General features: G+C 44.6%; 1 protein-coding gene across 1 annotated transcript; it reads left to right on the forward strand.

Moving 5' to 3' along the window:
• Positions 1–13,591: 13,591 nt before the first annotated feature.
• On the forward strand, positions 13,592–42,379 carry prdx6 (peroxiredoxin 6). Its single transcript, XM_059984830.1, has 5 exons — positions 13,592–13,762; positions 32,573–32,729; positions 36,322–36,468; positions 41,354–41,500; positions 42,092–42,379. The coding sequence occupies exons 1-5, from the start codon at positions 13,674–13,676 to the stop codon at positions 42,218–42,220; spliced, it is 669 nt and encodes a 222-aa protein (XP_059840813.1). The 5' UTR covers positions 13,592–13,673; the 3' UTR covers positions 42,221–42,379.
• Positions 42,380–144,179: the final 101,800 nt, after the last annotated feature.

Below are 144,179 nucleotides of genomic sequence, written 5' to 3' on the forward strand. Positions count from 1 at the left end.
TATAGAAATAAACAGAGTAGAAAAGAAGGTGACTCATTGGAGGAGCAAGAGTTAAGTGGAGAGAGAGAGGATGTGAGAATTTGTGGGGAAGAGGTAGGAGGCAGAAGCCTAGAAGAGAAGGAGGCAGTAGGGGAGTGACTTGTGGAAGTAGAGAGAGAGCCAGATAAGTTACTGAGAGGGGATTGCCAGAGGAGATGCGAAAAATACTCCAGCGGCCAACCAAGTATTGAATCAGGACAGAAAGGAAGGACTCCACAGGGAGACCGAGGGAAGAAGAGAACCCCGGAGACATTTGTGCGGGAGGCAGTAAAGACATACCCTGAGACAGTTGGGGAGTCAGGTGAGGTGGAGAGCCAGGGCAGTTGGGAAGGAGGGAGGAAGAATGATGCCGTTGTTAGTTAAAGGATCAGGACAAGTGCAGTACATCCCTTGGGGATCCCAGGACCTAGAAGGGCTGAAAAACACTCTGCCCAATCTACATGAAGGAGCAGGGAAATGGATTAGAGCCTTTGAAGAATAAACAGTGGGACGATTATTGGCTATGGGAGATTTGAAGGCACTGTTGATAAGGTTGATGGGAACCTCCAAATTTAACGAACTAATGGAAATGGCTGGCATAGTAAACTCAAACGACCCGAGAACTGATGGAGATGGGTTTGACAGAGTGAGGCAGAGGGTATGGCAGGCCCTCAGAAAGCTTTATCCACCCAAAGTGGACCCCAAAGTCTTAAAAGGGGATCCACTGGGAGACACTGAAAACCCAGCAGCCTACGTAGAAAACCAGTTGAAAAGGTGGAGACTGGAGACTGAGCAAGAGGTGGAGAACAGCTTATCTATGACCTCACTGTTCCGACATAGCATTTTGGATGCAATGCCTCCACAAGTAAAATCCAAACTGGAGGAAGTGGTTGGGCTAACCTCAATGACCCCACAAGAATTTAGAGACCACGTAGTCCATGCGGTTGAGAAATACCGGAAAGACAAACGAAGGTTGGCTGAGCAGCAGGAAGAGGTGCAAAGAAAGTTAATACAAATGCAGCTCGAAGAACTAAGAGAAAAACAAAAAGATGCTGCCAGCAACCACCGGTCCGAGTACAGCCATCGAACTGGACAAAGCACTGCTATATGGGGGAAACGATCATACTGTAAGACAAGGGCTGGAAAACCCTATGCCAATAATCGTCTTTGGAGGAGCATTCCCTCAAATGCCCTATCAGGAACAGACAAAATTCAAGCAGCCCAGACAGGACTGGAAGTCCCAAGGAGGGGGACAGACGAGCTACGGGCAGAGGGGACCAGTGAGGAAACAGGGGGAAAGAGAGGTAGAGACATTGTGCTGGGGATGTAATCAGCCAGGTCACATGAGAAGAGATTGTCTGTTTACACCATGGCCTGTCACACACCAGCAGGAACCGATAAGAAGGGAACTAAAGTTTAGCCAAGGACCAGCCCCCACAGGCCCAAGCAGACCTGTGAACCCCTATGTGAGGCATTAGGGGTGCCCCGAGAACTTGAGTGGGAAGGGACATTACCCAATGATAACGAGGGAGGCAGACGAAGAACCCATTGTTCAGGTTATGTTAGAAGGACAACTGACACCAACAATGATAGATACTGGAGCCATGTACACTTGTGTATAGCCACAGTATGCCCTTCACCTTCCCATGTCAGGAAAGTTTATTAAGACAGTAGGGTTTTCGGGTAAAACACAGTTGACACAGTGCACGGCTCCAGTGCAGTTGAGAATGGGAAATAAAGGAATTGTTTTGCCGGTGCTAGTATTTAAAGCAACTCCGATTAATTTGTTAGGCAGAGATTCCTTATTGAAACTGGAATTAAAATTAGAATGCACCAGAAATGGGCTGAGTGTGGAAAGAGCAGGGGCTCAATTGATAATGCGAGAAGACAAGAAGGCTAATGTCTTTTGGATAGGAGACATCGCAGATCAGATTCATGAAACGTGGGAAAAATGGAAAAAGGGCTTGCAGGCTATATTACCCAGGGCTGTAATGCCCAAATCTGAGCTACATTGTATAGTGATTTTTGACGAGACTCAGAACAGGGAGTTAGAGGAGAGATGGCACCTGGAGGCATGTACCCAACAGCACCTGGAAGGGGAGGCTGTGATAATTGGAAAGCAAGGGGCAGCTTTACAAGTTAAGTGGAACACCTTTTTACAAAAATGGTACAGGATATCAGAGGCTGCGCCCCACGTAACGTTGTTGGTAAACAAGAGATATCAGTCTAAAGACTTAGGACCCTTAGTTAAGAGGGCTGAAACCGTAACAGTGTGGAGGAAAATCACGCCAGAGGTGTGGGTATCAGAAGACAACAATTGCATTAAAATAATGGTAAGTGTAGATATGGTAGGGACAGTGAGAGAGGTCGAAATAACTCCCCAACCACACCTGCCCTTGCTGGGAAAGGAAAGAGGCCAGCAGAAAGATAAAAGGTTAGATGAGTTGCCGTCTATTCTGTGGTCACAGCATGACACGGACGTAGGGAAGATAAAAACAGCTAGTCCAGTGGAAATAAGGCTGAAAAGGGGAGCAATTCCACCCAGGAGACCACAATACCCTCTAAGACCAGAAGCAGAAGAGGGAATAGCATTGACAGTGCAGGGGTTGCTTGAAATAGGAGTGCTTAAAAGAACAAACAGACAATGCAATAACCCGTTGCTGCCGGTCTTAAAAGCAGATAAATCTAAGTGGAGATTGGTGTATGATTTGCGAGCGGTAAATGATGTGGTAGAGGACTGGCCAGCGGTAGTCCCCAACCCAGACACGCTTTTGACTAATGTTCCACCAGAAGCAAGTTACTTTTCAGTGATTGATTTGTGTTCGGCTTTCTTCAGCATTCCTCTAGCCGACCAGTGTCAGTATTTGTTTGCATTTACTTACAGAGGTGCTCAGTATACCTATACCAGAATGCCGCAAGGATTTAAACATTCACCACACGTTTTTAATCAGGTGTTGAAGGCAGACCTAGAGGGCATGCCATTGGAAAGTACATTGTTACAGTATGTGGATGACCTGTTGATTTGCTCCCACAGTAAGGAACAGTGTGAGCAGGACACTATAACTCTGTTAGAGAAACTGGCGCACGGAGGACATAAAGTATCCAAAAAGAAACAGCAATTTTGCACGCAGCAAGTGGAATACTTGGGCAGGGTAATATCCAAGGGAGTGAAGGCGATAGCACCAGATCAGACTGAGGCAATAACTAAGGCCCCCAAACCCCAGACTGTAGGTGATGACGTTTTTGGGAATGGCAGGCTACAGCTCAGATTGGATAGGAGAATATGCTGAGATTGTGGCACCTTTGAGAAAGATAATGAAAGAAGCAGGACATACAAATTTGAAGAACGGCTTACAGTGGAATGGAGAGGCGGAGATAGCTTTCAATACTATTAAGCAGGAATTGCAGTCAGCACCAGCATTAGCTGAAGGTTTTTCATTTGTATGTATCCAACCGACAGGAGGGTTATGTCACAGCGGTTCTAACACAATAGACAGGCTCAGGAAAAGCAAAGCAGCCAATAGTATACTACAGTACGAGACTAGATGAGGTGGCTCAGGGGTATCCACCCTGTTATCAGGGATTGGCGGCGCTGTACTATGCATATGAAAAGGCGTCATCTGTAACCCTGGGCTACCCTGTGACTCTGTACACACACCACAAAGTAGCAGAATTGCTGGAAAGAGGGAAATTTGTGCTGACGCCAGCCAGGATAACAGCGTATCAGAGGCTAGTGACATTTCCTGACATAACTATACAGAGATGCACTACCAGTAATATAGCTGATTTTGTCCCTTTGGGCTATGAAGGAGAACCCCGTGATTGTGCTGGGAAGACGATAACATTTGCCAAATTGAGAGCAGATTTACGGTCAGAACCACTAGAGGATGCAGATAAAAAGGTTCTGTTTATAGATGGCTCTTGTTACAGGGATTATGATGGAAATCATGCAGGGTTCTCAGTAGTGCAGCAGGATCAGTTGAGCTATAAGATTATTAGGATGGAGTCCTGTCCCCAACCGTGTTCCGCCCAACTAGTGGAAATCAAAGCCCTGACAGCTGCGTGTGAAATGATGGAAGGTGAGAAAGTAGACATCTATACTGATTCGGCATATGCTCATGGAGTATGCTATTTGTTTGGGGCAGTGTGGAAGCAGAGAGGTTTTAAAAAAAGTAATGGAGATCCCATACAACATTGTCAGCAAATTCTAGACTTAGTAAAAGCCATAATGAAACCTAAAGCATTGGCTATAGTAAAATGCCAGGCACATAAAAGGGGAAATGATGTAAAAACAAAGGGAAATCAAGCTGTGGACGAGGCAGCCAGAAAAGCGTCTGGATGTACATCAGCTGTCATTGCCCCCCAGGTAAGCCTAGCTCCAGAACCTGTGGTAGAGGACCTAATTGAAGTACAAGGTAAGGCAACTTTGGCAGAACAGACAATGTGGAAAAAAGGGGGGCCAAGCCGAACCCGGAAGGCTTGTGGAGCATGGAAGATGGTTTGTTGGTAGCACCCACCCCTCTACTGACATTTCTGATTTCAGAAGCGCATGGGATGGACCATTGTGCAAGGGAGGAAGTGATAAAGAAAATAAATAAGGATGGTTTTTGGTCACCTTATTTACAGGCTTCAGTGGACTTTGTCTTGTCACAGTGTGAAGTATGCGGACAGAATAATGTTCAAAAGGGAATTACAACCCCAATAGGCCACATTCCTGTACCTGAAGGACCATTTAAACATCTAGTGATCGATTACGTAGACATGATAAAGACAGTGAGAGGGAAAAGATACATGCTGGTAGTAATTGATTGATTTAGCAGATGGGTGGAGGGGGTACCTTCAAGAGATCAAGGGGCAAAGACAGTGTTAGAATTTCTGACAAATGAAGTGATCCCAAGGTTTGGAATACCTACAGAAGTTAGCTCAGACAATGGTTCAGCTTTTATCCAGAAAGTGATCAAACCGGTACTACAGGCGCTGAGGATAAAGCAAAGATTTGGATGTGCATACCACCCTCAGTCGCAGGGCATGGTAGAGAGAATTAATGGAACCCTGAAAGCCAAACTGAACAAAATTTGTGCAGACACTAAACTTAATTGGGTTGATGCTTTACCGTTAGCATTGATGAGTTACAGCATGCAAACTAATCGAATCACATGCCTGACACCGCATGAGATGCTCACTGGGAGGCCCATGCCAGTGCCCCAGTGGAGAGGGCCATATAAGGGACCTAGTTTGGAACAATTGGAAATAGAATTGAAACAATACATGCAGCAGTTAACTAAGATACATAGGTCTATTTATGCATAGGAAAAACAGAAAGAGCCGGAGACCGTACAAGGGGAAGGACCGATCAAACCAGGAGACCAGGTTTATGTGGGAGTTTTTCGGAGGAAGTGGAACGAGCCAAGAAAGGAAGGACCCTTTACGGTAACCAAGGCATCACCCACCGCAGTTCAGGTAGAAGGACGCTCCACCTGGTACCATCTGAACCACTGCACGAGGGCAGTCCCGCAAGGACAATCAGGTGAGGTGTCCGAGGTAAGTGATGCGGAAGAGCAGTTAGCAGGAGACAGGGGAAACAAGAAGCTGACACTGCACCGCAGGAGTTTGATCAATTAGTAAGGAAAACTTTTGATTCTGAGGACGGGCCTGAAGACCCTCAGGATGTGGTGGTGGATAGTCGGGCTTCTTCAGATAATGGGGATGAGCTGGGAACGACCAGTCGTGCCCCTGGTGACAAAGCACCCACATACTCCAGTGCAGACTTGGGAACCATTAGTGTGGCAGATATGGAATGGGACTAATAACCTACAGAAAAGAAGTAAGAGGAGCACAACACTTACCTCCTCGCCATGGTTACAGACACGGACTAATCAGTGGTATCAATGGGCAGCTTACACGGCAGGAATGATGAAGAGACAGAATTGTTACCTGTGCTCAAGGGAAAGCCCCACTCAGCATGTAGTTCCCATGCCTTATAACTCCTCCACTTGCACACAGTGGCGAAGAGAGCACAGGGAACAATGCGAACGACGGTTTCCAGGTCCGATTAGGGCTTGTTTCATGAGGATTTGCGTTAAATCAGATCCCTGCTATCAAAACTGTATGAGAAACGCACCAATGTGCCCCTATTGGTGTATGCTATATCAGGCTTCCTCGCAGTTTGATCAAAGCAAGCTTGCCTCTGAATGCAATTACAGCAGACCATGGGCTATAAATAAAAGAAGCCAGACACCTACACTGCAACAGCTTATAATGCAGGACCATCTGAATTATGAATGTTTCATGCGAGTGGGCACTCACCCGGTTGGCCACTTCCGAGGCAACTGCACTCAGACGTGGGATGTAACCCCAGGTAAAAGACCCTTGACGGGTTCCCCTCCTCCTGAGGGTGCAATGGACTCTCAAACTATCCCATTAGCAGACACTTGGTGGCTGTGTGGACAGGAGAGAGGTCTGAGATCTACACACCCCCTCAGGTGGGAAGGAACATGTACGCGTGTCATGCTTCAGGAAGTTATAATGTCCCCTGAAGTACAGTCCAACGCTAACTTCCCTGAGCAGCGGACTCTGCTACGGCAGAAGAGAAAATATGACTGGGACCCGACAATCCGGATTGACAGTATAGGACAGCCAAGAGGTATACCTAACGAATTCAGGGCACGAAATGAGATTGCTGCAGGCTGGGAAGCTATCATACCTATGATAGGGGTAAGCAAAAATGTTGAATGGATAAACTATATATACTACAATCAACAGAGATTCATCAACTACACCGATGATGCACTGGAGGCCTTAGGGCAACAGCTGGATGCAACTAGCAGGATGGCGTGGCAAAACAGACAGGTACTGGATTGGCCTTTGGCAGAAAAAGGGTGTGTGTGTGTAATGTTTGGAGAACAATGCTGCACTTTCATACTGAACAATACTAGCCCAGAAGGGTCTTTCACCAGAGCAATGAATAAATTAAAGAATCTGCAGACAGAGGTCAAACAGAATGCAGGATTTGAACATCAGTTCTTTGATTGGTTGGAAAGTAGACTCGGAGGATGGGGAGCATGGCTGACTAAAATGGCAATAACTGTCGGTATTGTATTGTTGAGCTGTGCATTTGTGCTGTGCTGTTTTCTTCCTTGTCTCAAATCTCTTGTAGTGCATGCTCCAACTAAACAATTTCCAATGCTCGTGGCAATTACTGAAGCAAGCTTAGTGGAGAAAGAAACACTGAAAATGTATCATTACAGCCTACAACACCTGCAGGATGAACAAGAGCAAAACGACAGTGTGGGAGTAGATTGTAAGGGCTTCTGCGTCTTTTTCCCTGTCTCAGGTACAGAGGGACAGGTTTTTGGCTCAGCGGCCCGGGGTAACAGGGAAAGAATACTTTGAAGTCTTGGCGCAGAAAATTATAGTTTAACCCAAGATTTGGGAATAAGTGCTTGAGTTTATTGGGGCTTTTGTGCACAGACCCTTAGTCTTCTTTCTCTGTGTAAGACCCTTTGAGTCTCAAAGGGGGGATATATTGGAGTATAAAGTATAAAAGTTGCAACTTGCTATTTGCTAGAGAATGAAATCCTTAGAATGTAGAAGACAATGGTGGGTTAATGAGAGGCTAGCTAAGAGATGTAGATTAGAACATGATTAAGTCAATGGGTAGAAACAATAGTGACAGATGTACGTGTGGTACGCAATTATAGACCGATTGCATATGCTAATGCAACTAAACCAGGAGATTGCTATAAAACATGCTATGTCCAAGGATGGGGGGGGGGGGGGCAATCAGCGACTAGCTTACTGACTGTCTCAGCTTTGATTTGCAAATTAAAGTTTAACCCTTCTTGAAGAATCTTCTGCGTCTCCTGGTCATTTGTGGGGCATGAGAAACCACGGCAACAGCATCAGGCTTTCCTCCAGAATTTCCCTGTATTTAGCTACATTCATTTCATTCTCTACCTTCACAAGCCTTCCAGGGCCTGCTGCAGTGAAGCATCCCCACAGTATGATGCAGCCACCACCATACTTCATGGTAGGGATGGTGTGTTTTTGATGGTATATCGTGCTTAGCTTACACCAAACATAGTGTTTAGTCTGATGACCAAAAAGCTCAATTTTGGTTTCATCAGAGCATAGGACCATCTTCCAACTGACTTCAGAGTCTCCCATGTGCCTTCTGGCAAACTCTTGCCGAGATATGTCAGTTGTGGCTTTCTCTGCCACTCTCCAATAAAGCTGTGACTGATGAAGCACCCGGGCAACTGTTGTTGTATGCACATATTCTCTCCCATCTCAGCCACTGAAGCTTGTAACTCTAGATGTCACAGGTCTCTAGGTGGCCACTCTCACTTGTCCCGTCTTGCAATCACTCAGTTTTTGAGGATGGCCTGCTCTAGGCAGATTTACAGCTGTGCCATAATCTTTCCATTTTGTGATGATTAACTGTACTCCAAGGGATATTCAGTGACTTGGAAATTTTCTCCTATCCATCTCCTGACTTATGATTTTCAAAAACTTTTTTGCAGAGTTGCTTTGAGTATTCTTTAGTCTTCATGGTGTAGTTTTTGCCAGGATACTGACTCACCAGCAGTTGGACCTTCCAGATACAGGTGTATTTTTACTACAATCAAATGAAATACTTGACTGCACATAAGTCTCCAAAAACAGATCTCTATTTAACTAAATATGTGTCTTCAAAAACCAATTGGCTGCACCAGTGATGATTTAGTGTGCCATATTAAAGGGGGACACTAAATATTACTACATATTACATGAAATCTTATGTAATCTATTATTTTGTGTTTTATATTTGTAATTAATTTAGAACACTTTGTAGAGATCTGTTTTCAGTTTGACACGAAGGAGTTTTTTTTTTGTTTATCAGTATCACAAAAGCTAAATTAAATCCACCGCGATTCAATGTTGTAAAACAATAAAACATGAAAACAGGGCTGTGAATACTTTTTATAGCACTGTAGCTCACAGACAGCACTAGTGAATATTCATCAGTCACTACAATAAGAGCAAACAGTTTTTGAAAGCAAAATTCAGCTGCTGCAGGAAGTCTGAAACAGGAAAATAAAATGTGTATATTACTCAAGCACCATCAGTGCTGAGAGAAACACACTGAATGACTCAATGATTTACATTAATGTTTTTCATAATATAATTGTTCTAATGAAAGACCCTCGACCTGAAACATTGAACTATATTCTCTCTGCAAGTGTTGCCTGATCCCCTACACGTTTATAGAATGTTGTGCTTTAACTAGCACTAGGGCACTAGTGCTGGATAAATGGTTAAAAGAGAAATTTATTTCTTTTTCTTTTTCCTGTCACATTCAATGCGGAACTTTCCAAATGGTCAAACAAATTGTATGCACATGTTGAGGCATGCAATAAAATGCCAGCCACAAAAGCTGTACCTCTCCCAGATTAACAGCCACTGTCTGTGAGAAGGGTTCTGCAGAGGATCAACCCCCATAAGGTGGCTGGGCCAAACAGCATTCCAGGCTGAGTACGCAGTGAGTGAGCGCATCACCTCTTTGATGTCCTCAAGGACATCTTCAACACTTCACTCATTCAGGCTGCTGTCCCTATATGCTTCAAATTAGTCACCAGCATCCCTGTACCAAAGAACTCTACACCTTCAGAACAAACAGCTATCGGCCAGTGGTGCAGCCGGTGATCACCTTGAGGTGTTTTGAATGGCTGATAATGGCACATATCAAAAATTCCACTCCTGCCATTTTGAACACTCACTGGTACGCAGCTCAATGACAGATGCCGTAGCATCTATCATTCACCCGGCCCTCACCAGGTGAATTCCAAACAACTGCCCTCTCTCTTCCAGGCCTGATGAAAGTTTCGGCCTGAAAAGTCAACTGCTTACTCTTTTGCAGATATGCTGCCTGACCTACTGAGTTCCTCCAGCATTTTGGATTTCCAGTATGTGCAGACTTTATAGTCTTTATTACAAGATATATGAACTAGTGGAGTGCTGTTGCAGCAACAACCTTTCACTCAACGTCAGTAAGACGAAAGAGATGATTGTGGACTTCAGGAAGGAAAAGATGAAGGAACACATAACAATCCTCATACATGGATCAGAAGAGGAGAGATTGAGCAGTTTCAAGTTCTTGGGTGTGAAGATCTCCGAGGACCTAACCTGGTCCCAACATATGGATGTAGTTATAAAGAAGGCAAGACAACAGTTAGACTTCATTAGGAGTTTGAAAAGATTTGGTATGGCACTAAAAACACTCAAAAACTTCTACAGGTGTACCGTGGAGAGCATTCTGACTGGTCTGGGGGTGGGGGATACTGCACAGCACCAAAAGAAGCTCGTAAATTTAGTTGACACCATCTTGGGTACTAGCCTACAAAGTACCCAGAACATCTTCAATGAGCGGTGTCTCAGGAAGGGTAGGGTTCATTATTAAGGACCTCCAGCACCCACCTAAGTTGGACTTCACCTAAACACTAAAAAGACAGAGTACTCGGTGTTCAACTGCGATGAAGGTAGTCTCAAGACCGTAAAGAATGATACCATTAAGAAAGTCTTAGACTTCAAGTACCTTGGGTCAAGAATGATGAGTTCGGAAAAGGACATAAACCATATAACCATATAACAATTACAGCATGGAAACAGGCCATCTTGGCCCTTCTAGTCCATGCCAAACGCTTACTCTCATCTAGTCCCACCTACCTGCACTCAGCCCATAACCCTCCATTCCTTTCCTGTCCATATACCTATCTAATTTCTTTTCGAAATGACAAAATCGAATCTGCCTCTACCACTTCTACTGGAAGCTTGTTCCACACAGCTACCACCCTCTGAGTAAAGAAGTTTCCCCTTGTGTTACCCCTAAACTTTTGCCCCTTAACTCTCAACTCATGTCATCTTGTTTGAATCTCCCCTACTCAATGGAAAAAGCCTATCCATGTCAACTCTATCTATCCCTCTCATAATTTTAAATACCTCTATCAAGTCCCCCCTCAACCTTGTACACTCCAGAGAATAAAGACCTAACTTGTTCAACCTTTCTCTGTAACTTAGGTGCTGAAACCCAGGTAACATTCTAGTAAATCTCCTCTGTACTCTCTCTATTTTGTTGACATCTTTCCTATAATTCGGTGACCAGAACTGTACACAATACTCCAAATTTGGCCTTACCAATGCTTCGTACAATTTCAACATTACATCCCAACTCCTATACTCAATGCTCTGATTTATAAAGGCCAGCATACCAAAAGCTTTCTTCACCACCCTATCCACATGAGATTCCACCTTCAGGGAACTATGCACCATTATTCCTAGATCACTCTGTTCTACTGCATTCCTCAATGCCCTACCATTTACCATGTATGCCCTATTTTGATTATTCCTACCAAAATGTAGCACCTCACACTTATCAGCATTAAACTCCATCTACCATCTTTCAGCCCACTCTTCTAACTGGCCTAAATCTCTCTGCAAGCTTTGAAAACCTACTTCATTATCCACAATGCCACCTATCTTAGTATCATCTGCATACTTACTAATCCAATTTACCACCCCATTATCCAGATCATTAATATATATGACAAACAACATTGGACCCACTACAGATCCTTGAGGCACACCACTAGTCTAGTCACCGGCCTCCAACCTGACAAACAGTTATCTGCCACTACTCTCTGGCATCTTCCATCCAGCCACTGTTGAATCCATTTTACTACTTCAATATTAATATCTAATGATTGAACCTTCCTAACTAACCTTCCGTGTGGAACCTTGTCAAAGGCCTTACTGAAGTCCATATAGACAACATCCACTGCTTTACCCTCATCAACTTTCCTAGTAACCTCTTCAAAAAACTCAATAAGATTTGTCAAACATGACCTTCCACGCACAAATCCATGTTGACTGTTCCTAATCAGATCCTGTCTATCCAGATAATTATATATACCATCTCTAAGAATACTTTCCATTAATTTACCCACCACTGACATCAAACTTACAGGCCGATAATTGTTAGGTTTACTCTTAGAACCCTTTTTAAACAATGGAACCACATGAGCAATACGCCAATTCTCCGGCACCATCCCCGTTTCTAATGACATTTGAAATATTTCTGTCGGAGCCCCTGCTATTTCTACACTAACTTCCCTCAAGGTCCTAGTGAATATCCTGTCAAGACCCAGAGATTTATGCACTTCTTTATTCTTTAAAAGCACCAGTACTTCCTCTTCTTTAATCATCATAGTTTCCATAACTACCCTACTTGTTTCCCTTTACCTTAAACAATTCAATATGCTTCTCCTCAGTGAATACTGAAGAAAAGAAACTGTTCAAAATCTCCCCCATCTCTTTTGGCTCCGCACATAGCTGTCCATTCTGATTCTCTAAGGGACCAATTTTATCCCTCACTATCCTTTTGCTATTAATATAACTGTAGAAACACTTTGGATTTATTTCCACCATATTTACCTAAGCAACCTCATATCTTCTTTTTCTAATTTCTTTCTTCAGTTTCTTTTTACATTCTTTATATTCCTCAAGCACCTCATTTACTCCATGCTGCCTATATTTATTGTAGATCTCCCTCTTTTTCTGAACCAAGTTTCCAATATCCCTTGAAAACCATGACTCTCAAACTTTTAACCTTTCCTTTCAACCTAACAGGAACATAAAGATTCTGTACCCTCAAAATTTCACCTTTAAATGATCTCCTTTTCTGTATTACATCCTTCCCATAAAACAAATTGTCCAAATCCACTCCTTCTAAATCCTTTCACATCTCCTCAAAGTTAGCCTTTCTCCAATCAAAAACCTCAACCCTGGGTGCAGTCCTATCCTTCAACATAAAGATACGGAAGGTGCTGGCATGGAGGGCTATAAAGGACATGAAGGAAATCTGAAGGTCGAACCTGACCAGCGAGGATCTTCATAGCAGTCATAATCATCACATGGGAGGATGAACGCTGCGCGCCCTCCCAAGACTATGATCAACAAGCTCCTAGAAGATAGCAGCGCGGCTAATGTAGATGAACTGAACACACTGATGAGGGAGAGGGAAGAGTGGAGAGTCCATTATCGTGCCCAACGCTGGCCCGCTAGGCCTGAGTCGATGTAGTAGCACCCAGGACATGCTCTTTCCTCACTGTTACCATCAGGTAGGATGAAGGCATACACTCAGTGATTCAGGAACAGCTTCTTCCCTTCTGCCTTCCGATTGCTATATGGACATTGAGCCCGTGAACACTCCTTCACTTTTCAAAATATATATTATTTCTGTTTTTGCATGATTTTAATCTATTCAATGTACATATACTGTAATTTATTTATTTTATTCTATATTATGAATAGCATTGAGCTGCTGCTACTGCTAAGTTAACTAATTTCACGACACATGAATAAACCTGATTCCAGTTCTGACACTCTCCCAGTCATCTGGTGTTTGATAACCTGACGAAACGCCATTCGTGCCTGACTGCATGAGAGTGTAGATCAGATCACAGGCTATGTCAATCAGGCAGTAAAGTACGTTCCTGTTTCCCACTTGGCCTATAGGTGCAGACTTCCTCATACCCCACCCCCCTTATTATCTGCCTCCGCCCTCTCTGTGGTTTCAATTTTTTGTTGCAGAAGGGGGAAAGACAGTCCCAGAAACAGCGATGGGAGTCAATCTGGGCGATACGTTCCCGAATTTTGAAGCGAATACTACTGAGGGCACGATAAAATTTCACGACTGGCTGGGAGACTCGTAAGTTACTAATATTATTTAATCGTGCCTGTAAGTTTCAGGCGTATAAAACGCAGCGACATGCTGCATTTGCGCAGAGCGCGCTGTAGCAATGTGCAGGTCTCATTTTGATATCAAAATCGCGCAGTCAAAATTCTGTTTGCTTTCTATTCTTGTGTTCTGATGTGAGCGGTCGCCTGCTCCCTAGGTTTCATGATGGCGTTGTCTTGATTATCAACTAAAATGCGCGTTTCGAATAAACCATAATGCTCAGTTTTATACCTTTTATTAGACGGCCAATTTAAAATAACATTACATTTTGCAAAGAGTGGTTGTCATTTTGTTGGAACGGAATGTCGGTGTTCATGCGGGAGTGGCGGATCAAAGGTTAATCATGTGTAAGTACATAGTCGCAATAGCCATTTTATTGCAGCAGTCCGTGAAGTAATGGCCTCGACTTGAGAAGCACAGGAAAAAAAAAACTGAAGTCAATACTGTAGACGCTTTGTCCCGTCGATTCTTGTCAGTTTGTAAACTGCAGTCTGTAAGCTCCCACCCCAGAGTTTCCAGCCTTGTGGCTGTGACATGCACCGTTTCTCAACCATCCTACTGCATGGTTCTCAATAGACCAGTCGTAGCTATTCCATAATTAATTAGGAAAAGTGGAAATAACTCAGCATTTGGTGTATCATTTGCCCTGGCCCGGGGGGGGGGGGGGTGAATGGGTGAATGTTGAAGTCAATTAGAACAATAGCTAGGCACTTTAAATTAAAGATAAATGGAGAAAGGTAAAATAACTGTGGGAAAGGGAAATCCACATTTAACAAATTCTTTGCAATTCTCTAAATAAATAACATGTCAACGAGGATAAAAGGGGTCTAGAGGGTGTATTGTATTTTTAAAAAATATAGAAGACGTCAGATAATGTTCTGCACTAAAGGTTATTGGGGAAAATAAAAGTGCTTGGTGTTGGAGTAACACTGAAAACGGGCTGGCTAATAGGACAGTGTCATGACTTTTGCTTCTGGAGCAGGTGCTGGGGCCTTGACATTATTCAGTTTATATAAACAACTTGGATGATGATATGGTTGTTAAATTTATTGATGCTACAAGAAAGATAGGAAAGGAAGATGAGAAGAGGAACATGGAAGGATTGAGTGAGTAGGCAAAACGCCGGTGAAGGGAGAAGAGCAAAGTGAGGCTGCAGAGGGCTGTGAACATGGTTCTCAATAATAGCTTAATGTCAGAGAAACGTATACAACATGTCCTGAAATGCTTTTTCTTCGCAACCATCCATGAAAAGAGGAGTGCCCCCAAAGAATGAACGACAGTTTAAAAATGTTAGAACTCTAAAGCCCCCAAGTTCCCCTCCTGCGCATAAGCGGCAGCAAGCGATGATCCCCCCCTCCCCTCCCCCACTGGCAAAAAAAGCATCGGCACCACCACCGGGCACTCAAGTGTGAGCAAAGCAATAGTAAAGACACAGACTCGCAGTTACTATGTTGTTCACCCGGCATTCGACGTACCACAGGCTCCTCTCTCTCCCTAATAAGGGAGAAAGAGAGAGGGGAGACATCACAAACAACTTGCCGGTTTGCGATGTTAGAAGTCCATTGTGTTGCTTTTTCCGAGCTCTGTGCCCAAAAATGTCAGGTCTCTGGGCACACAGCCGTAGATCTGCCGACTCCCCCAACAACACACCGATCTTCTGCCGTGACGCCGACCTTCGATCCACCCGTCTCCAGAGCCACGAGATCTCGGCCCTCGGAAGGCGAGCTGAGCTCTTGGACCAAGCCCTTGGCGTTCTGAATAATGGCCAGTTGTGAAACTCCAAGAGTGGGTCCCTTTCCCACAAAGAACCATAGCGTTTAACTCCAGGTCAGGGTCTTCAAAAGAAACCTGAAAGGGAAAAATAGAGATACTAAAGATGGAAATAAAGCTGTTTCTGAAAATGCAAGCAAAAGAGTTGCCATTAGGTGATATTAACTCTCCTAAGCTCCTCCTCACACAAATGATACAAAGCTATGATTATTGCTTTGGGAATTGAATGCACTAATTAAATGTTTGTTGACACCATATATCAAGTACTATGTGTATATAGCTTTTGTCTTGAAGGGAATTAAATGTGTCAGAAACAGTACAAAGAAGGTTTGATAGGGGTTGGGGATGTGGTTGGATAGGTTGGCTTTGTAGATAGAGGAGACTGGATGTAATGTTCAGGGGGCTTGACAGAATGCATGTCATGATGTTTCCACAGCTTTGAGATAAGGATCCAACATTTAAGATTAGATGAAATACTCAAAGGATGGTGAAAGCAGAGGCTACATATATTTTGAAGTAAGGAAAATCTCAAGAGATATTGTAAGTATAATAAGGCAAGAAGAAGGAGTAGGGAGAGAATAAGGCACCTCAATGATCAGCAGTTCTCAGTGACTTTCTCCTGTATTTTTTTTCTGTGGACAAAATGTGAACATTTGGGAACCTGGCAAATTTAATGGAGATATTTTGAGAGTAGTTTGTATTGTAGCAGAAGAGTATTCAGATATATCTCCAGGTTCAGACGAGGTGTATTCAAGAACACTATGGAAAGCTAGAGAAGAAATCGTGGGAGTCCTCACTGGTCTATTTGCAACATCACTATCTTCTGGTGAGGTATTGGACAATAGTAAACATTCTGTATTTATTTAAGTCGGGCTATAAGCTTAAAGCTGGTAACTATAGACCCATTAGCCTAGTACTGGTAGGTAAGCTGCTGGAAAAGCATTCTAAAGAATAGGGTCTGTTTGCATTTGGAAAGGCAGGGGTTGATTTAGGGGTGGCCAGTGTGGCTTTGTGCATGGGATATTTAGTGGAGATTTTTGATGAAGTGCCGATGGGGTGTGGTGTATATATAGTACATACGGATTACAGTAAGGCTTTTGATAATATTCTGGCATGGTAAGATTAGATAATATGGCATCCAAGAAGAGAGAGCAAACTGAAGACACAGTTGGCTGGATGATAGGAAACAGGTTCATGGTGGATTGGCAGATGTGATTAGTGGTGAACCTCGGGGAGGGGGAGTTGGTGCTGGGCTGGTTGTTATTTGTCATCAATATGAACAATTTGAGAATATATAATAGATAGATTAAAGACTTTGCAGATGTCCCTAAAGTAAGTGGTGCGATAGCCAGCAAGCAGCTACCTTCCAATTAATTTGGAAAGCTGACACAATATTATAATTATTGCAATAGGAATTGTATGTACATTATGAGGTTATGTTTCAATTGACCACATATCTCAAGTACAGGTTTCCCCCGCTATCCGAAGGTAGAGCGTTCCTATGAAACCGTTTGTAAACCGAAATGTCGTAAAGCAAAGAAGCAATTACCATTAATTTATATGGGGAAATTTTCTGAGCATTCCCAGACCCTAAAAATAACCTATCAAATCAAAGAAAATAACACATAAAATCTAAAATAACACTAACATATAATAAAAGCAGGAATGATATGATAAATATACACCCTATATAAAGTAGAATTATTGTAGGTACGGTGTAGTTTCACTTATCAATATCGGGAAGACAGCAAGCCAAAATCGATTTGGAGAAAAAAATGGGCACGTACACGCATGTGCACACAACTGCCCACACAAGGCTTCACGGTCATTGTAGTCTTCCTTGGGGTAAACACACGTATAAAGCAGCCGTCCTTTCTTCATAAAAACGAAAATCCTCTTTGGTTAGTGAAAACAGGTACTAATCTAGTTCTTTGGTAACAGCGAGTTGCCATAAAGCGAACTTTCCAAAAGCGGGGGCCACCTGTACTACGTATAGTATTAGTCAGTCAAGAAAGAAATGTAATGTGTCAGAAGCAGTTCAGAGAAGGTATGCAAGACTTGTAAGAGGAAGTGAGTAAGAATTGTAAAATAGCAAGATTTGCAGTAGAATCTCGATTAGTTGGATAGGTGGGTTAAATTGCAAATGGAATTTATTTCAGATAAGTACAATAAGTTTATCAAAGAGATAAACCCTGGCTTAGGCCCTTCCATCCCTTTGAGCCGTGCTGCCCAGAAATCCCCTGATTTAATCCCAGCCTAATCACAGGACAATTTACAACAGGGGAGAATGTACAAACTCCTTACTGAGAGTGGTGGGAGTTGTGCCTGTGGCTCCTGTATTCTAAAGTGTTAATGCTAACCACTACACTACTGTGCTGCCGTTTACCTTTTGAAAGGAAATGTCAAGGTCGGACTTATTACATTGGTTTGAACAGCCCTGGGTACTGTTGTAGAACAGAGGGACTTTGGAGTACAAGTGCACAATTTACTTTGTCACTCAATTTACTTTACTTCACTGCCTCTTTATGGCATGCTGTTCTTCATCAGCCAAGGCTTTGAATATAGAATGTTTCGATTGTACAAGTCATTAGTGAACCCACACTTGGAGAAATGGGTTCAATTTTTGGTCACCCTGTTGTAGGAAGGATGTGATTAAACTGGAAAAAATGGGGGGGGGAAAAGGTAGAATGTTTACCAGAATTTTGCTGGGACCCAAGGGATTGATTTTTAGGGAAAGGTTAGATAGGCTGGGCCTTTATTTCTTGAGAGATGATCTCATAAAAATACATAAAATGATGAAGGGGGGTGAGTGACCATTTTTCCCCATGTTTGGAAAATTGAAAGCTAATGGAGATCGTTGTAAGATGGGAGATGGTGTGCAATAACAACCTGAGATGCAGAATTTTTGTAACAGTAGGTGGAACCAGCTTCCTGAGGAAGTAGTTGAGGCAGCTACAGGAAGTACATGGACAGCTGTAAGGATGACAGAAGTTTAGAGCAGGGGCACCCAACCTGGGGTCCGTGGGCTCCTTGCGATCCATAGCGTAAAGAAGGTTGGGAAAGATGTGAGCCAAGTGCCTGGAAATCAGATTAGCTCTTGGCTGGCATGGACACGTACTGGCCAGGGAGACTTTTTATCTACTGCTCAGTTATGAGGTGGGTGGAAGATTACTGTGGAGAGACTGAAATGTGATGTTGAGGTTATGTTCAGTACAGTCGGTTTGATTAAATGGTGGAATATACTCAAAGTCATGAGGCCTACTCCACATTTGTACTTGTAATAGTCTTTTTTTTTGGGGGGGCGATTTATTTATTTAATTATTGTGACAGCACAGAATTGGCTCTCTGAGCCACGCTGCTCAGCTCTGTAGTTCATTAGTCATTGTGATTCATTGTTGACAATTTACAATGACGAATTAACCTACCAGCCAGCACGTCTTTGGAGTGTGGGAGGAAATCCACATGGACACGGGAAGAACGTACAAACTCCTTACAGGGTCGCCTGTACTGTAAGGTGTTGTATTAACCGCTACGCTGCCATGCTACTCTACAGCAGCTGCTACGTTAACTAAAACCAGGACCCTGGCTTGCAGTCCTTATGGATTTCATAGAACCAACAGAATAATCTTGTGAAGTAATGGCCTTTGGCAGCATTGAGTGAGGGGTGAGAAAAAAAAAAACTCTCAAATCTACTCTTTGAGGAATATATAATGTAAACCCATTTAAATGATTAAAATAATGCATCTTGTTCTACCTGTTACCATTTCCAACCTTTCTGTTTACTTAGTTTCCAAATATTGGACTGGATTTTGTGGGGAAATTCCAGCAGTTCCTCGCAAAGTCCTGTGGCAGAATTGGCAGTTACAGTTTCTCAATCCTTGCACTGGGGAGTCTGCTTGAAGAACCTGTACCAGACACAGTAGTTTCTCTTTAGGCTCAGTGAAGGAGAGCAGCTGCGAGGAACCAAGTAAATAGCAGATTTTTCTTCAAGTTTTCTTTCTAAAACATTCTAATTCAAACTTCAAATTTTTTTAGGTGTTTAAGATTTTTGGTTGAAGTTTTTAGAAAATTTTAGAAGCTTTTTAATATAATGTTTGAGTGTCAAAAAATTTCTTCACATCCTTCAAGCCATGGTATTGCTTAACTGGCTGCCAAGTTACTATTTTGCTAGTTTTGTGGGCAGAACTTCTTGATCTGTTGGTGTTGCCAGATTGAAGTGGTGGGGCTCTTGACTGAGAGTGAAAAATGAATTGATATTTAGTCATTGCTGGAGTGTACTTGGGGCTGAATCGAAATGGCAGGGACTGGGCCCGAAAGAAACACAAACTGGTGTTCGGCTGATTTAAGTTCCAGGCCAGAATTTTTAAAAAAAATTCAAACATGAAGGTGAAGGGCAAACTGGTGTTCAACTCATTAAAATCTGGTTGTCCTTCACCCTCGGCCTTGACCTTTTAAATCTGGCTTACTCACCTCAGCACTGAACTGGCTCCGTGGCTGTGGCCTGCAGCCATCGACACTCACCTCAGCACTGAACTGGCTCCGTGGCTGTGGCCTGCAGCCATCGACACTCACCTCAGCACTGAACTGGCTGTGTGACTGTGGCCTGCAGCCATCGACACTCACCTCAGCACTGAACTGGCTCCGTGGCTGTGGCCTGCAGCCATCGACACTCACCTCAGCACTGAACTGGCTCCGTGGCTGTGGCCTGCAGCCATCGACACTCACTCAGCACTGAACTGGCTCCGTGGCTGTGGCCTGCAGCCATCGACACTCACCTCAGCATTCAACTGGCTGTGTGACTGTGGCCTGCAGCCATCGACACTCACCTCAGCACTGAACTGGCTCTGTGGCTGTGGCCTGCAGCCATCAACACTCACCTCAGCATTCAACTGACTCCGTGGCTGGGGCCTGCAGCCATCGACACTCACCTCAGCACTGAACTGACTCCGTGGCTGGGGCCTGCAGCCATCGACACTCACCTCAGCACTGAACTGACTCCGTGGCTGTGGCCTGCAGCCATTGAGCTCCTGGACCGGCTTCACTTACCTCAGCGTTGTACTGGCTCATTGGCTGTGGACTCACTTTTGGGGACTCTGCGGTTCATATTCCTTTTTTTTAACTCTTTATTGTTGGTATTTTTTTTTGCACATTGGATGTATAGACAGTAGAATTGGATGGAAAATCTCTTGAATTCCAGGATTCTGTACCTTCTGTACGGCCTGTGACCTTTCAAGGACTTTATGCACACCTTCATCAAAGTCCCTCTGTGCCTCAACACCTGGAAGGCAAAGAATGAGGAATCTTAGTAGAGAATGAAGTACACAGTTCTAAGGGATATAGAGGAACCTTGCCATGTAGGTGAACAAATCTTTGAAAATGGCTGAGTTTATTGAGAGAATGATTAGTAAAATGCTTGGAATTCTGGGATTCTTTAAAGAACAAAAGAAAAGCAGCCAGACATGTGTTAATCCTACTTTGGCCATAACCGGAGAATTATATTCAATGTTCCTCTGTTTTATTTAGGAAGGTGTTGGGGAGGAAGGAGAAGGGGTTGTACTACAATGGTTCCAGGAATGAGGGATTTCAGCTTTAAGGATAAATTGAACTAGAGTTGCCTCCATTCAGCAAAGAAGATTACACAGAATTTGATGGTAGTGTACAAGGTCACAGTGGGTCTAAGCACGGGAGGTAGGGAGAATCTTTCGACATCAGTGGAATTTTTAGAGTCTGAGATAGAGTTTAAAACGGATTGGAGTAATGGGTGCTGTGAAGGAAACACTCAGACCTTTCTAATAGGAGACACATGGGCACAAGAGAAAATAATTTTCAAATTTTGAAAGAAAAGAAGGGAGATTGAAATAGCATAGACCTGGTGAATCAAATGATTCACATCCACTCACCATTGCAACATGTGCTTACTGGGGTTATAAAAGTCAAGCTTAATGAAACTAGTTTTTTTCCCCACAACAATTCTGATGTCTCTCAATCAGTGAGGCTAAAGAAATTCTTCAGTGAATGTATTTAAGATCTGACTTTGAGAAGTAAGGACTTTACAACTGTGTATATTTTCTTTAATGTTGTGGAATTGTGCTTCATAGGAAAACAATGGAGATTTATTTTTACCATCTATGTGAAAGCAGTGTCTGTGGCCTAGTGGCCTTCCAGGTTTATCTGTAAATGGGCAGGACAAAGTACATCATGCAGAGAGAAAATTGAAGGTTTACTTTACAGCATTTTGCCTCTTCCATATCAGCCAGCACGAGGGAAATGGATCTAAATGTTAGCTGGTTCCAAGCCCCCCTCTGCTTACAGAATAACCTTGCAGCATACACTGTGGCACCATGCTAGGGTGAGTAGTGAACGACTTCAGAAGAGGAAAGGCAGCATAAAAAAACTTTGACCTGTTCTGAAGATCACAGATTGAGCAAGAGGACAGTTCATAAATTTAAATCAGATTACAGTCACAGAGAGAAATAAAATAGAATGGGTGAGATAGTTGGTTAACAGGACAGCTCAGTTTTGACCATTGCTTCAGATTCTTAGCTGTCATCTTGAGCCGGTGAAACTATTAAGCCAACACTTCTTACAAATCTACCTCAAAAAGTCTCTGGTGCTTTTTTTTTTCTTCCCCCTGCCAATTTTCTAGGCTGACGTTAGTGACAGGGGAGGTGCCCAAATTATTTGATCATTTTTAGCCCCTCTCCTCAACTTGTAACTGCACAGTACACCATTGAATTTCCCCTTGAAGAGCAAACAGTTACAAATCTTTCTTCTCTATCCCTATCCTTGCAAGTGAATATACTGGGCATTGCAAGGCTACGCAGTCTCTCCTATGAGAACTCTGAGTCACCAGCTTAAACTTGTGGCAGATGTAATTTAAACAAAGCCTCGTTTGTCTTTTTATATTGGAGATGAGAGTTAACTGATATCTAACCATGGGTGTAGCTTGACCTGCTTAGTATTTCCTCAATAATTTGTTCTTTTCAGATTTCTAGTATCAACAACTTTATTCATTCTCTTTTCTTATCTCAATTTCAGTTGATATATTGTCCCAAGTTAGCCAAGGTCAACTTCTGTAATTGCCTTCTCTGGAAATGAGCAATTTCCTAGGTTACATCTAAGATTTTAAAAAAACCTGTTTGATAACTTGTATCTTTATTTATAATGCAGCAGTGACAAAATAACTGAAATCCTCAATTCTCTTCCAGTTTCATAACAAGTGATACAATGTATTCTAAATATATAGAACATAATGTCACTGAGAGGGGTCTAAATACATAATGGCTGACACCGCAGTCTTATTTTCATACTTGCAATATGCAACATTTTTTCATATATTGAAACACGTTTTAACCACTGCAACAATCAATCTGCTGGAGGAACTGGGCTTGGGCGGTGTCTGGGTGAGGGTGGGAGGAAAATGTGAATCATTGACCCCTGGGGAGAGAGCCAGTATAAAGAGAAGGGGTGGTGGAGTAGAGAGACGGGAGTCCAAGGTCATTTCTGGACTGAGGAAAGATGGTGGCCAGGTTGCATCAGGGAAGGGAGGTGGATCTGGGAGACGGTGGTAGGTGGGCGATGGGTTGAGACAGGCACAGGGTAGAAAAATAAGGCATGTGGAGTGAAGTGGGAAGAGAGGAGTGACAGTTGTTGGAGATTGATCAGTAGGAACATAAAGGACCACCAGTACTCGTATCAGATGAGTAAAGGACAGAAGTGTGTTGTGACTGTGAGCAGAGTCACCAGAGAGACACTGAAGCTGGTGGAAATAGAAATTTCTATTCAGCAAAACAAACAGCAGGCCTTGGGATGTTCTTAGAAGAAGAGGCAGCAGCCAGGCAGGGCCTGGAGGGGAGGGTTGAGCTTACCAGTGAGTCATAGATGGTGTGCCCTCTACAGAAAGGGGTGGGAAAGAGTAGATATGGCTGGTGGTGGGATTGCACTGCAGCTGCTGGAACGGATGATGTGCTGAATGAGGAGGCTTGTAGATTGAAAGGTGAGGACTCGGGGAATTCTCTGTCTTCTCTAGAGCAGGAGTTCCCAATTTTTTTTTAATGCCGTGGACCAATAACATAAAGCAAAGAGTCCGTGGACCCAGGTTGGCAATCCATGGTCTTGAGGTAGGCAGATTGAGAGCAGAATTATGTTAATAGTGAAGGACAATTGAGGGTGCTCTGCTGACCACAGCAGAAGAGAAGCCATGCTCCCAGAAAAAGGAGGACATCTCAGATATTGTACCTTTGGGAACTCTTCTGTGGGAGGTATGACATGTACAAAATGGACTGGTTGCACCTGAACCTGAGGGGGAACCAATATTATTGCAGGCAGGTTCAGTAGAGCTGTTGGGGAAGGTTTGAACTAATTTGGCTGGGGGTTGGGAACCAGAGCGAAGGGACTTGGGATAGGACAAATGGTAAGAAAAGCAAAGATGGCATGCACTCAGACTGTCAGGAAGAACAGGCAGATGATAGGACAAGATTGCAGCCAGCAGGGTGAGTATCAGTGCTTAAGGGATGCAGAATCAAAAAGGGTAGTAAATACAGTACCTGGTGTTATATCAATGCACGGAGTGTAAGAAATAAGGTGGATATTCTTGTTGCACTTATACAGATTGTCAGGTCACTGAATCATGGCTGAAGGATGGTTATAGCTGGGAGCTGAATGTCCAAGGTTACACATTGTATCGGGGGTATAGGAAGGTAGGCAGAGGGGTTGGCATGGCTCTGCTGATAATGGCATCAAATCAGTAGAAAGATGTGAAATGGGATCAGAAGATGTTGAATCCTAGTGGGTTGAGTTAAGAAACTGCAAGGCTAAAAGGACCCTGATGGCAATTATGTACATGTCTCCAAACAGTAGCTGGGCTGCACACTACAGATTACAATGGGAAACAGAAAAGGCATGTGAAAAGGGAAAAAATATGCTAGTCTTGGGAAATATTAACATGCAGGTAAATTCAGAAAATCAGGTTGATAAAGGATCTTAAGAGAAGGAGTTTGTTGAATGTCTATGAGATGGCTTTTTAGAGCAATTTGTTGTTGAGCCTACTAGGGAATCAGCTAGATTGGGTGTTATGTAACCCACAGGCGATTTGGAAGCTTAAGGTAGAAGAACCTTCAGAGGCAGTGATCACAAAACGATTGAGCTCAACTTGATATTTAATAGGGAGAAAGTAAAGTCTGCAGTAGCAGTATTTCAGTGGAGTTAAGGAAATTACAGTGGTATGAGAGAGGAATTGGCCAAAGTAAATTGGAAGGAGATGCTGGCAGGGATGACAGAAGAGCAGCAAAGGCTTGGTTTGGGAAGCTTTTAAAACCCTACAGAGAGCATCTAAAAGGATCATTAAGAGGGAAAAGATGAAATATGAAAATAAGCTAACAAACAATATTAATGTTGATAGAAAAAGTTGCTTCAAGTATATATTTTTAAAAAATAACAGATGAGAGTGGATATGGGACCACTAGAAAATGAGGCCGGAAAAATAATGCTAGCAGTCTGCCGGGTGTGAGAGAAGAGAAGTGAGTGCAGTTACTATTACAAGGGAGAAGGTGCTCAAAAGACTGAAAGACCTAAGGGTATATAAGTCACTCAAACCAGATGAACTGCACCCTAGGGTTCTGAAAGTGATAGCTGTAGAGTTTCTGAAGGCTTTAGTAATGCTTTGAAAAAAATCATTGGATTCTGGCATGGTGCCAGAATACTGGAAAATTGCAAATGTCACTCCGCTCTTTAAGAAAGGAAGTGGGTAGCAGAACAGAAATCATAGGTCAGTTGGCCTGAACTCAGTGGTTGCGAAAATATTGCAGTCAGTTGTTAAGGATGAGGTTTTGGAGTATTTGGTGATGCAGGACAAGATAGAACAAAGTCGGCATGGTTTCCTTAAGGGAAAATCTTACCTGACAAACCTGTTGGAATTCTTTGGGGAGATTACACAAAGAATAGATAAAGGGGATACAGTGGATGTTATATATTTGGAATTTTAGAAGGTCTTTGATGAGGTGCCACACATGAGTCTGCTAACCAAGTTGAGAGTCCATGGTATTACAGGAAAGGTACTAGCATGGTTAGAGCATTGGCTGATTGATAAGAAGCAGTGAGTGCAAATAAAAGGATCCTTTTCTGGTTGGCTACCAATGACGTGGTTTTCTGCAGGGGTCAGTGTTGGGATCGCTTCTGTTTATGCTGTATGTAAATGATTGAGGTGATGGAATAGATGGCTTTGTTGCAAAGTTTGTAGATGATATGAAGATTGGTGGAGGGGCAGGTAGTGTTGAGGAAACAGGTAGGATGCAGAAGGAAGACAGATTAGGAGAATCGGCAAGAAAGTGGCAAATGAAATACAATGTTGGGAAATGCATGTTTGTGCACTTTGGTAGAAGAAATAAATATACAGACTATTTTCTAAACAGGAAGAAAATCCAAAAATCTGAGATGCAAAGGGACTTGGGAGTCTTTGTGCAGAACACCTTAAAGGTTAACTTTAGGTAGTGTTGGTAGTGAGGAAGGCAAATGCAATGTTAGCATTCAGTTCAAGAAGTCTGGAATATAAGAACTGAATATATGATGCTGAGGTTTTATAAGGCACCAGTGAGGGCTCACCTTGAGTATTTTAAACAGTTTTGGACTCCCCATCGAAGAAAAGATGTGCTGGCATTGGAGAGCATTCAGAAGAGGTTCATAATAATGATTCTGGGAATGAAAGAGTTATCATATGAGGAACATTTGATAGCTTTGGATCTGAACTGACTGGAATTTAGAAGGATGGGTGGGGAGGGGTGATCTCATTGAAACCTTTTGAATGTTGAAAGACCTGGACAGAGTAGATGTGGAAATGATGATTCCCATGGTGGTGGAGTCTAGGACATGAGGGCACAGCCTCAGGATAGAGGGGCATCCATTTAAAACAGAGATACAGAGAAATTTCTTTAGCCAAAAGGTGGTGACTTTGTGGAATTTTTTACCATAAGCAGCTGTGGAGGCCAGGTCATTGAGTGTATTGAAGGTGGAGATTGATAGGCTCTTGATTGGGCATGGCAACAAAGATTATGGGGAGAAGGCTGTGGAGTGGGGCTGAGGAGGGGAAAAAGGATCAACCATGATTAAATGGTGGAGCAGACTCAATAGGCCAAATGGCCTCATTTTGCTCCTGTGTCCTAGGGCCTTGTGTTCTAGAACGGAAGGCATTATCTTGGGAGCAGATGCAGCAGAGACAAAGAAACTGGGAGAAAGGAGGTCACATCCTTACAAAACACAGGGTGAGAAGAGATCTCATTGAAACCTATTGAACAATGAAAGGCCTAGGTAGAGGGGGAGTCTAGGACCAGAAGGCACAGCCTCAGAATGGAGGGCAGTACATTTAGAACAAAGATGCGGAGGAATTTCTTTAGCCAGAGAGTGGTGAATCTGTGGAATTCATTGCCACGGGTGTCTCTGGAGGCCAGGTCACTGGGTGCTTTTAAGGTGGAGGTTTATGTTTCCATTTTGTTGACTAGGCTGAAGCGACTTCTCTCCACAGTGAATCTGTTTTAGTTATGCAGCTTTTATTAATCCTGTTGCTTTAAGAATTCTGCTGGAGTAACTGCAGGTGGTGGTCAGAACAAAACTCAATTCCTTCTTATCTGTTGACCACATATTCAATGCAAAACTACTTTGAGAAAGCTTCCTATCTCCTTCTGTAATTCCATTTTTTTACAGTTGCAGTTAAATGATTGGAAATAATATTTCCTTATTGAACAGCAAATTTTTTCCAGATCTTAATAAATGTTCCAATAATACTTCCAAATAATTGATCAACTCATTTCGGTGCAAGTTGCCTCTGTGTTCTTGCTTGATTAATGAAAGTAACAGAAATATGTTGTGGCAGTATATCCTATTTTGTTTTAATGTCTAAATCCCAAAACTCACCACTATTGGACTGATGGGTTTTATTAGAGTTCAGGCTGACTTTCCCCAATTGTACTTTATTCCTTAATATGCAGTAGGGTCCACACTTCCAGGATGCATTTCTTTTTATAACAGAATATGATAATTCCCTGGAACTTGCAGTATTGTATTCTTATTTAGGGATATGGTGCATGACAGGCCTTTCTGGCCCAAAGAGCTTCACCACCCAGCTACCCACATGTTTAACAGCCTAATCACAAGACAATTTTACAAAAACCGATTAACCTACTAGCTGAGGGCTAAGGCACCGGTGACCCCTGTTTCCATCCAAGGGGTCAGTGTGGACATAGTGGAGGATTACAAATACCTGGGGATATGAATGGACAATAAACTGGACTGGTCAAAGAACACTGAGGCTGTTTACAAGAAGGGTCAGAGCCGTCTCTATTTCCTGAGGAGACTGAGGTCCTTTAACATCTGCCGGACGATGCTGAGGATGTTCTACGAGTCTGTGGTGGCCAGTGCTATCATGTTTGCTGTTGTGTGCTGGGGCAGCAGGCTGAGGGTAGCAGACACCAACAGAATCAACAAACTCATTCTTAAGGCCAGTGATGGTGTGGGGGTGGAAATGGACTCTCTGACGGTGGTGTCTGAAAAGAGGATGCTGTCCAAGTTGCATCCCATCTTGGACAACGACTCCCATCCACTCCATAATGTACTGGTTAGGCACAGGAGCACATTCAGCCAGAGACTCATTCCACCGAGATGTAACACAGAGCGTCATAGGAAGTCATTCCTGCTTGTGGCCATCAAACTTTACAACTCCTCCCTCAGAGTGTCAGACACCCCGAGCCAATAGGCTGGACTTATTTCCACTTGTCATGATTAACTTATTATTATTTAATTATTTATGGTTTTATATTGCTATATTTCTACACTATTCTTGGTTGGTGCGGCTGTAACAAAACCCAGTTTCCCTCGGGATCAATCCGTCTGGTAGTGCTCTGCACTGTGGAAGGAAACTGGAGCTTCCTGAGGAAACACACGTGGTCACAGGCAGAACATACAAACTCCTTACAAGCTGTGCCGGAATTGGACGCTGAACTCCCAACACCTCCCAAGATTTTGTTCCCTAGTAGTAGTTTGGTTTGGAAAATAATAAGCAACTCTACATGATTTAGTTCTGGGCTTTCCTGTGGTTTAAAGATTAACTTATCACTATGCTCTGTCATTTAATAAACCACAGACTGCTATTATTCTTTATACCTCTTGTGGTTTCAGAAGTTCAAAGGCCATAACAAAATTCAATAAACCGTGCTGTCTCCTTTCTTCAAACACCTTATTACTTGCAGAATAGTCTGGAAGAATGCCCTGCGGAATATAAATTGTTATTTGTGCAAACATTTTTAGCAAGGATTGTTTTTACTTTTTGGAACAAATAAAATTAGAAGTATCATTACACTAAATCTTATGTATAAATGCTGCTGTGAATAGGTAGATTTACCTGTGTTACGAACCCCGTAACTGGGTGTCTTACCAGCAAAGATAGAAGTGTCCGTTGGAGTCTGGTGATACTATTTTCAACAATATTTATTAGCAAAAATATACAAACTAATATCAATGTGAATATACAGAGAATATACGTTAGCAATACTAAACCTAAAAGTGCGGGTATAATAATAATCACTACTGAAACAAGCTCTATCGTTGTCTAGGGGATAATGAATTGTCAGATGGAAATATAAAGTTCAGTTCATGCAGGCTGCGGTAGTTGTTGGTCGCGGTGTTTCAATTGTTGAAGAGAGAGAGAGAGAGAGAAAACGTGTGAAAAATAACAGCTATTATCTTGCCAACCTCCCTTTTCGATTTTGATCCGTCGATTTGTTGTTGTGGCCATTCACGTATGACCCCTCCGTCCTTTAGCTAGACCAGGGGTCAGCAACCTTTACCACTGAAAGAGCCACTTGGACCCGTTTCCCACAGAAAAGAAAACACTGGGAGCCGCAAAACCTGTTTGACATTTAAAATGAAATAACACTGCATACAACGTTTTGTTTTGCCTTTATGCTATGTATAAACAAACTATAATGTGTTGCATTTATGAAATTGATGAACTCCTGCAGAGAAAACGAAATTACATTTCTGCATGCAACAAAAACATTTTGAACTCCAAAAAAAAGACGTTGGGTTGAAGGTTACTTTGAAGTGAAATACTCAACGTCTATTTGAGTCCTTCTTGTATTTATGAAAAACGCCAAACTTAAATTTGCCGCCAGCAGCAAACCAAAAATAACGTCAGCCAGCTGTCAACCTGAAAAATAAAAGGACTATTTCACTGAACAATGAAAACATATGAATATACGTAAAATAATAGGCAATTAAAATATTTATCATACTTGGTCAGGTTGACTCACACCTGACAATGCAGTCGTATTCAGTAGGGATGGATCGATGCTTAGGGGAGTGACCGGGAAGGATAATGTGTTTTTTCCCTCTCTGAACACACAGAAGCGTTTCCCAAACGATGTTTGCATTGCGATGATTGCAGAATGTAAATACTCCGAATTTATCATGTAGTGACCTTGTTTGAACTCTCTCAAATTGGGGAAGTGAGACAATGTGCCTTTCTGTAAATCTCTGGCAAGCAACGTCAACTTGCGCTTGAATGCCAAAACATCCTCCAACATGTGCAGGGCTGTACGTCCTTACCCCTGAAGAGCTGTGTTCAGCGTGTTCAGGTGCGCTGTCATGTCTACCATGAAGTGTAGCTTTTCCAGCCACTCTGGCTGTTCCAGCTCAGGAAAGGTGAGCCCTTTGCTGCCCAGGAAAGTTTTCACTTCTTCCAGACACGCAACAAAGCGTTTCAGCACCTCCCCTCTGGACAGCCAGCGATAAAAACACGTTGTAGCGGTGTGCTACACGCAGTCAGTAAACTGCAGTCAAAGATAGCTTTATTCGAACTAAACAGCCTTGCTTTTAAGCCTCCCTCAACCTGCCCCCCCCCCATGGGCGCGGATGCTGCAAAAGACACGTACTCACAAACCCCCGTAGGCTATCTCCCTTAGCCTGAACGCTGGCTAATTGTGAGCCGGTTCGGATGTGTCAGGAAATGGGTCGCCACAACGTCTTATTTAGATTGTACAAGATCACCATAATCTTCAAATTTAGAATTACATTTCAAAAACTAACAAACTAACATAAAATACATTTTAATTAAATACTGACCAATTATTTCCAAAAGCAACAGGGAGCCGCAGCACAGACGTAAAAGAGCCACCTGTGGCTCCGGAGCCGCGGGTTGCCGACCCCCGACCTAGACCGTTCTTCCTTGGTGGACTTGTCACCCAGGCAAGGGTGGACACACACAAAAGCCCCAACCGGTCTTGCTACAAAACACTGAGTTAAAATTTACCGACCCTTCGTTTGGTCTCCAATCTCCCACCCTGTCTCGTGGGGGTTCTGACGCTCACTAGCGTTTCTCCTGGTGCTTCTGAGGGGTGTTACCCCAGACCTCACTTTTCTCCCTACTCACGGGGTCTCAGGTGTCAATCAGGTTAGGGTGATGTAACCCATCAAACCAGCCCACTCTGGTTGCCCCCTGAGGGGTTTCAATGAATAGAACAGTACCAAGTACACAATCCTTCTCCAAAAGACAATAGCAGTAATCAATGGTTCCGTTCCGCTTTTGTTAGTAGGAGCCCTTCACTCTGGGTAACTCTTAACTTTGTCTCTCTCTCATTAACTTTCATGAGCTGTTATCAATAACAACTGCCCTGTCAGATTTCCTTTGTCTCTCTCACTTTGTTGATAACAGCATCGAAATAGTAGCGATTGGCGATTCTCCAAAAGGAGGGGGCTTGGACAACTCTGCACCCTTCTGCCCATCAGAGTTGTTCATCCTTCGTAACACCTGTAAACCTTAGTTTTGCAGAAATAAGATTAAATGGCTTAACAGTGGGAATACTTGGAGTACGTTGGCCGGTTCTGGTTTACATTTCTGAATTTATTGACAATAGCCACTGTCAGTGAGCCTGGTTTGATGCAAAATCCATCCTTGCCTTCAAATACTCTTAAATCGCAGAACCTCACCAGCCTTTCCTCACACTATTGCCCCTATTTGCCCATGTCTTGTTTCTAGATATTAATATTTTTTCTTAATGTACAGTTTCAACATTTTTTCACTGACATGCAGAAATATTTTTTCCTTTTAATATTATTATTTAGATGGTTATTTTTCCAGGATATACAAACTTAATTTCTTCTAAGGTTAAACATCTTTTCTGTGATAGTGCCCTAATCATGTTAAACTAGATGGAAGCTTGTTTGTATATAAAATGCAGATGTGGTATTTCTGACTTGGATTTGAGGCTCACAGTTAAAATCTTTTAGCTTGCATTGAGAATATCTAATAAGTAAACTACTGGCTTGTTTCTGAATGGTGTCTGTGTTATCATTCAGGCTGACACTCGAGTGTGTTTCTGAGGGGCCACTATGCTTGGAGATGCTTCCCTTCCGATGAGAAGCTGAAGCTATTGTTTACTGTGAACTGGATTTAGAAAGTTTTGTGGCCTCTTTCATTCCCCATATTCGAAAGCCAACATCCCTGAAAAAGTTGGTGCAGTGAGGAGACCTGATACTTCACAGCTTAGTGGTCTAGGTTGGATCCTGACCCGTCCTGCTGAGTGTTGGAGTCCGCATGTTCTCCCTGGGTTTCCTGCCCATCCCAAGAATTGGCACTGTAAATCACATATGGTGTGAACATACATGGGAGAAGGTGGAGAAAGGGGAGGGTGAAAAGTTGAATATAATAGGTGAGATGACATTCATATAAATATGGAGACTTGATATTCAGGGCAGACTCGGTGAACTGAAGGACCCTTTCTCCATGTAGTACCTTTTTGATTCATAACCTTGTCATTGTAACAGTTTCTGAGTGTGACTTTATGACAGTGCTACATGACAACAGTTATTTTGCGATTGTGAAAAATGTCGCTGAGCTAGATTTCAATGTTGTGGTTGGTCATGTTGTTACATATACATCTAGCCAATTTTTTCAGTTTTGGGTCTGCATCCTATTTTGTTATTTTAACAAAGCTGGTGTACTGATGGACATTGTTTGTTGCACAGATGGGGCATTTTGTTCTCCCACCCAGCTGACTACACGCCAGTCTGCACCACAGAGCTGGGCCTCGTGGCAAAACTGATGCCAGAATTCGAAAAGCGCAAAGTGAAAGTAATTGCTCTATCGATTGACAGTGTTCAAGATCACCTGGGATGGATCCAGGTACAGTGCAAAATTTTCTATGGGTTGTGTACAGTGTGATTTAGAAAATCCCATGGGTTAACTTCCATAGAGATCAGTTCAATGGTCTAAACAACGAAACAGGTATCAGCCAAGTACGTATTTTTAACAATTACTAAGGGGCCTTAATTCAGATATGAAAATATTTTAATGCAATCACTTAATATAAAATTTTGCTATTTTAAAGGGAATAATTTAGTTTTGCCATATTTTCAAATACTGGGAATTCAGGAATGATGTGGGTTAGTCTCTTGAATTGAGTACTTTATGATCTTGATTCATTATGGGAAGTTAACTTAGCCCTGAGGTATGTGGCTGTCAAAGGCATGTTAGCTCTCCGTTCCTTAATTGCAGTCCCAGTGTCAGCCTTGTGCTCAACTATTATGTCAATAAAAGTCTGTATTCTTACTTTATTGTCTCTGATGTTAAAATCACAGCGAATAATGAATGTATTATTGCTATTTATTTAACTATTAGATTAGTTTAATTTTTTAAAGGAATATTCCTCATCCTTGAACTAGCAAAAATGCAGAAACAACAGTGGGATTGTGAGTGTTTTTTTAAGAAGTCTCCACAATCATTTTCTGTATTTAAGTCCTCTCCAATACTTCTATAGTCAACCTGGGATGTCACAGCAAGTGACACACAGGTACCTGATTGAGCTTGACTTCAGGGAGCAGAGAGCCATGGGTTGTCTATCAAGGGGCAAATCCATATTTAGTTCTGAACTCGTGTCTACTATCCTGTACCAGTAGATACAGAGGTGTCTCACAACAAAATGGATATCGTACTGGTGGGTACAACTCCCAGGAGTAAAGTACCATTCACTAAGTTTGTCACCATTTAACACAGTTGTATAGACAGAGTGAGTGAAGGTAGATCCAGCTGGAGAGGAACATTAGAGGTATCAGGAATGGGGCAGAGTAGAGCAGCTGAGAATTATGTTTCTGCATATGTTTAAAGACAAATCCCAAAGCAAAATGAGCAGTTTCTCTAGAGCAGCCCAGTGATGTGAATTGTAAATTAGGCCCTCTGCTAAATATTGCACTCTGCTGGTATAAACTCTCATTCTCACTAAAGATGGCTCTGCGAATGTAGGATGGTAATAATGTACCCTAAAAAGAAATTACCTTTACAATGTTGGAAAAGTGATTTTTCAAAGTTGAAAATCATATTAACCAATTTTGAACATATTTCTGGGATCGTCAATGCCAATTGTTAATCTCATTTTGACCTGAGATTTTCCTATTCCATAACGCTGTTTTTGCCATTGTTACATTTTCCAATGACATCATCAGTGATGCAACTCCCAAACTTTGACTCCAGTTAACTCCCCTTCCATGCCCTTGCCTTAAATAATGACCGTTTGTGTATCCTTTCAGAATCGGTTGTTGCAAACCCTGAAGTCTCAGATTGACTTTCTGTAAAGCACCATTTGCTATAAACCTACAATTACAGCTCACGCTAGCCAGTTCAGTCAACACTGACCCTTCACCCTTGAACACTATAATCAAGACTGCTTTCTAATGCCCATTTGTATAGATCACTTGGGGGTACAAAAGGTATCACCCAGGTAACACATATCCACTGGGACTGGCCAGCCTTGTTATCCACCTCCCTTGCCTTGGGAGTAGATCCGGTATTTGCTGACTGATGTGATAACTGAGGTTGCTGATTGCTACTGTATTAGTGGAGCTCAGTAAGCTCTCATTCAACGAGACCTGACTGTTACTTCAGGCTACAGACACAGGCAGAGCAGGTGTGGGGATATCCCTGCCCTGCACCTCTCCAAAATGCAGGTTGCCACTTGCATTTATGGCCTTGGAGAGCTCCCTGCAAGCTCTTGCCAGCAATGCCTGCTTTATAAGTACGATGAAGGGTTTTTAACCCTCAACGTTTAACAGTTCCTTTTCTCCCAGGTACTGCTCAAACTGCTGTGTTCCACCAGCAGATTTTCTTTATTGCCTGGCTGTTCTGGGGGGAGGGGAGGAAACTGACAGTCCCCTGTTAAAATAAACAATATTGTCTTCAATTGAAAATTCTGACCCTTTATTGAACTGATATCCTGTCCCCTGTTTTATGATAACCTGAAGTTCACTTGAACACAGGGCATCCCTTGCTGTCAGTCAGTCAGTAACTCTTGGAGTCCTGTCCGTACGCTCTGCCCTTGAGGCTGGCCCAGTAAGGTTTCAGGTGTCTATCTGGACGTAGTGAGAAATTTGGCCATTAATACCTGCTGTTCCCGAAAGGATATAGTATGCAAATAAACTTTACAAACTTGGAGGATTGTGAAATAGCTAGATGGAGCAACGTTATGTTGTAATAACCTCAAAAATGGAGCAGGTGAATTCCGCAATCCACTTTGGAATGAAAAATAGGCCATAAAGATGAACATGAAGTTGTCCACTGCGCCACTGTATTGTGTACCTCACATGTTTAAGAATATCAATGGGAATTGCTTTTAGTGACCCAAATCCTCACACCTGTTCCACCATTGAGTAAGATCATCACAGTGTCAAATCTAGTTTCCTGTTTGGTCCCAGAGAGTTGGCTGAAGAAGCAGAAAAGGGCAGCTTTTGGCTGTGGCTGAGGAGGAAGGACAAAAATTAGGGGACTGACAAACGCCTTTTGAAAGCTGCAAGGGGATGGCAGGGAGATGTTGCTACCACTGCTCCGTCACCAGGAGATATACCAGGGCTAAGGGGGTGAAACATCAGTGAATGGTGTTCCCCAGTGGATGACCCTGACCGGGGGCACTGTTGGAGGTGTGGCAGGCAGCAATGCCAAGCAGGAAACATCTTCCTGGAAACTTCACTGGCTCTCTTGTGGTCTGATTTTTGGATTTTTTTTCTCTTAACGTTAGTCATTTACTAATTCAGCCATGACAATTCTCTGGAGTAGATTTGTGATCCTTTGAGGAAATTCATCTTGGTCTCCATCTGACCAGCCATTTATTCTGAAAACCAGATTCTCGAATTCTAGGTTGCTTTCCCATGTGGGACATCATCTCACCATCAACCCCTCCTAAGTTAGATATGGCCTTTGTGGCTAAAGGGATCGGGGGTATGGAGAGAAAGCAGGTACAGGGTTCTGAGTTGGATGATCAGCCATGATCATACTGAATGGCGGTGCAGGCTCGAAGGGCCGAATGGCCTACTCCTGCACCTATCTTCTATGTTTCTATGTTAAGTCTTGCATATGTTCAAGTTGATCACTCCTCGTTCTTCTGAATTCCGGGGAGGATGTGCCTAACCTTCTCAACTATGTCTCATAAATTAACTCTCTCATCCCTAGGACAACTTTGTGAGAATTCTCTGATCTGCCTGCAACATGACCATGTCCCTTCTCAAATAAGAGGGGCATGTATGCAAACTGTATGCAGTCCTCCAGGTGTGGTTTCACCAGTACCCTGCCCAGCTGTAGGTTAGAGATGGACATCTATTCTTTAACTATTCTGTTAAGGACAGATCTTGACCCAACAGGAAATCATGGCATATTGTTTGGAATACCATTCACAAATCTTGCCAAGTAAGGGAGATGTGGTTGTTTGCTGATTTCTGTTTACTAAATGCAGGATATCAATGCCTACAATGGAACCAAGCCTGCTGAGAAGTTGCCATATCCCATCATTGCTGACGAAAAGAGAGAACTGGCTGTGAAACTCGGAATGCTTGATCCTGCGGAAAAGAGCAAGGATGGCCTCCCATTGACTGCTCGTGCTGTAAGTTTTGCATTGATAGTGGCCACCTCCTGGGACCTAGTTTAAACTGATTTGATAAATCAGTTAATTGTGCTAAAAGATCATTGCCTTTAAACCTGGGACACCTATAATCCCATCTAGGTGTTAAAGCAGGCTTACTTGCACACACAACACTTCTGCTTGCTTTTCCCTCTGATGGAGAGCAAACCCAGGGAACTTGAAGGTTGACAGATTTGCTTTCTTGTTCTTCACAGTGGAGACCTGAGAAAGAATTTGGCCCAAGTTGAAGTAGCTCAGCCCATAATATGCTGAGCTAATTAAACTCTTCCCTTCAACCTGCAAGATGTCCAATTCTCTTCATTTCCTGTACATTCATGCGGCTATCCAATGCCTCTATCATATTTGCCTCCATTACCACCCCTGGCAGCACACTCGGGACACCCATACTCTGCATAGACAAAAAATTTCTTGCCCTGCACCTCTTTGAAGTTGCCCTTAAATGCATGCTCTCTAGCTTTAGACATTTTGATCCTGTGGTAGGGAAAATCCCAGCTGTCTGTCTATGCTCCTCATAATCTTATAAACCTCTATCAGGTGTCCCCTCAGCCTTGCTGCTCCAGCGAGAAAATCCACGTTTATCCAACCTCCCCTTATGTAACATGCCATCTAATCAGGGTGGCATCATGATAAACCTCTTCCACACCCTTTAATGAGTGACCTGAATTGAATGTAATATTGTGGATGTAGCCTAGTCTTATCTTATAGAGCTGCTACATGATTTCCTAATTCATGAACTTGATGTTTCTGAGAGGCAAGTATGCAGTACTCTTCCACCACCCCATTGACTTGTGTAGCCACAATCGGGGAGCTATGGACTAAACTCCTTCTGTAAGTCAACTCTGTTAACCGTCCTGCTAATAACTGCATACTGCCCCTTTACATTTGATCTTCCAGAATGCAACACTTCACAAATGGCTACATTAAACTCCCATTTGCCATTTCTCCATTCGTATCTGCTACTGATCTGTACTTTGTTATATCATAAGACGTAGACACAGGAGCAGAATTAGGTTACTCAGCCAATCAAGTATGCTCTGCCATTCCATCTTGGCTGATTTATTATCCCTCAACATCATTCTCCCCCTAACCTTTGAGACCCTAACTAAACAAGAATCTATCAACCTCTGCTTTAAGTATACTCAATGACTTGGCCTTATCAGCAGTCCACTGCTATGAATTCCACAAATTCACCACCACTAGCTAAAGAAAATCCCTCTCATCTCTGTTCTGAACAGACATTCCTCTATTCTGAGGCTTTGCCTTCCAGTCCTAGACACCTCCCCTCCCCCCATTATAGGAAACTCACTCCACCTCCACCTTATCTAGGCCTTTCAATATTCAATGAGATCCCCACCTATTCTTCTAAATTCCAGTGAGTACAGGCCCACAACGAACAAAAGCTCCTCTTACAATAACTCTTTCATTTGCAGAATCATTCTCGTGAACCTCCTTTGGACTTTCTCCAATACAAGCACATCTTTTAGATAAGGGGCCCAAAAATGCTCACAGTTCTCAAAGTGAGGTCTATCCAGTACCTTATAAAGCCACAGCATCGCTTCCTTGCTCTTGCATTCTCGAGCTCTCGAAATGAATGCCAGTATTGCATTTGCCTTCCTTATCACTGATTTCATCTACAAAATATCTGTTGAGAAATCCTTCTAAGTCCTTCTGCAACTCTGACTTTTGAATTTCTTCCAGATTAGAAAATCTTTGGAAAAGATTTGGGAAAAGGAATAAAGTGCATTACCCTACATTTCTCTACGGTATATTCCATCTGCCATTTCTTTTCCCATTCTCAATGTGTCCAAGTTCTTCTGCGGTATCCCTACTTCATCAACACCACCTGCCCCTCCAAGTTCTTCTGCGTATCCCTACTTCATCAACACCACCTGCCCCTCCACCTACCCTTGTATCATCTGCAAACTTGACTACAAGCTTTCAATTCTGACATTCAAATCATTGACATGAACAGAAGCAGTTCCAACACCAACCGCTGTGGAACACCATTAGTCTCTGGCAGCCAACCAGAATAGACCCCCTTGATTCTGACTCTGCCTCCTGCCAATCAGCCAATCTTCTATCCATGCTAGTATCTTTCCTGTAATACCATGGGCTCTTATTTTGTTAAGCAGCCTCATGTGGCACCCTGTGAAAGGCCTTCTGAAAATCCAAGTAAACAACACCTACTGACTCTCCTTTGTCTATCCTGTTTGGTATTTGAAAAAATAACATTAATTTGTCAGGCAAGTTTTCCCCTTAAGGAAACCATGCTGAGTTTGGCCTACTTTACATCTGTGCAGATGTCCGTAAATATCCTCCATATGTCAGATGTGGACGTCCAAAAATGGCTGTTGCCATTTAACTCTCCCTGATTCCTGCCTAATTCAATCATAATTTGCTTTTCTCCAATTAAAGATTAACTTTATTTACCACATGTACATCGAAACATACAGTGAAAAGATGTGCTGGGGCAGCCCACAAGTGCCACCATGCTTCTGATGCCAACATACCATGCCTACAATGTACTAACCCTTTCTAACCTGTATGTCTTTGGAATGTGGGAGGAAGAATTCCCTTGCAAGACCCATACCTACTTATTGTTATTCATTGTTATCTTTAATGTTGTGGTCACTGTTCTCTTAAGTTTTCTCCAATTGAAAGGTTGGTCACCTGCCCAGGCTCACTTGCCAATCCCAGGTTCAGTATGGCTGCTCCTCTAATTGGATTGCTAGACTATCAACATACTAATTTAAGAAACCCTCTTAGATGCACCTAAAACAGATTCTAAACATCTTGCACCAAAGAGGTCTTGGTCTACAGTACTGTGCAAAGCTCATGGGTGCATGTGTACGTATTTAACTAGGGTGCTGCTTGGGTATATAACTAAGACTTTTACACAGTACTGTATTTGTCAGATGCACCCAACCCTGAGACATCAGGCAAAGTCACTTGATTCTAAACAATTGTTTTATTGATTATTGCAAGATGTCTCTCTGGTGCTTTCTGCTCCATCACAGCCATGATTCCCACTCCATATGGCATGAAATATGTTTTTGTGCGGCAGCAGTGCAGCGCATGAAGTGACTGCAGTGTTGTGCAAAGGTCTTGGGCACTCTAGCTATACACAGTATATGTGCCTAAGACTTTTGCACAGTAAAGTATACTGAGGAAGTTGAGTCCTCCTGCAAAAACAACCCTGTTTTTGTACCTTTTCCTAATTTGCCAAGTTTTGTAAGATGTGTTGAATTAACCAGCTTTATTTGATAAGAGTACTTAGTTCTTTGAGCTGCCTTGCTGACAAGCTAAAGTAATCCAATTTGATACTATGATAACCCCTGGCTTTTTTTTTTACCCTTCACATTACCCTCCGGAAAGGGGTAAGATGAGGGAACTCACACCAGTCCTCCTAATTGGATCAGAAGTGGAAAGTGTGAGCAATTTCAGGTTCCTGAGTGTAAATATCTGAAGCCCAACATGCCGATGCAGCTTTATAGAAGGCATAACAGCTATATTTCATCAGGAACTTGAGATTTGGTATGTCACCAGAACACTAATGCGTTTCTAACTGGCTGTATCACTGTCAGGTATGAGTGGCTACTGCACGGGATAGAAGTAATCTGCAGAGTGTTGTAACATCAGTCAGCTCCATCATGGGCACTAAGCCTCCGTAGTATCCAGGACATCTTTAAGGAGTGGTGCCTCAGAAAGATCCCCATCACCCAGGACATGCCCTCTTCTCATTGTTACCATCAGGAAGGAGGTACAGAAGCCTGAAGGCACACACCCAACAATTCTGGAACAGCTTCTTCCCCTCTGCCATCCAGTTTCTGAATGGACATTGAATTCCATGAACACTACCTCACTACTTATTTCTTTGCATTACTTATTTAATTTAACCAATTAATATACACTGTATATTCATACTGCAATTCAGCCTGTTCTCTATTATTGTGTTGCATTGTCCTGCTACAAAATTGACAAATTTGATGACCTATGGCACTGATACTCTGATTCTGACATTATATTCTTGTGTGCTTTGATAACATTTACTTGCTTTAGTTGTAACAGAGCACAGAAACTGACCATTTGGCCTACCACGCTGATCATTTTTAACCATCTTAACTAATCCCACTAGCTTGTGTTAGCATTGTATCCTTTTTGGCCTCCCGAAGTGTATGGCTTAAAGTCCCTTAAACAATTTTATCTGCTCGCACCACCTCCTTTGGCAGTGCGTTCCGGATAGCCACCACTGAAGCTGCTGAGTGGCCATTTGAGTTCCTCAACCCATCCAGGTACTGGGATGAAGTTCCCTGAGCATTCTGACAGCAACGTGAAGCACATTAAATTGAACTGAGTTTAAAAGTAGACCCTGAATACCATTCTGGTTGAAGGTATGCTTATTCACACATTGCCAAAATGGCAGAGGCTTCAAATGGCAACTAGAAGATGACACAGTACTCTGCACTGCCAGTCCTCTGATATCCTGTCAATTTCAATGAAAAAAAATGGAGAGGAAATTCTTTCCAATTACTGCCAATGATGTCCATTGAATCATGTGTACAGAAATCACATTGCACATTAACAACCCACCAAAACCTCTTCAACACAGCCCAGTCCCACTGAAAATAGCACTGAACCTATTTAAAAGCTCATCTCCTTGCAGCACCGTGGTGAGGATGTCCTGCATTAAAACAATTCTCCTTGGCTTCTCTCCAGTTGTTCTCTGTGACTTAATAGATAAGTGTTATCTGCTAAAGACATCTGTCTAGATCTGTGTTGTCTCGTTTAAAGTAACAGAGCTCATTGTCAGCAGCATCTCTTCACAACAGACTTCCTTTTTCTCCAGGTGTTTGTGATTGGCCCTGATAAGAAAATGAAGTTGTCCATCCTCTACCCAGCTACCACTGGGAGGAATTTTGATGAAATTCTAAGAGTAATTGACTCTCTGCAGTTGACAGCTTGTAAGAAAGTTGCCACACCTGTGAACTGGAAGGTGAGGATAAGCTGAACACTCAATTACCTTTGTTTTTACCTTCCCTTTTTAAATACTACATTGTATAAATTGCATTAATTTAAACAATCAAATAAGAGCACAAAATGTAACCGATCTATTCACAAAAGGAAATATTTTAAGTAGTATTTTTCATATTTTAAAAAGGGGTGAACTTATTGCAAACAAAAATTTGTCATATGTGGTTTGTTGAGTCAATGACCAGAAGCACAAATTTGTAAATTGATGAATTTCTGTGGGAAATGCAGAAATGATTTGGTGAGAGGTTGGGGGTGCAAATCTAATGTTTATGGCTGAAGGGAAAAGGAATTAGATGATTACAAATCCATTCCTCATTTTATGTCTCTTCCTGATATCTATAATGAGAGAAAATAGGGAAAATGTTGGTTTGGTTTTTTTTTGGTTCAATGCTGAAATTCTGAATTTTATGTCCCAAAGATAGGAGAAATGAAGAAACACTGACTGTAATGGCCAGGCTTGGACTGGAATTTGCAGAGTTTGATGTGGTTTCATCTTTAAGAAGTTTTATGAATAATTAGTTTCTTTTCTAAAATGCATTTCTTTTCTCCACAGGTGGGTGGGGAATGCATGATTCTTCCCAGCATCAGTTCGGAGGAGGCAGCCCAACTGTTCCCAAAGAAATTCCGCGTTGAGGAGCTCCCTTCTAAAAAGAATTACATGCGCTTCACACCCCAACCTTGAAACCCAGGAGCAACTGAGTTCAGTTACACTACACCTCTTGTGCCTGTCAATTTACCCAGTTATCATATGAGAATAAATTGAATTGTATGGTAAAAGATAATTGCTTTTCCTGATTAATTCTAATGAAGCCTTCTACCAATAAAAATCTAATTTTGTGAGTGTGATGTTTTGGTGGTGTATTTGTAATCCACTCTGTTAGGTAGAATCTGTAGGGAGCATAATGAACTGCTAAGATGACATTGCAAAGCTCAGACAGTGATTGTGACTCTCTTCCTAGGCAATTATTCGCCTGAGAAAAGGTCCCATTCAGAAATATTGACTGTACCTATACGTCCACAGTTGCTAAGCTGCCTGTTCTGCTGAGTTCTTCCAGCAGTGTTTTTTTTTGTTTACTCCAAATCCCGGTATCTGCAGTTTCTTGTCTCCAATTATTTGTCTTCAAGACCTAAAACCATTAAATAAAGTGGTCAAATTTAAAACAAAGAAGTGCCATAATATTCAGAAATGTAATTTAGCAAGAAATTTAGCTGTGATTGAAGTACTAAATGAATGCTAGTTATTGTCTCCTGACCCCATGTCTTTGAACATTTAGGGCTACTGAAAAGGAAATTCAGTAGCCCTATGTGAGCCCAATACAAAATGTCTAACATGGATGTCCATGTCTTCCACTCTCAGGATCACAGGGTTACCAGATGCTACAGGGATTTGCACAGATGTAATTTTATTTTCCTTTTCTAAGCATGTAGGTGCTGAGCTCATTTGGGAGTGAAACATCATAGCCATTCATGATGTTAGATTTTGCCCTGTAGGAAATAATGGTCTTCAAACCCTGTCAATGTTGACATGCACCTGACTTGCTTTCTAACTTCAGCTGGAGTAGTAGTTTTTCCACTCTTAAAATAGCCTTCTGTAGGCTGTACCTGGACATGTTTCATTCTTGATCACTGGTTTTGAATGCCACAGACCTAGCCCTCAGGGGACAATGAATCTCCTAGTTCATTCACAGCTTTTGGTGTGGGTATGTTCTAGAAAGGCACATACTCATCCACACAGGTCTTGATGAAGCTGCTGACAATTGTGGTGTATTCATTCAGATTTAAAGATGAATCCCTGAATATTGTCCAGTCCACTGATCAAAGCAATCTTGTAAGTACTCCTTGGAGTCTCTTGACAATACTTTCTTGGTCCTTCTCACTGGTGCTGTGATCTCCAGCCATCTATATCTCTGCATAGGATGACCAAATCTGGTATGATCTCATTATCTCTGTACAATGCACTTAAAAGTCAACATACCACTTGCTGTCTCTGCCTATTGTCTTTCAGTGACTCATGCATCAAGATACCATTTGAGAATCAGCATTTCTGTTAAAAGCTGTCAAGTTCCTCCAGTATCGCGATCAACTTTTGTGCTTCATACATCATTGAAACAGATTATCAGACCACTTACATGATTGGGTTTAGTGGCAGTGAAGGCAACAGGTTTGCAGAGGATCTGACTGCAGTGCCACATGCCACCTTTGCATCGTATGATGGCTGTTGCCCATGGCATAAGAAAGAGCAACAGGATGTCTAGTCAGGTACTCCACCATTCAGCGAAGTCATCTTGTCTCCCTTGTTACTTTCCTAAGCTCTAGTCTATTCCCAAAACTCTTGACACACTTGTAGTTCAAATGCAGTCAATATCAACATAGAACAGTGCAGCACAAACACAGGTTCTCTGATCCACTATATCTGTGCTGAATATATTTAATTATCCTCTCTGGCATGAGGTGGGCTATCAAAGCTTGGGGACAGCTTTTGGTTCAAGTGAACAACAGAACAGCTCAAATGTTATTTCAGAGAACCTGTCCTAGGTCCGCTATAGCAGCGCCTCTTCTTCCTTGGAGTTTGTGAAGATTCGGCATGACAGCTAAAACTTCAATAGATGTATGCTGGAGAGTGTATTGGCTGGTTGCATGACAGTCTGGTATGGACACTAATGACCTTGAATGGAAAATCCTACAAACATAAATACAGCCCAGTCCATCCTGGGTAAAGCCCTCCCAACAACTCACATCTACGTGAAGCACTGTCGCAGGAAAGCAGCTTCCATCAGTAGGGATCCTTCCCACCACCCAGGGCAAGCTGTCTTCTAATTACTGCCTTCAGGAAGAAGGTGCAGGAGCCATGGGGCTCCCACCACCAGGTTCAGGAATAGTTACTACCCCTCAAGCATCAGGCTGTTGAACCAAAGGGGATAACTTCACTCAGCAGCACTTACCCAATCATTGAAATGTTCCCACACCTAATGAATTCACTTTTATGGACACTATAATCTATTGCTTATTCATTTATTATTATTATCACTTGTATTTGCACAGTTTCTTGTCTTTTGCACTGTGGTTGAATGCCCGAGTTGTGTCATCTTTCATTGATACTGTCATAGTTATTATTCTGTAGTTTTATTCAGTATGCCCACAAGAAAATGAATCTCAGGGTTGTATATGGTGACATTTTGAACTTTAAATTGTGGGAAGTTACGAGAAAATGCACTATTGTATCAACAGCCGGAAGAAACAATCCAGCTAGGTAGCATATCCTTTGGCTGCCGCTGGACAGGTTTCTTCATGCGGTCAGATACTGCCATCTGCAGTGTGAAGCTAAGAGAGAATGCAGTCTGGAATGTGAGATTTAGAATGACAGCTTACCAGCACTGCACTGTGCAACTGTGAACTGCTTCGTTCTACATGGTGCCATCAGTTGTCGGTTATTTAGGGTATCCAGAACTAGAGGACACAGCCTCAAAATTGAGGGGTGGCCTTTTAGAACAGAGGTAAGGAGGAATCTCTTTTAGCCAGAGAGTAGTGTATCTGTGGAATGCTCTGCCATAGACTGCGGTGGAGGCCAAGTCCATGGGTATACTTAAAGCAAAAGTTGATAGTTTCTTGTTTGGTGACCAGTGCCTGCTTGCATTTACTATACCTGTACTTCTCATAATTTTGCATATCTCTATCAAATCTCCCCTCAATCTTCTACATTCCATGGAATAAAGTCCTAACTTATTCAATCTTTCCTTATAACTAATGTCGTCCAGTCCCAGCAACATCCTTGTGAATTTTCTATGTACTCTTTCAACCTTATTGACATCTTTTCCTATAGGTAGGTGACCAAAATGCACACAATACTCCAAAAAGGCCTCACCAATATTTTGTACAACTTCAATATAACATCCCTTCTCCTGTCTCAATACTTCAATTTATGAAGACCAACATGCCAGAAACATTCTTTATGACCCTGCCTATCTGTGAAGCCACATTCAATGAATTATGGACCGGTATTCCCAGATCCCTTTGTTGTACTGCACTCCCCAGAACCCTACCGCTCCCTCTAAATGACCTGTGCTGGCTGGTGCAAAACCTCACACTTGACGGCATTAAATTCCATTTGCCACTTTTTCAGCCAATTTTACCAACTGGTCCAGGTCCCACTGCAAGCTCTGATATTCTCATCAACTACACCCCCAATCTTGGTGTCACCTGTAAGCTTGCTGATCCAGTTAATCACATTATCATCCAGATCATTGATATAGGTGACAAGCAACGGATGCAGAATCAATCCCTGCAGCACTCCACCAGTCACAGGCATCTACTCAGAGAGGCAACCATCTACTACCACTCTCTGGCTTCTCCCAGAAAGCCAATGTCTAATCCAATTTACTACCTGTCAGAGATTTTTTCAGGTCATGTTCAAACATCTTTAATTACCCAAGCAGCAGATGGTTTAATAGATTTAATCTGTAAAATAAATAACTCATATTTAATGCCCCAGTCCTTGAATCATTAAAAATAAAAGTCTTGTGTGCAAGCACATGATTTTTTTTTTGCTCTTTTTTTAAAAAGTTGGATTTTATTAGAATGAATCTGTCTGAGATGTTTCAATCATCAAAAGAGCAGATTCCGTTTGAACCAATGCCTGAAGAATTGTCAGAAAATCCAACATTAATTGATATAGGAAAAGATTGCTACTGACAATTCATTTGCAGCAGAGCTTTTGACACCCCTGACTTCAAACCTAGGTTTTGTGGAAAAATAGACATATTATTCATAAAGCAGTTATTTTTAGAGATAGTTGTGTGAGAGTTGAGAAATTAGTAAATCACATTGACTATTAATTTTGTACTAATTTGAAAAAAAATCATAATGAAAATTTTTGGTTCAGATTCATGGTACAAAGTTGTAAGTATAACCATATAACAATTACAGCATGGAAACAGGCCATCTCGGCCCTTCTAGTCCGTGTCGAATGCTTACTCTCACCTAGTCCCACCTAGTCACTGAAGGTGAATGAGCAAGTGCAGCAGGCAATGAAGAAGGTTAATGGAATTTTGGCCTTTATTACAAAGGGAATTGAGTACAAGAGTAAGGAAATCCTCTTGCATTTGTACAGGGCCCTGGTGAGACCACACCTGGAGTACTGTGTACAGTTTTGGTCTCCAGGGTTAAGGAAGGACATCCTGGCTGTAGAGGAAGTGCAGCGTAGATTCACAAGGTTAATTCCTGGGATGTCTGGACTGTCTTACACAGAGAGGTTAGAGAGACTGGGCTTGTACACGCTGGAATTAAGGAGATTGAGAGGGGATCTGATTGAAACATATAAGATTATTAAAGGATTGGACAAGATAGAGGCAGGAAATATGTTCTAGATGCTGGGAGAGTCCAGTACCAGAGGGCATGGTTTGAGAATAAGGGGTAGGTCATTTAAGACAGAGTTAAGGAAAAACTTCTTCTCCCAGAGAGTTGTGGGGGTCTGGAATGCACTACCTCGGAAGGTAGTGGAGGCCAATTCTCTGGATGCTTTCAAGAAGGAGCTAGATAGGTATCTTATGGATAGGGGAATCAAGGGATATGGGGACAAGGCAGGAACCGGGTATTGATAGTAGATGATCAGCCATGATCTCAAAATGGCGGTGCAGGCTCGAAGGGCCGAATAGTCTACTTCTGCACCTATTGTCTACTGTCCTGCACTCAGCCCATAACCCTCGTTTCCTTTCCTGTCCATATACCTATCCAATTTTACTTTAAATGACAATACCGAACCTGCCTCTACCACTTCTACTGGAAGCTCATTCCACACAGCTACCACTCTCTGAGCAAAGAAATTCCCCCTCGTGTTACCCCTAAACTTTTGCCCCCTAACTCTCAACTCATGTCCTCTTGTTTGAATCTCCCCTACTCTCAATGGAGAAAGCCTATCTGTGTCAACTCTATCTATCCCCCTCATAATTTTAAATACCTCTATCAAGTCCCCCCTCAACCTTCTACGCTCCAAAGACCTAACTTCCCAAAAGACAATGATGTTAATTGTTCAATGCACATTTTAAACCTTCCTGACATAAATTAAATAGCTTAAATCTGAAAAATCACTTTTGCTTGTCAATCATGCTGCAGCAAAGTTCAACACTTATGGAGCTCTGGATTTAGACATTATTTATAGGCCTCTTGGATTATCACAGAGCTCATTACAAGGGTGCTTCACCACCATTGGAGCACGGTTCACACATATTCTAGTGTACTTAGATGGCTCAAAGTAGTCCATAGTGCTTTATAGATAATTTAGTGACATAGCAGCATCACTACCTGGTTTGGAAATTGCACCATCTCAGATCGCAAGACCCGGCAGCGGATAGTGAGGTCAGCTGAGAAGATTATCAGGTCTCTCTTCCCACTATCACGGACATTAACATTACACGCTGCATCCGCAAAGGAAACAGCATTATGAAGGACCCCATGCATCCCTCATACAATCTCTTCTCCATCCTGCCATCTGGGAAAAGGCTCCGAAGCATTCAGGCTCTCAAGGCCAGACTATGTAACAGGTTCTTCCCCCAAGCTATCAGACTCCTCAATACCCAAAGCCTGGACTGGCACCTTGCCCTGTTGTGCTGTTTATTATTTATTGTAATGCCTGCACTGTTTTTGTGCACTTTATGTAGTCCTGTGTAGTCTAGTCTAGTGTAGTGTGTTGTTTTTTTTACGTAGTTCAGTCTAGTTTTTGTACTGTGTCATGTAATCCATGGTCCTGAAAAACGCTGTCTCATTTTTACTATGTACTGTACCAGCAGTTATGGTCGAAATGACAATAAAAGTGACGACTTGATTTAATGGCTATCTCGAATGCCCCTCAGTGAAGAGAAGGCCCCTGCCTTCAAGCTTATTGAGGTGGTGTTTTTGAGATACACTCCCACCACCCAACTCTCCTGCAACAATCCTCTGCATCATCCTTTCTTTCTGGGTGACCTTCTCTTTATTCTAGGCAATTTACACCTCCGTGGAGGCTTTAGAGGAAAGTAAGCAATGCAGTCTACATTTATAGACCTGCTCTATGATGTGGAGAAGTTGTGGACTATCTTCAAAGATATGAGATATACGAGATGACAGTGCAGTGTGACGGAGCCTGAATGTATAAGGGTGTAGATGTCTACGTAGCTGTCTGTCTGCCTGTCAGCAATGATTAAAACTCTGTTACAGGGGGAAGGCTGGGAACTGGGGCTGAGGAGGAAGAGAAAAAAAGGATCAGCCAAGGTGGAGCAGACTCGCTGGGCCAGATGGCCTAACTCTGCTCCTACGTCTTAATGCTGTAAAGATGACTGACAACTAGTAACGTTAAAATACAAACCCATCAGACAAACCTAAAGCTACAAGACCTATATGAAACCACATAGTTACATATAGTTATAATTAACATATAGTTTCAACAGTGCAGACAATACCATAGTTGATAAAAGACTAACTGACAAAGACCACATAATTATAACACATAGCTTCAACAGTGCAAAGCAATACCATAATCTGATAAAGAGCAGTCCGTGGCACGATTTAAAAGAAAGTCTCAAACTCCCGACAGCCCATCACCTCACGCAGACGGTAGAAGGAAGAAAAACTCTTCCTGTCACGAACCTCCAGTGCCGCAGCTTGCCGATACAGCACTCTGGGAGCCCCGACCACAGCCAACTCCGAGTCCGTCCGAAAACTTCGAGCCTCCGACTAGCCCTCCAACACCGAGCACCGAGCACCATCTCTGCCGAGCGCTTCGACCCCAGCAGCGGCCACCGGCAACAGACAAAGCCCAGGATTCGGGGCCTTCCTCCCGGAGATTTTTCCAATCGCGTATAACCTGTAATTAATTATGTAGACAAAGAATGGTTAATCAAACAATATTTACAAATATTGCTCAAATATTACTGAAATATTGAATAAATTACATTCCTCCATCCTTAGCTATAAACTCCAGTTCAATACAGAATGCTTCTCAGCTCAAATATGTAATGTATTGCTTTCTAGTCATATACATTACACACACTTAACATACATACACATTATACTTTATAATACAACTGCTATATAGGCATTCACAACATAGTAGATTTTAAATTGTTGCATTTGGGCATAAGGATTTCTTACTCTTGAGGGGTTATGTCTTTCTGGGACGGGTGGGGGTTTACACTGCTTGGCACGTGAGACTTGGGGTAATGAAGCAATCTCAGGTTCTGAGGCCTCCTCCATGGTGGTTGTTGGGGTTGACTCTGGGCTGCACGAGTGGTTCTGACAGCTCTGAACACCTTTCATCTGTTGGCATCCCAAACAGTGCACGGCAAGCTGCTTGATCTGCTGATCTATCCCAGGCAACCATTCAAAGCTTTGAGCTAATACTTTCATTTTGGCCATACCTAGAGGACTGGCAAGCAGCACCTACAACATTTCAGCTCTTGGCTTGGATGGGGCAACAACTGCCACTCCCCACATAGGCATCCCCCGTCAAGTGCAAGTTCATCCTAGCACTGGTAAAAATGGGGAAACTGGAATTTCTGCTGCACATTCTGGCCTAATTGGTTGCCATGTAGACCTGAGACTGTGTGGGATCTTCTCTGGTTTCTCTTTGGATCATCTCTGCGTAATAGGGAAACTTTCAATTTGCATTAGGGAGAATACTTCGAAGACAGTGTTCCCTGTTGAATATTTTGCAAAGATAAATGGAATAATCCATCAGCATTTCCATGATTATTTGTCCTCTTGAATTCAATCTTGTTAATGTGGCATCAAAGAAACAGAGCCCATCTCTGTATTTGTACTGCTGCATTTATTTGGATTGAAAATGGACACTAGTGTTTGATGATCATGAGAGTAATGGGGGTAAACTTCCTGCCTTTCATTCAGATTGGCATGTTTTCTGCCCAAAACCAAACTCATGACATCCTTGTCAATCTGTGTATATTTTTTCTCAGCAGCAGTAAGGGAACATGATGCGAAGGCTATGGCTGTTCACTTCCATCACTCGTAATGTGAATGACTGCATTTATACCATAAGGTGAGGTGTGATAGGCAAGGTTTACTGGGCAGTGTGGGTCAAAATGTGAGAGTACGGTGTTTGGTGTCAACATTTCCTTGGACTTTTGGAAAGCCACCTCACCCTGCCTTGTCAATTGTCATATCTTCACGATTTGTAGTAATGAATTCAAGGGGTGAGCACAGAAGCCAGATTCAGAGGAACCTGTTATAGTACTTGACAAATCCTAAAAAGTATTGGATTGGAGCTTTTGCTTTGGGACATCCACTACTGCATGAACTTTCTCAACACATTTGTGTAATCTTGTCCGTCACTGGTGTGTGTTTTGTAAGTGATGCTTGGTTTAGAGATTTCACACTTGTCTTGATGTGATCTGAGCCCATAATCTTCTAATGTTTTTAACACTGTATTGACATTTTGGAGATGTTCCTTGGCATCTTTATCGGTAACAATGGTGTATCCGGATGATACTGAATGCATGGACCGCCTTTCAGCAACTCAGCTTTCTGCCAGAGTGCAGCTGCAGGTGCTACTCCAAAAATAAACCTATTGTGGTGATAAGACCCTTATTTTATGGTGAAAAACACTTCTTTTCATCTCCACCTGCAGGTATGCCTCAGCTGTTCACTTTGCTGAAGTGTTTCCCTTAAGAAAGGTTTGCAAAGATCCTCTGTCCTCGGCAGAGAATATTGATCTACTTTCAATACTAGGTTAATGGTGACCTTAAAATCATTACAGATCCTGACAGACCCATCCTTCTTGGTTGCTGGGACCACTGGTGTTGCCCAGGAGATCCACTCAACCTTGGAAAGTATTCCTTTCGCTTCCAACTAATCTAGCTCACTGGCTACTTTATCAAAGATGGTATAAGGAAATGGACGGGCTTTGTAAAACTTGGGTGTGGCATTTCAATTTAACACTATTGATATGTTTTCTAATGCCATCCTTGAACATTGCAGCCAGATCATCCAGTACCATCCTTTATTCACTTTCAGTTGACTCTGTTGCAGAGGATGTGGCATGTAGTTCAATGGATCTCCAATCAAGTTGTAGTTGTCTCAGCCAATCATGTCACTACAGTGCTGGCCCTCCTGTTTTTACCACATACAATCCCAATGTGGCTTTTTGATTGTTGTATTTCGTTGTTACGGATGCCATTCCCACAGGAGTTATCTTTTCTCCAGTGTAAGTTCTTAGTTGAAAGCTTCAGTTCAGTATTTTTAAAGTGCTATTCAAATTAATTTTTATGATGACTGTAACACTCAAGCCAGTGTCCAATTCTATCTAAATTAATTTGCTGTTCACTTCTGGTATAAGTCATATTGCTTGCCTCTTTATAGTTCTCACATTATAAATCTCATGGCTTCCCAGTCCTATGTCACTCTCATCATTATCAGATTTTCTATCAACTGCATACAGATCCGTGCTCTTTTTGAAACTGCAACTTAACTTTTATCCTTTTCTCCTCCCTATGCAGTCCATTTACTTTTGTCTGCCCAACATTCTCTTTGTATGTGACTAACTTTGTTGCATTTTTTGCAAGTTTTCGCTTTGAACCTGGCATTGGCTGGTGCATGTTTGGCCAGACAAGTTTCTGTCTAGATGTTATGGTTTTGTTCAAGATCACTTTCATTCCTATCTGCAGTTCAGTTGTGTCTCTGACTGCTGTTTCTATTTTCAGCAATTTCAACTGCTCTTTTAAACCATAGTTGTGCTTCAGTTGGGAGCTGCTTTTGAGTGTTTTCTTGTAAGATTGCAGAAACTAATCGATCTCTTGGTTCATCATTAAGCTCATCATTGAACTGTCAAAGCTCAATCCCTTCAATTTACCCATTTGTGCTGAAATGGTCTTTCTTTCCTTTTGATTCCTCTTATAGAACCTAAAGTTTTCTGATACTGTATTAATGTTCTAACGTTCCTGCATTAATTTCACAATATAAGCAAGGTTGATTTTCAGCTGGTTTGATTGGAGCAGCTAAATTTCAAGGCAAACTAATCCATTAAACCCAATGCAGAAAGCAAAACCGGTGCTTATTTCCCATTGGCTATTTAATTTGTTTCAAAATGCTGCTCAATTTGTTCGGTATACATCATTCAGTTACAGTATCTGTTGTACAATTAAGCTATATTTCCCACATAGCCAGCTGTTTTTTCTTTTTTAAAATTTATTATTGTCATCCTCACTGTTTATGGACTGTGGCTAAACTCATTCCTTGCTAATTTTGCCCATTTTCTGCCTTTTATTTTTAACTCAACCATCTCTCTCCCCTTCTGAAGAATTTATATGCTGCATGTGAACACGTTAGTGTTCGTTGCAGGTTTGTTTTAAAACTTTATTTGTCACCACTGTTATATCTTGTAACTCCAAAAACTAATTGAAAGAAAAATACAGGAGCCCTGGGAACAGGTGTACTTAGTGAGGTGGTGGCATAATGACACGTGCCATTCACGCAGCCCCGGAGTGAATTATGCAAACAAAGAATGCTTAATTAAACGTATTTCCAGTATTACTCAGATATTACTGGAATACTGAATACACTACATCTGGAGGGCTAAGGTCTGTGTGCAGGTCAATGAAACGAGGCAGATTACTGGCCTGGCAGAGACCAGATAGGACAAAGAGCCTGTTTCTGTGTTGCAGTGTTCTATGGCTCTATGCCTTTTGTAATCTAGGTACTAAGAAGCATATAGTTAAAACACAAAATGACTTTAAAATTACTAAACCAGTGATGCTTGGCTTCTGTAACCCACTGTGAAATTAAATTTCAATGTAGGTGAGTGTGTAAAGAAGCTAAATAAAGTTATATCTGCTGCTGAAAACAAATATAAAGAGCAAATGTTGCAGAAAAATGAGCAGGCAGCATCTGTGGAGAACAAAAATCAAAAATTTTAACACTTTTTGAGCTTCTAAATTTATAATTAACTGCAAGAATTTAACTCCATATGTGAACTAAATCAGAAGCCATATTCACTTAGGACAATAAGTCAACTAACTCAAATATTGTAAGGTCACATATTCCTTAATACACCATTTTTATTTGTAGTTACTTTTGGATGACATTTTGTGCCGTGATATCAAAAAGATATGGAAACACTATTAAAGGCGTCTTTAAAAAACACACCTGTCAAGTTATCAGTCCCTCAAAGTTCAGCAACGATGGGTATAGATGAACAAAAGATTAAAATTTATTAAGAATAGACACCCTTTGAAATGTAAATGTGGAGCTAAATTCTCAGTATGCTCATAAGAATTATTTTAAGATTAAGTTAGGATGGTTTTGGAGCTTCCACAATGTTAGAACTTACAAACGTATTTTAGTTCTTGGAACTGTGAGAACTTGCACAACACTGCCACCTAGCAAGATTAATAGCATTTCATTCAGGACTACAGAGGGGCTCTGGGACACAATATTCAGCAAGTAAGTGGGATTGTCTGAATAAATACAGCTAGATGTTGTTTATTTTATTTTGAAAGATTTGGTAGATTCTGCCAAATGACACTGTTTTTCCTCTAACTGTCAAATTGAGTTGCTTCATGGCTTATTCCTGCTTTGGCCTGAATTGTACAGTTCTTAGCCCATTTCTCATCCTCCCATGCTCTCTCCCCTTGCCTTCACGAACATGGGATGAAGCAAGACACAATGAAAAGTAAGTGAAAAGTCAAGGACAGTTCACTAAGAGATCTTGCATTCAAACTCTGAAATAAAAACTCAAAGTAATCTTAAGAGTGCTAAATGAAAGGTAGGTTACTTAGCCTGTTTTGCTTACTGACCCTAATAGAACACAGAACAGTATAGGAGAGGAACAGGGCCTTTGTCCCCTAATAGCTGTGTTGACCATAATGCCAATCTAAACTAATCGCATTGTTGACACAAGGTCCATGTTTCTCTGATCCTTTTTCAAATGCTTCTGACATGTTCTCAGTGTATCTATTTTTACCACTTGCCCTGGTAGTGCATTCCAGGAACCTACTACTCTGTGTAAACATACTTGCCATTCAAGTCTCCAGTTAACATTCTCCCTCTCACCTTAAAGCCATGTTCTCTAGTATTTCACATGGGAAAGAAGAGACTCTCATAATTTTATATTCTTCAATCAAATTGTCTCGCAGCAACTGACATTTCCAAAAAAATCAATCCAAGTCTGTCCAACCTCCTCTTATACTTAATACTCTCTAATCCAGACAACAACCTCGTAACATTCTTCTGCACCGTCTACAAAGTCTCCATATCCTTCCTGAAATCTGTTGAACAATGCTCCAACTACACCTAATCTATTTTATACAACTTCAATACAATTGTCCAAGTTTTATATTTGGTACCCTGATGAATGAAGACAAGCATGCCTTCTTTACCGCCCTATCCATTTGTGTTACTAGCAGTGACCTATGCACTTGCGCCCCAAGATCCCCCTGTATTTCACTGCTCCTATTGGTCCTATATTTACATTTTCCTCTTACCTTTCACTTCCAAAAATGCAACATCTCACACTGGACTAAAGACACCTGCCATTTCTCAGCCCATATTTCAAATGATCTATTTCATGATGCATATTTGATAACCTTTCTTCATTATCTGCAGTGCCAACAATTTCTGTGCCATCTGCAGTAATGCTGATCAGACCAATTTACTTGTGAGTATCACTTATAGATATTCCAACATTGATCCCTGTTGAACACCACTGGGAGCTCCTTTACCTCCTTCCTGAAGAGAGCATGGCCTGGATACTGGGGGCCCTTGACGTTGGATGCTGCTTTCCTGCAGCAGAGCTCCCTGTAGTTGTGGTCAGTGGTGGGGAGGGCTTTATCAATGATTGACTTGGTTGTATCCACAACCTTTTAAAGGCTTCTTGTGCAAGGGCAGCAGAGTTTCCAAACCAGTCTGTAATACAACTCTTCACCACACATCAAGAGGAGTCTGTCAAAGTTTTAGGTGTTATGCTGATCACTGACAAACTTCCATGAAAAAGAGAGGCATTTCCATGGATCCTTTTGCCACTTATGTGTTTCGACCCAGAACAGATCCTCTGAACTGATAACACTGATAACTGAATTTAAAATTGGCTATGTACTTCTCAGGATCCCATTCTGAATCTCCACATAACACGTCCGTGGGTCACTCCTCATCGGCAATGGTTAGTCTCTGATGGCTGGAGAGTTACTGTTGCCAGCTCACTCGAAGCGTCTGCTTTTATATTCATTCCTTACCAATTCAAATGCTGCATTTCAGTGTTATTGGCTACGGGTCACCTGACTGATCTTTAACACCTCCTTTTTGGCTCTGGTGCAAACCAGCATCAATTTATTTCCCTGCTTTCCGCAAATGACAACAGGGGGTTTATGGCTCCAAATTCTCTTCCGTAACCAGCTCGGATCACTCAGAGCAGGCACGGTCCCCAGTATTCACAAACCTGCATGTTATATTGTATCAAAGAACACCTGACAAATGAACATGAGCTCTAGTTCAGCAGGTTACCCGGAGCATCATCGTGCCTACTTTAAAACACTGGTCAAGCAACAAAATGGAGGACAGCGCCGCTTCACAAAATGTCAGCCTCCATTCCTTCAACCTCATGGCAAGAGCAAAGGCAACTGGCCTGTCTGCTTCCACTGTCCTTGCTTCATTCAAATTCACTGTAGACTCTAGTTCTTTCTGGCCAACAGAATGGTCTTAACGATGCTTACTGTTATTCTAGTCACTAGTTCAGGAGAGTTGTGAATGCTCACATTTATTGCTCGGGTATTATGAGAAGGTGCACCAGCCCCAGTAAAGCATGTGCTTTGGGATGTCTAGACTCTAGAGGGACACAGGACAGCTTGTTGACTTCCATGATTGGGCACGTGTGCATTTTGGAAGCGGCTCTTGCTGAACCCTATGAAAAATATTCAGGGCTGATACTTTCGGGAAGCGGCCTGGTTGAGGGAAGTGCCTGGTGTGAAAAGTGCTAGTCTTTGGCTTGAGAGTCTTCGGCAAGGAGACTATGCCAGGCACAATTGCAGAGGGTGAAGACATGACTGCTAAGCTGATTCAGTGTGCTGCGTGCATGATGTGGGAGGTCAGGGACACTGATGGTGCCTCCGGCTGCTACAGCTGTGGAAAGTGTGTCCAGATTCAGCTTCTGAAGGAGCATGCTGCAGCACTGAATAAAGAACTGGATAACCTCAGGTTTATCTGCGAAAACGAGGGTTTTCTGCACAGGACCTACAGTGAGGTCGTTACACCGAGGATACCGGAAGAGAGAAAGGGGGCGATGATGAGGAAGGAAAGGATACTTGAAGTACAGGAGGCCCCGGGGGATGTACCTCTCGTAAACAGGTTCACCCTCTTGGAAGCTGTCAGGACAGAAGAAACTGCCAGTCTGAGAGGCGGACAGGTCTGCGAGTCGAAAATTGGTGCAGAAGCAGAGCCGAGGAGTCAGACATCAGGAAGAGCCGTGGTAGTAGGGGACTCCATAGTGAGAGGTACGGAAAGGGGTTTCTGCGGCAACAGGTGAGATTTAAGGATGGTGTGTTGCCTCCCTGGTGCTAGGATCCAGGACATCACGGACCGATTGCAGGGAATCCTCAAGGGTGAAGGTGAACAGCCAGAAGTGGTAGTGCACGTCAGCACAAATGACATTGGGAAGAAGAGGAAGGACATTCTGCAGCGGGACTTCAGAGAACTCGGAAGAAAGCTGAAAAGCAGGACTTCCAGGGTGGTTATCTCTGGTTTGCTTCCAGTTCCTCGTGCTGGAGAGGACAGGAACAGGGAGATAATGGATCTGAATGTGTGGCTGAGGAACTGGTGCAGGAAGCAAGGATTTACATTCTTGGACCACTGAGATCTGTTTTGGGGTAGGGATGAATTGTACAAAAGGGACGGGTTGCACCTTAATAGGCGGGGGACCAGCATTCTGGCAGGCAGGTTTGCCACTGCAACTCGGATGTGTTTAAACTAAGTAGCAGGGGGGAGGGGATGAACTAGAAATATAAAGATGGAGTTAAAGGGAAAGTGAAAATAAGAAAAGTTAAAAAGGACAACAGAATCAATGGAGTAGAAAGCTCAAGAAGAGATCATATAGTATGGCCAAGTGAAATAGGAATTGATATGAAAGGTGGGGGGAGTAATGAATTATATGAATGCACGAAGTATAAGGAATAAAGTAGATGAGCTTGAGGCTCAGTTGGAAATTGGCAAGAACGATGTTGTGGGAATAACAGAGACATGGCTTCAAGCGGACAGGGCCTGGGAAATGAATATTCAAGGATATACATTTTATCGAAAGGACAGACTGACGGGCGGGGGGTGGGGTGGCTCTGTTGGTGAGGAATGATATTCAGTCCCTTGCGAGGGGGGACATAGAATCTGGGGATCCAGAGTCAGTTTGGATAGAACTGAGAAATTCTAAGGGTAGAAAGACCCTAATGGGAGTTATCTACAAGCCCCCAAACAGCAGTCTGGATGTAGGGTGTAAGTTGAATGAAGAGTTAAAATTGGCATGTCGCAAAGGTAATGATACAGTTGTCATGGGGGATTTCAACATGCAGGTAGACTGGGAGAATCAGAATGGTACTGGACCCCAAGAAAGGGAGTTTGTGGAGTGCCTCCGAGATGGATTAAGAGAATAGCTTGTACTGGAGCCTACCAGGGAGAAGGCAATTCTAGATTTAGTGTTGTAAAATGAACCGGATTTGATCAGGGACCTGGAGGTAAAGGGACCATTAGGAGGTAGTGACCATAATATGATATGTTTTAACCTACAATTTGAGAAGGAGAAGGGAAAATCGGATGTGTCGGTATTACAGTTGAACAAAGGGAACTATGGAGCTATGAGGGAGGAGCTGACCAAAGTTCAATGGAACAATACCCTAGCAGGGAAGACAGTGGAACAAAAATTTCTGGGAATTTTTGGGAATTTCTGGGAATAATAATAATTTCTGGGAAGAAGGTGCAGGATCGGTTCATTCCAAAGAGGAAGAAAGATCCTAAGGGGGGTAAGGGGCGGCCGTGGGTGACGAAGGAAGTAAAGGACAGTATAAAAATAAAAGAGAAGAAGTATAACATAGCAAAGATGAGCGGGAAACCGGAGGACTGGGAAGCTTTTAAAGAGCAACAGAAGATAACAAAAAAGGCAATACGCCAGAAAAAATGAGGTACGAAGGTAAACTAGCCAAGAATATAAAGGAGGATAGTAAAAGCTTCTTTAGGTATGTGAATAGCAAAAAAATAGTTAAGACCAAAATTGGGCCATTGAAGACAGAAACGGGTGAATTTATTATGGGGAACAAGGAAATGGCAGATGAGTTGAACAGGTACTTTGGATCTGTCTTCACTAGGGAAGACACAAACAATCTCTCAGATGTAATAGTGGCCAAAGGAACTAGGCTAAAGGATGAACTGAAGGAAATTTATATTAGGCAAGAAACGGTGTTGGATAGACTGTTCAGTCTGAAGGCTGATAAGTCCCCGGGACCTGATGTTCTGCATCCCAGGGTACTTAAATACATGGCTCTAGAAATCATGGATGCATTGGTAATCATTTTCCAATGATCTATAGATTCAGGAACAGTTCCTGCTGATTGGAGGGTGGCTAATGTTGTCCCACTTTTCTAGAAAGGAGGGAGAGAGAAAACAGGAAATTATAGACCTGATGTATATATATAGGCCTGATGTATAATTATACGCCTGATGTCAGTGGTGGGAAAGATGCTGGAGTCAATTATAAAAGAGGAAATTACAACACATTTGGATAGCAGTAGAAGGATCAGTCTGAGTCAGCATGGATTTATGAAGGAAAAATCATGCTTGACTAATCTTCTGGAATTTTTGAGGATGTAACTATGAAAATGGACAAGGGAGAGTCAATGGATGTAGTGTACCTGGACTTCCAGAAAGCTTTTGATAAAGTCCCACATAGGAGATTAATGGGCAAAATTAGGGCACATGGTATTGGGGGCAGAGTACTGACATGGATTGAAAATTGGCTGGCTGACAGGAAACAAAGAGTAGTGATTAACGGGTCCCTTTCGGAATGGCAGGCTGTGGCCAGTGGGGTACCCCAAGGTTTAGTGCTGGGACCACAGCTGTTTACAATACACATTAATGATTCAGATGAAGGGATTAAAAGTAACATTAGCAAATTTGCTGATGACAGAAAGCTGGGTGGCAGTGTGAAATGTCAGGAGGATGTTATGAGAATGCAGGGTGACTTGGAGAGGGTGGGTGAGTGGGCAAATGTATGGCAGATGCAGTTTAATGTGGATAAATGTGAGGTTATCCACTTTGGTGGCAAGAACAGGAAGGCAGATTACTATCTAAATGGAGTCAAGTTAGGAAAAGGGGAAGTACAACAAGATCTAGGTGTTCTTGTACATCAGTCAATGAAAGCAAGCATGCAGGTACAGCAGGCAGTGAAGAAAGCTAATGGCATGCTGGCTTTTAAAACAAGAGGAATTGAGTATAGGAGTAAAGAGGTCCTTCTGCAGCTGTACAGGGCCCTGGTGAGACCCCACCTGGAGTATTGTGTGCAGTTTTGGTCTCCAAATTTGAGGAAGGACATTCTTACTATTGAGGGACTGCAGCGTAGGTTCACAAGGTTAATTCCCGGAATGGCGGGACTGTCATATGTTGAAAGGTTGGAGCGACTGGGCTTGTATACACTGGAATTTAGAAGGATGAGAGGGGATCTGATTGAAACGTATAAGATTATTAAGGGATTGGATACACTGGAGGCAGGATGCGTGTTCCCGCTGATGGGTGAGTCCAGAACTAAAGGCCACAGATTAAGAATAAGGGGTAGGCCATTTAGAACAGAGATGCGGAAAAACTTTTTCACCCAGAGAGTGGTGGATATGTGGAATGCTCTGCCCCAGAAGGCAGTGGAGGCCAAGACTCTGGATGCATTCAGGAGAGAGTTAGATAGAGCTCTTATAGATAGCGGGGTCAAGGGATATGGGGAGAGGGCAGGAACGGGGTACTGATTGTGTATGATCAGCCATGATCACAGTGAATGGCAGTGCTGGCAGGAAGGGCTGAATGGCCTACTCCTGCACCTACTGTCTATTGTCTATTGTCTATTTCTTCATTATTCTCACCAGAAACCACAATCATATGCAATCACAGACAAATGAGCAGTGGTACTAAAATATACGACCTGCACCAGCAAGTTAACACTGAAGCCTGTTGCTTTGTTCTCCAACTGCCTATTCTATACAAAACATCTTTCTAATACAGGGGTTCGCAACCGGACCCCTTGCTTAATGGTGTTGGTCCCTGGCATAAGAAAAGGTTGGGAACCCCTGGTCTAATGGAACCTGACCTACAAAATAGGGGAACACAGTAGTACAGATAGTGGAGTTGCTGTCACACTACACTGAACTGGATTCAATCCTAACCTCTGTTGCTGGTTCTTGTGCAATTTGCCTTCTAAATCTCCTTTAAACTCCGCACCCCCCCTCCACCCCATCTTAAAGCATGCCCTCCAGTATTTGACATTTCCATCTTGAGGAAAATGTTGTTGACTATCTACTGTATTTAAGCCTCTCATAATTTTACAAACTCCAATCAGGTTGCCCCTCAGTCTCTGACACTCCGAAGAAAACAGTCTAAGTTTGCCTAAACTTTGCAGATAGCTAATACTCTCTAATCCAGGAAATACCCTGCAGAACCTCCTCTACATCCTCTCCACAACCTGCATATCCTTCCTGTAACGTGTTGACCAGAAATGGACAGAATACTCCAACGGTGACTCAACTGAGGTCTTACATAGTTGCAACATCAGAGTGGGAAGGCAGCAGGGAGAGGGGAATCATGATCGGGAAAAGTGGAAGGGAGAGGGAAGGGAGTAGAAGCACATTCTGTAATAATCAATAGTTTGGAATCAAATGACCTTGCCTGGTGTCTCGGGGCTGGGTGTGTCTGTATCCCCACCATCTCCTGCCCCTGGCACTCCTTCTCTACCATCCGTCCCACACCTCTCCTGTGATTCTCCCCCTTCACCAATCCCTACATCCTTTGCTCTCGCCAGATTTACAAACTGGCTTTCCTCTCCGTGTTGACAAATACAGTGCTGTGGAAAAGTCTTAGGCACCCTAGCTATATATTTGTGCATAAGACTTTTGCAGCGTACTGTACAAACAGAGAGCAGCAGGAAATGAACCCAGGTCATTGGTAATATAAAATGTGCTAACCACTACACTAACCTTCTGAGATCTATCAAGCACCAGAGTGGTAGACAATCACTCTAAAGTTCACAGTTATGAAATAAATTGAATGAACATGTTATTGACAAGAGCTATAGTGCCATGTCAAGCCGTCGCCCATCGTATTAGCAGAGTAATCCTCCTGCACCAATACTGCCGCCCTTCCTCTACTGTTGAATTATTTGAATTAATGCCCTGTAACTTTCATCATGAAATGAAAAGAACAGAAGATTAGAGCACTACTCACTCTACAACCAAGAGAAAATCTGCAGGTGCTGGAAATCCAAGCAACCCGCACAAAATGCTGGTGGAACTCAGCAAGCCAGGCAGCATCTATGGAAAGGAGTAAACAGCTGATGTTTTGGGCCCTTAATCAGAATTGGGGAAGAAGGATGGGAAGTCAGAGTAAGAAGGTGGGGGGAGAGGTGGAAGAAAGACAAGGTTGTAGGTGATAGGTGAAACTGGAAGTGGGGGAGAGGTGTGGTAAAAAGCTGGGAAGTTGATTGGTGAAAGAGATAAAGGGCTGGAGAAGGGGAAAACTGATAGGAGAGGACAGAAGGCCATGCAAGAAAGGGAGGGAGGAGCACCTGAGGGAGCTGATGGGCAGGTAAGGAGAAGAGGTGAGAGAGGGCTATGGGAATGGGGAATGGTAAGGTGTGCCATTACTGGAAGCTTGAGAAATTGATGTTCATGCCACTATGCTACACTTTACCTGTGAGTCCGTTGGGGTCACCTAATATATCCAGTGCTCATTCTGTGGCCCCCTGTGTACCGGTGAGACCCAAAGCAGATTGGAAGACTGCTTCACCGAGCACCTATGTTACTCAAATTTCCAGTAATGACCCTTCCCCCCCCCACCATTCCTCGTTCCCATTTCCCTCTCTCACCTTATCTCCTTACCTGCCCATCACCTCCCTCTGCTGCTCCTCCCTCTTCCCTTTCTTCCGTGGCCTTCTGTCCTCTCCTATCAGATTTCCATTTCTTCAGCCTTTTATCTCTTTCAGCACTTGACTTTCCAGCTCTTTACTTTACCCTCCCCCCCCCATGGTTTCACCTATCACCTATTATATTGCATTTCTTCCTCCCCCCCCCCACTGCATTTTTACACTGACTTTCCATCTTCTTTCCTCCAGTTCTGATGAAGAGTCTTGGCCTGAAACATCAACTGCTCACACTACTTGGTTTAAGACAGATTTTGTATAACTGGTGTTGCTCCAAGGAAGCTTTATTTCCCAAAGATGCAACAAAGTGTCAAGGAGGTGAAGAGTTCAATAGAATTTGTGAGGAGATATTTCCTTATCTAGAGGATTTTGCTCCACTTTCTTTAGGCCACACCTAGACTAGAGCAACATTATCCAGTTTAGCACTAACTTAAAACAAAATCACTTCGCACCTACACCACAACTGTAGTCAAAGTGCAATGACAAGTAACAAAGGAAAATGTCAATGCTTACATCTGACAGCTGAATATGGAGAAAAGTAATACTCTTCAGCATGAAGAGGGCTTTTAAGTAAATAATAGCTTACAAGATAATAATAAGTTAATTTAATCACTGGTTCAGATTCTTACAGACTCTAAAATTGATTTATTAACTTTACGACATACAGCATAACAAAGGTTTTGACTGGAAGTGTCGGAAGACAGAAAAAGGGCCATTTAGTATAATCCCTTAATTTGTAGTTATGTTGACACCATTGTAACGTTCTCCTTCGCGTGTAACGAAACGCCGAATTAAACGTCGAGATAAACCACAGTTAATAAGAACCAGATCGCAGTAAGATTAACCATTTACTGTTCACTCTTCACATTAACATATGGTGAAAACTGTTGATAAAACAATACAAGATTGATACAGTATTTGTTCCTTCCTTAATATCACATTTCAAGTGTAAATACTTGCAAAGGTGATTATAACTACATTACACTAAGGTGCAGTATACAGGGAGAGTTTACCTGCTCCATTGACTACTTTAATACACTTCCATGCAAACTATCTGCGACTCTTTAACTAACGAAAGCATAAACATTATCTACCGTCGTTACTTCTAACAGGATTGGCATTAACATCTTAGTTCAATATATCGATTATCTATTAACTTACAGCGGTGCTCTCACTGTGATTTCTCATGCCTGCAAAACAACTTCTGCTCAGGTGTGCCTCGCGGTAAGCCCCCACCCTCGCGCTAATTTCAAACCGGTATTTTCCCACAAGACGCGGCGAAACTGGATGTGACGTCATCGCATGCCGATATATTTACATGCAATGAATATACTTTAAACACTTCTAATTCTAACTAGAAAATACTATTGAATGAATTACTAAGCAAAAATATTATAAACTAAATAACTGTCGTAAAGACAGCACAACCATAATATGCAATACAATATACTTATTTAGAAAAAGATTTGTATTTACACAGTGCACATCATGATCTTGAGATATTCTCTAATATTTTAGAACCAACTAAATACTTCGAAGTGTAGAGAAGCTGTGCACATGTAATTCTCTGTAGGCAAGACTAGGTCAACTGGATAAGCTGCTGCTTAAATGTGTTGGCCAAGATTTAACTATTTCAGAGCATATTGGAGAGATCTCTCTGCTCCTTTTTAAAACAGAGCTGTCGGCTCTTTTGTGTCCATCTGGCAGGGGCAATAGATCTGAGGATGTAGATCTTCCTTGAACAGGTCATGGAATCATACAGAGAGACAGCATAGTGACTGTCCCTTCAGCCTCCGTCCGTGAGAACCATTGCCTTCCATTTACACTAATCCTACATTAATCCCACTTTTTATTCTGCGTATATTGTCACTGAGATTAACTTCCCCTCTGATAAACAGCAGATACTGGTGCCAGGCCAGATGTTAGCCAAATGGTTGCAAGAACTTGTATGCAGATGCAAGAGCAATCTGAATTGAATGAAAGAAAGTGGCACTAAGAAAAGCAGAATCTGAAGGCATGTGATTAATGCTCACAACTACATTGTGCAACAGTGACAAGTACTTAAAGTAGGAGAAAGTTTTTATAGATTACAGCATAAATTTAGGAATTTCATCATATTACAGCCATTTCCCAGTTGCTGTGATGTCTGTGGTAACACCCTCATTGTCCACTAAAGAGCAGAACACATCTATGTGGTTTGCTGGACTCAGGTCCAGAACAGCATGACAAATAGGAGCAGAATTAGGCCATTTGACCCATCGAGTCCATTCTGCTGCTTCATCATTGGCTGATCCAATTTTCCTCTCAGCCCCGATCTCCTGCCTTCTCCCCATATCCCTTCATGCCCTGACTAATCAAGAATCTATCAACCTCTGCCTTAAATATACATAATGACCTGGCCTCCACAGCTGCCTGTGGCAATGAATTCCACAGATTCACCACTCTCTAGCTAAAGAAAGTCCTCCTCATCTCTGTTCTAAAAGGACACTCCTCTATTCTGAGGCTGTGTCCTCTGGTCTTGAACTCTCCCACCATAGGAAACAACCTCTTCACATCCATTCTATCAAGGCCTTTCACCATTTCATAGGTTTCAATTAGGTCACCCCTCATTCTTCTGAATTCCAGTAAATACTAACCAGAGCCATCAACTGCTCTTGATGCGACAAGCCGTTTAATTTTGGAATCACTTGTATGAATCTCCTTTGAACCCTTTCCAGTTTCAGAACATCCTTTCTAAGATAAGGAGCCCAAAACAGCTCACAGTACTTTAAGTGAGGCCTCAACAATGCTATAAAAGTCTCCAAATTACGTTCTTTTTTTATATATTCTAATCCTCTTAAAAGGAATGCTAACATAGCATTTGCCTTCTTCACCACAGACTCAATCTGCAAATGAACGTTTAGTAAATCCTGCACAAGGAGTCTCAAGTCTCTTTGGGCCTCCGTTTTTTGTATTTTCTCTCCATTTAGAAAATCCTCTACCCTTTTGTTACTTCTACCAAAGTGTTTCACCATAAACTTCCCAACACTGTATTCAATCTGCCACTTCTTTGCCCATTCCCCTACCCTTCTGTAGTCTCAAAACTACCTGCCTCTCCACCTATCTTCATATCATCTGCAAAATTGGCAACAAAGCCACCTATTCAATCATCCAAATCATTGATGTGTTACATAAAATGGATCAGTCCCCATGTAGTCATCACTACATCACTAGTCACTGGCAGCCAATCAAAAAAAGCTCCCTTTATTGCCTTCTGTTAGTTTTTAAAAGGTCCCTAATCCTCTAACTTCCCACTAAGTTTTGCTCTATTATATTTCCTTTCTTTGGTTTTTATGTTGGTTTTGACTTCTCTTAATGGCCACGGTTGCATCACCTTGTCTTTAGAACACTTCTTCCACTTTGGAATATATATATCCTGCACCTTCCAAATTGCTGCCAGAAATTCCAGCCATTCCTGCTCTGCTGTCATCCCTGCCAGTGTTCTTTTCCAGTAAATTCTGGTCAACTCCTCTCTCATGCCTTTGTCATTCCCTTTATGGCATTGTAATACTGAGACATCTGACCAGCTTTTCCTTCTCAGATTTCATCATGAATTTGACCGTATAATGATCACTTTCCCCTAAGGGTTCTTTTTACCTTAAGCTCTCTAATCAATTCTGGTTCATTGCTCAACACCCAATTCAGAATACCTGATCACCTAATGGGCTCAATCATGTGGTGGTCTAAAAAGTCATCTTGTAGGCATTCTAGAAACTCTCCCTCTTAGAATCTAGCACGGAACTGATTTTCCCAGTCTACCTGCATATTGAAATCCCCCAAGTCTATTGTAACTTTATCTTTTTGGCATGCATTTTCACTCTCCTTTTGTAGGCCATACCCTTACCACAGGGTCTGTATACAATCCTATCAGGGTCTTTTTACCCTTGCAGTTCTTTAGCTTCATCCACAATGACTCAACACCTTCTGACCCTGTGTCATCTCTTTCTAATTATTTGATTTCATTTTTTACCAACAGAGCAATGCCACTCTCTCTACCTTCCTGCCTGCCCTTTTCATAAAATCCTTGGACATTACACTGCCATCTATAATTTTCTTTCTGCCATGATTCAGTGATGCCTCCAACATCACACATGCCAATCTGTAACCGAGCTACAAGTTCATCTACCTTATTCCATATACAGCTTGCAATCAAATATAACACCTGTATTCACCCTTTTCAATTTTTTCCACCTTTTACATTGCAACTCATCCTGTTGACTTCAGATTTGCCCTGTCACCAGCCTCTCCTCAGTACACATTGCCTCTGTTTGTAAACCAGCAACTTCATCTTCAGCACTATCATCCACCTTTCCTACGATACGTCTCGCATTGAAATATACGCAGCTCAGGACACTAGTCACACCATTAGCAACCTTTTGATTCCTAACTTTGTCTGAGGTCTTACCAACATCAGCCTCCACAACCTCTCCACTAACTGTTCTGGCACTCTGGTTCCCACCCCCCTGCAACTCTAGTTTGAACTGCACCCTGCAACATTAACAAACCTTCCTGCTAGGATATCAGTTCCCACTCCAGTTCTGGTGCAGACTGCTTTCTGTACAGGTCCCACTTCTCCTGGAAGAGCGCCCAATGATCTGAAAATCTCATGTCCTTCCTCCTACACCAACTCCTTAGCCACATATTAAACTGTATAATCTTCCTAGTTCTGGCGTCACTAGCACGTGGCAGAAGTAGCAATCCTGAATTACAACCCAGAAGGTCCTGCTCTTTAACTTAGCACCTAACTCCCTGGACTCCCTATGCAGAACCTCATCACTCATCCTACCCATGTCATTGGTATCTACATGGACCATGACCTCTGGCTGTTCACCGCCCCCCCCCCCCCCCCCAGTTAAGAATGCTAAGGACTCAATCCGAAATGTTCTCAGCACTGGCACCTGGGAGGCAACATACCATCCGGGAATCTCATTCTCACCTACAGAACCTCCTGGCCGTTCCCCTAACTAACAAATCCTCTACCACTGCAATGTACCTTTTCTTCCCCCTTCCCGTCTGAATCACAGAACTGGAGTCAGTGCCAGAGACCCGACCACTGTTAGGTCAACCCCCCAACCATGTCCAAAGTGATAAGCCCGTTGTTGAGGGAAACGACCACAGGCGATCCTGCATCAAGAACTTATAAAAAGTGAAAAATAAAAGTTAAGACCAGAACAAGCAATCGGCCATTGAGTAATTTCTCCAAGTGACAGCAACCAGTTCTGCGGTTTGCATGCAGCCAGAAACGGACAAAGTTCATATTAATGATTGCCGTGAAAACCTCAAAATGAATGTTGTCATGGAAAACTAGCAATGGCTCCAATGTACTTTGCCCACAATTTAGCATTCCTCGCATGGAAATGGCACTGGAAGTAGCCCAGATCTACAATAATTTGAGCTCCTTGCCTACCATTGGGTTACATGCTCATAAATCCAGAGGCATCTCGACTGACAGCAACCATTATATTGCTGTCACACTAAAAACCAGAAAAATGTGGTCTTAAAGAACCTTAAGATTTACAGCTCTTCTGAAACTCCCTTCTCTTGCTATGTTCCATCATTCTCATTCCTCACGTGTACGCCCGGTGACCACTCGTTCCTCACGTGTAAACCCGGTGGCCACTCGTTCCTCACGTGTAAACCCGGTGGTCACTCGTTCCTCACGTGTAAACCCGGTGGTCACTCGTTCCTCACGTGTAAACCCGGTGGTCACTCGTTCATCACGTGTACGCCCGGTGGTCACTCATTCCTCACGTGTATGCCCGGTGGCCACTCGTTCCTCACGTGTAAACCCGGTGGACACTCGTTCCTCACGTGTAAACCCGGTGGCCACTCGTTCCTCACGTGTAAACCCGGTGGTCACTCGTTCCTCACGTGTACGCCCGGTGGTCACTCGTTCCTCACGTGTACACCCGGTGGTCACTCATTCCTCACGTGTACACCCGGTGGTCACTCATTCCTCACGTGTAAACCCGGTGGTCACTCGTTCCTCACGTGTACACCCGGTGGTCACTCATTCCTCACGTGTACGCCCGGTGACCACTCGTTCCTCACGTGTACGCCCGGTAACCACTCGTTCCTCACGTGTACGCCCGGTGGTCACTCGTTCCTCACGTCTCCGCCCGGTGACCACTCGTTCCTCACGTGTACGCCTGGTGACCACTCATTCCTCACGTGTAAACCCGGTGGTCACTCGTTTCTCACGTGTACGCCCGGTGGTCACTCATTCCTCACGTGTACGCCCGGTGGCCACTCGTTCCTCACGTGTAAACCTGGTGGTCACTCATTCCTCACGTGTAAACCCGGTGACCACTCGTTCCTCACGTGTAAACCCGGTGGTCACTCATTCCTCACGTGTAAACCCGGTGGTCACTCGTTCCTCACGTGTACGCCCGGTGGTCACTCGTTCCTCACGTGTACGCCTGGTGACCACTCATTCCTCACGTGTAAACCCGGTGGTCACTCGTTCCTCACGTGTAAACCCGGTGGTCACTCGTTCCTCACGTGTAAACCCGGTGGTCACTCGTTCCTCACGTGTACGCCTGGTGACCACTCATTCCTCACGTGTAAACCCGCTGGTCACTCGTTCCTCACGTGTAAACCCGGTGGTCACTCGTTCCTCACGTGTAAACCCGGTGGTCACTCGTTCCTCACGTGTAAACCAGGTGGCCACTCGTTCCTCACGTGTAAACCCGGTGGTCACTCGTTCCTCACGTGTAAACCCGGTGGTCACTCGTTCCTCACGTGTAAACCCGGTGGCCACTCGTTCCTCACGTGTAAACCCGGTGGTCACTCGTTCCTCACGTGTACGCCTGGTGACCACTCATTCCTCACGTGTAAACCCGGTGGTCACTCGTTCCTCACGTGTAAACCCGGTGGTCACTCGTTCCTCACGTGTAAACCCGGTGGTCACTCGTTCCTCACGTGTAAACCCGGTGGCCACTCGTTCCTCACGTGTAAACCTGGTGGTCACTCGTTCCTCACGTGTAAACCCGGTGGTCACTCGTTCCTCACGTGTAAACCCGGTGGCCACTCGTTCCTCACGTGTAAACCCGGTGGTCACTCGTTCCTCACGTGTAAACCCGGTGGTCACTCGTTCCTCACGTGTAAACCCGGTGGTCACTCGTTCATCACGTGTACGCCCGGTGGTCACTCATTCCTCACGTGTATGCCCGGTGGCCACTCGTTCCTCACGTGTAAACCCGGTGGACACTCGTTCCTCACGTGTAAACCCGGTGGCCACTCGTTCCTCACGTGTAAACCCGGTGGTCACTCGTTCCTCACGTGTACGCCCGGTGGTCACTCGTTCCTCACGTGTACACCCGGTGGTCACTCATTCCTCACGTGTACACCCGGTGGTCACTCATTCCTCACGTGTAAACCCGGTGGTCACTCGTTCCTCACGTGTACACCCGGTGGTCACTCATTCCTCACGTGTACGCCCGGTGACCACTCGTTCCTCACGTGTACGCCCGGTAACCACTCGTTCCTCACGTGTACGCCCGGTGGTCACTCGTTCCTCACGTCTCCGCCCGGTGACCACTCGTTCCTCACGTGTACGCCTGGTGACCACTCATTCCTCACGTGTAAACCCGGTGGTCACTCGTTTCTCACGTGTACGCCCGGTGGTCACTCATTCCTCACGTGTACGCCCGGTGGCCACTCGTTCCTCACGTGTAAACCTGGTGGTCACTCATTCCTCACGTGTAAACCCGGTGACCACTCGTTCCTCACGTGTAAACCCGGTGGTCACTCATTCCTCACGTGTAAACCCGGTGGTCACTCGTTCCTCACGTGTACGCCCGGTGGTCACTCGTTCCTCACGTGTACGCCTGGTGACCACTCATTCCTCACGTGTAAACCCGGTGGTCACTCGTTCCTCACGTGTAAACCCGGTGGTCACTCGTTCCTCACGTGTAAACCCGGTGGTCACTCGTTCCTCACGTGTAAACCCGGTGGCCACTCGTTCCTCACGTGTAAACCCGGTGGTCACTCGTTCCTCACGTGTAAACCCGGTGGTCACTCGTTCCTCACGTGTACGCCTGGTGACCACTCATTCCTCACGTGTAAACCCGGTGGTCACTCGCGCCTCACGTGTACACCCGGTGGTCACTCGTTCCTCACGTGTAAACCCGGTGGTCACTCATTCCTCACGTGTACGCCCGGTGGTCACTCGTTCATCACGTCTCCGCCCGGTGACCACTCGTTCCTCACGTGTAAACCCGGTGGTCACTCGTTCCTCACGTGTACGCTCAGTGACCACTCGTTCCTCACGTGTATGCCCAGTGGCCACTCGTTCCTCACGTGTAAACCCGGTGGTCACTCGTTCCTCACGTGTAAACCCGGTGGTCACTCGTTCCTCACGTGTACGCCCGGTGGCCACTCGTTCCTCACGTGTAAACCCGGTGGTCACTCGTTCCTCACGTGTAAACCCGGTGGCCACTCGTTCCTCACGTGTATGCCCGGTGGTCACTCGTTCCTCACGTGTACGCCCGGTGGCCACTCATTCCTCACGTGTAAACCCGGTGGTCACTCGTTCCTCACGTGTATGCCCAGTGGCCACTCGTTCCTCACGTGTAAACCCGGTGGTCACTCGTTCCTCACGTGTAAACCCGGTGGTCACTCGTTCCTCACGTGTACGCCCGGTGGCCACTCGTTCCTCACGAGTAAACCCGGTGGTCACTCGTTCCTCACGTGTAAACCCGGTGGCCACTCGTTCCTCACGTGTATGCCCGGTGGTCACTCGTTCCTCACGTGTAAACCCGGTGGTCACTCGTTCCTCACGTGTACGCCCGGTGGTCACTCGTTCCTCACGTGTAAACCCGGTGGTCACTCGTTCCTCACGTGTAAACCCGGTGACCACTCGTTCCTCACGTGTAAACCCGGTGGCCACTCGTTCCTCACGTGTATGCCCGGTGGTCACTCATTCCTCATGTGTAAACCCGGTGACCACTCGTTCCTCACGTGTAAACCCGGTGGTCACTCGTTCCTCACGTGTATGCCCGGTGGTCACTCGTTCCTCACGTGTAAACCCGGTGGTCACTCGTTCCTCACGTGTAAACCCGGTGGTCACTCGTTCCTCACGTGTACGCCCGGTGGTCACTCGTTCCTCACGTGTAAACCCGGTGGTCACTCATTCCTCACGTGTAAACCCGGTGACCACTCGTTCCTCACGTGTAAACCCGGTGGCCACTCGTTCCTCACGTGTAAACCCGGTGGTCACTCGTTCCTCACGTGTAAACCCGGTGGTCACTCGTTCCTCACTTGTAAACCCGGTGGTCACTCGTTCCTCACGTGTACGCCCGGTGGTCACTCGTTCCTCACGTGTAAACCCGGTGGTCACTCGTTCCTCACGTGTACGCCCGGTAACCACTCGTTCCTCATGTGTAAACCCGGTGGTCACTCGTTCCTCACGTGTACGCCCGGTAACCACTCGTTCCTCACGTGTAAACCCGGTGGTCACTCGTTCCTCACGTGTACGCCCGGTAACCACTAATTCCTCACGTGTAAACCCGGTGGTCACTCATTCCTCACGTGTATGCCCGGTGGCCACTCGTTCCTCACGTGTAAGCCCGGTGGCCACTCGTTCCTCACGTGTAAACCCGGTGGCCACTCGTTCCTCACGTGTAAACCCGGTGGTCACTCGTTCCTCACGTGTAAACCCGGTGGTCACTCGTTCCTCACGTGTACGCCCGGTGGTCACTCATTCCTCACGTGTAAACCCGGTGGTCACTCGTTCCTCACGTGTAAACCCGGTGGTCACTCGTTCCTCACGTGTACGCCCGGTGGTCACTCGTTCCTCACGTGTAAACCCGGTGGTCACTCGTTCCTCACGTGTAAACCCGGTGGTCACTCGTTCCACACGTGTAAACCCGGTGGTCACTCGTTCCTCACGTGTAAACCCGGTGGTCACTCGTTCCTCACGTGTACGCCCGGTAACCACTAATTCCTCACGTGTAAACCCGGTGGTCACTCATTCCTCACGTGTATGCCCGGTGGCCACTCGTTCCTCACGTGTAAGCCCGGTGGCCACTCGTTCCTCACGTGTAAACCCGGTGGTCACTCGTTCCTTACGCGTATGCCCGGTGGCCACTCGTTCCTCACGTGTAAACCCGGTGGTCACTCATTCCTCACGTGTACGCCCGGTAACCACTCGTTCCTCACGTGTAAACCCGGTGGCCACTCGTTCCTCACGTGTAAACCCGGTGGTCACTCGTTCCTCACGTGTAAACCCGGTGGTCACTCGTTCCTCACGTGTAAACCCGGTGGTCACTCGTTCCTCACGTGTAAACCCGGTGGCCACTCGTTCCTCACGTGTAAACCCGGTGGTCACTCGTTCCTCACGTGTAAACCCGGTGGTCACTCGTTCCTCACGTGTACGCCCGGTGGTCACTCGTTCCTCACGTGTAAACCCGGTGGTCACTCGTTCCTCACGTGTACGCCCGGTAACCACTCGTTCCTCATGTGTAAACCCGGTGGTCACTCGTTCCTCACGTGTACGCCCGGTAACCACTCGTTCCTCACGTGTAAACCCGGTGGTCACTCGTTCCTCACGTGTACGCCCGGTAACCACTAATTCCTCACGTGTAAACCCGGTGGTCACTCATTCCTCACGTGTATGCCCGGTGGCCACTCGTTCCTCACGTGTAAGCCCGGTGGCCACTCGTTCCTCACGTGTAAACCCGGTGGCCACTCGTTCCTCACGTGTAAACCCGGTGGTCACTCGTTCCTCACGTGTAAACCCGGTGGTCACTCGTTCCTCACGTGTACGCCCGGTGGTCACTCATTCCTCATGTGTAAACCCGGTGGTCACTCGTTCCTCACGTGTACGCCTGGTGACCACTCATTCCTCACGTGTATGCCCGGTGGCCACTCGTTCCTCACGTGTAAACCCGGTGGTCACTCGTTCCTCACGTGTAAACCCGGTGGTCACTCGTTCCTCACGTGTAAACCCGGTGGTCACTCGTTCCTCACGTGTAAACCCGGTGGTCACTCGTTCCTCACGTGTAAACCCGGTGGTCACTCGTTCCTCACGTGTACGCCCGGTGGTCACTCGTTCCTCACGTGTAAACCCGGTGGTCACTCGTTCCTCACGTGTAAACCCGGTGGTCACTCGTTCCTCACGTGTAAACCCGGTGGTCACTCGTTCCTCACGTGTACGCCCGGTGGTCACTCGTTCCTCATGTGTAAACCCGGTGGTCACTCGTTCCTCACGTGTAGGCCTGGTGACCACTCATTCCTCACGTGTATGCCCGGTGGCCACTCGTTCCTCACGTGTAAACCCGGTGGTCACTCGTTCCTCACGTGTAAACCCGGTGGTCACTCGTTCCTCACGTGTAAACCCGGTGGTCACTCGTTCCTCACGTGTAAACCCGGTGGTCACTCGTTCCTCACGTGTACGCCCGGTGGTCACTCGTTCCTCACGTGTAAACCCGGTGGTCACTATTTCCTCACGTGTAAACCCGGTGGTCACTCGTTCCTCACGTGTAAACCCGGTGGTCACTCGTTCCTCACGTGTACGCCCGGTAACCACTAATTCCTCACGTGTAAACCCGGTGGTCACTCATTCCTCACGTGTATGCCCGGTGGCCACTCGTTCCTCACGTGTAAGCCCGGTGGCCACTCGTTCCTCACGTGTAAACCCGGTGGTCACTCGTTCCTTACGCGTATGCCCGGTGGCCACTCGTTCCTCACGTGTAAACCCGGTGGTCACTCATTCCTCACGTGTACGCCCGGTAACCACTCGTTCCTCACGTGTAAACCCGGTGGCCACTCGTTCCTCACGTGTAAACCCGGTGGTCACTCGTTCCTCACGTGTACACCCGGTGGTCACTCCTTCCTCACGTGTACGCCCGGTGGTCACTCATTCCTCATGTGTAAACCCGGTGGTCACTCGTTCCTCACGTGTAAACCCGGTGGTCACTCGTTCCTCACGTGTAAACCCGGTGGTCACTCATTCCTCACGTGTACGCCCGGTGACCACTCGTTCCTCACGTGTAAACCCGGTGGTCACTCGTTCCTCACGTGTAAACCCGGTGGTCACTCGTTCCTCACGTGTACGCCTGGTGACCACTCATTCCTCATGTGTAAACCCGGTAACCACTCGTTCCTCACGTGTAAACCCGGTGGTCACTCGTTCCTCACGTGTAAACCCGGTGGTCACTCGTTCCTCATGTGTAAACCCGGTGGTCACTCGTTCCTCACGTGTACGCCCGGTGGTCACTCATTCCTCACGTGTACGCCCGGTGGTCACTCGTTCCTCACGTGTACGCCCGGTGACCACTCGTTCCTCACGTGTACACCCGGTGGTCACTCATTCCTCACGTGTAAACCCGGTGGTCACTCGTTCCTCACGTGTAAACCCGGTGGTCACTCATTCCTCATGTGTAAACCCGGTGGCCACTCGTTCCTCACGTGTACGCCCGGTGGTCACTCGTTCCTCACGTGTACGCCCGTTGGTCACTCGTTCCTCACGTGTACGCCCGGTGGCCACTCGTTCCTCACGTGTATGCCCGGTGGCCACTCGTTCCTCACGTGTAAACCCGGTGGTCACTCGTTCCTCACGTGTACGCCCGGTGGTCACTCGTTCCTCACGTGTACGCCCAGTGGTCACTCGTTCCTCACGTGTACACCCGGTGGCCACTCGTTCCTCACGTGTATGCCCGGTGGCCACTCGTTCCTCACGTGTAAACCCGGTGGTCACTCGTTCCTCACGTGTATGCCCGGTGGTCACTCGTTCCTCATGTGTAAACCCGGTAACCACTCGTTCCTCACGTGTAAACCCGGTGGTCACTCGTTCCTCACGTGTACGCCCGGTAACCACTCGTTCCTCACGTGTAAACCCGGTGGTCACTCGTTCCTCACGTGTACACCCGGTGGTCACTCATTCCTCACGTGTAAACCCGGTGGTCACTCGTTCCTCACGTGTAAACCCGGTGGTCACTCATTCCTCATGTGTAAACCCGGTGGCCACTCGTTCCTCACGTGTACGCCCGGTGGTCACTCGTTCCTCACGTGTACGCCCGTTGGTCACTCGTTCCTCACGTGTACGCCCGGTGGCCACTCGTTCCTCACGTGTATGCCCGGTGGCCACTCGTTCCTCACGTGTAAACCCGGTGGTCACTCGTTCCTCACGTGTACGCCCGGTGGTCACTCGTTCCTCACGTGTACGCCCAGTGGTCACTCGTTCCTCACGTGTACACCCGGTGGCCACTCGTTCCTCACGTGTATGCCCGGTGGCCACTCGTTCCTCACGTGTAAACCCGGTGGTCACTCGTTCCTCACGTGTATGCCCGGTGGTCACTCGTTCCTCATGTGTAAACCCGGTAACCACTCGTTCCTCACGTGTAAACCCGGTGGTCACTCGTTCCTCACGTGTACGCCCGGTAACCACTCGTTCCTCACGTGTAAACCCGGTGGTCACTCGTTCCTCACGTGTACACCCGGTGGTCACTCATTCCTCACGTGTAAACCCGGTGGTCACTCGTTCCTCACGTGTAAACCCGGTGGTCACTCATTCCTCATGTGTAAACCCGGTGACCACTCGTTCCTCACGTGTACGCCCGGTGGTCACTCGTTCCTCACGTGTACGCCCGGTGGTCACTCGTTCCTCACGTGTACGCCCGGTGGCCACTCGTTCCTCACGTGTATGCCCGGTGGCCACTCGTTCCTCACGTGTACGCCCGGTGGTCACTCGTTCCTCACGTGTACGCCCAGTGGTCACTCGTTCCTCACGTGTACACCCGGTGGCCACTCGTTCCTCACGTGTAAACCCGGTGGTCACTCGTTCCTCACGTGTACGCCCGGTGGTCACTCGTTCCTCATGTGTAAACCCGGTAACCACTCGTTCCTCACGTGTAAACCCGGTAACCACTCGTTCCTCACGTGTAAACCTGGTGGTCACTCATTCCTCACGTGTACGCCCGGTGGCCACTCGTTCCTCACGTGTAAACCCGGTGGTCACTCGTTCCTCACGTGTATGCCCGGTGGTCACTCGTTCCTCATGTGTAAACCCGGTAACCACTCGTTCCTCACGTGTAAACCCGGTGGTCACTCGTTCCTCACGTGTACGCCCGGTAACCACTCGTTCCTCACGTGTAAACCCGGTGGTCACTCGTTCCTCACGTGTACGCCCGGTGGTCACTCGTTCCTCACGTGTACGCCCGGTGTCCACTCGTTCCTCACGTGTACGCCCGGTGGTCACTCGTTCCTCACGTGTAAACCTGGTGGCCACTCGTTCCTCACTTGTAAACCCGGTGGTCACTCGTTCCTCACGTGTACGCCCGGTGGTCACTCGTTCCTCACGTGTACGCCCGGTAACCACTCGTTCCTCACTTGTAAACCCGGTGGCCACTTGTTCCTCACGTGTAAACCCGGTGGTCACTCGTTCCTCACGTGTAAACCCGGTGGTCACTCGTTCCTCACGTGTACGCCCGGTAACCACTCGTTCCTCACTTGTAAACCCGGTGGCCACTTGTTCCTCACGTGTATGCCCGGTGGTCACTCGTTCCTCACGTGTAAACACGGTGGTCACTCGTTCCTCACGTGTAAACCCGGTGGTCACTCGTTCCTCACGTGTACGCCCGGTAACCACTCGTTCCTCACTTGTAAACCCGGTGGCCACTTGTTCCTCACGTGTATGCCCGGTGGTCACTCGTTCCTCACGTGTAAACACGGTGGTCACTCGTTCCTCACGTGTAAACCCGGTGGTCACTCGTTCCTCACGTGTACGCCCGGTGGTCACTTGTTCCTCACGTGTAAACCCGGTGGTCACTCGTTCCTCATGTGTAAACCCGGTGGTCACTCGTTCCTCACGTGTAAGCCCGGTGGTCACTCATTCCTCACGTGTAAACCCGGTGGTCACTCGTTCCTCACGTGTATGCCCGGTGGCCACTCGTTCCACACGTGTAAACCTGGTGGTCACTCATTCCTCACGTGTAAACCCGGTGGTCACTCGTTCCTCACGTGTAAACCCGGTGGCCACTCGTTCCTCACGTGTAAACCTGGTGGTCACTCATTCCTCACGTGTACGCCCGGTGGTCACTCATTCCTCACGTGTAAACCCGGTGGCCACTCGTTCCACACGTGTAAACCTGGTGGTCACTCATTCCTCACGTGTAAACCTGGTGGTCACTCATTCCTCACGTGTAAACCTGGTGGTCACTCATTCCTCACGTGTACGCCCGGTGGTCACTCATTCCTCACGTGTAAACCTGGTGGTCACTCATTCCTCACGTGTACGCCCGGTGGTCACTCGTTCCTCACGTGTAAACCTGGTGGTCACTCATTCCTCACGTGTACGCCCAGTGGTCACTTGTTCCTCACGTGTAAACCCGGTGGCCACTCGTTCCTCACGTGTACGCCCGGTGGCCACTCGTACCTCACGTGTAAACCCGGTGGTCACTCGTTCCTCACGTGTACGCCCGGTGGTCACTCGTTCCTCACGTCTCCGCCCGGTGACCACTCGTTCCTCACGTGTAAACCCGGTGGCCACTCGTTCCTCACGTGTAAACCCGGTGGTCACTCGTTCCTCACGTGTACGCCCGGTGGTCACTCGTTCCTCACGTCTCCGCCCGGTGACCACTCGTTCCTCACGTGTAAACCCGGTGGCCACTCATTCCTCACGTATACGCCCAGTTGCCACTTTATGAGGGAACAGAATGTACCTAATAAAGTGGCTACTCGGTGTATCTCTATGCCTTGATACTTATTGTGGGACTAAATTTCCGGCCCTTCAGTTGGCTGGATATCTTGGAGCTCGTGGATCAGCGTCGCAGTTAAAGAGCATGTCTGCTGACCCTATCTGTTCCTTGCGACTCTTCACCCTTAGTCCACTGATTCATGGGAAACATCCCTCAAGCCTATTACTACTACAAAGAATCTGAATTTGGAAACAGACCACATAAATGGCTTCAGTTCTGTCATTTCCAATCATTATTGGAGTGGAAATGGGACAGATGGACAAAACGCTGGCAAGGTCAGTAAAGCCACTTTGCAGAATTGACTTGGCAATGCTGAGAATCAATGTCAGTTCTGGTGTTAACAGTAGCGGAGGTAAGGGAAGCAAACCTTTTAAGATAAGTGTGCTTCCTTTGAGTATAACATTCAAACAACCATCCTTACTTAGGCTTATAAATTTCAATGTCCATCTCTTAATGAGATGCTGTGCTTTTCCGTAACGTCAGTCCCTTAGATGTGATCATGTGGATTACATCACAGCCTGACCTGTGTTACAGGATAAACCGCTGAAGGTTGATCCCACTCACAACATTTGGTGGCTCATCCGGGACCATTCGTCCAGGACCGTTCACTGAAAGGACAGTAAGCTGGAGATATGGAAATTTTTATTCAGCACAACAAGCAGACATCATTCCGGAGACACTCTCAGTAGAAACTCACAAACCCAAAGGTACATCAGATATTTATATCCTTGAGATCAAGCATAACGGTAGCTGATACAATACCGTGTCATTTATTACAACTACATCATTTCCTTCAATATTTTGGGCTGGCAATGCTTCCTTTGAATTACATATTGACAGTGGGAGACAGCTCTGAATGTTCAAACATGTTTATCATGAATTAATTCACACAAATAGTCTAAAAGCCAGGGGCTTCTTAATTTTGTCAGGACAATCTCTGAGTAGACGAAAACTCTTGATTGTATACATTTGTGACCATATTTGATATGCTAAGTTAAAACATCAATCTGGTCTGCCAGTTTGCACTCAAGTCCCAATGGTGCAAATAACACAGCATGTTGCCTGGTTTGATGCAGGCCAGTTAACTCAGCCCCATTTTCCTTACCATTGGCTTTTGCATATGGAATCTCTTAGTCTGCAGAGCAGCCTGTGTAAATCCCCAACAGTGCATCTATTCCATCATTAGCTTACCCAGTTTAGCTCCTACTGCATCAGCTAATTCAGTTCAATAGAGGAATATCACATTTTTTTACCTGGCAGTCAGTTTGAAATTGTCCAATATTTGCAATGCTGTAACATACATGTAGGATCATTTGATCATACAGAGCACTTCATAAAAGAGCATACACAGAATAATATACATGCCAGATATGTAACCTACTTTTCACAAAAAGAGACATTGAAAATAAATGTCCGATTGCTGTGATGTTTGGCACGAAGTCCTCCATATATGTTACCTGTGCATCTTTGATTATTTTTGATAACTCTTTGATTATTTCAGTGGTAGGTAGTTTTATAACTCTCCCTCTTTCTCTCTGCAGGAGATCAATCCCCCCCTTCTCTCTCTCCTCTCTCTCACTTTCCTCTCTCTCCTCTCTCTCTCCCTCCTCTCTCTCTCTCCTCTCTCTCTCTTCCTCTCTCTCCTCTCTCTCCTCTCTCTCTCCTCTCCCCCCCTCTCTCTCCTCTCTCTCTCCCCCCTCTCTCTCCCCCTCACTCTCTCTCTTTCTCTCCTCTCTCACTCTCCTCTCTCTCTCCTCTCTCTCCCTGCTCGCTCTCTCCTCTCCCTACTCCTCTCTCTCGCCTCTCTCTCCCCCTCTCCTCTCTCCCTTCTCTCTCTCTCGTTCTCTCTCTCCTCTCTCTCCTCTCCCCCTCTCTCTCCCCCCTCTCTCTCCTCTCTCTCTAGCTCTCTCTCCCCCTCCTCTCTCCCTCCTTTCTCTCTCCTCTCTCTCTCTCTCTCTCTCTCACTCTCTCTCTCCTCTCTCTCTCTCGCTCTCCTTTCTCTCTCCCTCCTCTCTCTCTCTCACTCTCTCCCTCCTCTCTCTCTCCTCTCTCTCTTTCTCTCCTCTCCCCCTCCTCTCTCTCTCCTCTCTCTCCCCCTCCTCTCTCTCACTCTCTCTCCTCTCTCACTCTCTCTCCTCTCTCTCTCACTCTCCTCCCTTCTCTCTCTCCTCTCCCCTTCTCTCTCTCTTCCCCTCCTCTCTCTCTTTCTCTCTCTCTCACTCTCTCTCCCTCCTTTCTCTCTCCTCTCTCTGTCTCTCTCTCCCCCTCTCCTCTCTCTCTCTCTCACTCTCTCCCTCCTTTCTCTCTCCTCTCTCTCTCTCGCTCTCCCTTTCTCTCTTTCTTTCTCTCTTTCTCTCTCCCTCCCTCTCTCTCTCCTCCCTTCTCTCTCTCCTCTCCCCTTCTCTCTCTCTTCCCCTCCTTTCTCTCTTTCTCTCTCTCTCACTCTCTCTCCCTCCTTTCTCTCTCCTCTCTCTGTCTCTCTCTCCCCCTCTCCTCTCTCTCTCTCTCACTCTCTCTCCCTCCTTTCTCTCTCCTCTCTCTCTCTCGCTCTCCCTTTCTCTCTTTCTTTCTCTCTTTCTCTCTCCCTCCCTCTCTCTCTCCCACCCCTCTCTCTCCCATTTACACACTGAACCGTTTTGATTGGATGCAACATGCAGAGTGAGCAGAGCAAAGGGAGATGGAACTGAATCTGGATATGTGTGTGGTTTTGCAGTTTAGAAGGACTAATCACAGTAGGACATACACAAGGGTCCTAGGAACACAAGGACTTTGGTGTTAGTCTCTGAAGGTGACAGCAATAAATATTCTGCTGGAGGAACTCAGCAAGCCATGTACCATTTTTTGGGGAGAAGGGATTATTGACAGTCTGGGTTGAAGCCTGAATGCAGAGAGAGGAGAGGGGAGATGGCCAATATGAAGTCAAGAGGGGGAATGGTGAGATAGAGGCTGAGTTGACCGGTGAACTGAGGAGGGGTTGAAAGGAGGATGGTAGGCTATCTCCTCTTCCTCCAACAGTACCGCTTCCCCTAACCCAGGGACTTCCCCTAACCCAGGGGTTGGCAACCCGTGGCTCCGGAGCCGCATGCCGCTCTTTCATCTCTGTGCTGCGGCTCCCCGTGGTTTGTTAGTTTTTGAAATGTAATTCGAAATTTGAAGATTATGGTGATCTTGTACAATCTAAATAAAACGTTGTGGTGACCCCATTTCCTGGCACATCCGAACCGGCTCACAATTAGCCACCATTCCGGCTAAGGGAGATAGCCTACGGGGGTTTGTGAGTACGTGTCTTTTGGAGCATCCGCGCCCACGGGGGGGGGGCGGGTTGAGGGAGGCTTTAAAGCAAGGCTGTTTAGTTCGAATAAAGTTCTCTTTGAGTGCAGTGTCGTTATTTTAGCGCTGCGAGTAGCACACCGCTACAACGTGTTTTTTATCGCTATTAATATACGTCACCACTGCCAATGCCTGACACCCGCCAGTGCGCGATTTCTTTTAATTTTTCAATCCAAGGTAGGCTAACTATGGAGTAACCTTCAACCCAACGTCTTTTTTTCGGAGTTCAAAATGTTTTTGTTGCATGCAGAAATGTAATTTTGTTTTCTCTGCAGGAGTTCATCATTTCATAAATGCAACACATTATAGTTTGTTTATACATAGCATAAAGGCAAAAAAACCGTTGTATGCAGTGTTATTTCATTTTAAATGTCAAACGGGTTTTGTGGCTCCCAGTGTTTTCTTTTCTGTGGGAAATGGGTCCATATGGCTCTTTCAGTGGTAAAAGTTGCCGACCCCTGCCCTAACCTAACAGATTATTTGTTGTTCCAGACCAGCACCTGCAGTCTCTTATGTTTCCTGAAGGTGGCAGCACAGTTAGATAAGGCAGTGGAGGCATAAGGGATACCAGCTTTCATTGGATGGGGCAATGAATACAAGAATGTGGAGGTAGGTGTACATTTCATAAAACATTGGTAAAGCAAACATCAGGAGATGGTGCAGTGAAGAAACACCAGGATAGGATGTTACATTGATGAGGAGAAACAGGGCAAGCTGTGTTTGTTTCTTCTGGAATGACAGATATACGAAATAATGTGGATCATAGACGGAGGAGGCAGCAGGGAGGTTATCCCCAGACAAGACACACACAAAACTGAGGGCATGGTGTTGAGGAGGAGAATAAGAGAGGATCTGAGCAAGTATCTTTTTCAACGAGAGGGTGCTGGGGGCAGTTACTTCCATGACAATTGAGAAATGTTCCGGTGAGCACTGGAACTGCTGAGACGTGGAAGGGAACGGACCACGGGGTAGTAAGTGGGTGAGTACTCGATGATGGATGGATTGTAGGGCATACTTACTTACTGACCAATATGGTGTTTAGGGCAGCAATGAAATCCCTCCATCTCTGGCGATGTTCAGGGCCTCTTTCATCACGCTGGCAGCTTCCTCTCGGTTTTCACTACCATCAGTCTCGCAAGTACAGAATGGAGACTCGGGAATACGGTTCCACTCGGGTGCAAAAGGACTCTTCATTGCTGTTTCTGTCAGTCAGAGCTCTGAGCTGAACCCTCAAGCCTGGGGGACTGGTGGACCACTCTTAGTCTGGCCTCTACCCTTTGACCTGTTTGGCACAGGTGACCTTACCAAGAGCCAAAGCATAAAGCCCTGACCCCAACCAACATAGCTCTCTGGGTCACTGAAGCACGCAAGCCTCGTAATGCCACGGCAAAGTTGTGGTCCTCTTGGAGGATTGTAGGGTGGGTCCTGCTGGGAGTGCCTTTTATAGACACATGGCTCAGGTTCAGCGAAGATAAAATGGGCGCCATTGCTTCTCGCCTTGCTTTGCTAGGCTAGAGCCAATGGAAATCCTGCTTCAAATGAAACTCCCTCATACCCTCCCATGTCATATTTACAACAAGAGCAATCCTGCATGCCTCATTGAGATTTAGCAATCATCTGCAGTCTTAGATTTAGTTTAGTTTATTTTCATGAGCGCATGAATGGTTTGAAACGCCTTGTTCGAGTGAGGCTCAAGGAGAAAACACCATACATGATGGTGACAAAGACAACAGAAATACAGGTGTAGACACACAGAATGGTGCAAGGATTGTCGTGCAATCTGAAATACTGAGGAAGAAAAGAGAAAAAAAATTACACACAGAATAACCGTGATAGGTGACGAACTTGAGAACATGTCAGCATTACTGGGGAGAGGGGCATGAAAGCGGTGAATGGTTCAGGTGTCTGATGGCTGTTGTTAATTCTGGATGTTGGGACTTTGAAGCTCCTGTATCTTCTCCCAGAAGAGAGAAAGGGGAATGGCCAAGGTGACAGGCATCCTTGACTGTACCACTAACTTGTATAGTAAATCTGAGGTAATTCAACATAAGGACAAGCTAAATCTACTCAGATGCCTAAGAAAGTGAATATGCTGAAGCTCTTTCATGTCACCTCATCAGTACAAAGGAACCAGGAGACACTTCTGTTGATTAGGATGCCAAGGAATTCAAGGAACATGGCCGTCGACCATCTCCATTGCCTCCCTGTCCATGAGGACAGAATGAAGGTTACATTCCCGCTTTCTCGTCAACAAAAACTGCCTGATTGAATTGAGCCTCCAGCATATTCTGTTGTTCCCCCTTGGCATCCCTGATAGCTTCACAGAGATCTCATTTGACCTTCTCATACAGTTTGGGGTCTTCCTTTCTGAAAACCTTTGATGTGGAATTGAGCAAAGGATGGATCTCCCCATTTATCTGTTCCTGGTTAGGATAGGGTCTATCCCTACAGCGCACAGTCAGGAAAAAGTTTCCCGATGGAACTCGTGACAACTAATTTACTCATTCACCCTGGATGAAGTGGTTGTGAACATGCCCTCTCAGTCCTGAGGTCGAGCCTCACCCTCATTGAACCTCTGCTGTGTTATTGTCTGCGCTGGCGACTTGTGCTTCGGTCCTTGTCAGGTTGTGATCTGACTGGCCAAAATGAGGGTAGAGGATGGAACACTGGGCATGCTTGGTAGTGGTGTAGCAATAGCTTGGAGTGTTAACCCTCCACACAGGGCAGGAGACATGTCAATGGCTTCAGTAGAGCAACAACTGGAGGGTCTAATGCCCTTGGGTAGCCAAAAGAACACAGAAACTGAACACTGGGGGGGGGGGGCGTCTCATATGTAAGCAACACACCGCAGTGTCTCTGTGGGCTGAGAAAAATAGTGATAAAGCCTGGACGTTTACAGGCTTATATAAAACAGAGGTTGATATGTTCTCGATTAATAAGGGTGTCGAAAGTTATGGGGAGCAGGCAGGAGAATGGGGTTGGGAAGAATAATAAATCAGCCATGATGGAATGGCGGAGGAGACTCAATGGGTCACAAGGCGTAATTCTGCGACCCTGTGCCTTAATGGAGCAAACTCTGAGGTGTGGCAGCAGATTTGAGGGACACCACTGTCAGGAAACTGACAGTGCTTATGACCTCCGTAGCTAAGGCTATTCTGGCACATTTGGGGTTACTTTTCACAGATATCAATATGCACAAAGAGTGCCGTTTGTGCGCTGGCCCTTTAAATAGAATAGCCTCAGGAGAATATGCTCAGTAAAACCCGACTGAGCAAGAATCCTTGTGATCCAAACCTGAGTGCATAAATACCTTTTTGCAGAAATTATCTCAATTTTTACATCATCTGAGAAAATCATACGATGGAAAATGTGGTAGGCAACAAAATTCTTGGTCAAGTGCTAAATTTGAATTTTCCATACATGTATGCCAAATTATTTCCAGTTATGTTAAGAAAATTTCAATTGCTCCACATGTGGTTTTTTGCTGTTGAATAAATACTTCGTCCCTTCGGACTGTTGACTGTGACGCCGGGAAGCATATTGAATTGGGCAATCCTCAGACTTTGACCCAGAGCAGGAGACTGGGATGCCTGCACGCTCATTACGTTAAACTCTTCAGTCCCAGTCTTTCTAATGGAAAATCATCCCTACATAAAGCAACACTTCGGCACAGGCACCAAGGAACAACACCGCCACCCGGAGGAGGAAAGGCGACACTGCATAGTCTCGCAGAACGCACATCCACAAAAGAGAACATTTTGTGGAATTTATTTTGAATGTATTTTGGAATTTATAAGGGAATTTATTCCCTTATTTTGTGGAAAATTTTGCAGAGCAGCAAAATTTGGAACTTCTTTAGTTCCAATAGCAAACAGTCAAAGATTTTTTCCAAACCAATATATTTCTTATTTTTATTGCCAGTTTTAGAGACTAACATCTTCACAAATATGTTATTGTCAGGCTACAATTATTTGTCTATCTCCGTGGTGACATAAAATGTAATCAAAGATTTACCTTACGTGGCGATATTTAGTGTGGATAAAAGCAAGATGAGGAAGACTAGGAAGCACATGTGATGTAAAGCAAATATGCCTTTCTGTAATTCAATTTTGATGGAGTGATTGGGGAAATAAAATTCTGGAGATGCTGAGTAACTGCAGAGAGGAAACTGAGCTTACATCAGAAGAACGGAAGTATATTGATGTATGACCAAGTCAGGCTGGTGAATAACTGAAGAGGAATGATACTACCATCTGCCTGCTGTCTTTGAAATCCCAGGCATGGGACTGGAAGGAACATCAGTGAATTCCCAGAGCTCATTATGGATGCCAAGTGTGCTTTTGCTGGAAGGAATAAATATTTACCATGTAGGATGGGATGGCAATCAAATAGAGTAATCTATCAGCGATCAATAAACTTTTAGATATTATGGAATCAAGGAAATTTGATGCTGGGAAGCAGAACTGAGATAGAAAGATTAAGTCTTAGTGTTATTGAATGGAAAATATTGGAGTATAAAAGTTGCATTGTTTGCTGTGCAACCAAAACTATGTAGTCAGCTTTGAACTTGCTATTTGCTATGCATGTATCCAATTTAGTAGGAGAACGGAATCTTAAGAATGTAGAAGACAATGGTGTGTTAATGAGAGGTAGCTAAGAGATGTAGATTAGAACATGATTAAGCCAATGGGTAGAAACAATAGTGGCGGATGTACGTGTGATACACAACTGTAGACCGATTGGATATGCTAATTCAACTAAACCAGGGGATTGCTATAAAAAATGCTATGTACAAGGATTGGTGGGCAATCAGCGACTAGCTCAATGACTGTCTCAGTTTTGATTTGCAAATTAAAGTTTAATACTTCTTGAAGAATCTCCTGCGTCTCCTGGTCGTTTGTGGGGCACAAGAAACCACAGCAAAAACAGACACAGAGGGCTGAAGAGTCTATTTCTTATAGATTGATAGGGTCATACAGCATGCAATGTGAGCCTTTGGTCCATTGGTCTGTGCACCTGCTAAAGATCACTTTATACCGATCCAGCTTGACCCATGGCTCAAGGGTTCATCTGCATACTTCTTAAACGTTGTGATACTACTTGTCACTGGCATCCCAAATGGTGAGTTATAGCTTTCTGAGAGAAAGAAATTTCTTCCTTAATCCCTTCTAAATCTCTTGCCCTTTATTATAAACCAGTATCATCTTTTATACTTAGAAATAATCTTTCTCACAACCTGCCCTATGCATGGCCTCTCAATTTTGCATCCCTGCATCAGGTCTTACCTCTGCCTTCTCCAGAAGAGCTAACTTCTTCTTGGAAGAAGAAGAAGAAGAAGAAGAAGAAGAAGGGAAACACAGAGATGTAATGGTGTACAGAACAGAAATGTGCCCTTCGGCCCAACGTGACTACACTGGACATGCTGCCTATCTGCATCAGTCCCTTTTGTTCACACTAAGCCCGAGCCTTCTTCTTTTCAAGTATCTGTCTAAATGCCATTTCAATATTGTAATTGTATCTACTTTTACCACTCCCTCTGGCCACTCAAGGGAAATTACCCTCAGATCTCCTTTAAAAATTTTACACCTGTCCCCTTTAGATTCAGACTCACTCATTCTAGGAAAAGAATGTTTACCCAATCTAACCTCCTCTAATTTTATAAACCTCTATAAGGTCACCTCTCAGCCTCCCATGTTCCAATGAGCAACTCCAGCCTATCCAATAGCTGCTTTTAAGAAAAGCCCTCCATTCCACGCAATCTCCTGGTCAATCTCTTCTACGCATCCTTCCTTTTGCTGGTGACTTGAACTGTACACAATATCCCAAATGCAGCCAGGCCGATGTTTTGTACAGCTGCAACATGACAGCCCAACTACAATACACAATGCTTTGGCCTATGAAGCTTCACTACCTTATCCACTGTGTCACCATTTCCAGGGAGATATGAACTTGTGCCCCAATGCCACTCTGTACATCAGTACTTCTGAAGTCTCTGCCTTCTGCTGCACACGTCCTGTTTGCATTTGACATTACCTCACGCAAGCCTGGATTAAACTCAATATCCCACTGCTCAACTCAACTTCATCAAGTGCACAGGAGACCAGGACTAATCTGTGGATCTGAATTAATACACCACGGTTGTCACGGACCTTATTAAACAGATGGAGATGAGTGTGGCCCCATAAAATCATTCAGTCTTCCCAGCCAGAAGCCCTGGGTGAACCATGAGATCCACAATCTGCTGAGGGCCGGGTCAGAGGCTGTCAAGCCTGGTGACCAAGAAAGTTACAAGAGGTCCAGGTACGGTTTCTGGAAAGTCATCTGACGGGTGAAGTGGCAATTCTGGACTAAACGATCAACAAAAGATGCTCAGCAATTGTGTTTGAATACCATCGCCTGTTATAAAGTTAAATCAAGCGACATAGACAACAACAGAGTTATTGAGTAGGCCCACAAGAAAACGAATCTCAGGGTTGTATATGGTGACATGTATGTACCTTGATAATAAATTTACTTTGAACTTTGAACTGCTTCATTCTGCTTCACTCCTCAAGTATTCTTTGGGGTCAGTATACTTACTAGCCAGTTCAACTACATTTTTATTCAAGTATTTATATGGTCTAAACACCGATACCTGCAGTGCATCACTGGGTACAGACTTCCAGTTAGAAACAGCACCCAGCCACCATTTTCCTCTGCCGCTTATCACCAAGAAAATTTTGGATCCAGTTTACCAACACATTTTTGATCTTACATGACTCACCTCTTCCCTTCCCCATACCCCATTTCCTGTATTTTAACACTAATAAAAAGAGAATAAGAATTCCAACATGCCCTCTTCCCCCCCCCCCAAAACCCAACAACCCTACCCCTACCACGAATGTTCCCCAATTATCATCCTTCACACCAGGTTTAATTTCTGGGCAATCTTGGACCATCCGGGGGTACCAACAACTCTGGTCACAATCATTTCTCCTGCAATTACTTCCATTGCTTAACATTGATAAACACTTGACCAATTTTCTTCTAAAGTAATTAACTAGCAAAGCACGATTTAACTTAATTGGATCTATTTTGTTTTTTTATTTCAATTTAGATAAAAGTGACAGGCCCCTTTGAACCAACAAACCATGCTGCCCAGCAACCCCCCCCCCCCCCCCCCCCGTTTAACCCGAGGCTAATCACAAGACAATTTACCTTGATCAATAGACCCACTTATCAGTACTTCTTCGGACTGTGCGAGGAAACCAGGGCACCTACTCGTGTGTGGCGACATAGATACAAAATTAGGGGACAGTCATTTAAAACTGAAATACATCAAAACTTATTCACAAGACCATAATATATAGGAGCAGAATTAGGCCATTTGGCCCATCGAGTCTGCTCTGCCATTTCATCATGGCTGATCCATTTTTCCTCTCAGCCCCCAGTCTCCTGCCTTCTCCCCATATCCCTTCATGCTCTGACCAATCAAGAATCTATCAACCTCTGGCTTATATAAACATAAAGACTTGGCCTTAACAGCTGCCTGTGACAAAGAATCGCACAGATTCTCCACTCCTTGGCTAAAGAAACTCCTCCTCATCTTTATTGTAAAAGGATGCCCCTGTATTCTGAGGCTGCGCCCTTTGGTCTTAGACTCTTGCACCATAGGAAACATCCTTTTCACATCCACACTATCAAGGCCTTTCACCATTCGACAGGTTTCAATGATGTCACCTCTCATTCTGGTGAGTCCAGGCCCAGAGCCATCAAACACTCATCATACGATAAGCCTTTCAATCCTGGAATCGTTTTCAGGCACATCCTGTGAACCCTCTTTAGGTTCATCACATCATTTCTACGATAAGTGGCCCAAAAACAGCTCTCAATGCTCCAAGTGAGGCTTCACCAGTGCTTAATAAAGTCTCAACATTATATCCTTGCTTTTATATTCTAGTCCTTTTGAAACGATTGCTAACATTGCATTTGCCTTCTTCACCACAGACTCAATCTGCAAATTAACCTTTAAGGAATCCTTTACAAGGACTCCCAAGACATTCAGTGCCACAGTTTTTTTGTATTTCCTCTCTATTTAGAAAATAGTCAACTCTTTCATTTCTTCTACCAAAGTGCATGACCATACACTTGCCGACACTGTATTCCATCCGCCATTTCTTTGCCCGTTCTCTTAATCTATTTAATTCCTTCTGTAGCCTCTCTACTTCCTCAAAACTACCTGCTCTGCAGATCTTCATATTGTCTGTAAACTTTGCCACAAAGCCATCAATTCCATCGTTCAAGTCATTGACATACAACATAAAAAAAGAACTGGCCCCAACACAGACACTGTGGAACACCACTAGTCACCGACAGCCAGCTAGAAAGGGCTCCTTTTATTCTCACTCTTTGCCTGATGCCAATCAGCCACTGCTTTATCTATGGTAGAATCTTTCCTGTATTACTGTAGGCTTGTAGCTTGTTAAGCAGCCTCGTGTGGCACCTTGTCAAAGGCCTTCTGAAAATCCAAGTAAACAACATCATCTGAGTCTCCTTTATCTATCCAGCTTGTTATTTCTTCAAAGGATTCAAACAGATTTGACAGGCAAGATTTCCCCTTGAGGAAGCCACACTGACTATGGCCTGTTTTATCATGTGCCTCCAAGTACCCCGAGACTTCATCCTTAATAATCAGCTTCAACATCTTCCCAACCACTAAGATTAACTGGCTTATAGTTTCCTTTCTTCTGCCTCTCTCCTTCTTGAAGAGTGGAGGGACATCTGCAATTTTTGCAGTCTTTCAGAACCATTCCAAAATCTAGTGATTCTTGAAAGATCATTACTAATGCCTCCATCATCTCTTCAGTCACCTCTTTCAGAACCCTGAGATGTATACCATCTGGTCTGGGGTACCTTCAGACCTATCAATTTCCCAAGAAGCTTCTCTCTAGTTATGGCAACTTCACACACATCATGACCCCTGACACCTGGAACCTCCGCCATACTGTTAGTGTCTTCAACAGTGAAGTCTGCTGCAAAATACTTGTTCAGTTCGTCCTCCAATTGTTGTCCCCCATCACTACCTCTCCAGCATTGTTTTCCAGCAAATCTAAAAACAAGCAATTAAGGTTCCTCCTTGAAACCTTAATTTGAGGTGGGTGCAACCACAGGAAACTGGTGTGTCATGGGAGACAGAAGATCGAAAGCTGTTAGCTGGCTGCTGGCTGTGTGCCCAGAGAGCCGAGATCTTAGGGCACAGAGCTCGGAAAAAGTGACGCCACAGACTCTTAATACCATAAATCAGCTAGGTGTTTTGTTATGTCTCCCCTCTCGCTGTGAAACGGGGGTCACCTCGTTTTCCCTTATTAGGGGGAGAGAGGGAGAGCCTGTGGTATGTCAAGTACTGGGTGAATGAGTAGTCTTTGGGGTACCGCAAGTCTGTGTCTTTATTGATGCTTCACTGCACACTTGAGTGCTCGGGGGTGCTGATGCTTTCTTGCTGGTGGGGGAGGGGTGTTGTCACTTTGCTGCTGCTTATGCGTGGGGGGGAGCTGGGGGGGGGGAGTCCTTGTAGTTCTAACATTTAACTGTCACTCATTCTTTGGGGCACTCCTCTGTTTTTGTGGATGTCTACGAAGAAAAAGAATTTCAGGATGTACATTGTATACATTTCTCTGATATTAAATGTACCTATTGAAACCTATTAAGATTGTAGTCACACTTATGAGATCCAGTATCTGTCTTTGTTAAAGTTGCCTCAAGCTTACTGTGATTCTGTGACATAAAAACAGATGAATGTTATCAAAAAGTACCCTTCTCTATGTCCACCAGCCCTTCATTTCAGTTGCTTCAGGGCTTCACTCCTGGCCTAAGAATGGGAACTAATTAGTCGGGATTCCCATTGACCTTTTCTCACGTAGATGTAACATATCAGAATCAGAATCAGGTTTGTTATCACCGGCATGTGACGTGAAATTTGTTAACTTAGCAGCAGCAACAGTTCAATGCAATTCATAATATAGAAGATGAAAAAAACATAATAATAATAATACTAATAATAAATAAATGTATACATACATTGAATAGATTAAAATAGTGCAAAAAACAAAAAATATATATACTAAAAAAGTGAGGTAGTTTTCATGGGTTCATTGTCCATTGAGGAAACAGATGGCAGAGGGGAAGAAGCTGTTCCTGAATCGCTGAGTGTGTGTCTTCAGGCTTCTGTACCTCTTACCTGATGATAACAGTGAGGAAAAGATACGCCTTGGGTGCTGAGGGTCCTTAATGGACGCTGCCTTTCTGAGACTCTGCTACTTTGTAGGCTAGTACCCAAGATGGAGCTGACTAAATTTACAACTCTCTGCAGCTTCTTTTGGCCTTGTCCAGTAGCCCCCCGCCCCCCCACCAAAATCAGAATCAGAATCCTTTATTATCGGCGAGTATGAGGACACATACAGGGAATTTCATGCCGGTTTCCCTAATACCAGATAGTGATTCAGCCTGTCACAGTGCTCTCCATGGTACATCTATAGAAGTTCTTGAGTATACTTGTTGACATACCAAATCTCTTCAAACTCCTAATGAGGTATATTCGCTGTCTTGCCTTCTTTATACTGTAGCTGCATCGATTGTTGGGACCAGATTAGATCTTCAGAGATCTTGACACCCAGGAACTTGAAACTGCTCACTCTCTGCACTTCTGATCCCTCTATGAGAATTAATGTGTGTTCCTTTGTCTTACCCTTCCTGAAGCCCACAAGCAGCTCTTTCCTCTTACTGACGTTGAGTGCAATATCACAGAAGAGAGGGGAGTTCTCTGGGCACCCAGCTCAATATTCATGCCTCGACTCACACCTCTGCAGCAGCTGGTCTGCTTGTCCATTGGGTGTGCCCTTCATAAAAATAGTGGCTGCATTCATTATCTGCAAAGGGCTTTGGTGGTGAGGGTGGTCATATTTTCAAGCGTGTTACAGAACATTGGTTTCTTCGTCGCTATTATGACCAAGGTGTCCATTTCTGTTTGCTGCCTACATGAATGAACTAAACCCCAAGTAAATATGGGGCACCATGTCCTTGTGTAGCACCCCATGACACTACTGGCTGACTGCAGAGCAAATGTCAGCAAGTCCCTGACTGTACCTTGCGGTGCAGAACAGACTGTAAATCAGATGTGGGTGCTTCTGATCTCCTGAATACAGCGGATGCAGTAACAGGTCCAGGGTGGTGCTAAGTGTACTGAGGTGAGGGGCTGGATCTGACCCCTTAACTGGACAATCCAGCAATTTGAATGGGGTTATTAATGTCCGCAAAATGTAAGTGAGACTAAGCATTTTTTTATTTTGAGATCAGTGAATTTGATTAATCTGCAAAAAATTCTGTGTTTTAAATCTAATTATTTATTATTCAAACCATAAGTCTGTGAGATATAGGAGCAGAATTAGGCCATCTGGCCCATTAAGTCTGCTGTGCCATTTCATCATGGATGACTCTTGTTGGAATTAGTTGTTTTTTTATCCTTTTAATAAGGTATTAGTTGAATTAATAAGGCTATTAGCAAGATCAAAATTGTAGCTACTAACATTTTTTAACTTGCATATATTTACAATATGTGGTGTTTTTCTCCACCTACTGGTGGCAAAGTAGTATAGCAGTTACCTATTGGTTTACTGTATTGCATTTTCATTTTTTATTGGCAAAGTGTTAGCCTGTTGCTTATCTCAGGAATTTGCCTTAACTCTGTACGAGAGTATCAGTCTCTGAAAAAATTACCATCTTAGGCCTCTTCCCTTAGTTTCATGTGCTCTGTATCTACTCCTTTGTTTAAGCTTCAAAATAAATGATTGTGAATCAACGAGTTTTAGCATTCTTGGACTCCTAAAAGAACTTGGAGATCAAACAAATCACCAGATCCTGCATCCTTAACTTCACCAGGTTTTCCCCTAGGTGCTCCAGTTCCCTTCAACATCCTAAAGACGCGCAAATTGAGAAGTTAATTGTTCATTATAAATTGCCCCTAGTGTGTTGGCAAGTGGAAGAATTGGGGGGAAATCAATGGAAATGTGTGGAAAATTTAAAAAATGCAGAACTGTTTCAAATATGAGGCCAGTGGTCAACATGGACTCAGTGGGCCGAAGAGCCTGAGTGAATTATATCTCGTTAGGACTATGACTTTTCCAATTAGTTACATGACCAGTCATCAAAGAGAATGAAAAAGGCCTTTGACAATGCAAGCTGTCAGATCTGTGTTGGGGTTGGTACAGATACAGCTACAACACACAGAATGCCAGAGGTGAAACCCTCTGGAGAGCGGGGACGGGGCTGCTGCAAAAGACAATCTGCAGCCGCTGAATGGGAAGTGTAATCCAGCTGATGTTTGTGTGGGATAAATGAATGACCAAATTCCCACAGTAGCAGAAGGGCAGCGTAGTACATACTCACTGAACGGCTGCTGTCCATCACCATCACCAAAGTTATAGCAGGCTGAGTTCTGGACACACTTTCTTCCACAATGCTACACAGATTGCATTGCCAATTACAACACTCAGCAAAACGTTTGCAGTTACAACTCAAAACCTTCCATAGAAATGACATGCGCCTATATTTATAGTGTTTATAGGTCAGGGGTTCCCAACCTTTTTTCATGCCTCGGACCCCAGGTTGGGAATGCCTATTATAGGGTCACTTCTTGCTTGAAGCATTCTTGACTTTCAGCTGCCAGAAACCCACCAAAGAAGCTTCCTGTGTTAAGGCAGGATCTGTTTTCAAGTGAACACAATCTCAGTTTCAATCGAAGATTGAATGTGTTCACAATTGCTCTGAGGAGACATAATCTTTAGCTGGTTACTCATCTCTCTTCCAGGTGGTGGTGGTCTGACCTGGGGAAGAGATTCACCATGACATTAGTCACGGTTCAGCAAGTGGTATTCCTGTTTCTGGATCAGAAGGAAAGGATATTTAACTCTACAAACAGAAGTCCTAATCACTTTTTCAATCTATTGCTTAGAAAATAAGTTATGGCCTTTCAGGTGTAATCGTACACTAGTAGGATTACACTGGGACTTATCCCTGAAATAACACCAAAAGAAATGAACTAGCCATTAATTCCATTGCTTTTTTGAATCTCTTGTAATGTTATAAGTGGACACTTTTCAAAAGTATCTAGTTGATGCCAAGTTTATAAAAAGGAATACCAAACATGCAATATAAATGGACGTCTTTTTCTTTAAGATATATTGGAAGTAACAGGGAAACCTACAGCATATTGATAGTGAACTAACCAATCAACAGAAGGAAAGAGTGGTGGTCAGGAAATCCAACCAATCAGAAATGAGAATGGTGCCAGAGAATCTTGTTCATGTTGGAAAGAAACTCTAATTAGAATTAAAGTAATTGATCAACCCTACAACACACACAAAATGCTGGGAGAGCTCAGCAAGTCAGGCAGCAACTATGGAAATGGATAAAGAGTTGACATTTATACAGGTGGAAGGTGCCGGAATAAAAAGGTGGGGATGGGGGAGCGGGAGAAGGACAGTGAGATGGTGATAAGTGAAGCTGAGTGGGTGGGAGATCTAAAGGACTGGAGAGGAAGGATTCTGATAGGCCTAGGAAGGATACGTCCCTGTGGTAGTGAGTCAGGGATCAGTGAGAGGGTCTCACAGAATCAGGTTTATTATCACCGGCATGAGACGTGAAATTTGTTAACTTAGCAGCAGCAGTTCAATGTAATACATAACCTAGCGGAACGAAAAAAATAAAATAATAAAATAAAATAATAATAAATAAACAAGTAAATCAATTACATATATTCAATAGATTTTTTAAAGCGTGCAAAAACAGAAATACTGTATATTAAAAAAAAGTGAGGTAGTGTCTCTGCTGGGAGGAACAGGCCCCCAGCCCTCGGGGTCACGTTGCCGGTGGCCTGGGGCGGGGGTGTCGTAGTGCGCTCGGCAGAGGATGGTGCTCGGAGAGGCTGTGCTGGAGGGCATGGTCGGAGGCTTGTGGGTTCGACGGACTCGGAGTCCACTGCAGTCAGGTTGCTTTCACTGTGTGCTAGGTCTGCGAGGCTGAGTCCGGCGGCACAGTGGAAGTCCATAGTGGGGGTATTCCCTTCTGCCGCCTGTGTGGGATGGCGAGTCTATTGGGACCCTGGGGACTTGAGGAAACTGTGTGGTGATTTCTTTCAAACTTATAGTCCTTTACCATCTTTGGACTATTTTTACTGTGCCCATGGTCTGTTTTTTTTAATCAATTATGGTATTGTCTGCACTGTTGTAACTATACGTTAACTATAACTATATGTAACTATGTGGTTTTGTGTAGGTCTTGTAGCTTTAGTTTTTGGTTTGTTGGGTGGTAGAGTTGGTCTCCTGACTTGATGTGTCTGGGCAGTCTTATTTTGTCTAGTGGATTTGGAGCTCCTTTCTGGGGAACGTGCTAAGATGGTAGTGCAATATTAATACGCAGCAGCCTCTCTGGACTCTGGCTTTGGAGATTGCCAAACATTATGTGGATTTTCTGGTGTAGTCTGTTTGTCGTGTGCTTTTGTGATATCATTCTGGAGGAACGTTGTTTCATTTTTTTAACTGCACTGCAGTTGTGGTTTCTAAATGACAATAAACTGAAATTCAATTCAATTCATTTCAATGTCCATTCAGGAACCGATGGCAGAGGGGAAAAAGCTGTTCCTGAATCACTGAGTGTGTGCCTTCAGGCTTCTGTACCTCCTACCTGATGGTAACAGTGAGAAAAGGGCATGCCCTGGGTGCTGGAGGTCCTTAATAATGGACGCAGCCTTTCTGAGACACCACTCCTTGAAGGTGTCCTCGGATGCAGCCTGTCAGAATGCTCACGGTACAACTATAAAGTTTTTGAGGGTATTTGTTGACAGGCCAAATCTCTTCAAACTCCTAATAAAGTGTAGCTGCTGTCTTGACTTCTTTGTAACCACTGGCTGTCCCGTGATCTAAATTTAAGTTCAGGGGTGATCGCACCTTTGCTGTTGCAGCCCCTAAACTGTGGAACAGCATTCCCCTCCCTGTCAGATCTGCCCCCTTCATCGACTCCTTTAAGTTCAGGCTCAAAGCTTACCTTTATTCACTAGCATTTGAATCTTCCTGATGTGGCTGATTTTTGGCTTGTGCCTAGGCTCGTGTGTTTTTTTTTGTGTCTATAAGCTGAGTGCCTCGTTGTTTATATCTCTTTTGTGTATTTGTGATTTTAGCTACTTGTTATGGTTTGTACAGCACTTTGGTCAACATGGGTTGTTTTTAAATGTGCTTTATAAATAAATTTGACTCCACTTGACATCGATATTTTGGGACCAGGTTAGATCCTCAGAGATCTTGACACCCAGCAACTTGAGACTGCTCACTCTCTCCACTTCTGATCCTTCTTCGTCTTACCCTTCCTGAAGTCCACAAACAGCTCTTTCATCTTACTGACATGGAGTGCCAGGTTATTGCTGCAGCACCACTTTTGGAGTGAGAGTTGACATATCTCACTCTTGTAGGCCCTCTCGTCACCACCTGAGATTCTACCAACAATGGCTGTATCATCAGCAAATTTACAGATGGTATTTGAGCTGTGCCTAGCCACACAGTCATGGGTATAGAGAGAGTAGAGCAGTGGGCTAAGCACACACCCCTGAGGTTATCACGAATCCGCACAGATTGTTGTCTTCTAGTTAGGAAGTCGAGGGTCCAATTACAGAGGGAGGTCCAGAGGCCCAGGTTCTGCAACTTCTCAATCAGGATTGTGGGAATGATGGTATTAAATGCTGAGCTATAGACAATGAACATCATCCTGATATAGGGGTGTGTTGTCCAGGCAGTCTAAAGCTGTGTGACGAGCCAGAGATTGCATCTGCCGTTGACCTATTGTGGCGATAGGCAAATTGCAATGGGTCCAGGTCCTTGCTGAGGCAGGAGTTCAGTCTAGTCCTGAGCAACCTCGCAAAGCATTTCATCACTGTCAATATGAGTGCTGCCGGGTGATGTTCATTAAGGCAGCTCACATTATTCTTCTTAGGCACTGGTGTAATTGTTGCCTTTTTGAAGCAAGTGGGAACTTCCACCCATAGCAGTGAGAGGTTGAAAGTGTCCTTGAATACTACGTTAGTTGGTTGGCACGGGTTTCCAGAGCCTTATCAGGTACTCCATCGGGACCTTCTACCTTGCGAGAGTTTACTCTCTTTTAAGGCAGTCTAACATCAGCCTCTGAGATGGAGATCACAGGGTCACTGGGTGCAGCAGGGATCTTCTCAGCTATAGTTGTATTCTCCCTTTCAAAGTGGGCATAGAAGGCATTGAGTTCATCTGGTAATGAAGCATCGCTGCCATTCTGCTATTGGGTTTTGCTTTGTAGGAAGTAATGTCTAGCAGACCTTGCCAGAGTTGCTGTGTATCCGATGTCATCTCCAATATCATTCAAAATTGTCTCTTTGCTCCTGAAATAGCCCTCTGCAAATCATGACTGGTTTTCTGGTACAGGCCTGCGTCACCGACTTGAATGCCACAGATCTAGCCTTCAGCAGACAACACACCTCCTGGTTCATCCACGACTTTTGATTTGGAAATGTACGGTAAGTCTTTGTGGGCACACACTCATCCACACAGGTCTTAAAGAAGTCGGTAACAACTGCAACATACCCATCCTGGTTTGAAGATGAATCCCTGAATACAGTCCAGTCCACCAATTCAAAGCAGTCCTATAGGCACTCTTGTGCTTTCTTCGTCCATACCTTCTTGGTCCTCACTGCTGGTGCTGCAGTCTTCAGTCTCTGCCTAGACTCATCAAAGAGAAGATTTAAACTTCTTCATGGTAGACAATCTACTACACCTGTTTTCCATTCAATAATACTGATTGGTTATCAGTCAATATGCACTGACCACTAAGAATTCCTAAAATTTAAACTACTGTTTTAACAACTTTGAGACACACAAGATTCTGCAGATGCTGGAAACCTTAAACAGCACACAAAAAATGCTGAAGAAAATCAACAGGTCAGGCAGCATAAATGGATGAAGGTGATGAACTGTCCTGGCCTAAAATAACAACAGTTCGTCTGCAAATGCACCCAATTCCTGAGCAATGGTTACACTCAGAAGCATCAGTTTTCAGTGGCTGCACTTGTTTACAGTGCACACTGTCTTATAAAATCCGTAAGTTGTCACAAAGCTTCAAATCACAAGGATAGTCCCTCAAAAGCATCGTGTCAGATAATTGAATTTGAATGGATACTGTAAACTAATATTCTCACATTTTTCTAATACAAAATGAAGAGAAGAGAATTGGCCGAACCACTCTCTTCCTCTCAATTTTATTAGAAGGAAATACTTCAGGGCCACAGATATTGTTCCATTGAAAAAAAACAAATTTTAATAAAGAATTAGTTGAGTAATGTGGTGATAAGAATGTTTTCGAGATCAAAGCACAAAAGGGAGAGAAATTCCTCTTTGATTGCTTGTGCTAACCTCATGTAAAGATATCAGCAAAATCAATGGCAACAACTACTGGAGGCTGATCTTCTCCTGTGAGCTTAGCTCAGGCCATTACACAGGACATTCTTACTGATTTTCATTTTTCATTACCACTGTGATTTGTGTAAGAGAGGAGGTTTATCAGATAACAACACAGAGCTTCTATCAAAAATCTGCGTAGTAAATCTGTGACCCAAGAGAAACAGTGACAGGAAATAAAAGGAGTTCCTTTTGCTATCGATTTAAGTATCAGCTGCTTTAAAATTTCTGTTAGCTTTACATCTGACAGTTGTGGTGAACTATGTGCCTGTCTGGACACGCCCCCTGCTGACTGCTCCTGTGGCTCCTCCCACAGACCCCTGTATAAAGGCGATTCACGTCTAATCCTCTGCCTCATTCTCCAGGATGTAGTATGGTGGTCACTCACTGCTGGTTCCTTCTTCAGTCAATAAAAGCCGATATCTCGCCTTACGTCTCAGAGTGAGTTATTGACGGTGCATCAATTTTATTGACTGAAAGTTTTAAAACATGGAAACCGTTTTACATCCGGAAAGATTGGATTTGGACCCTCAAGACCCTGAAGCAGCTCTTGCCTTTGAACTCTGGCTTGCATGCTTCCAATCATACTTGGCGGAGCTTCGTGCGACTGACCCTGCCGTTATGTACAGAATTCTACTCTCGAGGGTCACCCCAAAAGTTTATTCCATTATCCGGGACCTGCCGACCTACGAAGGGGCACTGGACACCCTCAAAAGACAGTACCTGCGGCCGGTGAACACCGTCTACGCAAGACATCATTTAGCTACCCGGCGACAGCGGCCTGGAGAATCAAGCACCCAGTTTCTCAGAGCACTACAGACACTCATCCGAGCTTGTGACTGCAAGACGCTCACAGCAGAACAGCATGCGGAGCTGCTGGTGCGAGACGCCTTTGTGATGGGACTGAGGTCAGTGTACATGCGCCAGCGACTGCTGAAACACTCCGACCTTACCTTACGCTCGGTGATCGAGACGGCCAACGCTCTGGAAGCTGCGTTGCACTACGCCGACACTGTCCAGTCGCGCGATTCCTCGCCAGTTCCGTGGACGCCTCAGACCCCGCCACCGCCGGCTCCCGGGAGCGAAATCGCCGCTGCCAGTCACGATTCCACGAGCTCCCCGAACCCGACCACAGCAGCAGCCTGTCAGATGCCTGTGCTTTGTTATTTCTGTGGACTTAAAAAGCACTCTCGAAAACGCTGTCCAGCGCGAGAAACGACCTGCTCCAGCTGCGGAAAGCGGGGCCATTTCGCCAAGGTCTGTAAGTCTAAACTGCGCTACGGGTGAAACGTGGGGGCCTCCATCTTGCATGCCCGGATGTGGGCGGCCATCTTTGTCGGTGTCAGCACGCCTCGCCCCGACCCTCGGATGCTGACCGGGTACCCCGGATGTGGGCGGCCATCTTTGTCGGTGTCAGCACGCCCCGCCCCCGACCCTCCGATGCTGACCGGGTACCCCGGATGTGGGCAGCCATCTTTGTCGACGTCAGCCTGCCCCGCCCCCGACCCTCCGATGCTGACCGGGTACCCCGGATGTGGGCAGCCATCTTTGTCGACGTCAGCCTGCCCCGCCCCCGACCCTCCGATGCTGACCGGGTACCCCGGATGTGGGCAGCCATCTTTGTCGATGTCAGCCTGCCCCGCCCCCGACCCTCCGATGCTGACCGGGTACCCCGGATGTGGGCAGCCATCTTTGTCGACGTCAGCCTGCCCCGCCCCCGACCCTCCGATGCTGACCGGGTACCCCGGATGTGAGCGGCCATCTTTGTCGACGTCAGCCTGCCCCGCCCCCGACCCTCCGATGCTGACCGGGTACCCCGGATGTGAGCGGCCATCTTTGTCGACGTCAGCATGCCCCGCCCCCTGCCCTCCGATGCTTACCGGGCACCCCGACGGCGATTCAACTCTGGCCACCGTAACCCTCAACCAAAGCGCCCCACACCAGCTTGCAAGGTCCATGATGGACATCTGGGTGGAGGGGCACAGGACTAGATGCCTGTTTGACACGGGCAGCACTAAGAGTTTTATTCACCCGGACACAGTGCAATGCTGTGGACTCGCGACACGGCCGGTAAGTCAGAGGATCAATTTGGCTTCTGGGTCGCATTCCACAGACATCCGGGTGGGTTGTGCAGCGACATTGGTGGTGCAGGGCACAGAATATCGGAACTTTGCACTACTGGTCATGCCTCAACTGTGCACGCCTGTGCTATTGGGGCTCGACTTCCAGAGCCATCTCGAAAGTGTGACTATGGCATATGACGGGCCCCTCCCACCACTCACTGTCCGGAATCCTCAGTTCTGTGGGACTTCATCACTATTGACCACACACACACACACAGACACACACATCCCATCCAACACGACAGCTGCGCTACTGACACCACTTGCAGTCTCTCCACTCTCGAGGTCCCTCCCCAACCGCTGTTCACCAACCTGACCCCGACTGTAAACCGGTGGCGACTAAAAGCAGGAGGTACAGTGCGGGGGACAGGGCCTTCATTCAGTCAGAGGTGCAGTGGCTGCTCAGGGAGGGGATCATTGAGCCAAGCACAAGCCCTTGGAGGGCCCAGGTGGTCAGATGGTGGCCCCACCCCCCCCTCACGAACTCCTATTCTCTTTTCCCAGGAAGTCTGTCACTGGGACCACCCTACCAGTTTGGCTGATGTCCCCGGGGCCAGTGCTGCTCCGGAAACATGTGAGGAGCAATAAATACTCCCCGCTGGTTGAGAGGGTTCACCTTCTGCATGAGAACCCCCAGTATGCTTATGTGGTCTTACCTGATGGGTGGGAGGACACGGTCTCCGTCCGCGACCTGGCGCCCGCAGGTGCAGCAGATCACTACCCCAAACACTCTCCGGTAACTATGAACCCTGTACCCGAGGTGACACCGCGCTCACCAGGCCCTACATGGACTCCTCATGACACTTATATACCAGGTGCCTCGCACATGCATGAGCTGGAACCAGCCTGATAGACTTGACCTGTAAGAAACTTCGCCACATGGGGACTCTTTCAAACAAAGGGGGGGTGAATGTGGTGAACTATGTGCCTGTCTGGACACGCCCCCTTCTGACTGCTCCTGTGGCTCCTCCCACAGGCCCCTGTATAAAGGCGATCGAGGTCTGATCCTCTGCCTCATTCTCCAGGATGTAATATGATGGTCACTCACTGCTTGTTCCTTCTTCCAGTCAATAAAAGCCGATATCTCGCCTTACGTCTCAGTGTGAGTTATTGATGGTGCATCAACAGTATATCGAATGAAATCCAAAATCTGCTTTACCAGGAATATTACTTTGCTAGCTTTCAAAACCAGAAACATAAATACTCTATGAAATGCCATTTTTGCAATTTCTCTCAAGTACAAACCCCATTTCCAGAAAAGTTGGGAATTTTTCCAAAATGCAATAATAACAAAAATCTGTGATATGTTAATTCACGTGAACCTTTATTTAACTGACAAAAGTACAAAGAAAAGATTTTCAATAGTTTTACTGACCAACTTAATTGTATTTTGTAAATATACACAAATTTAGAATTTGATGGCTGCAACACACTCAACAAAAGTTGGGACAGAGTCATGTTTACCATTGTGTTACATCACCTTTCCTCTTAATAACACTTTTTTATCGTTTTGGAACTGAGGATACTAATTGTAGTAGATTTGCAATTGGAAATCTTGTCCATTCTTGCTTGATATAAGACTTCAGCTACTCAACAGTCCGTGGTCTCCGTTGTCAGATTCTCCTCTTCATGATGCACCATACATTTTCAATAGGAGATAGATCTGGACTGACAGCAGGCCAGTCAAGCACACGCACTCTGTGTCTACAAAGTCACGCTGTTGTAGCCGGTGCAGAATGTGGTCTGGCATTGTCCTGCTGAAATAAGCATGGACGTCCCGGGAAGAGACGTCACCTTGATGACAACATATGTCTCTCTAAAATCCTAATATATGCCTCAGAGTCAATGGTACCTTCACATACATACAACTCACCCATGCCGTGGGCACTGATGCACCCCCATACCATCACAGATGCTGGCTTTTGCACCTTTCGCTGATAACAATCAGGATGGTCGTTTTCATCTTTGGCACAGAGAACTCGATGCCCATTTTTTCCGAAAACTAGCTGAAATGGAGACTCATCTGACCACAGCACACGGTTCCACAATCTTTCAGTCCATCTGAGATGAGCTCGGGCCCAGAGAACTCACCGGCGTTTCTGCATAGAGTTGATGTATGGCTTCCTCCTTGTGTAATACAGTTTCAAGTTACATTTCTGGATGCAGCGACGGACTGTGTTAAGTGACAATGGTTTTCCGAAGTACTCCCGAGCCCAGGTGGCTGTAATTGTCACAGTAGCATGACGGTTTCTTAGGCAGTGCCGCCTGAGGGCTCGAAGATCACGCGCATTTAACAGTGGTTTCCGACCTTGCCCTTTACGCACTGAGATGTCTCTGAATTCTCTGAATCTTTTCACAATATTATATACTGTAGATGTTGAAAGACCTAAATTCTCTGCAATCTTGCATTGGGAAATGTTCCTTTTGAACTGACTAACAATTCTCTCACGAATTTTGGCACAAAGGGGTGAGCCACGACCCATCCTTGCTTGCAAAGACTGAGCCTTTGATGGACTCTACTTTTATACCCGGTCGTGATACCTGACCTGCTACCAATTAGCTTGCTTAATGTGGAGTCTTCCAAACCGGTGTTACTTGAATATTCTGTGCACTTTTCCATCTTATTTTAACTCTGTCCCAACTTTTTTTGGGTGTGTTGCAGCCATCAAATTCTAAATTTGTGTATATTTAGAAAATACAATTAAGTTGGTCAGTAAAACTATTGAAAATCTTTTCTTTGTACTTTTGTCAGTTAAATATAGGTTCACGTGAATTAACATATCACAGATTTTTGTTTTTATTGCATTTTGGATAATATCTCAACTTTTCTGGAAATGGGGTTTGTAGTTCCCATCACAGATGCTCACATATGCATTGCATAAAGAATGCTTTGAAGCAGGAAGTCAGTCCATTGCATTCGGTGCTCCCACTGTGGCCTTCTCTACATTGTAGACAGCCATCGTAATTCGGGGAATCAGTTTGTCCATCCACCAAAATTGGAACCTCCCTGTAGCCAGACATTTTAATTCCCATTCGTGTACTCATTCCAATATGCTGGTCTATGCCCTCCTCCTGTGCCACCCTCAGGGTGGGGGAGCAACACCTTATATACTGTCTGGGTAGCCTCCAACCTGATGGCACTGATATCAATTTGTCCTTCTGGTAAAAAAAATTCCCTTCCCCTCTCCTCTTCTTTTCCCCACTCTGACCTCATGCCTCTTCACACCTGCCTATCACCTTCCACTGGTGCCTCTCTTCCTTCTCTTTCTCCTATGGTCCACTCTCCTCTCTTATCAGATTCCTTCCTCTCCAGCACTTTACCTTTCCCACCCATCTATCGCCTTCTAACTCTCCTCCTTCCCCTCCTCCCACCTTTTCATTCTGGTATCTTCTCCCTTCTTTTCCAGTCCTGAAGAAGGATCTTGGCCCAAAGCATTGACTATTTGTTCATTTGCATGTGTGCTGCCTGACCTCCTCAGTTCCTCAGGATTTTGTTTTAGATTACCGACATCTGCAGAACTTCTGGTGTTTATAAATTATAAACATGGATTTAATGGATTTACAAATCTATTACAGGGATAAAGGAAGAATTACAGTGATTATTTGTACCATGAAATAACAATGAAAAAGCAACATGTTCTCTAAACCAGGCAGCGTCTTGGTAAACCTCTTCTGCACACAAAGCCTCAACATCCTTCCTATAGTAGGGCGATCATAAATTTATGCAATTATGTGGCCTAACTAAAGTTTATAAAGTTTCAACATAACCTCCTGACTTTTGAACTTAGTGCCTTCACTGATAAAAGCAAGCATTACACAAGCCTTCTTAACCTCTTATCGACCCATGTACCCACTATCGAGCTATGAAATTGGATCCCAGATCTTTGCTCAGCAACATTGTTAAGGACCTTGCCCTTAACAGTGCACTGTCCCCTTGTATTTGCCCTACCGAAGAGCAACACCTTACATTTATCTATGTTAAACTCTACCTTCTATTTCTCAGTCCATATCTGTAGCTGATCTATATCATGCTGTATGCTTTACCAATCTTGGTGTCATCTGCAAATTTACTAACCCACCCATCTATATTTTCATCCAGGTCATTTATAAACATCCCAAACAGCAGAGGTCCCAGTGCAGATCCCTGCAGAACACCTCCAGCTCGAGTAAGTCCCTTCAACCACTATCCTCTGTCTTCTATGCGCAAGCCAGTTCAGAATCCCAACAGCCAATTCACCACAGATCCCATGCATATTAATCTTCAGCATTGGCCTCCCATGAGGGACTTCGTCAAACACAAACACATGCTGGAAGAAGCTGCAGCTTGAATTGACTGGCAACAGATGTTTTGCACAAAATGTATTGTGGTTCCATATTTGGTACAGTTCCAGAACCGTAAACCAGATAAAATAACACTGGTGCTTTGTGCTGTCATTTCACCCAGCCACACATGGATTGAGAGAGGCTTTTATTCTTATCAGTTAAGAACTGCTTCATGAAAAATGGCAGGGAAGAGAAAATTGCTCACCACAATGCCCCACATGGGTGTGTCCCTTCTGTTCCCTACTAAATGGATCTTCTGAAAAATTGTATGTGTAAAACTCACCTCCAGAGTCAGAAACACAAGAGATTCAGTAGATGTTAGAAATCCAGAGTCAAATGCAAAATGATGGAGAGGAATGATGAAGGATCTTGTCCCAAAACATCAACTGTTTATTTCCCCTCCATTCATTCCATCTGAGCTGCTGAGTTCATCCAACATTTTGTGTGTTGCTTCAGAATCAGATTTATTACCACTGACACATGACGTGGAATTCATTGTTTGACAGTGCAAAAACATACAAATCTGTGCATTACAAAAGCAAATAGTGCAGATGAAAAAGGGACACTGAGGTAGTGTTCATGGGATCATGGACTGTTCCAAAATGGGATTTGGACAGGAAGAAGCTGTCCTGAATCAATCAGTGTGGATCTTCCTGCTCCTGTACCTCTTCCCTGATGGTAATAATGAGAAGAAGGCACGTCCACATTGGAGAGTGTCCTTAGTGATGGATGCCATCTTTTTGAAGCAACGACTCTTGAAGATGTTCGCAATAGTGAGGGAAGTTGTTGCTGTGATTAAGCTAACTGAGCTAATCACACTGTTACCTATTGCAATCTTGAGCACTGAAGCTTCATACCAGTGATACAACCAATTAGAATGCTTTTTATCGTACATCTATAGAAATTTTCAAGAGCCTTTGGTGACATACCGTATCTCCTCAAACTCCTAATGAGGTAGAAACATGGCCTGCCTTTTCTATGATTGCGTCAGTGTGTCGGGCCTAGGAGGCTGGCACTCTGGAGCTAGAAGGTGTTCAGCGTTTCCACTGCTGACTTCTCAATGTGGAATGTTATGGGCTCTCACGAGGAAACCTGCAGATGCTGGAAATCCAAACAACATCACAAAATGCTGGTGGAACACAGCAGACCAGGCAGCATCTATAGGGAGAAGCACTGCCGATGTTTCGGGCCGAGACCCTTCATCAGGACTCTACTGACTTCCCCTTCCTCACGTTCACAGTCAATTTCTTGGTTTTGCTGAGTATGAGCCTGTTGTTACAACATACTTAACCAGCCAATCTATCTTACTCCTGTATGCCTCCTCATCCTCATCTGAGATTATACCAAAGGCAGTGGTGGCATTGGCAAATTTATAGCTGGGCGTGCTTAGCCACACAGTCCTGAGTGTAGAGGGAGTAGAACAGTGGGATAAGTATGCATCCTTGAGGTGTGCCTTTGGTGATAGTCAACGAGGAGGAGATGTTATTACCGATCCACCCTGACTGTAATTTCCCAATAAGGAAGTCAGTGATTCAGTTGCCGAGGGAGGCACAGGTTTCGAGTATTTAAAGTTCAAAAGTTAAAAGTAAATTTACTATCGAAGTAGATATACGTCACCATAAACAACCCTGAAATTCACAGTGAATACAAGAAACATAATAGAATCAATGAAAGACTGCTTGCAATAGGATGGACAAACAACTACTGTGCTAAGGACAACAAGCTGTGTAAATATGAAACATAAAAATAATAAGAAGAAATAATATTGAGAACATGAGATGAAAAGTTCTTGAAAGTGAGTCCATAGGTTGTAGGAATAGTTCAGTGATGGGGCAAGAGAAACTGAGAGAAGTTATCCCCTTTGGGTCAAAAGCCTGATGGTTGAGGGGTAATAACTGTTCCTAAGCCTGGTGGGGTGTGTGTCCTGAGGCTCCTGTACCTTCTTACAGATGGCAGCAGTGACAAGAGAACGTGGCCTGCGTTGGTGAGTGTCTTTGATGGAGGATGTTGATTCTCTGCAATAGCACTCTATGTAGATGTGCTCAATGGTGGGGAGAGCATTTCCCATGATGGACTGGGTTGGACTGAAAGATTGGTTATTAATATTGAAGGAATAATGATATTGAACGCTGAGCTGTAATTGATGAACAACAACCTAAGTTTTGCTGTTGTCTTGGTGCCTCAAAGCGGAGTGGAGGCCCAGTGAGACTGTATCCTGTTGCGATAGTGGGTAAAATGCAGCAGGTTCAGGTTTCCCATCCCACGATCCCTAATCATCCCCCCCAGAGTTCAACATCTTCCCGAACTGATGTTGTGCCTTAACTCATTGTACTTCCTAAATAAATTATACATGGAGACTGCTCATATCCTGTGGTCAGATATTCTGCAAAAAACAGTTAATGTTCCATCACATTAGCAAAATCAAGAGGAAATCCCAATTTTGTGATAGGTAGGAAAGTTGACCGGGGTAATAATACTTTTTAAAATTGTGTAATGTGACCCTGATCTCTCATATTAATAACAGAGCAGGAAATTTCTCAAGATCCTGATTTTAATTTAAAGCTGGCTAACCATCTTGGCTGGAGTTACATGTACAGGATTCAAGGAAGTAGACTGGAGACAGCAGCGGCTTGGGCCAGTATGTGGTTTTGGAGGTGCAGGCACATCGACTTCCAGGAGAAACAAACAGTCTACTGGAGCAACTCAATGGGTCGAGCAGATCTATGGAAGGAAAGGATTTGTTAATGTTTCGGATTGAAACACTACACCAGGTCTGAGAGTGGAGAGGTGAGACAGACAGACAGACAGGCAGACAGACAGATATACTTTATGGATCCCGAGGGAAATTGGGTTTCGTTACAGCCGCACCAACCAAGAATAGTGTAGAAATATAGCAATATTAAAAAACCATAAGTAATTAAATAATAATAAGTAAATTATGCCAAGTGGAAATAAGTCCAAGACCAGCCTATTGGCTCAGGGTGTCTGATACTCCGAGGGAGGAGTTGTAAAGTTTGATGGCCACAGGTAGGAATGACTTCCTATGACGCTCAGTGTTGCATCTCAATGGAATGAGTCTCTGGCTGAATGTGCTCCTGTGCCTAACCAGTACATTATGGAGTGGATGGGAGTCGTTGTCCAAGATGGCATGCAACTTGGACAGCATCCTCTTTTCAGACACCACCATCAGAGAGTCCAGTTCCACCCCAACAACATCACTGGCCTTAAGAATGAGTTTGTTGATTCTGTTGGTGTCTGCTACCCTCAGCCTGCTGCCCCAGCACACAACAGCAAACATGATAGCACTGGCCACCACAGACTCGTAGAACATCCTCAGCATCATCTGGCAGATGTTAAAGGACCTCAGTCTCCTCAGGAAATAGAGACGGCTCTGACCCTTCTTGTAGACAGCCTCAGTGTTCTTTGACCAGTCTAGTTTATTGTCCATTCGTATCCCCAGGTATTTGTAATCCTCCACCATGTCCACACTGATCCCTTGGATGGAAACAGGGGTCAACAATGCCTTAGCCCTCCTCAGGTCCACCACCAGCTCCTTAGTCTTTTTCACATTAAGCTGCAGATGATTCTGTTCATACCATGTGACAAAGTTTCTCACTGTAGTCCTGTACTCAGCCTCATCTCCCTCGCTGATGCATCCAACTATGGCAGAGTCATCAGAAAACTTCTGCAGATGGCAAGACTCTGTGCAGTAAATGGTGAAGAGAAAGGGAGACAGGACAGTCCCCTGTGGAGCCCCAGTGCTGCTGACCACCCTGTCTGACAAACAGTGTTGCAAGTGCACGTACTGTGGTCTGCCACTATAAGGAAGGGCAGGGATATGGTGCTGTCCGTGCGTTTGGTGGACAAAGGTGGGATGTGAGATGACAGGCAGGTTCTGCTTGCTAGGGGAGAAGAGCAGGTGGGAGAAGAGGTACGTGAATTATAGATGAAGGTGGACAAGAGAGTGAGGGAAAAAGCATATGGAAAGGTAATGGAGCAGGAAGCAGGGTGTGCGGAGGGGAGAGTGAAGGCCAGATTCCCCTGGTACAGACTCTTGCATCTCCATTGTTTGCTCCTGATTCCAGCATCTGTAATCCCTCGTGTCTCCAACTTTATTTTTAAGATTGGTTGTACCTTTTCCTCTTAGCTTTGATCCCAATCCTGATCAGTTCCACTTTTACCACCCCCTACCAAAGCTGTATCTGGTAGTCCCTGGCTTCAGCTTTCCCACCATTCAGGAACCAACACTTAAAAACGGTAAACACAAGAGAGCTGCAGATGCTGCAAATCTGAGGCAATGCACACCTCCAGCATTTTGAGTGTGTTTCCTCAAAGACAAATATCAATCACCTTTAATTCCAGCAGCTCATTTATGTCTCAAGAGCACCCTACCCAACAAACACCAAAACTCCGCTCCATTTCCTTTAGTGATTGTGGATTTGAAAAGAAGAAAAGAGAGAGGGTTGTCATGTTAGGATAGGGACAACAGACTCAATTATTTGAGCTGATGAGTTAATGTTGCTTTCCTTGTGAAATCCCTACTTTATCTGCTGGTGTTTTTGGCATTTCTGAAATCTTGGCTCAATCTGGACAATCTTGGCCTACATGTTACACCCAAACAATACATTGTATCTGAACTTTCATTGCATCTTTATTTAGTGTAATTCCTGCATCAATGAAGAAGCGAAATTAAACATTTATCATGGCCTTGAAATGCTTCTTCCATTTCTTTTCTGAGATTTATAGCCATAAATTTATCAGGACCTCCCAAAATAGCGGAGGAACTCAGTGGGACAGGCAGCATCTGTGGAGGGAAATTGACAATAGACTGAGACCCTTCCTGAGGTTTGGAAAGAAAGAGGGGAGATATCCAGCAATCATATATAAAAAATCCAAGGGGGAATAGGGGGACCAAGAGCAGGCAGGTGACAGATGGATCCATCTGAGGGGGATAAAGAGGAAATGATGTAAGAATCATCAACTTTGATTTCTATTTCCTGAATTACTTCCACAAATCAATATATCTTCCTAAGAAAAATCTTCCTCATGCAGATCTGACCCCAAGTGACACACTGTCTACTTCTAACAATGCCTTACAAAAGCATACAGATTGCTGATGAAGTCCACACACCAAAACGATGAAGAGATTTTAGCACCCTGTAAGGAAGTGCTACACTTGTTATTGTTAACAATAGCTAATTTTATTTACAGAATAATGTCCATAACAGAATCAGTGGAAGACCACACCATTGAAAATGTGTCCATTGGTTGTGGGATCATTTCAATGCCCAGTGGAGTAAAGTTATTCCCTTTTGTTCAGGCTTTTGATGCTTGAGGGGTAATAACTGTTCCTGAACCTGGTGATGGGAGTCCTGAGGCTCCTGTACCTTCTTCCTGACAGCAGCCACGAAAAGAGAGCTTGTCCTGGGGGGTGGGTGTCCTGACGATGAGTGCTTCTTTCCTTCTACAAAGTTTCATGTACATGTGCTTAATAGTGTAGAGTGCTTTAGCTGTAATGGACTGGGCTGTACTGTATCCATTACATTTTGTAGGATTTTCTGTTCAAGGCCATTGGTGCTTCCATACCAGGCTGTGATGCAGCATGTCATATACTCTGCACAACACGTCTACGTTATAGTTTTTGATGTCAGGCTGTATCTTGTAGTTGATAAAGAGCATCCTGATATATGCACCTTTGCTGTTTCGGTATTCCAGGGTTGAGTGAAGAGCCAGTGAGGTGGCATCTGCTGTAGACCTGTTTCACGGTCAGCAAATTGAAGCAGATCCAAGTTGCTTCTCAGGCAGGAGCTGATATGTTTCATCACCAGCCTCTCAAAGCAATTCATCACAGTGGGTGTAAGTGCCACTGGAATGACAGCCATTGAACCAGGCTACCACATTCTTCTTAGGCAGCAGTATAACTGAAGCCTGCTTGAAGCAGGTGGGTACCTCAAACTGCCAAATGGCCTTCTTCTGTGCTGTAGCTTATGATTCTACAAATGGCTTTATTCAAGTACTTACTATCTAAATGCACAGACAACCATCAATCCTTCTTAGACATTGTTACCATTGACCTGATCAAAGCATTGCTTTTGTTACTGGAGTCCAGGTATATAGTCTGTCCAGATCGTCTAGTAATTCTTCCAGATCTTCCTTGAAAGCCACAGGCACCTGCTCAGGAAACTATTCCATCAGATCTACTGGTCTAATGTGCATGATTTTAGGCTCCTCACCAGGCTAATCATTCTTCGGCCTCACCACCACTGCAACTATGAATGGCATCTGTAATTACTCAGCCAGACAATTTTCTCCCCTCTCCCCAAACACCCATGTCCCTGGCCCAACCAGCAAGCCATTTTCAGTGCTGGACTCAGTCAGGCAGGTGAGAAATATTCCAAAATGCTCCTGAGTTGAGCTTTGTTGATGGCTTTGGAGTTCAGCAGGTAAAACACTCACATCAGGGTACCCAGACTTCGATCTGCTGTTGTAGCCAGTTCTTATGAGTTTCTGAGCAATGGTGAACTTCAGGGTATTAACGGTGCAATTTCTGGTGATGATAATATCAGTTAATGTAAGGATTGGACAAACGGACACTTCTTTTTGGAGGTGGTAATAATTTGACATTTTTTGTGCTATGATTGTTATGCCACTCACCGGTCCATGCCTCGACAAACATGGATGGATCATCTACTGAGGAGCAGAGAATGGAACTGAGCATTGTGTACGTGAGCATCCTGATGAAGAAAGGAAAATGGAGCTGTTGGAAATGGTGAAGTCAGGGACACAGCTCTAGGAAATTCTAGCAGTGATGTTCTGAAGCCGGGATGATTGATCTCAGAAAAACAAATTCATCTTCCTTTGAGTGAAGCATGACTACAATCATTGAAATGTTTTCCTTGATATCTATTGACTTCAATTTTATCAGAGCTCCTTCAAACCACACTCAATCAAATGTTGCTTTTGTACTGAGCAGTCACTCTCACCTCACCTCTGAAGCCAAGTCTATTACTTCCAAGATGTTTTTAGGAGGAAGTATTGCTTACATTTTTATAATCTTGGGTGTTCTCTGGAACTGTGGCACAAAGGGGTTTACTGAGACCAGGCTGAATATCACTGATTCAATCCTACTGAACTTCTCAACAGTCAAGTCAAAATGACTTGCAGCTGGTACTTTCGACTCTTTCAATACTTCAGTCAAGTTACAAGGGGTGATTGATAAGTTCGTGGCCTAAAGTAGACAGCATCAAAGACCTCCACGGCCACTGGAGTAAATGTGAAAATGTAGGAAAAATAAATGTGCTAGGTTTTCTAAAATTGACTCCTTCTACCCTAGGTCACAAACTTATCAATCATTCCTCGTATAAGACCATAAAAGCATAAGCTATAGGAGGAGAAATAGGTCATTTGGCCCATCAAATCTGCTCTGCCATTTCATCATGCTGATCCATTTTTCCTCCTGACCCCAGACTCCTGCTTTCTCCCTGTATCCCTTCATGCTCTGATCATTCAAGAATCTATCAACCTCTGCCTTAAATATTTACATAAACACTTGGCCTCCACAACTGCCTGTGACAAAGAACTCCACAGATTTGCCACATCCTGGCTAAAGAAATTCCTCCTCATCATCTCCATTCTAAAAGGACACCCCCCCCCCCACCACCACCACCTATTCTGAGAACGGTCTTCAAGTCTATTTATTGGTATTGGCAAAGTGAGACCAGGAAACTAAGCAATGTGAAGCCTTTTGGGAAGAACAGTAGAGGGCATGAGTGAGACAATGAAGTGGTGAACCAGATGGATTTCTAGACTGCATGATGAAAACTTCACTGAACCTTTCCATACATTAGTGCACATTGAGCCAAAGACTGTCAACGGATCTTGACATGGTTGATGAGGAATTTGTGATGTGTGAACCGGGATTTAGATGGCACAGTGAAACTGAAGGGGGTCACTCACATTCACTCATACCCACACTGGCTAAAGGATCTTGATGAAAGGATACTTGAGGCATTGGGAAGTGGTGAAAGTGAAGCAGACTTCTTCTTGTTCCAGCTCAGGGATCAAGAGTCAAGAATCATTTATTATCAAAGTATGTATAAATTATATAACCTGGAGATTTGCTTGCTTCCATGTGGCTGCAAAGCAAGAAACCTGAGAGAACCCAATTAAAGAAAAAAAAGAATAAATATTAAAATAAAGGACCAACACCCAATATGCAAAAGAAAGGGAAAAAAACACAAATCATGCAAACAACAACAGCATTCCGAGCCAAAATTAGATCAGGTTTGATGTTCTGGAACAGAACATGAAAGTAAGGCTAGGTTGGGTAGGCCTCAAGAATTTGATGAAAGCAACTCTGTCAGCTCAGTTTGATGAATACCCTGAGCTGTTTCATGAAGAGCTATGCTAGTACTTGATATTCACACTTCAAGAGACACCAGCTGTAGGAAAGCCTATTTCCAGCATTTTATGTTCATTTTCCAGATTTCCCAAAGCTTGAAAGCTTGAAAGCTCCACCACATGGTATAATCTGCCCATTTTTAAAGAAAGTTATGCATGATCAAGATATTTTAAGAATGAAATGTTTGAGGCAACATGAATGATTTTGAAAGATTAATAGGAGATATTCTGTATAGCCAAATCCTTCAGAAAAGGAAGAAATATTAAATCACCACTAACTGTCTTTTCTCTAAAGATCCTCAAGGTTTGTGGCGTTCATTTGGAATTAAAACCGTGCAAGTTTTTTTTTCATAATGGAAACATGGCATTACATTTAGACTGTAGTTATGCAATAAACACCCATGTCATTATATGTGACAAACCCCTCCCATTATTGATTCAAGAGGAGAGGATGGAAAGGGTACTTGAGGTTACAGCTGTGAGATGCTTTCTGTGGCTCAGCATGTGATCTCATTGAATTGTGCTGAACTGCAGATTTAAAGAAATATGCTTGAATGGCACTTGCACAAAGGAAGAAGTACTTTGTCCCAAGTCTGTTAAAGTAAATTAACTTTAATAACTATGTTTACTTTCTGTAAGAGCAGACTAACCCAGCTGCAGAGGTATTCATTAAGTATGTTCAAAATAATAGGCTGCTGCTACCCACACATCTTCAGAGCTGCAATTTAATAAGGAGCACAGATGAAAGACAAAGACTTGCACATAATTAAATCTCACTAAATAAATAAACACTAAAAAACAGATGACTTGTAAAGTTTCAATTCTCGGGCAGGTTCCAACCACAGAGCCACAATTAAGGAACAACCATGCTTTAGAAATTTGGTAAAGTGCAGCTATTTATATCATAGTGAGAAGATGAGATGCAAAATAGTCTTAGTTCTGTGTCCTGACAAAGTATCTCAGCCTGAAACACTGGCTATTTATTCCTCTCCATCGAGGTTTCCTGACCTGCTGAGTTCCTTAGTTTTGTGATAATAGGTCAAAGGATAAATTCCAGTCTCTCTCCCCACACACCCTGTATTTTCATTAACTGAGAACATGAAAAACTGAGATACATATCCTACAATGCCAGGAGTTCATTACTTAGAGCATAGAAATCTACAGCACATTATAGCCCCTTTGGCCCACGGTGTTGTGAAAACCATGTAACCTACTCTAGAAATTTCCTAGAATTCCCCTAACACATAGCCCTCTATTTTTCTAAGCTCCATGTACCTATCTAAGAGTCTCTTAAAATACCCTGTTGTATTCACCTCTACCACCATTGTTAGTAGTGCATTCCATGCACCCACCACTCTCTGTGTGAAAACCTTACCTCTGACACCCCCCCTTGTACCTACTTTCAAGCACCTTAAATCTATGTGATGCACCATCAATAACTCACACTGAGACGAAAGGCGAGATATCGGCTTTTATTGACTGGAAGAAGGAACCAGGAGTGAGTGTCCATTATACCATGTCCTGGAGACTGAGGCCGAGCGTCAGGCCTCAGATCGCCTTTATACAGGGGCCTGTGGGAGGAGCCACAGGAGCAGTCAGCAGGGGGCGTGTCCAGACAGGCACATAGTTCACCACACTATGGCCCCTCATGTTAGCCATTTCAGCCCTGGGAAAAAGCCTCTGTTTATCCACACTATCAATGCCTCTCATCATCTTATACACCTCTCATCCTCCACCAATCCAAGGAGAAAAGGCCAAGTTCACTCAACCTATTCCCATAAGGCATGCTCCCCAATTCAGGCAACATCATTGTAAATCTCCTCTGCACTTTTTCTATATAGTATCCGCATCCTTCCTGTAGTGAGGTAACTAGAAATGAAGACAGTACTCCAAGTGGGGTCTAACTGAATTCTTAAAAAGCTGTAACATTACCTCACGGCTCTTGAACCCAATCCCACAGTTGATGAAGGCCAACACACCATACGCCTTCTTAACAACGCTGTTTTTGTTGTTAAGGAGCTTTGATTATCCCAAGGACACAGACTCCAAGATCTCGCTGATCCTCCACACTGCCAAGAGCCTTACCATTAATATTATATTCTATCTTCAAATTTGACCTACCAAAGTAAACCACTTCACACTTCTCTGGGTTGATCTCCAGCTGCTACTTCTCAGCCCATTTCTGCATCCTATCGATGTCATCCTGTAACAAAGAGGGTGGTGGGGGGGGGGGGGGGTCCCGGAACAGATCCCTACGGAACACCAGAGGTCACCGTCCTCCATGCAGAATACGAACTATCCACAACTACCCTTTGCCTTCTGTGGGCAAGCCAATTCTGGATCCACAAAGCAAGGTCTACTTGGATCCCATACATCATTACTTTCTCAATGACCCTCACGTGGGGAACCTTATCAAATGCCTTACTGAAATCTATATCCACTACATCCACTGCTCTACGTTCATCAGTGTTGCTGATCATGAAAATCGCCATGAAATTTCCCTATCATGCACCATTTCTAAAAAATTGCCTATATTTGTTATTTCAATTGATAACTAAAGTCAGAATAACTGATGCCAAGGTTAAGGAAGGCATTTTTGTTGGTCCACGAATCAAACAGGTCATCAATGACAGGCAATTTAAAAAACATCTAGTGGGACTGGAGAAAATCGCATGAAAGGCATTCAAGGATGTTGCTGAAAATTTTCTTGGCAACTACAGAGCACTAAGCTATGTGCAACTGATTGACAGCATGCTTCTAGCATCCAAAACCGTGAAGAGCAGCAGGTCACTGAAGATTGATTTTCTGCATTCCCATTTAGACTCCTTCGCTGTAAACCCTGGAACTGTCGGTGACGAGCACGGTGAAAGTAACAGTATCAGGGCAACTAGAATCGATGCTGCTTGATCATTGTTGGACACTTTAGCAAGAAGCCTCAGACACTGAGTTGAAACAAAAATCACTAACAAAATATTTTTAGTTTAGTTGAACTATTGAAAAATGTCAGCATAATTATCCAATTAAACTCATTATATTCAATAAAAGCAACACACACAAAACGCTGAGGAACTCAGCAGACTAGACAGCATATATGGAAGAGAGTAAAACACAGATGTTTCGAGCTGAGACCCTTCATCAGGATTGGAGAATAAAAGATGGGGTCAGAGTGAGAAGATGGGGGGAGGGGAGGAAGAGGTACAAGGTAGTAGGTATTAGGTGAAAGGTGAAACCAGGGGAGGGGGAGGGGTGAAGTAAACAGCTGGGAAGCAGGTAAAGGAGATAAAGGGCTGGAGAAGGGGGGAATCTGATAGGAGAGGACAGAAGGCCATGGAAGAAAGGGAAGTGGGAGGGGTATCAGAGGGAGGTGTTGGGCAGGTAAGGACATAAGTTGAGAGAGGGAAATGGGAATGGAGAATGGTGAAGGGGAGGGGGGCAATTACCAGAATTTCACGATGGCAAGAAATTAATGTTCATGCCATCAGGTTGGTGGCTATCCAGACGGAATATAAAGTGGTGCTTCTCCAACCTGAGTGTGGCCTCATCACAGCAGTGGACAGCAATGGGAAGTAGTGTTAAAATGGGTGGCCACCGCTTTTTCTAGCGGGGGGAGCATAGGTGCTCAGCAAAACAGTCTCTCGTCCTACGTCGTGTCTCACCGATATACAGGAGACCACACCAGCAGCACTGGATACAGTAGATGACCCCAACAGACTCACAGTGTCACCTCAGCTGGAAGGACAGTTTGAGGCCCTGAATGGTAATGAGGGAAGAGGTGTAGGGGCAGGTGTAGCACTTGTTCCGCTTGCTAGGATAAGTGCTGGAGGGAGATCAGTAGGAAAGGAGGAATGAACATGTGAGTTGCGTAGGGAGTGATCTCTGGTGGGGTGGCGGGAGGATGGGATGAGGGCACACATGAGTGAAATGGAAGCGATCTGGGTGAGGACATTAAATGTCTGGTACACTTCCTTAACAACTGAAACCAGCTATACATGGACCAGGTATATTTCCCAAAATACTGTGTTACAGACAGTTTATTACCAGCTAATACATCCTGCTATAAGCAATGGGAAAAGTATTGTTAGCCTTTTAGTTTACTGAAGTTCCAGCCTCTAATTATTCCCCTTCCACTCACTCTACTCCAAAGTCATTTGTTTCAAACCATATGCTCCTGTCTTCATTTAGGAATGGCAAACCTTTCTAAAAGCAGAAAGAGGACAGAAGTTTGTTCTTTCTGTGCCACGTGGTATGATGTGGGCCATCATGGTCTTTCCATGACCGTGAATGTTCTTGTCAAATATTTCTACACAAGTGGTCTGCCATTGCCTTCTTCTGGGCAGTGTCTTTACAAGACAGGTGACCCCATGCATTATCAATGCCCTTCAGAGATTTCCTGGTGTCAGTTGTCACATGGATAAGTGGGTAACAGTCAAGAGAGGGATGGGCAAGAGTCAGATACTAGAGCAGGGGTGGGCAAACTTTTTGATTTGAGGGCCACAAAGGGTTCTAAAATTTGACAGGGGGGCTGGACCAGGAGCGGATGGACGGAGTGTTTTGGTAATACACCTCATAAGAGAAAATAAAATATCATGGGATATGTAGAAAACATGTGCTTTAATTTCAATTGAAAATGAACAAATGCATTACAACAAAATATCTGTCTTTGCAGTCCCATGGTATTTAGCTATTTATTGAAATGACTTTTAAAACACTGAAAATTAAATGAATAAAATACAGCTTTTTTAAATAGTAACAGTTATTATTTTAAAGCACTGAAAATTCTGTTATCCTTCAAGATATTATCATCATCACTCTCCTCCTGACTGTCTTTATTTCAAAAACAGTAGGAGATGCAGGTCTACTTGTCCTGCTCCTTCTTATTCAATTGTCCCCTGTGCCAAAACTCAACAACGACCCGCACAATGACAGAACAGTGACAGCGCGCCAGTATGCGGAGCTCTGTGCTCGCAAATCCCCGCAGGCTACCTCCCTTAGCCGGAACGCTGGCTAATTGTGAGCCGGTTCGGATGTGCCAGGAAATGGGTCGCCACAAGGTCACAAAGTAAAGCGCAAATGTGGAGTAATACGCTGCACCTCAACAAAGGTCAATGTATATAGAGTGCGTCATCTATTGGGAAAACGCCAGAATTGTGGGGAAAAAACGTTAACGAGGTTTATTAATATAATTTCATCAAGTTCTGCGGGCCGGATTAAAAAGCTTAACAGGCCCCATATGGCCTGCGGGCCGTAGTTTGCCCATGCCTGTACTAGAGAGTACCCCTGTGGCTGCCCCTCTTAACAATAAGTACTCCTGTTTGAGTACTGTCAGGGGGGTACGGCCTGCCTGGGGGAAGCAACAGTGGTCATGTCTCTGGCACAGAGTCTGGCCCTGTGGCTCAGAAGGGTAGGGAAAGGAAGAGGAAGGCAGTAGTGATAGGGGACTCTATAGTTAGGGGTTCAGTCAGGCGATTCTGCGGACGCAGGAAAGAAACTCAGATGGTAGTTTGCCTCCAAGGTGCCAGGGTTTGGGATGTTTCTGATCGCATCCAAGATATCCTGCGGTGGGAGGGAGAACAGCCAGAGGTCGTGGTACATATTGGTACCAATGACATAGGTAGGAAAAGGGAGGAGGTCCTGAAAGCAGGCTACAGGGAGTTAGGAAGGAAGTTGGGAAGCAGGACCTCTAAGGTAGTAATCTCAGGATTACTGCCTGTGCCATGTGTCAGTGAGTATAGGAATAGAGTGAGGTGGAGGATAAATGGATTGGAGGGATTGGAGCAGGGGGCAGTGATTCAGGTTTATGGATCGTTGGGACCTCTTTTGGGGCGGGCGTGACCTGTGTAAAAAGGACGGGTTGTACTTGAATCCCAGGGGGACCAATATCCTGGCAGGGAGGTTTGCTAAGACTATTGTGGAGAGTTTAAACTAGGATTGCTGGGGGGGGGGGGGGGGATCCGAACTGAAGAGACGGAGGAAGGGGCAGTTGGCTCACAAATAGAGAAAGCTTGGAGACAGAGCAAGAGGGAGGATAGGCAGGTGATAGAGAAGGGCCACGCTCAGACTGATGGTTTAAGATATGTCTACTTTAATGGAAGGAGTATTATGAACAAAGTGGATGAGCTTAGAGCGTGGACCAGCACTTGGAGATATGATGTGGTGGCCATTACAGAGACTTGGATGCTGCAGGGACAGGAATGGTTACTTTGACTGGCAGACTTTAGATGTTTCAGAAAAGACAGGGAGGGAGGCAAAAGAGGTGGGGGTGTGGCACTGTTGATCAGAGATAGTGTCACGGCTGCAGAAAAGGGGGAGGTCATGGAGGGATTATCTACGGAGTCTCTGTGGGTGGAAGTTAGAAAGAGGAAAGGGTTAATAACTCTACTGGTGTTTTTTATAGACCACCCAATAATAACAGGGACATCAAGGAGCAGATAGGGATACAGATTCTGTAAAGGTGTAATAATAACAGGGTTGTCATGGTGGGAGATTTTAATTTCCCCAATATTGATTAGCATCTCCCTCGAGCAAGGGGTTTAGTTGGGGTGGAGTATGTTAGGTGTGTTCAGGAAGGTTTCCTGACTCAATTTGTAGATAAGACTGCAAGAGGAGAGGCTTTACTTGATTTGGTATTGGGAAATGAACCTGGTCAGGTGTCAGGTCTCTCAGTGGGAGAGCATTTTGGTGATTCTTTCTCCTTTACCATAGCATTGGAGAGGGATAGGAACAGACAAATTAGGAGAGTGTTTAATTAGAGTAAGGGGAAATATGAAGCTATCAGGCAGGAACTTGGAAGCATAAATTGGGAACAGATGTTCTCAGGGAAATGTATGGCAGAAAGGTGGCAAATGTTCAGGGGATATTTGTGTGGCATTCTGCATAGGTACGTTCCAATGAGACAGGGAAAGGATGGTAGGGTACAGGAACCATGGTGTACAAAGGAAGTTGAAACTCTAGACAAGAAGAAAAGGAAAGCTTACAAAATGTTCAAAAAACTAGGTAATGATAGAGATCTAGAAAATTGTAGGGCTAGCAGGAAGGAGTTTAAGAATGAAATTAGGAGAGCCAGAAGGGGCCATGAGAAGGCCTTGGCGAGCAGGATTAAGGAAAATCCCAAGGCATTCTACAAGTATGTAAAGAACAAGAGGATAAGACGTGAGAGAATAGGACCTATCAAGTGTGACAGTGAAGAAGTGTGTATGGAACCGGAGGAAATAGCAGAGGTACATAATGAATACCTTACTCCAGTATTCACTATGGAAAAGGATTGTGGTGTTTGTAGGGATGACTTGCACTACCTTTGGTAGAGATGTGTTTCCACCCTGTCACCCACTTTCTGAGAGCATGTGCCCAAATTGGGGATAATCTTCTCAAAAATTCTCTCAAGTGCCTTGGTAATTTTGAGCAGAGATTATCACTGATTAATGAATTAGTAACAATTATAGGAAAATTACAAGGAAAAGGGATGAGTCCTGTTGCTTATTTACATGTACTCATTGTTCTACTATTAATAAAAGTACAATAGAAACAGATTGAATTAAATAAAGCTTTTCAGAAAATGTTTCAAAAATTATTAATATTAATCTTTTAAAAAGACTATTGAAAAATAAATCATTTCTAAGTAGCATTGTTCGTCATAGATAACATAAGGAATGTGAACGTGTAGTTGGTGCATATTCATAAAAGACCAAGGCTAGGAAAATAAATATATGTTAAATGAGACTTTTGTTGCTGCACTCCTAATAATGACAAATATTTTATATCCGGTGTGTGACTCACATAAATACATTGATGAAAATAGTGTTTCTATCGCCAAAACGTTAGAAGTTTCAGAAATAGAATTCCAAAGTTTTGGAGCATCTGTCTGTAATTTTAAACTTTGATCCAGATATTAACTGATTTCTTTCAATATATTCAAATTCAGCTCTTAAATCAACAAATTTTGTTTCCAAATTGAGCTGCTTTGTAAATCAATCAATTGCATTTCCAAATTATCTACATCAATCCACTACAACATTTCCAAATTCAGTTTGTCTAATATTACACTGTCTGCATACTTCATAAATTTTGCAGTTTCTTCAAATGACCTGAATTTCAATTTAGAATGGGTGGATGTCCAACATGTTTTGCAAAACTGACTGACAGAACTTGCCCCTTTACCAGTCATGCTGGGTTCACCATCAGTTGTCATGGAAACTAGGTTTGAAAGGTTAACTTGTCAGCCAGACAACGCTTTTACTCTGCTTTATATATTTCGACCTCTGTGGTATGTTCAGGTAATCTTACCAAGTTATCCAGTTCTTTCCCTACAAAATTGAGCAATAATGGCTAACCAATCTGTTGCTATAACATTACTACTCACATCAAGGCAAGTGGAAAGAAATTTAGAGGCGCTAACAATTGATCCAAGATGGCAGCGCAACGCAGCAGCTTGCAGCGGCCACTCCGGAGCTGATATGTTATTTGTTAAGCAGGGTGCCGTGCACAATCCTAATCTGATGAAAAACGGATGTGGGACACGGAGGAACATCTGGAAATCTCCAGGAAGGCCCTCTTCATTGCCATTGCTGCTGTGAGGTCCGGGTCTCTGCTGGGAAGACAGGCCCCCAGTCCTCGGGGTTGCGCTGCCGATGGCCGTTGGCGGGGGCATCTTAATACGCTCGGCAGAGGATGGTGCTCGGAGAAGCTGTGCCGGACGGGATGGTCGGAGGCTCGGAGGTTTGATGGACTCGGAGACTGCTGCGGTCGGAGCGCTTTCACTGTGTGCTGCGTCTGCGAGGCTGAGTCCAGCGCCGTGGAAGTCCATAGCGGGGGTATTCCCTTCTGCCGCCTGCGTGGGATGACGAGTCTATCGGGACCCTGAAGATTTGTGGAAACTGTGTGGTGGTTTCTTTCGAACTTATAGTCCTTTAACATCTTTGGACTATTTTTACAGTGCCCATGGTCTGTTTTTTTTTTATCAATTATTCTACTGTTTGCACCGTTGTAACTATATGTTGTAATTATGTAGTTTTGTGCAGATCTTGTAGCTTTGGTTTTTGGTCTTGTATTGTCTGGTGAATTTGGAGCTCCTTTCCGGGGAACGCGCTAAGGTGGTAGCGCGATATTAATACGCAGCAGCCTCTCTGGACTCTGGATTGGGGATTGCCAAACGTTATGTGGATTTTCTAGTGTAGTCTGTTTTGTCATATGCTTTTGTGATATCATTCTGGAGGAACATTGTCTCATTTTTGAACTGCATTGCAATTGTGGTTTCTAAATGACAATAAACTGAATCTGAATCTGAACCATTTGCTGGTCATTCTGCTATGTTTGTTCCCAACAGTAATATCCCATCTTTTACTATTTCTGCTCACTGAAAAATCCTTAATGGACAAAATATTTTTTTCTTTTCATGAAAAACCATCAAAGAGGAAAAGAGCACAATCTAGCTATGATTCTTTAATATATTCCTCATCACTGAGTGGTGTTCTACATTGATCAATAATCTTCAAAAATTCAAAACTATCAGCAACTAAGTAATAATTGTCATCAAAGTATTTGACTGCAGTTTTTCTTTTTGTTCTTGGTCACTTCTATTGCAAAGGCATTCTGACCAGTTTCATAATACCACTTTGTGGGCGACGTGCTGCACACCACTGTTTTGGAACATAAGATGCATAATGCTTTATCATACTTTTTAATCACGCCAGATCTTTCACTCCACCACTCTTGAAGAGTCCGGCTGCTTTACCCATCAGTTGAACGTACTTTTGTTTCTTTGCTGGTGTATCTGACATTCTGAACAAGCTGTAGTGAATTAGAATCAGCTTTAACATCACCATAAAAATTGATAACTTTACAGCAGCATGGGAAATAAACATAGAGAAAAAAACCTGAACTACATCAAGTGTATATATGTCTATTAAAAAGCTAAGTTAAAATAAGCAGTACAAAAACAGAAATTAAAAAAAAGTTGTGAGGTAGTGTTCACGGGTTCAATGTCAATTTAGAAATCAGATGGCAAAGGACAAGAAACTGTTCCTGAATCACTGTATGTGTGCCTTCAGGCTTCTGTACCTCCTTCCCAATGGTAACAATGAAAAGACGGCATGTTCTGGGTCTTGGGGATCCTTAATGATGGACACCATCTTCCTCAGGCACCACTCCATGAAGATGTCTTGGATACTACAGAGGCTAGTACCCGTGATACAGCTGACTAATTTTACAAGTTTCTGCAACATAATCAGCCTTGTACAGTAACCACCCATTCCCCATACTAGATGGTGATGCAGCCAGTCAGAATGCTCGCCATGGTACATTTGTAAAAGTTTTCAAGTGTTTTAGTTGACAAACCAAATCTCCTCAAACTCCTAATGAAGTATAGCTGATGTCTTGCCTTCTTTAAAGCTGCATCAATATGTTACATCCAGGTTAGGTCCTCAAAGATATTGACACCCAGGAACTTAATATTGCTCACTCTCTCCATTTCTGATTCATCTACGAGGATTGGTTTGTGTTCCCTCATCTTACCCTGTCTGAAGTCCACAATCAGCTCTTTGGCCTTGCTGACATTGAGCACAAGGTTACTGTGACACCACTCAACTAACTGGTATATCTTGCTCCTGTACGCCCTTTCATCATTATCTGAAATTCTGCTAACAATGGTTGTATCTTAGCAAATTGAAAGATGGCATTGGAGCTATGCCTAGCCACGCGGTGATGGGTACAAAGAGAGTAGAGCAATGGGCTAAGCATATATCCCTGTGGTGTGCCAGTGTTGATTGCCAGCGAGGTGGAGATGTTATTTCCAATCTGCACTGATTGTGTCAATAAACAACAATGACATAGGTATTTGCATTGTCCAGGTGATCCATGGGTGTGTGAGGCCACTGAGAACGTGTCCGCTGTAGACCTAATCTGGTGATAGGGAAATTGCAGTGGGTCCAGACCTTCCTGAGACGGGTGTTGAATCTAGCCATGACCAAGCATTTCATCACTGTAGATGTGAAGGCTACTGGCCAATAGTCATTCAGGCAGCTCTTTTGGGCACTGATTTAATTGCCCAACTAGGTGAGAACTTCTGCAGTGAGAGACTGAAAATGCCTTTGAGTACCCCCCACCAGTTGGCTGGCACAGATTTCAGGGCCTTACCAGGTACTCCATTGGTCTCTACCCTCTTGCGAGGGATCACCCTCTTGAAAGACAGCCTCTGAGATGGAGATCACAGGGTTACCAGATGCTACGGGGACCCTCATAGCTGTGGCTTTATTCTTCCTTTCAAAGCGAGCATAAAAGGTGTTGAGCTCATCTGGGAGTGAAGCACCGCTGTCATTCATATTGAGTTTTGCTTTGTAGGAAGCAATGCCCTGCAGAACCTACCAGAGTTGACATGCATCCGACGTTGCCTCTAACCTCTCTCAAAATTGTTTCTTGGCTCTAGAAATAGCCCTCCACAAGCCATACCTGGCTTTCTTATACAGACCCTGGTCACCTGACTTCAATACTGTACCACAGATCTAGCCCTCAGCAGACTATGAGCCTCCTGGTTCATCCACGGCTTGGTACAGTAAGTTTTTGTAAGCACACACTCATCCACACACGAGTAAACATATTGTTAAAATCTCACTGAAAAATTTAAGTAACATATTGTAGGTTTATTAATATAAGTAAAATCTGTTTATTGCAGAAACATAAATATTCATGGAGGCACTAATCTACATGTTTACCGTTATTGTCACTGAATATCTAGTTTACAAATAACAGGATTAAAAATGTAAGCAGAGTGAAGTTAATGTCAATTGGACCAAGCACTTACTATTCAAATATCAATGTATACACTAGGTCTAATAGGATTTCAAAACGTATCATCTCATGTCACGTGTTCTTACTACTGCTTGGCGGAGCCAATACAAGACATTCCCTGTGAAAACGTGTCACTATTCTTGGGTTTTGAAAATAATTTTCCGCTTCACTTGGCAATAAAGATAATCATTATGTATCATTTTATTGTGGTGGGGCTTAAAGAAGTGAGGTGCTACATTTCATGTCATGTGCCAGAACTACTTTTGTGCATGCTGTTTTAGCAAGTGCCATAGGTTTGCCACATAGCGTCCCTGACTGGACTGGACTGACACCATGATCATTTGCCTGTCGTATATCAGATGCCTTTGATCATCCTAAAGAACCAGAATTCCTCGATGGGCTACTGATTCCCCAACAAATATATTGTAAAGGAAAAAACCCGCTGACACAATTTCTACTGTGGCATTCAAATAATGTAATGCAATTCTAGTTCTAATGGCAGCACCTTTACACTGACCCACATTTCCATTGATGGGAGTTATTCAGCCACAACAACTCCAAAAGAGCTGTGCATTCAAGTTTAGATCCATAGCTTTGAAAATACATCAAGCGTCCATCTTGTTATCTGTGATGCGTGCTTATCTTTTGCTAAGGCTGTGAATTCAGGATACCTTCCATCACTGTAAGTTTCTGGTGTGGAAACAACAGCAGATCCTTGATGTTTTTATTGATTCATTTGCTGGTTGGTGGGAATTCATGGTGAGGACAGTGTTTATTGCTTTTGAGAAGTCAATAGCAATCTGCCTTCCTCAATCACCACAGTACATCTGGTGAAAGTACTCCCACGATGCTCCTGGGCAGGGAACTCCAGGATTTGGATTTAGTGGCAATGAAGGAATAGTAATATATTTCTGTTAGGGTGATGTGTGGCTTGGAAGGGAACCTGCCAGTGGTAGTGGTGGTCCAATGTATCTGCCTCAGTGGTAAGGGTTGGAGATTTAGGAGATATTGTCAAAATAAAGCTGTCCTCTCATTCTTCAAAATATTAATTTAAATATGTGCAGCATAGGTATTCACCTATTAATTAAAGGAAATAGTCAAGTTCAAAGTTTGTTGTCATGTGTATAAGTCCTTATGCGTATGTGCAATAATCAACAGCATCTCAACAGCATTCAAGAACCAAACAGTTGAAGGAAGGTTTTTGAGGCTGGAGGCGTGGAACTTCAGGGTTCCGTACCTCCTTCCTGATGGCAGCTGCAAATATATGGCATGGCCGGTACTGTGGGGAGTCTTTGATGATGGATGTTGCCTTCTTGAGCCAGCACATCCTGTGGATACGACCAATAGTGGGAGGGACGTGCTCATGATGTACTGGGCAGACACCATCAGCCTCTGTAGCTGTTACATTCCTGGGCATCAAATTACCATACCAGACTCTGATGCCACCTGTCAGGATACTTCGAACAGTGCATTCAGTAGAACTTCGCTGGAGTGTTTGATGAGAAGCCAGACCGTCTTAACATCCTAAGAAAGTGAAGATGTTGTGACACTTTTGTTATGATTAAATCTGTCTGTGAGGCCCAGAATAAGTCATCTGATATGCCAACGTCTAGGCATTTAATAGTGATGACACTCTTCACCATCAATTCCCCCCCAATGCAAATGGATGCTTCTTTGCTCTTCCTGTCTTCCTCTTCATTGTATCCAGCTCTCTCATAACCATGCAGCCCCCATTAAATACCCTTTCTTTTTCCAAATAAAGCGTGTCAATCTTTCCTTGTAACCGAAATTTGCCAGTCTTTGTATTATCCCTATATAATTCCTTCAGGTTGTAAGTTCCATGAGTGACTGTGGAGCTTTAAAGAGGAGGAGTGCAGGAGATTTTTAAAAATAAAGCCACCTTGTGACTGACCCAGCCCTGGAATCAACGGGAGGCAGCCTCCAGTGGAGATGCTTTCTTGGGAACGACTGTGTCATAGATCCAGGTGCTGTGTTTGAGAGGGAAGTTCTGAGCCTCTGGTTTGAGAAGTTCTGTCGAGCTGGCTGGGCAGTGCTAAGGTAAGATGAGCTAAGCTTTTCATCTTTGCTCCTTAGTCTTATTGTGATTGTGTTACAGTTATTCCATTTAATTTCTTGTGAATGCAGTTTATCTGATCTTATGTCCCTATGATGCTTCTCCAAGTAAGCTTTCCATTGCACCTGTGAACACTGTCAAAGCACTTGTACATAAAAAATAAACATAACTTTGACTTTTATTTGCAAGTGAATGTGATCCCGTACCTCTAAGTGCATGATATTGCATAACTGGAAACCAGTATCAAAGAAGCTTTAACAGTATGTTGCTGAGAAATTTGGAGATGGCAAGAACCAAGGATGTGAATGATTAATCTGAGATACTGAGCTGTAGCTAGGGATTGGACTACAACCTCCTAGGCAAATGCAGAATACTCCATCGTGGCTACTGGAAAAGCTTGGTGGAGTCACACCTATTAAATGCCCAGCCCCTGACCTGCTTGTGCAGGTGTACCATTTGGGTGGCTGGTCCAGATAAGATTTTGGCCATTGGTGAATGTCAGTGGTAGAGCACAAAAGAACTTGTTAGAGCCTTTCAATCTGCAATATTTGTAATGGATAAATATTATTTCCCACTCTCTGCTATATAGGTCTTGGGTCATATAGTAGAATCTGCCCTCCATTCCATATTGACCTTTTTGCCCACCTGCACTCATCCCCCTATTTGCCTACATTAGGTCAGCATCCTTCAATGTCTTGCCTCTTTCAGTGCTTGTCTGAATTTTTCTTGAATGTCATACAGGTTGTACCCAAGTTAGATAAAGGATTTGTTTCTGAGAACTGTCTATGTACTGACTTTTCCGTAAATCAGAAATGAATAATTTCCCATTTCACTCTGCATGCATTTCCTACAATTCTTCAATTACATTGGATATTTTCTGTTCACCTTAATACTATGCATAATTAAACTACTGGAACATATAGAATAATGAATACAGGAAACATATTAATATTAATTGTTGGGCATTTTTAAAGTTTATGGAAAATTTGCAGAGTCTTTGCAGCTAGGGCAGCAGATACATTGGGATATCACTGTCTACGAGTTCCCCCTTAAGTTATGGTCTTGGCTTGGAATTATACCTTCTTTCTTATGTTGTTGCTGAGATTAAGTGTTGCAACTCTCGACCAAAAGTTGTTACAGAGGTTATCTTCTTTACAGGGACAGCAGCTGTAGAAGATACAAGGGAAAGATACTCAGAACAATTCAGGGGAAAAGAAACTGTACTGTTGTAAATAACAAAGGGCGATTTCCCAAGGGTAAAAAAAAATAGAGGGAATCTGACCACCAGGAGCTAAAAATAAAACTTGCAGATCAAATTTATGTCATGCATATCTTGAATATTGGTCTGCATTTGCCTCTATTTTCATTTTGATGAAGAGTTGGAAATGAATTGGAATTGCAGTTTTCTGAACATAGAGGCACATGTAAAGTATTACTGAATTAAAATGGACTCTAAGATGCAACTCCTTTTTGTCAAATAGAGAGTATGATGCACGTCTACCAAAGTAGGTGATTCATTCCATTGCTTCAACTGAAGAAAAGAAAATCTCTGCTTTCATCCATGCTCATCTTAATCACACCTAAAATGTTTTTTTAACTGTAGCCTAGCTTAAAACAACATTTTAAATGTGTTAACACTGTATTTATCAGTCAGTCAAAATCTACCCTCTTTTTATTGCATGCTTCACTTTGATAGAACAAAATTTAAAATATTTTGAAAGCCAAAATCAGAACAGCATATGCTTACAAAGTGTGTTATCTGATGCAGTAATTATTAAATGCAATCCTGTCTCTCTCTGTTTCTGTTTTGCACGGCTAATGCGGATGTAGTGCAACAACCTGAGGTTAGGTGGACCACAATATAATGCAGGAAAGTGCAGAGTGAATCACTGTGATACCTCCCTTATGCTAGTGGCCAGGGCATAAGGTTTACGTGTTCCATGATCTGTTCTGAAAATTGACCTAAGCTAGAGAGTTTTTAATTTATTTAATTTGGCATCCGTTATAATTATCTACATTCCCCTTGGCTTAGAGTTTCCCATGTGCAATCTGTGAGGTGACAGCTAAGGCTGTCTGCTTTGGATTTATCTCACCATCTGAGATTGCTCAAGAGCTGCAGTTAATTTTTCAAAGGACTGATTTTTTTTTCATTTTGAGAAGTTAAGGACCAACATGGCATGCACAGTTTAATGTCACGGTGATGGGTGCTGTCAGATTTCCAGCAAATGAAGAAAACTTGATCTGTTTAGTTCACTGCACCTCCAGCGCTCATCACAACAGTGATGCAATGTTACATTAGTCAGGTAAATCTACCCAAGCCCTGTAGATTAGACTAACACCAGAAATAATAGTAATTTATATTGGTTTACCTCTGGAAGTTATTATTGTCATGGTCCTGGCTGGCATTTTCCACCTTTTCCCTTTCCTCCCTAATTGGTCCTTAATCCCCACACTTGATTCCCAATCTTTCCCAATTCCTCTCAACCACCAGCCCCTGGTTTCCATCAGCCACCAGAGGATAAGACCCTGACAGCTCCGGTCAGCCCTTGCCAGATTGTTGGTCGACTCTCAGAAAGAGAGGAACCTTGCTCCAAGTCTTCAACCCCGTATCTCTTCATGAATCAAGCCTCCCTAGTCCTGACTCAGCCTGGTCTCGATTCTGTGCTCGCCATGGAGATTCTGCCTCCTGATCCTGCCTCTGAGTCAGAGTCCTGCACTTGGGTTCGTTTTCCTGCCACGTCCCGGTAACAGAACAATCTGGCCAGCCATGAACCCAGCGGACTCGGGTCCCGTGCAACAGGCCCTCGCCAGCCAGGGCCAGTTGCTGGGTGCCCACGACCAATTGCTCCGGGAAGTTACGGAACACCTCCATACGCTGGCCACAAGTGTGGGGAAGGTCAGTGAGCGGGTGTCCGACTGTCTGTCTTCCTTGGTCCGCCTCAGCCCCCGAGAACTCCGGCCGACCCATCTGGGCAACATGGACTGTCTGTGCCCCTGGAACCGTCAATAAGACCCCCTCAAGAGCCGTATGTCCCCGAACCAGAACCCTACGCTGGGGACCTAGGGAAGTGCCGGGCTTTCCTACTGCAGTGCTCTCTGGTTTTTGAGCAACAGTCATGTACGTACTGCTCGGACAGATCAAAGATTGTGTACATCTTGGGCTGTTACGAGGGGATGCCTTATCGTGGGCCATCGCGATCTGGGACAACCGGCCAGAGATCTGTTCCTCCTTCTCCACCTTCGTCTCCGAAATGAGGAAGGTCTTTGAACAGCTCATTCGCGGGAAGGACGCCGCTAGGCGCCTTCTGACTCTCCGTCAGGGCTCGCGAAGCGTAGCGAAATACTCCGTAGAGCTCTGAACATTAGCGGCCGACTCTGAGTGGAACGATGAAGCACTACAGGAAGGATAAAATCATTTTCACCATGGACGTCCAGTCCCTATATACCTCTATCCCCCACCAGAATAAAAAAATCTGTTTATCTCTAATTGCCGTCGGGACATTAACCATCTCGACTTCACCACCCCTTGCTCCAATTCCAACCTTACCCCCTCTGAACGCTCTGCCCTCCATTCCCTCCGCAACAATCCCAACCTTACCATTAAACCCACTGATAAGCGGGGGGTGCTGTTGTTGTCTGGCGCACCGACCTGTACATAGCGGAGGCACGACGACAACTCGCTGACACCTCCTCTTATCTACCCCTGGACCATAACCCCACTAGGGAGCACCCGTCCATTGTCTCCCAAACCAGCTCCGATCTCATCAGCTCGGGAGATCTCCCATCCATGGCCACCAAACTTATAGTTCCCACACCCCGCACTTCCCGTTTCTACCTCCTACCTAAGATTCACAAACCTGCCTGTCCAGGCAGATCCATTGTCTCTGCTTGCTCCTGCCCCACTGAACTCATTTCTGCCTATCTCGACTCTGTTTTATCTCCCCTTGTTCAATCCCTTCCCACCTATGTCCATGATACTTCTCATGCTTTACATCTCTTCAAAGATTTCAAGTTCCCTGGCCCCCACCGCCTCATTTTCCCCATGGATGTCCAGTCCCTATATACCTCTATCCCCCACCGGGAAGGTCTCCAAGCTCTCCGTTTCTTCGTGGATTCCAGACCCAGCCAGTCACCTTCTATCACCACTCTTCTCCGCCTCGCGGAATTAGTCCTCACCCTTTTCTCCTTTGGCTCCTCCCACTTCCTGCAAACTAAAGGTGTAGCCATGGGCACCCACATGGGTCCGAGCTGTGCCTGCCTTTTTGTCGGCCATGTGGAGCAATCTATGTTCCAAGCCTACACCGGTATCTGTCCTCCTCTCTTCTTATGTTATATCGACGACTGCATCGGTGCTGCTTCCTGCACACATGCTGAGCTCGTCGACTTCATTAACTTCGCCTCCAACTTTCACCCCGGCCTCAAATTCACCTGGTCTATTTCCGACACCCCCCTCCCCTTTCTAGATCTTTCTGTTTCTATCTCTGGAGACGCCCTATCCACCGACATCTACTGCAAACCTACGCACTCCCACAGTTACCTAGATTATTCTTCCTCCCACCCTGTCTCCTACAAAAATGCTATACCTTTCTCTCAATTCCTCCGCCTCCGCCGCATCTGCTCTCAGGATGAGGCCTTTCATTCCAGGACAAAGGAGATGTCTTCCTTTTTTAAAGAAAGGGGCTTCCCTTCGTCCACTATCAACTCTGCCCTCCATCGCGTCTCCCGTATTTCACGCACCTCTGCCCTCACCCTATCCCCCTGCCAGCCCACCAGGGATAGAGTCCCCCTGATCCTCACCTATCAACCTACCATCCTACAGATCCAACGTATAATCCTCTGAAATTTCTGCCACCTCCTACGGGATCCCACCACCAGCCACATCTTCCCCTCCCCCCCACTCTCGGCTTTCCGCGGGGATCGCTCCCTACGTGACTCCCTTGTCCATTCATCACCCCCATCCCTCCCCACCGACCTCCCTCCAGGCACTTATCCCTGCAAACAGAAGAAGTGCTACACCTGCCCCCACACTTCTTCCCTCACCACCATCCCAGGCCCCAGACAGTCCTTTCAGGTGAGGCACCACTTCACCTGCGAGTCAACTGGGGTGATATACTGTATCCGGTGCTCCCGATGTGACCATTTATACATTGGGGAGACCTGCCGCAGATTGGGAGACCGTTTCGCCGAACACCTCCAGCAGTGGCGGGATCTCCCTGTGGCCACACACTTCAATTCCACAGACCGCTCCCACTCCGATATGTCTGTCCATGGCCTCCTCTACCGTCAAGATGAGGCCACACGCAGGTTGATGGAGCAATACCTTATCTCCTGCCTAGGTAGCCTCCTACCTGCCGGCATGAACATTCAACTCACTGACCTCCATTGATACCCCTGCCCCCCCTTACCCCATCCCTATCTATTATTTTAGTCTGGTTCTCTTTCTCTCTCTTTTCCCCCCTCACTATAATCTCTCCCCCCAGCCCTACCTTTCTTTCTCTTTTATTTCCCATAATTCTCCACCTTCCCCCAGCCCATTTCCTTTCAACCTATCACTTTCCAGCTCTCTACTTCATCCCTCCCCCCACTTCTTATCCCCCCTCGACCATCCCATGTTACTTCACTCCTGATGAAGGGTTTCGGCCCGAAACGCCGTCACTACCTCCTCCCATAGATGCTGTCTGGCCTGCTGAGTTCTGCCAGCATTTCGTGTTTTTTTTTTAAGCACTACAGGAAGTGTTTCGACAGGGTCTCTCGGACCAGATAAAAGATAAATTAGCGACCAGGGATGACACTTTGATCACTCTAGCCACCCGGTTAGATAACCGACTTCGAGAACGTCGGAGAGAGAAGGCCGGTCGTCCCACCCCTCGGGGCATCCTATGGCCCACCTTACCATCTTCGGCCAGCTTCTCTTCCCCGTCTGCCCCCAGTGTTGCCCCAACTCCAACGGTTCTGGTGAATCAGACGACACTCCCTTCAGTTCCCCAAACCCGGATGCAGATCGCAGCTACGGTAACCTACAACCAACAGTCCCTGTCCTTGCCCACCTTGATAGACTCCGGTGCTGAGGGGAATCTGATGGATGAAGACGAAGCCGCCCGGGCCGGAATCCCTCGAGAACCACTCACCACCCCCGTGGAGGCCCGGGGTCTGGACGGTAGGCTGCCGGCTCGGGTGACCCACCGCACTCAGCCCTTAACACTAGTCCTGTCCGGTAACCACCATGAGAGGGCTAGATTCAATCTAATCCACTCGCCTCGAGCCCCGGTGGTACCAGGATGCCCATGGCTGGTCCGCCACAATCCCCAGATAGACTGGACCGCCGGGAGGATGGCCAGGTGGAGTCCGGCATGCCGTGCCCACTGTCTGCGGTCGGCCCCACCTCCCAGGGAGGCTCCGGCGACCTTGACCTCTCCCGGGTACCCGCTGAATACCACGACCTGGGACAGGTGTTCTGCAAACAACGAGCACTTGCCCTGCCTCCGCACCGCCCTTATGACTGTGCCATCGAGCTCCTCCCTGGGGCCCCGCTGCCCGCCAGTCGCCTCTATAATTTATCGCGAGCAGAAAGGGAGTCCATGGAGAAATACCTGGGCGGGTCCCTCACAGCGGGCCTCATCAGGCCCTCTTCCTCCCTTGTGGCCGCCGGGTTCTTCTTTGTGGAGAAGAAAGATGTATTGCTTCGCCCCTGCGTCGATTATCGAGGCTTGAACAATATCACCATTAAGAACAAGTACCCCTTGCCTCATTAGTTCAGCCTTCGACCCGCTGCATGGAATGACCATCTTTTCCAAGCTGGACCTACGGAATGCCTACCACCTCGTTAGGATACGAGAAGGGGATGAGTGGAGGACAAACTTTAACACCCATCTGGGCCATTTTGAACATCTGGTGATGCCGTTTGGCCTTACGAATGCCCCCGCTGTTTTCCAGGCCTTCATCAAGGATGTGTTAATGGACTTCATTAACCGTTTCGTGATCGCCTATCTAGACGACATTCTGATTTTTTCCCACAGCCTGCAAGAACGTGTTCGTCATGTCCGTAGAGTCCTTCAGAGGCTGTGGGAAAACCAACTGTTTGTGAAGGCGGAGAAATGTGAGTTTCATGTCCCTTCGGTCAGCTTCCTAGGATACATCATCGAAGGCGGGCAGGTGAGAGCGGGCCCCGAGAAGATCCGTGTGGTGGAGGAATGGCCTAGGCCCACGACCCGCAAGCAACTCCAACAGGTCCTGGGGTTCACGAACTTCTACCGCCGTTTTATCAGGGACTACAGTTGGGTGGCCGCCCCCCTCACCCGGCTTACCTCACCCTCCACACCCTTTTCTTGGGACACCGAAGCGGCATTCAATAGCTTAAAGAGACGCTTCACCACCGCCCCATCCTGATCCATGCAGACCGTCCCGACGATTCATCGTGGAGGTGGACACTTCCGATTCCGGGGTAGGAGCAGTCCTGTCCCAACGGTCAGGTACGGACAAAAAGGTTCACCCGTGTGCCTTCTTTTCCCACAGATTGTCCCCCGTGGAACGGAATTATGCCGTGGGAAATCGAGAGTTATTGGCGGTCAGACTGGCATTGGGAGAACGGAGACACGGGCTGGAGGGGGCAGAGCATCCATTCGTTGTCTGGACAGATCACAAGAACCTGGGGTATAGTCAGACTGCCAAGTGCCTGAACTCCCGCCAGGCCCGTTGGGCATTATTCTCTGGGCGATTCAAGTTTACCATCACTTACCGCCCCGGGTCCAAGAACGGAAAGCCGGACGCGCTCTCCCGCCAATGTGGTGGCTTCCCTCACCTCAGAGATCGAGTCCGTGGTAAAGGAAGCCCAACGAGATGACCCGGACCCAGGTAAGGGACCCAGCGACCGCCTCTACGTGCCCGGACACGTCTGATCTCAGGTCCTCCAGTGGGGGCATGCGTCTCGATTTGCCTGCCACCCCGGAAGTAATCGAACCCTGGCACTCCTGAGAAGACATTTTTGGTGGCCCTTCATGGAGGATGACACCCGCTCCTACGTCGCAGCATGCCCCACCTGTACCCGGGGAAAGGCCTCGCATCGGCCGCCTGCGGGATTGCTTCACCCCCTGCCTGTTCCTGGCCGCCCACGGTCGCACATCGCCCTGGACTTCGTTACAGGTCTGCCCAAATCCCAAGGGAATACGACCATCCTCACCGTGGTGGACAGATTTTCTAAGGCTGTGCATTTTGTAGGCCTACCTAAACTCCCCTCGGCCCGAGAGACCCCTGACCTCCTTGTCCGCCACGTTTTCTGCCTCCACAGAATCCCCGCTGACATCGTCTCGGACCGAGGTCCCCAGTTCGTCTCCAAGGTGTGGAGAGCATTCTGCCGAGCCTTGGGTGCATCGGTCAGCCTATCATCCAGCTTCCACCCCCAGACTGATGGACAGATGGAGCGGGCTAACCAAGACCTGGAAGTGACGTTGCGTTGTGTGACCGAAAACAAACCAGCCACCTGGAGTGACCAACTCCCGTGGGTCGAGTATGCCCACAAATCCCTCGTGAGTTCAGCCATAGGAAAATCCCCGTTCGAATGCTCACTGGGGTACCAGCCCCCGTTGTTTCCCGCGCAGGAAGCAGAGATTGCTGTACCATCTGTCCACGATCATATTGACCGGTACCGCAGGATTTGGGAGGAGACGTGCGGCCCTAGCCCGTTCAACAGATCGCTACAAGGAAACAGCCGACTGACACCAGACCCCGGCACCGGAGTACCAACCTGGGCAGTTGGTATGGCTGTCCTTCAAAGACATTCCGCTCAAGAATGAGCATAGAAAACTCGCTCCTCGCTTCCCTGGTCCGTTCAGGGTCGAACGGGTTATCAATCCTACGGTGGTCCGACTGAAGATACCAAGTTCCCTACGCATCCACCCTACCTTCCACGTCTTCCAAGTTAAACCAGTCTCAGTCAGCCCCTTGTGTCGACTGCCCGATGCTCCCCCACCAGCCCGAATCATTGACAACCGTCCAGCCTTCACCGTCCGTCAACTATTGGATGTGCGCCGAAGAGGCAAAGGGTTCCAGTACTTGGTGTATTGGGAAGGGTATGGGCCAGAAGAGCGTTCCTGGGTTCCCTGCTCCTTTATCCTGGACCCTTCCCTCATCCAGGACTTTTATCGGGACCATCCCGACAAGCTGGGAAAGTCGCCGGGAGGCTCCCTTTGAGGAGGGGTTACTGTCATGGTCCTGGCTGGCATTTCCCACCTTTTCCCTTTCCTCCCTAATTAGTCCTTAATCCCCACACTTGATTCCCAATCTTTCCCAATTCCTCTCAACCACCAGCCCCTGGTTTCCATTAGCCACCGGAGGATAAGACCCCGACAGCTTTGGTCAGCCCTTGCCAGATAGTTGGTCGACTCTCAGAAAGAGAGGAACCTTGCTCCAAGTCTCCAACCCCGTATCTCTTCGTGAATCAAGCCTCCCTAGTCCTGACTCAGCCTGGTCCTGATTCTGTGCTCGCTACGGAGATTCTGCCTCCTGATCCTGCCTCTGAGTCAGAGTCCTGCACTTGGGTTCGTTCTTCCTGCCATGTCCAGGTAACAATTATTGTTGTAGGATCTTAAACTAAAGGCTTCTTCCTCCATTCATCTCATTGAAGATGATGAGATTTGCTTAGTATTCTTTAAAATATCAAGATGGTTCCTAGCTGGCTCAGTGAAGATGAAGGAGCATGGTACTGAGAGGCAGATACAATGAAGATCTTTGTTTTTTAACCTCCATTCCAATTAAGTTGATTCCATGTGATCATTATTCCCAATCAAGAAAGTTTCCAAAATAATAATGAAGGTCCTGTGTCTGGCCTGATAATTCCAGCTGAGGCGATGTGAATACTGGTATTAGGTAAGGACATGTCATGATTCTACTATGATAGGCACCATTGTCAACCATATTGGTACATAACTTGCGTCCAGTTTCATATGTAAAGAATGGCACACATAAAGAATGACATAAAGAAAACTCCAGAAACACATTAAGTTCCCTCAGTACACTTTCTGGGGGTTAGCAGTAATTGTCTGCACATATCGACTAACTCTGGGAAGAGAGGTAAAGAAGATATCTTCATCATTATTTCTGACTAATCTTTTCATGCTACTTGATTTTTTATTACATTTCAACATAAAGTATCCCTATCAAACTTAAATAATTGATCCCTTCACTAACACCAATGCAGGAAAGATAACTTATAAAGGCAGAATTAAGGGAAGGGATTGACAGATGTAGGGAGATTTTTTTACATACTAACACGTGGTAAGGACATAAACACTGCTAAAGAACAATCACAGATGGTATTGAAATCCCAACTTTAATGTTATGGTCAAGCACTGCTTTGGAGTTGGGAAAAGAACTTTTAAGAATTATGGATTCTTTTAAGAATTTTAAGAGCTTTTAAGAATTTTGTCTTAACAGGGGGAGGGGGTGAATGCATCACCAAGATTCTGAGAGCCGACATTCAAACAATGAAAGGAATGGAGTCAGTGGTAAGGGAACGGAGTTTGTTTTTTTTTTAAATGGAAAAAAATTCTCTACCCGTTCAGTACTGATATTGGATGAACAGTGTGACTGCTTGACAGCTCTGCAATACCCAACATCCCAAAGCAAGATTCACCTGTAATAACTACATCAGGTCACTGTGTCTTCACATTAAATACACTGTGTTATCAGCACGTTTTATTCCCCTCCCCATTCCTTGTTGGTCAGAAACATAAATTTAATCATGAAGATCAGCCTTCTGTTCTTTTCTTCTAGTCTTCAACAAACATATCAAAGAGATTTTTCTTCCTTTGTCACTTTCTATTACTTGGATTCAATGACCCAGTAATCACACAGCCTGCAGAGACATCAGTGACAGCGCATAGAATTCGAGTTGTTGAGTTGAGTGGGAACAGTGTACTGCGGAAAGTCAGCAATCAGAGCAGATGGCACTTTGCTGCCTGAAGGACAGAACCTTGAGTGAGTCTGAACAATGAAATACCCCTAGTGCAGTGCTGTTCTCCAGGGAGATGTCTTTTCATGACAAAGACTTGGCTGGGCGGACACCACGTTTCAGGAAACTCCAACAGGATGTGAAGATAGTAACAGAGCTCGGGGAAAGGACTGACGAGCAAACATAAACACTGGGCAAAGGCAACTTCTGGGAACTGTGAGATAACAGGATTTTTGGAGGAAATAAAAAAAAACACAAAATGCAGAGAATTCTCACATTTTCTGTGGAGGGAGTTAATATGCTGGGCTGAGCACAATATTGAAATGGGTCTAAAATTTTAAAAATACAGAAAATGGAAACACTCAGCAAGGATGGGTTTAAGACAGGGGAGGGGTGTAGGTTGAAGGGCTTACGGTCGATGAGAGATGTGGAACGCACCTCTTCACGAGGAAGAAAGGAGCTTACTTAAGGTTTAGGAAGCAAGATCAGACAGGGCTCAAGAGTTAAAGGGTAGCCAGGAAGAAGCTGAAGAATGGACTTGGGAGAAGTAGGAAGGAGCATGAGAAGGCTTTGACCAGTAGGAGTAAGGGAAACCCCAAGCCATTCTACATGTATGTGAAGAAAAGGAGGGTGGCCAGTGTGAGGTGAAGACTGATCAGGGATAGTAAAGGAAACATACGCCTGGAGTTGAAGGAGGTAGTGAAGGTTCTTAATGAATACTTTGTTTCAGTATTCACCGATGAGAGGGCATTTGACTTTTGCCAGGACAGTGTAAAACAGGTTCATTTGATTTTAAGAAAGAGAATGTGCTAGAACTTTAAAAACCCATTAGTATACTTGTCCCTGGGCCCGACTGGACACACTCTGGGCTACTACGGGAAGCAAGGGAAGAGAGTTCTGCACCCTTCGTGATGATCTTTACATCCTGATGGCCACAGAAGTAGTATCAGTTGACTGGAGGGTGGCAAATGTTCTTCCTTTGTTTAAGAAATTCAATAGGAATAACCTGGGAATTATAGACCAATGAGTCTTACTTTAGTGATGGCCAAAATGTTGGAGAGGATTCTTAGAGACAGGATTTAGAAGTATTTGAAAAGGCATAGTCTGATTTGTGATAGTCAGTCAGCATGGCTTTGTGATGGGCCTGATTGAATTCTTTAAGGATGTTACAAAGTATATTGATGAATGTAGAGCAGTGTATATGGATTTTAGTAAGGCATTTGATAAGGTTCCCTATGGTAGGTTAATTCAGAAAGTCAGGAGCCATGAAATCCAGGGGGAAGTCTGTAGAAAGCAGTGGGTGGTAGGAAATGAACCATATTCTGCTGGAAAGTCGGTAACCCGTGATATTGCATGGGACACTGTTGTGGGACCCCAGCTCTCTGTGATTTTTATAAATGACTTGGATGAAGAAGAGGAAGGGTGTTTTAGTAAATTTGCAGATATCAGGAAGTGTGGTGGAACTGTGGAGAATTGTTGTAGGTTGTAATGGGACACTGACAAGATACAGAACTGAGCTGAGAATTGACAGATGGAGTTCAACCCGGAAAAGTATGAAATTACTTATTTTGGAAGGTTGAAATTGAAGGCAGAATACAGGGTTAACGACAGGATTCTTAACAGTGTAGAGGAACAGAGTGATCTTGGGGACAATCTCCATAGCTCCCTCTAAGTTGGCTGCATAAGTTGACAGGGTTGTTAAGAAGTCCTCTGAGGTGTTGGCCTTCTTTTGTCAGGGAATTGAGTTCCAGAGCCGCAAAGTAATGTTAAAGCTCTATAAAACCCTGGTTTGACCATGCTTGGAATATGGTGTTCAGTTTTGGCCACTTCATTATAGGAGTGATGTGGAAGCTTTGGAGAGAATGCAGAGGAGACTTACTAGGATGCTGCCTGGGCTAGAGGGCTCATCTTAAGAGGATGGGTTGAGCAAGCTTGTGCTTTTCTCTTTAGAGTGAAGGAGAATGAGTGATGACTTGATAGAAGTGTATAAGATGATGAGAGGCATGAACAAAGTGGATTGCCAGAGACTTTTTCCAGGGCAGAAATAGTTAATAGCAGATGATTGGAAGAAAATATAGGGGGTACATCAGAGGAAACCTCTTCACACAGGTAGGGGTGGTGGTAGAGGCAAATACATTAGGGGCATTTAAGAAGCTTTTAGATAGTCACATGAATGATAGAAAAATAGAGGCTTGTGTAGGAGGGCAAAATTAAACTGATCTTAGAGTAGCTAAAAAGGCAGCCCAACATTGTGGCTGAAGTTCCTGTACTGTGCTAATACATTCTGTGTTCTAAGTCAGGTTGCTTTCACAGGAAGAGAAACATAATCACAAACATTCTCATATGTTGGCAATCCAGTACCATAGATGCAAAATGCTGGCAGAACTCAGCATGTCAGGCAGCACCTATGAGAGGCAATGAACAATCAGCATTTCAGGCTGAGGCCCTTCATCAGGACTGAAATACCATCAGTCCTGGCAAGGAGACAACAGCAGCTCATTAATCTGGAGGGATAGTGGGTGAGAGGGGATGTCTCTGATATTTCAAAACTGAAATGACCATGGGGCTAACCTGTAACCAAGGTTATCTGATCAATGAGTAAATGGGAACAGCTAAAGAATATGAACATAGAGAAATGAACGTGAGAGTGGTAAAATTATAGACATATCTGGCAGAATGTGCTTAGCATGTTCTCCACTCTGTGAGGGAAAAAAAGAAAAGGGAAGCTGAACCAAAATCACAAATGGACACAGAGAGACACAAAGATTCTGTGATCTGCATCAATAAATAACCTGCTAAAGGCACTCAAACAAGTCAAGCAACATTTATGGGGGAAAAGAAGGTCTCAAACTGAAACCCTGACAATTCCTTTCCCCCACAGATGCAGCTCATGGCTCGCTGAGCTCCTTCAGCATATTAATTATCTGTCACAGTTGGACCACTGATACAGACTGAGAAATTATGTTCCCTGAAGATGTTGTCCAGAGAAATGCAACGTGCCCAGATGAATGAGCTGCTGATCCTCATTGTAACAGTGCAAGAGACCAAAGACTGAAACCTCAGAACGGGAATGAGATGGGCAATTAAAGCGGCATTTAAAAGTGGTGTAGGAACAAAGAGTCCAGGGATCTATGTACATGTCTGAAAATTACAGGAAAGTTGAACAGTTTAATTAAAACGCTAATGGAATCTTCGACGCAATATAAGTAGTGGCATAGATACAGCAAGGAAATAATAGGATATGGAACAGTACAGCACAGCATAGTCCCATCAGCCCACAATGTTGTGCCAACCTTTGAGCCTACTCCAAGATCCATCTAATACTCTGCTTCTACATAGCCACAACATTCCATGTATGTATCTAAGAGCTTCTTAAATGTCCCTAATGTATGATCCTCTACCGTCACCCATGGCACAGTGTTCCAGGCACCAGCAGCGCTCTGTGAGCAAGCCCTACCTCTCACATCTCCCCTAAACATTCCTCCAGTCATCTTAAATGGATATCTTCTGATATTAGCCATTGCTGCCTTGAGGAAAAAGGGTGCTGGCTATCTATTTTATCTACCTCTTATCACCTTGTACACTTCTATCAAGTAATCTCTTATCCTCCTTCACTCCACGTTCTCTGATCCAGGCAGCATCCTGGTAGATATCCTCTGCACTATCTTGGAAGCTTTCACATCCTTTTTATAATGAGGTTACTAGAACTGAACATAATACTCTGAGTTTGGTCTAACCATGGCTTCACAGAGTCGCAACATTAGCCTGTGGCTCTTGAAGGCAATGCCTTGACTAATGAAGGCCAACACATGATATGCCTTCTTAACCACCCTATGAACTTGCTCACCAATTCTGAGGGATCTATAGACATGGACCCAGAGATTGATCTGTTCCTCCACATGATGAAATATCCTGCCATTAACTTTGTACTCTGCCTTCAAGTTCGAACTTCCATAATGTATCACGTCACACTTAAATTCCATCTAACACTTCGCATCCCAGCTTGGCATCCTGTCTATGTCCTGTTATAACCTGCACCTTCTACACTACAACACACCGCTGACCTTTATGTCATCTGCAAACTCACTAACCCACCCTTCCTCTTCCTCAACCATGTCATTTATAAAAATCCCAAAGACCAGGGGTCCCAGGACAGATTGCTGCAGAACACCACTAATCACTGACCTCTAGGTCGAATGTGCTCCATCTCTTTCCGCCCTCTGCGTGTAAGCCAATTCCAAATCCATGTAATCCTTTGAAAAACTCTGGTGCTAGTAATGCTAATCCTTTGTAAAAACTGATACCAGTATGATAATCCTCTGTAAAACAGCTGATTAAAAACTAGCTAAACTAATGTTAAGTTCTTGGCACCCATGAAAATGCTAGTGCCTGAGGAAGGTTGCAGAGGAAATTAGAAATATAGAAACATAGAAAACCTACAGCACAATACAGGCCCTTCAGCCCACAATGCTGTGCCAAACATGTCCTTACCTGAGAACTACCTAGGCTTACCCATAGTCCTCTATTTTTCTAAGCTCCATCTACTCATCCAGGAGTCTCTTAAAAAACCCTATTGTTTCCACCTCCACCACCGTCTCCGGCAGCCCATTCCACGCACTCACCACTCTCTGTGTTTAAAAAAAAAACTTACCCTTGACATCTCCTCTGTACCTACTTCCAAGCACCTTAAAACTGTGCCCTCTTGTGCTAGCCATTTCAGCCCTGGGGAAAAAGCCTCTGACTATCCACACGATCAATGCCTCTCATTATCTTGTACACCTCTATCAGGTCACCTCTGATCCTCCGTCACTCCAAAGAGAAAAGGCTGAGTTCGCTCAATCTATTCTCATAAGGCATGATTTACGGGAATGGTACCAGAGACTTCAGCCACATGGACAAATAAGAGAAATCTGATTTCCAACTTCTGCAACATTTTGCTTTCTCATCACTGAAAGTTATCCTGTCATATTTGTATGTCTCCTTGGAGTTCACATTATTCTATCACACACTCATGATCAATCTAAATATAGAGCTTTAGAGTATAAAACTCTGCCTGTATCATTCAGACCAAAACTAATTATTATACACACTTAGAAGTAATTAAATACCAAAGATGTTACCAAATACTAAAGTGAAACACCAATATAATATTGTATTTCAACCATACTTAAATTTAACTTCCAAAATTACAGTGTGTAACAGCAACTGTGTCATTAATGACAGACTACATGTTAAAAAATTTCACAGGGCTTCCTTTGCCATCAAGAAAAAATATATGAAGATGCAGGCAACTCCCTAATTAG

This window comes from Hypanus sabinus, chromosome 11, assembly GCF_030144855.1.
Source record: "Hypanus sabinus isolate sHypSab1 chromosome 11, sHypSab1.hap1, whole genome shotgun sequence".
Lineage (NCBI taxonomy): Eukaryota > Metazoa > Chordata > Chondrichthyes > Myliobatiformes > Dasyatidae > Hypanus > Hypanus sabinus.

Bases quoted from the DNA above. Each gene is read 5' to 3' on its own strand.
- prdx6 (XM_059984830.1), top strand. From the start codon at position 13,674: ATGGGAGTCAATCTGGGCGATACGTTCCCGAATTTTGAAGCGAATACT. The intron at 32,730-36,321 runs GTACAGTGCAAA...TACTAAATGCAG, and splicing joins ATCACCTGGGATGGATCCAG to GATATCAATGCCTACAATGG. The intron at 41,501-42,091 runs GTGAGGATAAGC...TTTTCTCCACAG, and splicing joins CCACACCTGTGAACTGGAAG to GTGGGTGGGGAATGCATGAT.